Source organism: Vitis riparia, chromosome 1 (assembly GCF_004353265.1).
Source record: "Vitis riparia cultivar Riparia Gloire de Montpellier isolate 1030 chromosome 1, EGFV_Vit.rip_1.0, whole genome shotgun sequence".
Taxonomy (NCBI): domain Eukaryota; kingdom Viridiplantae; phylum Streptophyta; class Magnoliopsida; order Vitales; family Vitaceae; genus Vitis; species Vitis riparia.
This window is the reverse complement of record NC_048431.1, coordinates 1660562-1782706: the sequence shown is the minus strand read 5'-3', so window position 1 is coordinate 1782706 and position 122145 is coordinate 1660562. Positions and strand designations below refer to the sequence as shown.

General features: G+C 35.3%; 17 protein-coding genes across 35 annotated transcripts; 7 read left to right on the top strand and 10 right to left on the bottom strand.

Annotated features, from left to right (window-relative positions):
• The first annotated feature begins 4811 nt into the window (after positions 1-4811).
• LOC117916985 (serine carboxypeptidase-like 35) lies at positions 4812-10396 on the top strand. Its single transcript, XM_034833226.1, has 8 exons — positions 4812-5100; positions 7193-7300; positions 7538-7726; positions 7810-7898; positions 8019-8297; positions 8592-8728; positions 9445-9537; positions 9989-10396. The coding sequence occupies exons 1-8, from the start codon at positions 4830-4832 to the stop codon at positions 10245-10247; spliced, it is 1425 nt and encodes a 474-aa protein (XP_034689117.1). The 5' UTR covers positions 4812-4829; the 3' UTR covers positions 10248-10396.
• Positions 10397-11777: 1381 nt separating this feature from the next.
• Positions 11778-15302, bottom strand: LOC117906991 (glycine cleavage system H protein 2, mitochondrial-like). Its single transcript, XM_034820332.1, has 3 exons — positions 15195-15302; positions 13240-13499; positions 11778-12192 (listed from the first exon to the last, which is right to left on the bottom strand). The coding sequence occupies exons 1-3, from the start codon at positions 15268-15270 to the stop codon at positions 12064-12066; spliced, it is 465 nt and encodes a 154-aa protein (XP_034676223.1). The 5' UTR covers positions 15271-15302; the 3' UTR covers positions 11778-12063.
• Positions 15303-19198: 3896 nt separating this feature from the next.
• On the bottom strand, positions 19199-20092 carry LOC117914535 (putative F-box protein At1g47790). The gene has a single exon (XM_034829887.1). The coding sequence runs from the start codon at positions 20090-20092 to the stop codon at positions 19199-19201; it is 894 nt and encodes a 297-aa protein (XP_034685778.1).
• A 932-nt stretch (positions 20093-21024) lies between these two features.
• On the top strand, positions 21025-22149 carry LOC117914524 (putative F-box protein At4g38870). Its single transcript, XM_034829878.1, has one exon. The coding sequence runs from the start codon at positions 21025-21027 to the stop codon at positions 22147-22149; it is 1125 nt and encodes a 374-aa protein (XP_034685769.1).
• Positions 22150-22406: 257 nt separating this feature from the next.
• LOC117922669 lies at positions 22407-23755 on the bottom strand. Its single transcript, XM_034840849.1, has 2 exons — positions 22656-23755; positions 22407-22566 (listed from the first exon to the last, which is right to left on the bottom strand). Exon 1 carries the CDS (start codon positions 23727-23729, stop codon positions 22668-22670), a length of 1062 nt encoding a protein of 353 aa, XP_034696740.1. The 5' UTR covers positions 23730-23755; the 3' UTR covers positions 22407-22566; positions 22656-22667.
• Positions 23756-23906: 151 nt separating this feature from the next.
• Positions 23907-33307, bottom strand: LOC117922654 (pentatricopeptide repeat-containing protein At2g35130). 2 transcript variants are annotated; one of them, XM_034840830.1, is made up of 8 exons: positions 33185-33307; positions 32216-32400; positions 31882-32114; positions 30923-31172; positions 30626-30771; positions 30266-30471; positions 24738-24862; positions 23907-24506 (listed from the first exon to the last, which is right to left on the bottom strand). In XM_034840830.1, coding segments are annotated over exons 1-8 (1725 nt in total). In that variant the 5' UTR covers positions 33187-33307; the 3' UTR covers positions 23907-23928. The 2 variants fall into 2 exon arrangements, with proteins under 2 accessions (XP_034696721.1, XP_034696728.1); XM_034840837.1 differs by lacking the exon at positions 33185-33307 and having other exon boundaries at positions 31882-32119; positions 32216-32294.
• A 1086-nt stretch (positions 33308-34393) lies between these two features.
• On the bottom strand, positions 34394-41958 carry LOC117925434 (proteasome subunit alpha type-2-B). Its single transcript, XM_034844443.1, has 11 exons — positions 41836-41958; positions 41678-41754; positions 41145-41209; positions 40101-40147; positions 39883-39958; positions 38636-38703; positions 37983-38052; positions 36651-36736; positions 36080-36142; positions 35417-35482; positions 34394-34675 (listed from the first exon to the last, which is right to left on the bottom strand). Exons 1-11 carry the CDS (start codon positions 41874-41876, stop codon positions 34627-34629), a joined length of 708 nt encoding a protein of 235 aa, XP_034700334.1. The 5' UTR covers positions 41877-41958; the 3' UTR covers positions 34394-34626.
• Positions 41959-46888: 4930 nt separating this feature from the next.
• Positions 46889-58309, top strand: LOC117914205. Of its 5 annotated transcripts, none has more exons than XM_034829460.1 (5): positions 46889-47042; positions 53467-53564; positions 54388-54670; positions 54835-54951; positions 55047-58309. In XM_034829460.1, the coding sequence occupies exons 2-5, from the start codon at positions 53494-53496 to the stop codon at positions 57990-57992; spliced, it is 3417 nt and encodes a 1138-aa protein (XP_034685351.1). In that variant the 5' UTR covers positions 46889-47042; positions 53467-53493; the 3' UTR covers positions 57993-58309. The 5 variants fall into 5 exon arrangements, with proteins under 5 accessions (XP_034685351.1, XP_034685342.1, XP_034685330.1 ...); XM_034829451.1 differs by having other exon boundaries at positions 54379-54670; XM_034829439.1 differs by having other exon boundaries at positions 54367-54670.
• A 1845-nt stretch (positions 58310-60154) lies between these two features.
• On the top strand, positions 60155-76864 carry LOC117916731 (uncharacterized protein At4g19900). Of its 3 annotated transcripts, XR_004651593.1 has the most exons (7): positions 60156-61768; positions 62272-62421; positions 71546-71680; positions 72465-72659; positions 75828-76432; positions 76524-76553; positions 76637-76864. XR_004651593.1 is itself a non-coding variant. In XM_034832889.1 (5 exons), the coding sequence occupies exons 1-5, from the start codon at positions 60270-60272 to the stop codon at positions 76012-76014; spliced, it is 2166 nt and encodes a 721-aa protein (XP_034688780.1). In that variant the 5' UTR covers positions 60156-60269; the 3' UTR covers positions 76015-76463. The 3 variants fall into 3 exon arrangements, 1 of the variants encoding a protein (XP_034688780.1); XR_004651594.1 differs by lacking the exon at positions 72465-72659 and having other exon boundaries at positions 60155-61768; XM_034832889.1 differs by lacking the exons at positions 76524-76553; positions 76637-76864 and having other exon boundaries at positions 75828-76463.
• A 66-nt stretch (positions 76865-76930) lies between these two features.
• Positions 76931-78169, bottom strand: LOC117916742 (protein EXORDIUM-like 7). Its single transcript, XM_034832906.1, is given in 2 exon segments — positions 76931-77360; positions 77363-78169. Coding segments are annotated over 2 exon segments (1002 nt in total). The 5' UTR covers positions 78165-78169; the 3' UTR covers positions 76931-77160.
• A 3098-nt stretch (positions 78170-81267) lies between these two features.
• LOC117912134 (pentatricopeptide repeat-containing protein At4g19890) lies at positions 81268-83645 on the top strand. The gene has a single exon (XM_034826620.1). It carries the CDS (start codon positions 81342-81344, stop codon positions 83466-83468), a length of 2127 nt encoding a protein of 708 aa, XP_034682511.1. The 5' UTR covers positions 81268-81341; the 3' UTR covers positions 83469-83645.
• Positions 83646-85811: 2166 nt separating this feature from the next.
• Positions 85812-89124, bottom strand: LOC117925272 (glutathionyl-hydroquinone reductase YqjG-like). 2 transcript variants are annotated; one of them, XM_034844344.1, is made up of 7 exons: positions 89019-89112; positions 88137-88279; positions 87157-87381; positions 86888-87064; positions 86561-86785; positions 86343-86471; positions 85812-86240 (listed from the first exon to the last, which is right to left on the bottom strand). In XM_034844344.1, the coding sequence occupies exons 3-7, from the start codon at positions 87367-87369 to the stop codon at positions 86007-86009; spliced, it is 978 nt and encodes a 325-aa protein (XP_034700235.1). In that variant the 5' UTR covers positions 87370-87381; positions 88137-88279; positions 89019-89112; the 3' UTR covers positions 85812-86006. The 2 variants fall into 2 exon arrangements, with proteins under 2 accessions (XP_034700235.1, XP_034700169.1); XM_034844278.1 differs by lacking the exon at positions 88137-88279 and having other exon boundaries at positions 89019-89124.
• A 1412-nt stretch (positions 89125-90536) lies between these two features.
• On the top strand, positions 90537-95613 carry LOC117911326 (glutathionyl-hydroquinone reductase YqjG-like). The gene is made up of 7 exons (XM_034825653.1): positions 90537-90688; positions 91060-91170; positions 92645-92869; positions 92955-93131; positions 93232-93456; positions 93554-93682; positions 95202-95613. Exons 2-7 carry the CDS (start codon positions 91078-91080, stop codon positions 95433-95435), a joined length of 1083 nt encoding a protein of 360 aa, XP_034681544.1. The 5' UTR covers positions 90537-90688; positions 91060-91077; the 3' UTR covers positions 95436-95613.
• Positions 95614-96329: 716 nt separating this feature from the next.
• On the bottom strand, positions 96330-96767 carry LOC117923543. The gene has a single exon (XM_034841887.1). The coding sequence runs from the start codon at positions 96740-96742 to the stop codon at positions 96446-96448; it is 297 nt and encodes a 98-aa protein (XP_034697778.1). The 5' UTR covers positions 96743-96767; the 3' UTR covers positions 96330-96445.
• Positions 96768-99017: 2250 nt separating this feature from the next.
• On the top strand, positions 99018-107589 carry LOC117909387 (protein NARROW LEAF 1-like). 5 transcript variants are annotated; one of them, XM_034823658.1, is made up of 8 exons: positions 99018-99238; positions 99366-99457; positions 99624-99752; positions 100481-100986; positions 101531-101674; positions 104191-104431; positions 105780-106280; positions 106779-107589. In XM_034823658.1, exons 4-8 carry the CDS (start codon positions 100492-100494, stop codon positions 107186-107188), a joined length of 1791 nt encoding a protein of 596 aa, XP_034679549.1. In that variant the 5' UTR covers positions 99018-99238; positions 99366-99457; positions 99624-99752; positions 100481-100491; the 3' UTR covers positions 107189-107589. The 5 variants fall into 5 exon arrangements, with proteins under 5 accessions (XP_034679549.1, XP_034679471.1, XP_034679625.1 ...); XM_034823580.1 differs by lacking the exon at positions 99624-99752 and having other exon boundaries at positions 99019-99238; XM_034823734.1 differs by lacking the exons at positions 99018-99238; positions 99366-99457 and having other exon boundaries at positions 99473-99752.
• LOC117909719 lies at positions 107214-112532 on the bottom strand. Of its 5 annotated transcripts, none has more exons than XR_004650468.1 (4): positions 111815-112522; positions 110347-110429; positions 110052-110264; positions 107214-107299 (listed from the first exon to the last, which is right to left on the bottom strand). XR_004650468.1 is itself a non-coding variant. In XM_034823809.1 (4 exons), the coding sequence occupies exons 1-4, from the start codon at positions 112062-112064 to the stop codon at positions 110182-110184; spliced, it is 318 nt and encodes a 105-aa protein (XP_034679700.1). In that variant the 5' UTR covers positions 112065-112532; the 3' UTR covers positions 110095-110181. The 5 variants fall into 5 exon arrangements, 1 of the variants encoding a protein (XP_034679700.1); XR_004650473.1 differs by lacking the exon at positions 107214-107299 and adding an exon at positions 109401-109595 and having other exon boundaries at positions 111815-112529; XR_004650477.1 differs by lacking the exon at positions 107214-107299 and adding an exon at positions 109401-109592 and having other exon boundaries at positions 111815-112529.
• A 2812-nt stretch (positions 112533-115344) lies between these two features.
• LOC117907134 (cytochrome c6, chloroplastic) lies at positions 115345-120591 on the bottom strand. Of its 3 annotated transcripts, XR_004649972.1 has the most exons (9): positions 120481-120591; positions 120277-120403; positions 119008-119105; positions 118901-118932; positions 118324-118387; positions 118086-118243; positions 115872-117165; positions 115687-115761; positions 115345-115560 (listed from the first exon to the last, which is right to left on the bottom strand). XR_004649972.1 is itself a non-coding variant. In XM_034820564.1 (6 exons), the coding sequence occupies exons 1-6, from the start codon at positions 120538-120540 to the stop codon at positions 118103-118105; spliced, it is 522 nt and encodes a 173-aa protein (XP_034676455.1). In that variant the 5' UTR covers positions 120541-120591; the 3' UTR covers positions 117820-118102. The 3 variants fall into 3 exon arrangements, 1 of the variants encoding a protein (XP_034676455.1); XR_004649971.1 differs by lacking the exon at positions 115872-117165; XM_034820564.1 differs by lacking the exons at positions 115345-115560; positions 115687-115761; positions 115872-117165 and having other exon boundaries at positions 117820-118243.
• Between the last annotated feature and the right edge of the window lie 1554 nt (positions 120592-122145).

Genomic DNA, 122145 nt, shown 5'->3' with positions numbered 1-122145 from the left:
GGGCATGACACTTAAGCGAAAATTATTTTTAAAAAAGTTTTCTGTTTCTAAAAGTAGAAAATTATTTTTAAATTACACTGCCATGCTCTAAGTAACTATTTTAAAAAATAAAGAATAAAAAAAGAAACAAGATTTTTTTAAAATAATTGTTAAAAATTAATTCTTGATAATGATTTTAAAAAATAGTTATCGCTAAATATTTTGAAAAATACTTCTCATTCATATCAAAAGTAAAATCTATTTTTTCAAATTATTCTTCGCATTGTATATATATATGAAAAATATGAAAGTCCATATTTTTATTTGTGTTTCCAAGAACTTTATAAAAAAACACATGAGAAAATATATAAATTTGTTCTAAAAAAAAACAAAATTCTAAAAAAAACATTTTTAGTAAAAAAAAAAACAATTTGATTTTTTATTTTAAGTTTAAAAGCTATTTTTTGTTTTAAGGAGCAAAAAGCTGTTTTTTAATAACAATTTAAATAGACTCCAAATTTTTTTATTAAAAGTAATTTTTTTGAAAAATTGTTCATAGCACTGGCTTATGTTTTCAAGTATTTTTATAGAATATTCTAAAAAATAATTTAAAATATATAAAATATTTTAAAATTTTGTACATGACACAAAATAAAAATAATTTTTTTAATAAATTATTCTTACCTTTTTAAGCACCATCCTCAAAAATATGTTTTTTTTTTTAAAAAAAAAAAAAACTTTTTATGAAAGGACTTGTTGGGTGAAGAGCATGACTCTTGACTAATTTGCAAGTTTAGGGATGGCAACGGGGCAGGTTTTTTCGGGTACCTGCCCCGCCCTGCCCCCCTAATGGGACAGGGTTAAAATTTATTAAACGGGTTTGGGAAGATTATGAGATTTTTTTTAAACCCGGGGCAGGTTCGGGGCGGGTTCGGTATTGCCCCATCCCGCTCCACCCTTCCCCGTTTACATATAAAATTAGTTTTAAAATTTAATTTAATTTAAATTTTAAAATTAATTTAATTTAAAATTTTATTTTACTATTTTTAATATATAGATAATAATAAAAAAATTTAATAAAATAAGTTATAAAAAATATAATAATTTTATTATTTATAAAATATATTTATTTTAATGTAATTAAAAAATTTTAAAGTAATTTAAAAAAAAATGCTAAACGAGGCGGGACGGGGCGAGTATGGAAAATTCCCATACCCGTCCTGCCCTGTTCAATTTTTAAAACAGGACGGGGATGGGAATTGGTTTTGTTAAACAGGGCGGGGTTGGGATGGGGTGACCCATCTTGAACCTGCCCCGTTACCATTCATATGCAAGTTCCACAGTCCATAGCCGGGCCTGGCGGCGAGATTCTTATTTTTTTGAAGATGTATCTAATATCACATGGTTGACTAGGAATTTGTATCACAAAACCATACATCATGGATTCAAATTAATTAAATGATAGTAGATTTTTGACGTAGTAATTATGAAAATAACACTCTAAAAAGAAAAACTTTAAAATTGAAATGACCTTAGAGTGTCTCATGTGTTTGACAGTTATTTTTAAAAATTTTTATTTTTCGGTATTAAAAAGAACAAAAATATTTCTTAAAATCATTGTTAAATACATTTTAAATATTATTTTAATTTAAAGTGTTTTTAGTAAAAATATATTTCCTAGGAGTATATTTTTGGCGAGGAGATTTCTATTTTGAAAGAGATGTACTGAATTAATTCACACGGTTCTCTCAAAAATGACAAATTGGCTAAGACTTTGCCTCACAACCATCAATCATGAATTCAAATTCATTAAATGATAAGTAGATTCTTTATATTGTGGGTCACTAATGTCATAATCATGAACAAAATACTTTAAAAGAAAAAATTTAAAATTGAAATGACTCTAAAGTGTTTTGTGCGTTTGAAAGTGATTTAAAAAAATATTTTTAGTCTTTTTTTTTAAAAAAAATATATACTGAATTAATTCACACGATTCTCTAAAAAATGACAAATTGACTAAGGTATTTTTTTTTTGCTTTTTACTAAAAGCAATTTATTTTCAGAATTTAAGTTGTTTGTTTTTCTACTTTTTCATAACTTATTATAAAATTTTTATAATTTTTGAAAAAGATGTACCGGATTAATTCACACGGTTCTCTCAAAAATGACAAATTGGCTAAGACTTTGCCTCACAACCATCAATCATGAATTCAAATTCATTAAATGATAAGTAGATTCTTTATATTGTAGGTCACTAATGTCATAATCATGAACAAAATACTTTAAAAGAAAAAATTTTAAATTGAAATGACTCTAAAGTGTTTTGTGTGTTTGAAAGTGATTTTAAAAAATATTTTTAGTCTTTTTTTTTTTTGAAAAATATATACTGAATTAATTCACACGATTCTCTAAAAAATGACAAATTGACTAAGGTATTGTTTTTTTGGCTTTTTACTAAAAGCAATTTATTTTCAGAATTTAAGTTGTTTGTTTTTCTACTTTTTCATAACTTATTATAAAATTTTTATAATTTTTGAAAAAGATGTACTGGATTAATTCACACGGTTCTCTCAAAAATGACAAATTGGCTAAGACTTTGCCTCACAACCATCAATCATAAATTCAAATTCATTAAATGATAAGTAGATTCTTTATATTGTGGGTCACTTATGTCATAATCATGAACAAAATACTTTAAAAGAAAAAATTTAAAATTGAAATTACTCTAAAGTGTTTTGTGCATTTGAAAGTGATTTAAAAAAATATTTTTAGTCTTTTTTTTTTCTTAAAAAGATGTACTGAATTAATTCACACGATTCTCTCAAAAATGGCAAATTGACTAAAGTGGTGTTTGTTTTTTTGGCTTTTTGCTAAAAGTAATTTGTTTTTAGAATTTAGGTTGTTTATTTTTCTACTTTTTCATAACTTATTACAAAATTTTTACTAAAAAAAAAAAAATATATGTAACTTTTTCTAAATAGAAAAAATAACATATTGATTTTTCTTTACTTTTTAATACTTAATAAAAATAAAATACTATAAAAACAAATAACCTAATATTTAATATTATTAAGGTTCTATTTAAAATTAAGTAAAAAAACAAACATCACCTAAGACTTTGCCTCACAATCATAGATTATGGATTCAAATTTATTAAATGATAAGTAGATTCTTTATATTGTGGGTCACTAATGTTATAATCATGAACAAAATACTTTAAAAGAAAATATTTAAAATTGAAATGACTCTAAAGTGTTTAGTGCGTTTGAAAGTGATTTTAAGAAATGTTTTTAGTATTTTTTTAATACTTGAAATTTTTTATCTTTTATTATTAGAAAATTTATAAATATTTCTTAAAATTATTGTCATGCATATTTTAAAAATTATTTTAATTTGAAGTGTTTTTAGTAAAAATGTATTTTCTAAGAGTATATTTTGGTTGTGAGATTTCTATTCTTGAAAAAGATGTATTGAATTAATTCACACGATTCTCTCAAAAATGACAAATTGACTAAGACTTTGCATCACAACCATCAATTATGAATTCAAATTCATTAAATGATAAGTACATTCTTTATATCGTGGGTCACTGATGCGTAATCATGAACAAAATATTACAAAAAAAATAAAATTGAAATGACTTTAGAGTGTCTGTGTGAAAATGATTTTAAGAAGTATTTTTACTCTTTTTAATACTTGAAATTTTTTATCTTTTAATATTAGAAAGATTAAAAATATTTCTTAAAATTAAAGTCAAACATATTTTAAACATTATTTTAATTTGAAGTATTTTTAGTAAAAATATACTTTCTAGGAGTATATTTTTGGGTTGTGAGATTTTTATTTTTGAAAAAAATGTATTGAATTAATTCACCATCAATGAGGGATTCAAATTTGATAAGTAGAATTGGCTAACACTTTGCCTCACAACCATCAATCGTGAATTTAAATTCATTAAATGATAATTGGAATTGATTAAGACTCTGTCTCACAAGTATCAATCATGGATTCAAATTCATCAAATAATAAGTAGATTCTTTATTTGTGAGCCACTAACGTCATAATCATGAACAAAATGCTTTAAAAGAAATTTAAAATTGAAATCACTTTTAGAGTATTTACGAAGGTGATTTTAAAAAGTGTTTTTAGGTTTTTTTACATTTGAAAATTTTTATTTTTTTACATAAAAAATGTTAAAAATATTATTAAAATCATTGTCAAATGTATTTTAAATGATAAAAAACTCAAAGCATTAGAAAAATTAAAAATATTTTATAAAATCACTACTAAAGGGGACTTTAATTAATAAAAAAAAATATTATGGGTTTATCCAATATCCATTTACACAAAGTCGTTTCAAATTTTACATTCACTTCACTTTTTTTTTCAACAAATAAAAGAAAAAGACCAAAAAAATTAATATTAATTTTGTACTTGGAAGAGCTTTTAAAAAACTACAAGCATTGTTTTAAAGTTCAAGTGCAATTTAGGAGTGTTTAAATGCAACTTTCAATCAGAATACAAAAATATTTTTGAAATAGAAAATAATTTCTTCTAGTGCTAAAAGATACCCAAACAAGACTTAAAAAAAATCATAATTTTTCATTCTAATTTAAATTTATAAAATATTAATTATAATTCTTGTGAGTTGTGTCTCCGTTCATTCTTCAATGCCATAAACATAAGTTGGGATAGAAAAATTTTGTAAGTGAAGTAGTGGAGCAATAAAATTCAGTTTTTACAGTTACTTTTATGAATTTAAAAAAAATAAAATGAAACTTTATTAATGCTTCATTGTCTCTGCTGTTCGTCTATAAAGTAGACTGAGAGAAGGGCTGCGAGTACGGAAAATGGTTTCAATGGCGTCTTCTCTCTGCAACTGGCTGATCTTCTGTCTGGTTCTACAGGCGATGACGGCGGCGGCCTCGGTGGCCGGAGCGGAGGAATTACAGCAAGAGAAAGACAGAGTTAAGGATTTGCCGGGACAGCCGGCGGTGGAGTTCCGGCACTACGCAGGGTACGTGAAACTCCGGCCACAAGACGAGAAAGCACTCTTCTACTGGTTCTTTGAAGCCCAAGGCGGTGTTCTTGAAAAGCCTCTTGTGCTTTGGCTCAATGGAGGTCTCTCTTCTCGCTTCTCTCTTCTTCCTCTCTCGATTTATCCATTTTCTCAGATTTACTGCTTCATTTTCACAACTTTTCTGTTGGTCTTTTTCATCACTGATACACACGCCTCTGTTATAATTTTGAAGAAAAATGCCAGATTTTAAAGATTCTGTTTGGATGAAAGGAAACTAGAGGGAAAGGTAGAAAAACACAGAACGAAAAAGTGAATTGAAGTTGGATGCTGAAAAAAAAAAAGGAAGAAGGAATTTTGCTATTTATTTATGTCATATAATTTTGCATACGAAGAAAGAAGAAAACATAATTAACTGATTTTATTGGTTTTTTTTTTTCTGATTTGTTTTCTTTAGTTGAACTATCAAATCAAGTTTCTATTTATGATCAATTTTTTACAAATTTATGTGTTTATAGAGAGTGAGGATAAAAATATCAATTATTACATATATATATATATATATATTAATTAGGTATGACGACCCATATTTGATATAAATTATCAGTAAAATTAAATTTAATTAAAATTTATAAAAATATAAAGAAAACCTCTTAAAAATGAAATTATAAATATAATAAATATTATAAATTTTTTTGTGATATATATAATATAATATAATTTATTATATTTGATAATAATACTATATACATTAATTAAAAAATATAAATTTTATAAATGTATATTAATTATTAAATTAATATTATGATATTTGATTATAATATGTTTAATTTTATAATATGTTTAATTTTAAAATATATTTAATATTAAATTATGATATATTTAATGATGATAAATATATAATTTTATATTTTTATTAATAAATTAAATGGATTTTTTTTATTTAATTATAAAATAATTATAATTAATTTGTTTTTTAAGTAATTTTTTATATGATAACTTTTAATATATATATATATTTGGTGCAAAATATTTATTAATTCAGGGGTTCGAGTCCTCTCAGCGTTGACCGTATACGAGAGAATATTCCCTCTGTTGTATCTCTAACGGCTTCTATAACTCTGTGATTCTCACCTTTCATAACTTTTCATTCATAATTTCTCTCTCTCTTATCCAAATCCACAATTTTTTCTGGCATACCCTAAACATGATTTTTTGAATTTTACGGATATATATATATATATATCAAAGACTTGAAAATAAAGAAGTAATATCGAATCTGATTTTTTAAAATCTTAAATTATCTTTATAATTATTATTTTTTGTGAATATTTTATTAAAAAAAGTATTCACATATAAAAAATACCTGTGTAATGGATATATCTGGATTTGAAACGTATTTAATTTTTGGGTTTGACTGGATTGGAGATATGGAATAATAGCCGTTGGATCAGAAGCCTAAGATATGGATCGTTGCAGAGGGGTGTCAGCCACTTGATCCGTTGCACTTCATCTTGCCTTTTTTTTTTTTTTGCCCTTTTCTTTTCTGTCAACCCCTTTTTCATGTGTTTGCGTTGGACTTCCTTCTCTTTTGTCCTTCTGAGAAGGTCCACCTCACTGTGTAGTCTGTGTTCAGGCCCTAGGCATGCACCCAAAACTGGGTGGAACCCACCAAGCCTTACCATTATTTTCCTGGGAAAATGTGAGAAAATTTTTGTTTTGCACACTGGATTGTTGATTATGGAATGTGGGTCCTTTCTACTCGTGCTTAAAAAGGAGAAATGGGGGTTATTTGTTTGCAGGGATAAGATAAGAAATTTCATTGGCAAGTGGGGTTTTCTCCATTTTTGAGGTAAAAATGGGGTTGATGATGTTGTTGTCTTCCTTTTTCTTTTTTGTCATGTGGGTCTCTTTTCTCTTCTTCAATGGCTTTAAAATATGCCCTCCTGTTGGATTTCAACTGAGAGGAAATACAAATTTGCAAATCATCTTTTTCTTTCAGAATCCGAGAAAATTTGGCTGGTTTGGAACAGAAGCGTCTTGGAAACTCTGAAAGATAATAAAAATCTCTCACTTAAAAGGAAAACAAATTCAAGCAAAACTCATGATATATCTAAGCTTGCTGCAACAACTCAATCAAAACTCACTATCCATTACCTTATTTCTACCTATCAGAGAATGTTCTTCTTATTGCAGGACCTGGATGCTCATCCATAGCTTATGGAGCTGCACAAGAACTCGGTCCGTTTCTTGTTAGGAGCAACGGAACTAAGCTTATTCTTAATGATTTTTCCTGGAACAAAGGTAATCATTTCAATAAATCTTCCTTCTGGGTTAGCCATGAGCCCTGGAGAAAGAGGGTTTGGTGTAGAGTTAGGGGTAGGTTAGGTAGCCTACCAATTCAAGGCGGTCCATTCTATTGCTCTAATCAATAATTTGAATTAGCTTTTAGATCAAATGAAAAAGAAGTCAATGACCTAAAACAATTTATGTGTGTAATTGTACTGATCACCTTCATTTTCTAACTACAATATCATCCAGTTGCAAACATTCTGTTCCTGGAGGCACCTGTGGGAGTAGGGTTTTCATACACGAACAAATCGTCGGATTTGCTTAAGCTTGGTGATCGAATCACAGCTGAAGATTCTCATGCATTCTTAGTCCAATGGTTCAAGAGGTTCCCCAGCCTCAAAACCCATGATTTCTACATCACTGGAGAGAGCTATGCTGGTATCTATAACTCTTTTTTCTTCCTATTTTTCTCTTCTTAATTCTTTGTAGCCAAACTGACCTCTTTCTCTCTTTCTTTTAAGGTCACTATGTTCCTCAGCTTGCTGAGCTCATTTACGAAAGGAACAAAAGAAGCAGCAAAGACTCTTACATTAATCTCAAGGGTTTCATGGTATATATGCCTCATCTACCAACTAAACTGATACTCGCTCCCTTATCAAGATCATGATCATGAGACTGTCATATTTTTATTAAGTACTGCTATTTACTTAAGGTTGTGATTGATAATCAGATTGGGAATGCAGTAATCAATGATGAAACAGACGATATGGGCCTCATTGAGTTCGCATGGAGTCATGCAATCATATCAGACCAAATCTACCATGGCATAATGAAGAATTGCGACTTCAAAAGTGACAACCTTACAAACCTCTGCATTAACTATGTCGAGGGCTTCTTGGAGGCTTATTCCGATATCGACATATATAGCATTTACACACCTGTGTGCCTCAGTTCTTCCAAAGAAACCTACCGAAAACTTGTCACTGCACCAAGACTCTTCGCACAACATGTAAGTTGATTTGTCTCCAATCCCCTGTCCTGTGTTATGAAAAAATTTTCAGGATTTTAGAGCCTTCTGCCTAAAGGGTTTCACAAACAAAAGATTATTCTTCATTTTCAAGAGGATAACTAATGAAATTAATGGGAAAAGAGCAAGATGCTATGACCTATAAGAAGCTTAGCTTTCTGTTTTGAATGAAAGAAAACAAGACGGGTAAGATGGTGCATGCAGCATTAATACAAGAATTGAAGTCCGACTGAATATGTTATTTAAGTGTATGTATTGTTGATTTCTTGATTTCAGGACCTCTGGCATCAGCTACCATCGGGATACGATCCATGTACAAAAGATTATGCTGAGAAATATTTCAACAGGGAGGATGTTCAGAAGGCCCTTCATGCCAATGTCACCAAACTCCCCTATCCATACACCACATGCAGGTAAGTAACAAATGAAACACAAATATTCAATTATGAACAACATTCAGCCACATTGAACAAGAACTTATTCTAAGTTCTACCCCTATATTTACATACATTTTTATTCAGAAGCATGCAATAAATGTATGCATTATGTAGAAAAGGAAAAAAGACATGATGGCGGTATCTTTTAATTTGGAGGACATTGAAGCATTTACTAGACAGTTGTGGAACCTTCGAAGGAGAGCTGTCAAACATTTACTCAACTGTGGAACCTTTGACGGAGAGCTTTCACTCTGCTGTCCCTTCAGTAAATTAATGCACCATAGCAGTGGGATCCTCGACCTCTCTTTTTCATTTCTTTTGGCACTTAAAAACCCACCACCTAATGCTTGCAACTGCTACTTCTTTCAGTAAATAATAACTTTCTATACTCTTCAAGTCACAGCCAATTATTGGTAGAAACCACACAAGGGAATGAATTTAATGGTAATTAAAGTGGGTCTTCACAGAGCTTAAACACCATTAGTTGTTACACAGCTTAATATACCGTGTAAGCTTAGGGGCTAATGATAATCTAACATGATGACAAATCTTTTGATACTGTAGATTTGTTGTTTATCCCTTGTTTGTAGTACCCTTAAATGCGAAAAGACAGTAGTGAAAGTATGCATTTTGTTTGGAAGGACTATTGGCAGAGTAGAGTTGTGAGTTGTCTTTTGTGGGGGTGTATGCAGTAATGTTATTAGGAAGTGGAATGACTCGCCAGACACCATGCTGCCCACAATTCAGAAGCTCTTAAAGGCTGGTCTGCGCATTTGGGTCTACAGGTACTCTCTATGGACACCAAATTTCCCCCCCCTTTTTTCTTATCTTAGCTGTTGGTAAAAATGAGATATCAAAGCTCCTTTTTGTCATATTTGCTTTGATTGTAAATGAAAAAAAGTCATTTATCTCAACTACAGGAAATCCGGAGGCAAACTACCCCCACCCCATTCCCCAAAAGAAACATCAAAGCCAGTTTAGAGTTCAATTAGTGTGGTATTTTTTTTCATATTATATTGTTACATGATCAAGTAATGCTATTTACATCATTCACTGCAGTTTTTATACTCGGACACCAAGGGAGAAAAAAAGACCTCCAAATTAATAGCATAACCCAATCAAAATTTGTCTTAAGACTTTCATTACTAAACAAAAGCTTCTTCCATTCAGGACACATAGATAAACTATTTTGTATCATTAACACTGATAAAAATACTGATGGTGATGATGAAACAGTGGGGACACAGATGGGAGGGTGCCAGTGACATCAACAAGGTACAGCATAAACAAGATGGAGTTAAGGATTCAGCAAAAGTGGAGGGCATGGTTCGACAGGAAACAAGTGGCCGGTTGGGTGGTGACTTATGAGGGTGGCCTTACACTAGCAACCGTAAGAGGTGCAGGTCACCAGGTCCCCATCCTTGCACCTTCTCAGTCCCTTGCTCTCTTCTCTCATTTCCTCTCGGATGCCACCTTGCCGTCTTCCAGAGCCTAGTTGCTGCTCAGATTCAGACTGCTACTACTTTTTCTATCAACTTACAATTATATCACATTATTATCATATTATGATTCATGTCCCTATCCCAAGAACGTTCAATTATTTACATAATGCAGAATTATGAGCATTGTAAGGCTTTATCCCTAGAAATTCTAAAAGAAAAAAATAAAAAATAAAAAATAAAATAGCCTGTTCTTGCCATCATTTGTACTCCTTTTCCTACTAGTTCACTGGATTCCAAAATTGAGGTTAAATACATAAGTAAGTATTCCAAAAACAATTTCCAAATGGAAGAAAACACATAAGACCGGAGCCTCATACACATGCATAAACACACAGAACAGAGTCAACAGACAGTATCACTGCATTAACAGTCGCATATCTAACAAATTGCTGGTCGCTCCAGGCATGTCCCAGTAATTTACACATTTGTATGATAGAAGACATGGCTTCATATAAGGGTGAAGTTTCACTATTCTGCATGCCTATGAATAGAATGTGGCTTGGTTTCTATTCTATGGCCAGACCTGATTAGTGTTACTTATTTGTACTCTTAAAACTAGAAAAAGTAGAGGAGAGAATGTCAATACAATGGTTGGAGGTCACCTGACCCTATACGGAAAGATTTGAGCCTCAGAATGGTCCTAGATATCAGAGATGTGGATTGATTATGGTATTTCTACTCGGAAAACCATTAGGATATAGGGCAATGCTAAAGGGAAAAGGCTGACAAATATTTATTTGCAGATATCGGCAAGTTAAGCAATTGGAGAGGGCAAAATTAACATGAAGAATATAATTCCCAAACAAACTGCACCAGAGACTGTAGGCTGGTTCCTTGACTTCCAGGATAAGATATTTAATGTTAGGTTTGTGTATAAATTGTTGGGGATCATAAGGGTACCCAACAAAGTGGCATCTAAAAAACACATACAGGATATAGAGACAGGACAAAGAATAATTACAGTACTAAAGAAGCCTTACAAAGTACCATAGAATGCATTTGATAGCCTGAAGATGTTTGCTTGTGATGCTTGATTCACAAGGGACATAATGAGGGAGTATGAGAGTAAGATAACAAACTGACCAGATGAGGGTGTATGAGCATTAGAAGTCATCATTTAGAAACCAAATACAACTAGTTGGTTTTGGGTTTACAGCCAATCATATAAGCATATTATAAAATATAAAGACTACATCTATTCTTAGTGAGAGTCAACCATCGGGAGACCAAGTAGCTTTAATGCCCAAGAAAACATAAAGTCCCAAATAGGTGATATAAAATTGAATACTTACCAGAGAGGTAAAGGGCTTCATCAAGAAATGAAAAGCCAGTAGAATAAGACATTTAGAAGCCTAATGAAACAAGATTGTTGTTGGGTTTACAGCCATTCGTACCAACAATTAAAAATTATTCTTAGTGAGAGTAGGACTATCCACAGACCAAACAGGTTTAATGCCCAACAGAACTTAAAGTCACCCACATAAATAATAGGAAATTGAATGCTTCTCTGAGAGGTGAAGGGCTTCAGCAAAAAGAAAAAATTCTCAAATGTGAAATTTGTTCGCATGCCAATGGGAGATTAAATGCCAACATGAACAATTATTCTTAATCCAGACAGAAATGTTCTGTTCAAAATCACCGGAATTTATAGCTTGTAAGGAAAGACATAAAAGGAGTGCACAGTTGAAAGCACAATGGACAAAAATGCCAAGAAGAAAAAAAGCCCACCCTCTGGCTTCCTTTTAGAAATGATCACTTGTCCATGAAAAAGCTCTTTCCAGTTTCCATAAGGTGCCTAGAGTACCTCACTCAATGCTTGGCATCTTCTTCTTCACAAAACTTGGTGTACTGTTCTGAGTCCATCAAAGAATTTAATTCACCGGTGTCACTCATCTCCACCTTTATAATCCACCCATTTTCGTATGGGCTCGCATTAACCTGAATCAAGAAAGGGGTATCAAATATGGATAATGAGGAAAAGAATTAGGAGGAGAACACTTTGCTTTTTGCGTTTATATCAAGAAACCAAATATAAAAACTAAAGAGAGTGGAAGTAAGATGCATTTAGCACAAGGAGGTTGAAACCTGTTTAATGAGATAAGCATATCTTGGATAATTGCTGATACAGAATTCGAGCTCAGTGCTCTCAGTATTATGAGGAATTTCTGTTAAATTATTTAGTTTTGAGTCTAACTCGATTTTCTACTTTTGGTTATTTCTAAACAATGTTTTCACGACCCACAAAAGAAACTAGTTCAAGTCTAAAGGTTCAATCACCTCCAGGAGTGCTCAGTGAGCACCAATAAATTGAATGAACAACTCAAGATGAAGCACTGAAAGAGCTTATCAGTTGGGCCAATCTCATTATCCTTTCATTATCGACCAACCATTTTGAAAGGGGTTTTAGAACAACAAATAAGGAACTAGAAAAGGGTGATCCTTAGGAACCTAGAAGTGGAATGCACAAAATCAATGCAAGCAAAAACGAAATGATGAAATACCCAAGAGGTGTGATTTTTTTTTAATTGGATATAGGCTCAATTGTCCAATCATCATAGTTTGGGAAATTGAATTTAGAAAAAACACAAGCACAAAATAAAAGAAAAGGAAAGGCCGTCTTTTGGATTCAAACAGAGCAGAAAAGAGAAAAGGAAGACAGGAGGGAGGAGTTTGAAAACTTGTAGTGGTGGCAGGCTAACAGTCTGAACAGTTCAACATTTATCTAAGTTTCAAAACACTCCTTTGAATGGGAAAAATTAACCATTAGTGGGAAGTTTGCTAAAATCTTTAATTTACTTGTGCAAATTGGTTCTCATCCTAACAAAAATAACACCAAGAACCAATTCAATGATGCACAAATGTCATGAATCCAACAACCCCACATGTGCACACTAAAAAAAACAAAAGAAAAGAACAAAAGAAATTGATGCCAAAACATCAATAATATCACAAACACTAATCGAGCATTTGAGGACTCACATTAACCAAACCAGGTGAGCTGTTGAGCTCTTCATTAACTTCAACCACTTTTCCAGAAACGGGAGAGTTTATATCACTTGTGGCCTTCACGCTTTCAACTGCACCAAAACCGCTGCCCTGGTTTACAGCAGCCCCTGCTTCTGGTAACTCAACATACACAACATCACCTAAATGATCTTGAGCATGGTCGGTTATGCCAACAATAGCAGAATTCCCATCAATTTTCACCCACTCATGAGAGTCAGCATACTTCAGATCCTTCACAACTGCAGATATAAGGGAAGGTATGACCACAAGTAACAGGAAGCTATATTTGTAACCAAATTCACTAGGGTTATGTTTGGTTCCCAGAAAGTATTAAGGAAAAAAAAAAGTTGAATAAATGATTTTCTCATGTTTGGTTTCACCATAGAAAATACCAAAGAAAATTAAATATAATTAAAATTAATTGAAAATTCATACATGTTTAAATTATTTAATCTTTACATCGAAGAGGAAAATTAAGTGAAATGAGTTTGAAATAGCATATAAAAATAATTTATTAATTTTAAATCTTTCTTTCCTTCTATTTTTCCTCTCTATATTCTTTCCCTCACATTTTCCCTCATATTTTCCGGGAACTAGACATAACCTAAAGAACCAATCTCAAAATCCCCCAAAATAGAAGCTAGATCAAATAGGATCGATCTCTTCACTAACAAATAATAGTGCCAATTAGCTTTTTTTTTTTTTTTTGATAAACCATAGTGCCAATTAACTATGAGATTGACAAAGCTGATCATTATCAAGCCAATAAGCAAAATTAACGAAGGATTTGGACAGAGGCCATTTTGATTAAACACCATCTCCTCATTATGGAATAAAACTTTACCAATTCTACATAGCAGCAAATGTACAGAAAAATGTGACCAAGATCCGTGGTCTAAAAAAAATTGACAAAAGGTACATAAAATGTGGACAGGAAGGTATGGTACTGAATAGGTTGCATTTTATTTTAGAACCAAAGACCCCCAATGAACGAGTGTGAAGTATGTGGTAATACTGCCAATATCCAAAGATGATGATGGTGATTGATGACACTCACCATTGAGGAGTGATGACAAAACTTTGTTAACCCAAAAAAGAAAACACATACACGCAGGTAAGCATCAGCTCTGCATTTTAATTCTGAAACCTAAACAAGAATAACCCGGGCTGTGTTTGGAACACTGGAATAGAGAATGGGGATAGGAAATCAATTTCATTCCCATTAATCATTAATGTATTTGGATTGTTTTTAAATCGGGAATAAGAATAAAAAATTCATTGTTATGGAAATCAAATCCTGCTCTTCCAAGGATCTTGATTCCTCCATTCTACATGATATTGTTATGATTCGTCTTCATTCCCATTCCATTCCCATTCCCATTCCCATTAATCATTGATGTGATTGGATTGTTTTTTAAAACGAATAAAAAATTCGTTGTTATGAAAATCAAATCCCATCCTTCCTAGCATCTTGACTTCTCCATTCTACATGGTATTATTATGATTCACCCCCATTCCCATCCCATTTCCATTCCTATTCCCATATACCAAACACACCCAAGATGATTTAAATCAAGAGCCAAGAGCATGTTAACATCTTACTGATCCTGCTTAAAACCACCGATAATGCAATGATATACAAATTCAAAATATTAAATACCACAATCTCAAACCCACGAAAAAAAGAATCCTCATAGTGTCAATGAAACCAATGACTGAAATCTACACCAACCCAATGAGAAAAATAAACACCACCCATTTGAAAAAACCAGATCATTTCGATCAAGGTTAATCAGATCAAGCATTCCAACAAACACAGAAATGAGATCTACAAGGGCAATCACTTTACTCTGATCAGTGCCCAGATATGAAACAGCAGATCAAGATACCATGAACTGATTCAAATGAAACAAGAAGTTGGGCATTTGATTTACCAGAAGAGAACCCTCTGTGGAAGACAGAGAGTCTGAGATATGAAGCAGCCCTTGAAGCCCACAACCTTGAAGCCATAGCCTCTGCTTCTCTTCAATACACACTCTCTGAGTTTTATTTATATATATATATATATATATTGGAAGATGTTTTTATTATTTTTGGTGGGTGTCTCATGGGAATAAAAATAAAAATTTAGTGAGGTGGTGGGTCAATGTGTCAACAAACCCATGAAGTTGGTGAGAGATGGCTTTAGAGTTACGGCGGTGATGTAGTGACTCTTAGTTGCATCAACTTTCTATGCAACTATCTTTTGCTTCTAAAATGTGTACCAGATGGAACAAACATTCCCCTGCCCTGCTCACCCACCCCTTTGGATTTAAATTTTAACCAGCCCAAATTCAATTCAATCCGAATGATACTGAGTTGAGCACCTTGAATTGCGGTTGGACTCGATAGAATGTTTGTTAATTCTGATTCAATGTTTCTTAATTTGGATTGTGTTACAAATTATATACAACCTTAATTAATAAGAATATTAAAGAAAGAGTTATAGCATGACTTAAATATTTATATACTCATATTTTTTAATAATTATGAAAAAATTTATTTTTCACCCATGATGATGATTATTTATTTGAAGTATATGAGTAAGGCCTTGTTCCGATTTTTTTAAACTCAATAAAAGCTTTTATGCTTTTCGGGTTTGACTAAATGTTAGTCCAAAAAATATTTATTTTATCAAATTATATAATAATAATAATAATAATATAAATATTTGATAATTTGTGAAGAACAATCCTATTATCATATATGTATTATTACCGTATTAACCACTTAACTTATAAAATAAGGGTTTACAAGTTAATAGAAAAAAAATTGAATAATTAAGTTATTCTTCATTTTTAATTTCTTCTCTTTTAATCTTTATATTTATTTTATAACATATTATCACCATGGTTTAGGAAAAGAAAAAAAAAGAATTAGTCTACAAGAGTTCTTTTAGTAGTGTTGTTTTATTTTCTTTAAATACTCTTATTTCAATGTATGATGCAACGTATAGAAATTTGTATAAATGTGTATAAAAGATATATTTGATTTGTAATTTAATTTTTTAAATATATTTTTTGAAATTTTGGATTACAACTTGGTCCTATAGTAACATATTTGATTTTGTCTATCAATTTTCTCTGAGACATGGTTTTTTATGCGTAGAAAATCTGGAGTCACATAAAAATAATATAGGTTAACCACAAATGGTCTCTTATTAATGCAATGATTTTTTTATTTGAGAATGCATTAGGTTCAAATATTGTTTTAAACATATATATATTTGTATAAATTATTTTTTAATATATTCATGGTTTTTTCAATTAATAGCTTCAAGGTATGGGACTAATCGCAAGATGTTTCAAATCATATGATAAGTTTTCTTGAAATTTTGATTTATAAATAAATTTTTGCACATTTAAATTATAATATATTTAACTAGAAATTATTGATAGTTCAATTATAAAATAGTTTTTAATTATTTAATGTATAAATTACTCTACATGTACAAAATTAAAAATGTGATGGGTTTAAGAGATATATTTTTAAATTCTCTCTTACATTTTTTTTTTTTTGTGTTATATATGTTTTCATTACTTATGTACAACTTACTAAGCCTAGTCCTTATTAGTGACTAATGTTTTTTCATTGATTTTAACCATATCCCTCTAAAATAAGTTTTCTTCAATCCTATAAGAATAAGGTTTTTATGACATGTTTTATGAGTTGTCATTTTGATAAAACTATTATCTCATTCGTTGTATAATATTGATAGCAAACAATGTTAATATCATATCGGTTGATAAAAACTTGATTAAATGCTCTAAAAAAACTTACATTATGTAACTAATAGCATCTAATTCAATGTAAATAACTTTTTGTATTATGTTAAATTTAGAAGAATCTTGTAAGACTAACTTCGTCTTCCCAAATAAACAATCATACATCAACTCATTGCAAAGTCATATGAACATACGTCATAAAATCAGAAGTTTTTACTAGGTAACTATTCTACTTATATACCTGAAGATAATATGTGGTATAAATTACTATGAGATAATTACCCCACTGTTAAAGAGAGGAAAACTAGTTTTAGAATAACGATACAAAATTATTTGAAATGCATTGATTTTGTCTCATTTTGATCCTCATACTAATCAATGTAAATTAAAAATTCAAATATTATTCTTTTGCAAGGACTTGCAAATCAATTATTAGATGCATTGCAAAAAAAGTGACAAAGGTTGTGAATACTTCATTTTGAATTGATGCCTTTAAAGAACAATTAACTAATAAGTTTAAGACACGTCTAAAACATGGTAGACCTGTCAGCTCAAATGATTCAATTCCCCAAGAAAGGGAAACATAAGAAAAGACATTGGAAAATATGACATCCATAAAGAAGTTGCATCCAAAAATAAGTTATTAAAAATGATTGATTTGTCCTAAGTAGGCACCAAATAGTCATTAAAAGGGCATATATTGAACAAATAGCCCCTAAAGAAGTACAAATTAAATGAATTGTCCCAAAAAGACAAACACTTGAAGAAATCTCTAGTAGTTATGTACATGACACGGGGAAGATAATATCAAAATAATGTTGTCATTAACAATACATGTATCTTATGTTTATATGATCTTTGATATCATGAGGAATGATAATGATTTCAAATAATGAATTATGCAAAAATGTTAATATATAAATAATTGGTCAAAGTGGACAGATGCAATATAGATAAGTTAAACTCATTAATGAAATGAAGAGTGTTTTGGACTTGTAGCCCATATGCTGGAAGACATTGAGCTTGTTGAATATAAATGGACTTGAAATCTAATATATAAAAACGTAAAATTGTTGAATACCATTGAGTTGCATAATGTATGTGGATCCAAAGAAATTAAAATTTTGAAGGATTCAAAATAGATGAAACAACCAAGTCCTTGAAGCAAATAAATCCCTGAAAGATGTAAGATACCTTAAGCACATAATTTGAAATCTCATAACTTATATTCATTAAACTATAAAGATCTTTGTATGAATTAAACAATCTAAATGCACGTGATACAATCATCTCGATGAATATTTGTTTATATAGACAAATCACATTTATTAAGTTCTCTATGACTATTTGCATATATAAGTAACCATGATCCATTTCAATTTAAAAAGATAACAAAGAGTTGTTTGATCCAAAAGTACCATATCTAAGTGTGCTTGGTGCATTGATGGATTTGGGAATTTTTTTGAAATTAAATGTATTATTATTTATGAATTTACTATAAAGATATCTTACAATGATATCAAGGACTAACAATATTGGATCAAATAATTGTTAGCAATTAGTATAGATTCCTTTTTGGAAAATGTTTTAAATTTTTAATTGGTATAAATTATTTTTTTTGTAAAGAATATTGAATGAAATTTTTTCTAAGTTGATAGTTATTATAATATTATAATAACGTATATAAAGAAAGTTATTAGGAATATCCTGAAAAATATTATAGGCATGGGTTTTGGGGGTTTTTTTTGTATGTAAACTGCTTCCTCATTCACAACACCATCTATGTTTGAGCTCAAGTAAATGATATATTAATGAATGATTAGAACAAACGGTTATCCAAAAATTAAAAATGTCATCACTATTTTCTTTTAATAATAATAGTTTTTTTTAAAACTATATGCAAATACTTATAATAGTAAAAAACGTCTGTACAAAAAAAGTTGAGTTGTTTTTCAAATAAAAACACGAAAATAATTAATTTCATAATTTTAATGATTATTTCATTTATTTTAATCAATTATAATTCAATTAATATTTATCCCTTTACAAAACACAAAACAATGTGACCAAATGATATATAACCAACAAGGATGAAGGATCTAACTTCACGCATCCACAGTATTAAAGAAAACATAATAATAATAATAATAATAATGACAATAAGCTCATTTGAGTTAATGATATTTTTGCAAAAATTTAAGAGCCAATTTTAGGATCTGTAAGAGTTCATAATTTCTCTCAATGGTACAAGACTCTCCACATAATTGATGACAATTGGAGTCCATAACGGCAGACCACGCTCCTTTGGTTTCCAGAATGATTGGACCCTGAAACTCTTCAGTTCTAAATTGTAATGCAGCATATATCCTTCCGCATTCCAAGGCACCAGCATGGGTTGTTTCCACAGTATGAAAGTACTTTGGAGGAATGCCCTGCAGTCCAAGTCTAGCATCATTCAAAATAGAGGAAAACACAATTCTTTGCTTCATACTCCAAACCCCATTTTGATCATCATCCAGTACCCACATCGGTATAGTGTCCCCACTGATCAGACCCCTGTAATTCACCATCGCCAGACGCCCATCCAACTGTGCCAAAGAACTGTACTGGGGTACACCGGCCGGTGGTGGAACCAGTCGAAACCTCTCCTCCACCAGACCAAACGCCACTATTTCGTCTAAGAGCGCATGATCCCAATACAGACTTCCACGGACGCATATACTCCGCAGGTACTTAAGGACAGGGAAATAATAAGAATCAACGGTGACTTCCCTCCATGTTTTGGAGCCGAGAGTGAGAATCTCGCATACGCAACTCCCTGGCTGATAGGCTATCGAAGCCTTCAAGATTTTGTAGGTGTTGCTGCAAGAGTCGAAGCCCAATGAGAAGCATGATTCTGGGAGGCTTAATCTTGAGGGCGGCAGCGTCACATACTGTCTGGTGCTTAGGTTGCAGAATCGGGGTTTGGGGCCGTTCAAGCAGATTAATCCGTTTATGCTTTCTGAAAGGTCGTAGAAAGATAAGTCGAAGGGAAAAGCGTTGCAGTCTTCTCCTTCCCCGTGGTCCATGGAGAATAGAAGCTTCACCGGCTGTTAGTCGAGCCATCGGGGAAGGAGAAGAGGAGGAAGTTGCCATCGGAGCGAGTCAAGGAATGGGTGCGGTGCAATTCGATGAAGGATGAATCGGAGATTATACGACGCCAAAGCTTGCAGACGCACCTGGATCGGAGCAACGATTGCACCGGAAGTCTGACGAGTATTTTAAACACCACGTCGGCCGGAATGAAAACGGCGCTTGCCATCCTCTCGCCGCTGTTACGGCCACTGCAATGGCAATGAGAATAGAATTTACTTCATTTCCTTTTAAAAACACTTGCTTTATTATCTACCTCTAGAACGGGCGGAATCATCATGTTTATTATTTGATTTTATCATGAAAAGATACAGGTTATGTTTGGTCGGTAATAAAAATAAAATAATGGTGAAAAGGAATGAATTTTTTATATTTGATCTTATTATAAAAAATATTAAAAAAATTAAAAATAATTAAAATTAGTTAAAAATTTATATATTTTAAAATTATATAATTTTATATCATGAAAAAAATAAAAAAATTAATTTAAAAAAATATATAAAAATAATTTATTAATTTTGAATCTATTTTTTATTTTTTATTTTTTAAATAAAAAATATTTGACTATTTTGTTACCTATAAAATTTTTAACTAAAAAGTTTCAAAAATTTTAATAGGAAATACATGGGATACTTTGTCTTTATTTTGATGAAAAAATAATTTTAAATATTTTTACCTTCTCCTGTTTTAGCTAGTTTGAAAATCCCACGAATTGTATTAAAAAAAATATTTTCTTCTAACATGTATTTTCCAAAAAAACAGTTTTATATATATATAAATAAATAGAAACTAAAATTAATATATGTACCATGGACTCATGGACTCGAGTATAAATTTTCTTATCCATCGCCATAACTGCAGTGAGAAGATGACGGCCGTCGTTGAAATTCCCGACGACGTGGTAGTTGAAATACTCGCCAGACTTCCGGTGAAATCGTTACTTCGGTTCCGGTGCGTTTGTAAGCTTTGGCGTAGTATAATCTCCGATTCATCCTTTATCGAACTGCACCGAACCCTTTCCGTTACTCGCGCCGGCGGCAACCTTCTCCTTCTCTGCTTTCCCAGCGTCGCCCACTGGCCGTGGAGACTCCTGTTCTACATAGACCACTGGGAGGAAGAAGGCCGCTGCAACGCTTTCCGCAACGACTTCTCTCTTTCAGGGTTCTCCGAGTGTATAAACGGACTCATCTGCCAGGACGACCCCCAACCCCAAGTCGGCAACCTGAGCACTAAAGAGAGCGTGATCCTTCCGAAGACGGCAATGGATTTCCCGAAATGGATACAAACCAGTTCGCATTGCTCCCTCGGATTCGAACCTCGTAACAACACCTACAAAATCTTGAGGACCTGGAAAGTTTATTGGTCGTCCCTCGATTGGTCGCCCAGATTCGAGATTTTCACTCTGGGATCCAACACATGGCGGATTATTATCCCTGAGTCCAACATCTCCGTCCCCGGTCACCGGCACAGTGTCTGCGTCGGCGGAACTATGTACTGGAATAATCTGCGGGAGAAGAACGTAGTGGCGTTCGATGTGGCGGAGGAGAGGTTTCGACTGGTTCCATCCCCCTGTCGTACCATCTATTCCGCCATAGTAAAGTTAGATGGGCGGGTGGCCATGGTGAATTACCATGGTCTCGTCGATGGCGGCGACAGTATGAGGGTGTGGGTACTGGAAGACGATCGAAATGGGACTTGGAGTATGGAGAAAAAAATTGTCTTTCCATCGATTTGGAGGGATGTGAAGCGGGGCATGCCTTCGTTTTGTCATCTGATATTTGAAACAACGCATGGGGCTGAACTGGTGTTTGTTCCACAGTCGGAGTCAAGTGAGAAGATATATGTGGTGTATTATGATATAGAAAGGAGGAGGATGAGGTTCAAATCTTTGGTGAAACCAGAGATGTATGGGGTGGGATGTCCTCCCAGTGTTTGTAATTATGTGGAGAGTCTTGTATCGTTGAGGGAAATAATTAACCCAAACAATTCCTAAAATAGGGTTTTAAATTTTGCAAAAACACAAATATTATTGTTATTTTATTTAATATTGTTGTTGTTATCGATGCTATATGATGTTATATGCTTATATATGTTTAATTTACATTACTGGGCAGTGTTTGGGGGATAAAGTACAATAATTTGGACTGTTTGGATGGGAAACAAAAGTCAAAAATAGTTAATACAAAGTTATCTTAAAAAAAAGGTGATAAATTAAAAAAATTACTCAAAAATATCTTTAAATCCTAAAACAAAAAAAACAAACAAGACATTATTTTTTTATTGTTATTATTTTGAAATCCCAGGCCCATCGGATGCCACGTGGTCCATAATTTCTTTTTGGGCCTGGTCCACTGGGCCTCAATGCGATTAGAGTTGGTCAGCAGAAACAAAAAATGGGTTTCCTCGTTTGCTGCACAACGCAAGTGAGTAGTACGTAAAAGATACGATACAACTAGGAACGGAAGGATCATTGGATTACTACAATCATTCCACACTTACAGTGATCAGGTTTCACAATCCATGGTCATCATCAATCTCAGCTGTCGATTTGATCTCCAGCGTGGGGGCCAGCGCACAAGATTCGTAGCCGTCCATTGACCCTTCAATCTCGCAGGAAGATGCTTGGGCCACCGGCGGATCATTGAGGTGCGGGAACGGCTTGGACAGGCCGTGAACCACGATCTTGAGATTATGGACGACATTAGGGCTCGTGATCCGCACGTGATTGATCCTCATTGGCTCCAACACTCCGCCTCCTCCGGCTGTGGTCACCACTAGGGTTTGGTTACGTTCCAAAGTCGGCAACACCGTCGCCGCAGGCATTTCTTCGAGATCGGAGGCCATCAGTAGGCGGTTCGGCACTATGTGAAACCTCACATCACGAACGTACGCCTGACCTCCGGCGAAGATCGCTGCATCGTCCACTCCAAACACCGTCACATTCTGCAGCCCTGCCAGCTCAGCGTACTTCACCCTCAGAGCAAGCGCGAGCACGCTGTACCCGCTGATCCTCAGTCTCATGGAGGCGTCCCTCAGCATCAGGCGCATGACAGAGAAGGCCGGAACAGGGTACGCCGGTCCAAGGATGCAAGAAAAGGGCGAGAGGTGGGAGACGAATCCAGAAAGGCCATGAACGACGACAAAACCATTGTTGAACAGATTCGGACGGTCGATCTCGGCTCCTCCGAGGAACACCTTGGTGCCGTTGAGCAAATCGGACGTGATCGTGATGCACCTCCCCGGCACCATAGTCTCAAGTTTGGTGCCGAATGCTAACGTGCGCAGGTAGTTGACGGAGAATATACCTGGAAGAGTGTGCTCCTGGAGGATCCTTGACACAGAACACGAGCCGCAGACGCTGATGGCAGCATCCGTTGGCGCAAAGATAGTGTACGGACCACCGCTCCAGGGTGACTCCGTGAGAGAGTAAGCGGCCACAGACAGCTCTCGGAAGCCTAGGCTCCTCAGAATCGAACCCAAGATTGGCGCTGTTGGAGAAAATGGAGATGGAGAAGCTGAAGCAACAAGGAACGAGGCCATGAAGATGGCCACTTTCAGCAGAACATTCTCCATGGGTTAGGGTTTTGATTTGAGAGAGAGAGAAGACTCGAAAGTCTTTGTCTCATAGATGAAGAGGCTGATATGCAGTAGTTTGTAATATAACGGTTTTGAGAATCAGTTAGGATTTTCACAATTCATGACGATAATACCCCTGGATTATCACCAGAATTACAATTTTACCCTCCACTCTGTGTAAACGGTACCATTTATATTATAATGAAGTTCTCATATCTTTATGCATTGTTCTAATTACAGTAGTAACCTCTTGGATTTGATCTCCATTTGAACAAGCCGAGAGAAGTACCTTGGCAGTTCCTCCATCTGGGTAACACCCGGCATCGATCATTTCTTCGAACACTTCCAGGCATCGATTGTACTGTTTCCTTCTTGAGTAGGCTCCAATTCGTGAAGTCCATGTGACAACGTCCGGTATCAAGTTTCTAGCAGGAAGTGATCTGAAAAGTTCCTCCATTCTGGCGAAGAATCCCGCCCTGCCGTATATGTTGATCAGGATGTTGTATGTGCTGATATCAGCTGGATATGGTCCTTTCTCCATTGTAGTCAAGACTTCTTCCATTTTCTCAAACTGGCCTAGCCGGCCATACAGGTTGAGCATACTGTTGAGGACGAATGTGTCAGGTTTGATCCCTGATTTGTGCATCTGGTTCACAATCTCTTCGCATTTTGCCACTTTGCCGGCTCGGGAGTAGGCAGATAGAAGCAGCATATGGGATTTCATAGTGGGAGTTATCCCCAATCGCTTCATCACCTCAAACACGGCTTGTGCATCTGAAAAACAACCAGCAAAAAGGGTAAATGCAGGTTGAGTGAAGAGAAACAGAGATGTGGAACTTGAGAAATATCGAAACTCAAACGATCTATCATTTTAGGGGAAGAGCTAATCAAAATTTTCAAGGATTTTCAGGGTATTTGGTATAGATTACTGATGAGAATGGTGCAAATTGATGTTTTGGTAGGCAATTGGGGCTAACGAATATAGCTTATGAATCGAGTATTTACCCTCATGAAGACCAGCCCTTCCATATGCATCCACCATGATATTGTATGAAGCTCCATCCGGTTCACACCCCATGTGCTGCATGAGGGAAAATATCTCTGCAGCCCCATAGGGAAAACCTGCGCGACTATTAGAAGAGGGAGATCAAAAAAGGAAAGCAGGGAAAAACCTGAGAACTTTGACAAACAATTTCTAAGTCCCTATTCCAGAGTGAAGCGAGAAACATGTTGCTTGAGCATTGTACTAAACAACACCTAGTCTATCAATTGATTCAACCCAAAACCCCATATTGTATTATAATTCTTAATGTTTGATTGTCATACATATTTCTGAATAATTTCTAATGCGCTCGGGCAATTCTGGAAAAACGCATCGAGATGACTGCATTGCCATTGGGACACCCTGATACAAAATCCCTGCTCCAACTCCTATTGCATGCAGGTCACAGTTACGTGGGAAACACTCCTCCTATTGCATGCAGATCACGTGGGCAACACTCCTATTTACTCTCAGATCATGGTTACGTGGGCAACACCTCCACACCCTCCATTGAATATGAATATCTATGCCACTTCCCTAGTCATAGGCCACTATTTGTGTTTCAGTTAATGTTTCAGTTATCTATGCATCTATAAATGCACCTGCATGAAGTGAATAAAAAAAGGGTAGAATTCAAAAACCTCATCATTTCCTATCTCTCCAGTCCTCTCTCAAATTAAACCCATCATTTGGTATCAGAGCTGTGTTTTTTTTTCATGGACACACGAGGGAAAACCAATGCTGAGTTTCGCAACGAGGTCAACGAAGCCTTGGCTCGACATGAGTCAAGTTTTGATCAAGTGAATGCTACGTTACAGGCGGTTTTGACGGAGCTCCAAGCTTTGCGAGTAACTCGAAGTGCCAACCACTCCCAACCAGAAATCAACCCCTTTGCACCAGAGGGATCAGTTCACCACTCGCACACCACTACCGCAATCACCAATACTGGCCCACATCTTCCACAACACCTTAAGTTGAATTTTCCCAGATTCAATGGGGAAGACCCAATCAACTGGATCTACAGGGCTGAACAATATTTTGAGTTTCAGAACATTGTAGCTGAAACCCAAGTTCAGTTTGCCTCTTTCCATCTTGAAGGCATTGCACTCCAGTGGCACCGCTGGTTGACGAAGTTTCGAGGACCCCTTTCTTGGAATGATTTCACCAAGGCCATTCTCCTCAGGTTCGGTCCTACCGAATATGAAGATCCTTCTGAAGCATTGTCCCGCCTAAAGCAGACAACTACAGTGGCTGCATATCAGGAGGCATTTGAGAGACTCTCCCACCAAGTCGACGGATTACCTGAGCCATTTCTCATCGGTTGCTTTATTGCAGGGTTACGTGATGACATTCGCCTAGACGTCAAGATTAAGCAACCACGCACGCTTGCAAGTGCCATTGGAGTAGCAAGACTAATTGAAGAGCGTAATCTCCTTCAAAAGAAAACAGCAACTCCTAGCCGCATCCCAATGACAGCGACACTACAAAAGGGACCTAACCCTTCCGCGGGAATTCTTGGACCTAATCCAACCCAGCGGTCCAATAATGGCTTAAATCCTTCCTCGTTGCCGGTTCGCCGAATCACCAATCAGGAGGCTCGTGAGAGGAGAGAGAAGGGATTATGCTACTATTGCGACGAAAAATACTTCCAGGGACACCGATGTGAACGACCCCAGCTTTTCATGATCACGGATACACCACCAGAAGAGGAAGAAGCTCTAGGTGACAACCAGCAAGGAACAAAGGGGATTAACACCTTACCTGAGATATCATTCCATGCCATTACCGGGGGTGAACACCCGCAAACCCTCCGTGTTCTAGGCCGATTGAAGAACAAAGACCTAACTGTCTTGATTGACGGTGGCAGCACTCATAATTTCATTGATCAAACGGTTGTCTCCAGATTCGGATTACCAGTCGTAAGAGAGAAGAAACTCCAGGTGATCGTGGCAAATCAAGAACGGATCGAGTGCATGGGGCAATGTCCAGGACTTATGCTCACCATCCAAGGAATTCCTGTCACGACAGACTACTACATCCTACCAGTGGCAGCTTGTCAAGTGGTCTTGGGGGTCCAGTGGTTGGAGACTCTAGGTCCAATTGAATCAGACTATAAGGCTCTCACTATGTCATTCAAATTGGGAGGCACCAAGCATACTCTTCATGGGGTAAGACGCACTGCTGGAATTTTTAACATTGAGGCTTTGGATGACAGGGAATGTACAAATCTATTGGGCACAGGATTTTTTTTTCAAATTATTCCTGCACACAACCAGTCCTCTTCACTTCGACAATCGCCAGAAATGGTAGAGCTGCTGAACCAATATGCTCGGGTTTTCGAGAAACCAACAAACCTGCCTCCTAAACGCCCACACGATCATCGAATTCCACTGCAGCCTAACACTGAACCAGTCAGTGTGAGACCATACCGATATCCATACTACCAGAAAGCAGAAATAGAGCGAATGGTGGCTGAACTCCTTCGTTCGGGACTAATTAGACCAAGCATGAGCCCTTTCTCCTCACCGGTGTTGTTGGTCAAAAAGGCTGATGGCTCTTGGAGGTTCTGTGTTGACTACAGGGCTTTGAACCATATCACCATCAAGGACAAGTACCCTATTCCAGTGATAGACGAGTTATTGGATGAACTCCATGGGGCCAAGTTCTTCTCTAAACTGGATTTAAGATCAGGATACCACCAAATCCGGATGCAAGAAGAAGATATTCTGAAGACTGCTTTCAGGACCCACGAAGGACACTATGAATTTGTGGTCATGCCCTTCGGGCTCACCAATGCCCCAGCAACTTTTCAAAGCCTCATGAACGATCTCTTTCGGTCCTATCTCCGAAAATTCATTCTCGTATTCTTCGACGACATACTGGTATACTCCAAGTCTTGGAATGATCATTTATCGCATCTCCAGATTGTTTTTGATATACTGTCCATTAACCAACTATTTGTCAAAGAATCAAAATGTCAATTTGGAGTTACACAGGTCACCTAACTTGGCCATATTATTTCAGAAGAAGGAGTATCTGTTGACCCAGACAAAATACAGGCAGTAGTCACTTGGCCTAAGCCCACTACAGCTAGAGAAGTACGTGGGTTCCTAGGCTTAGCAGGATACTATCGAAAATTCATAAGCCATTTTGGCGGCATAGCAGCATCCTTAACCAAACTCCTAACCAAAGACCAATTCAAGTGGAGTAGTGAAGCAGAAGAAGCCTTCCACAAATTAAAAGAGGTGTTGACCAATCCGCCAACCTTACGTCTGCCAGACTTTACTCAAAGGTTCGTGATAGAATGTGATGCAAGCGGGACTGGAATAGGGGCAGTTCTCACTCAGTATAACCACCCTGTGGCTTATTTCAGTGAAGCTTTAAAGGGATCGACTTTGGCACTATCCACCTATGAGAAAGAAATGCTGGCAATTGTCAAGGCAATCAAAAAGTGGCGTCCCTACCTGCTAGGTAAACCATTCACAGTTCGCACTGACCACCGGAGCCTTAAATATCTGCTGGAACAACGGATTACCACTCCCGTACAGACACGATGGCTGCCCAAAATCCTTGGGTATGATTATACCATCGAATACAAGAAAGGGCCAGAAAATCAAGCCGCAGACTCCTTATCTCGCAGGGTAGAAGTCTGTTTCATCTCAACTTCTATCCCAAGTGCAGAATGGTGGCAAACACTTCAGAGGGAGGTCCTATAGGACCCTTTTTACACCAACTTAGAGAACAGACGTGCTTCACATAACCTTGTGCAGCGCGACGGGGTTTGGTTCTATGATGAAAAGGTTTATCTAAGCCCTTCATCCACCTTGCTCCCGTTGATATTGGAAGACAACCACTCCTCCCCAATGGGTGGTCATTTTGGGTTTTATAAGACACTACACCGAATTCGCAAGAGCTTTGTATGGCCTAATATGCGGCGGAAGGTGAAGGAGTTTCTACAAACTTGCGAGGTATGCCAGCAATACAAGGCTGATTGTATGAAACCAGCAGGTCTCCTCCAACCTTTGCCAATTCCAACTCAAATATGGTCAGATATTTCAATGGACTTCATTGAAGGACTGCCCAACTCCAATGGTCATTCCGTCATCATGGTCGTCGTGGATCGTCTATCAAAATATGCCCACTTCATCCCTCTTAAACATCCTTACACGGTGGTCACAGTTGCAAAGGCGTTTGTCTCTAATGTGGTTCGACTCCATGGCATTCCTACATCCATCGTTAGTGACAGAGACAAGGTCTTCACAAGTGCCTTCTGGCAAACCTTATTCCAATTGCAAGGGACTAAATTGAATATGAGCTCCAGTTACCACCCACAGACTGATGGCCAAACTGAAGTTGTCAACCGCACCTTAGAGCAGTATCTGCGGTGTTTTGCGGGACTACAACCAAAGAAATGGGTAGAATGGGTTCCATGGGCAGAATTCAGTTACAACACCTCCACCCATTCCTCTACCAAATTCAGCCCATTCGAAGCAGTCTACGGGGTGCCTCCCCCAAGCTTCCTTTCTTACATACCAGGCACAGCGCGGGTCCAGGCAGTGGATGAATATCTCCAAGATCGGGATGAAATCTTGAAGGAGTTACGTCACAATCTTCGGATGGCACAAGATAGGATGAAAAGTCATGCAGACCAATGTCGAAGAGATGTTCAGTTCAATGTTGGGGACTTCGTTTACGTAAAGTTGCAGCCCTACCGCCAGACTTCAGTAGCTTTCAGGAAGTCTTTAAAACTTTCTCCCCGTTTTTTTGGCCCATACCAAATTCTAGAGAAGGTCGGACCAGTGGCTTACAGACTGTTTCTTCCCGCAGGGTCCCAAATTCATGATGTATTTCATGTTAGCCTCTTACGCAAGCATTTGGGGTCAATCACCCCCACATCTGCTCAACTTCCGCCAGTTTCAGACGAATCTATATTATTGCCACAACCGGAGTCCATCCTGGCTCAACGCGTGATTCACAAAGGGAAGTACAGACCTCGCACCGAATTTTTGGTGAAGTGGTTGGGCACACCAATTGAAGATGCCACCTGGGAGAATGCATGGCGGTTCTCCAAAGCATACCCAGAGTTTCGTCCTTGAGGACAAGGACGCTTTGAGGGGGAGGGAATGATACAAAATCCCTGCTCCAACTCCTATTGCATGCAGGTCACAGTTACGTGGGAAACACTCCTCCTATTGCATGCAGATCACGTGGGCAACACTCCTATTTACTCTCAGATCATGGTTACGTGGGCAACACCTCCACACCCTCCATTGAATATGAATATCTATGCCACTTCCCTAGTCATAGGCCACTATTTGTGTTTCAGTTAATGTTTCAGTTATCTATGCATCTATAAATGCACCTGCATGAAGTGAATAAAAAAAAGGTAGAATTCAAAAACCTCATCATTTCCTATCTCTCCAGTCCTCTCTCAAATTAAACCCATCACACCCCTGACACCAGAGATGAGAGAACAGTATTTGATATTAACCTGTAGGCTTCCATGAGGGCATTATAAGCGTACACATCCGGTTCAAGCCCAGCTTCTTGCAGCTGCTCAAATATTTCTTCTGCTTTCTCACAAAGCCCCTCTCTTGCAAATGCATTCACCAGAGCAGTGAATGTGCAGATATTAGGCTTACACTTTTGACTCCTCATTTCATGAAACACCTTTAAGGCCATATAGGACTTGCTAGCCTGCATAGTGAGTAATATGTATATAATCCTTGAATTCTAAGGAAAAAGAAAGTTACAGGGCAAAGATTTTATTGCCCGTTCTGGAGGGTTGAGAGTAGAGTAGAGGAAGGAAACCGTGATACTAAGATTTAGAATAAAACAATCGATAATTCACCTTTCCATATAAGTTGATCAACATTGTGTAAGTTGCGGTAGATGGTTGACAGCGATCTCTCTTCATCCTCTCAAAGATCTCCACGGCCTTTTGGGTGTCTCCTCCCTTCATTAGCCCATCAATGTAAGCATTGTACACAACTGCACCTGAGTAAAATTAAGAACCCCCGTACGTAAATTCACTTTTCTACTCGGTTCATTAACATATACATTAGAACTAGTAAACAAGTATAAGCATTTATTGATTGTGATGCTTAACAATATAGTATAAACCTGAGTACAAGTATAGAAACCCTACTTGGGGGGAAGCCGTATTTTCGCATCTCAGCAAAAACAGCTTCAGCTTTCTCCAGCAGCCCTGATGTGCAGTAGGCCTTTAGAAGAAGGGCATATGTATCTTCAGTAGGAACACATCGTGCTTCAAGAAGTTCTAAATATGTGGATTCTGCCTTCTTGTAAAGTGATTTCTGCCCATAAGCATCTATAAGTAAATTGTAACAGATAACATCTGGATGGAAGGAGCTCCTGTACAATATCCACCCACAGATCTGGAAAATGATCAAAGTGTTACACTCGAGAAGACAATTAGGAAAGAGAAGTTTTGATGCAGATCCATCTATGAAAGCTAAGAAAGGGTAAATAAATCCATTAAATATGACGGAGGCAAAAGTTGGTCACATTATGTACAAGGTCTTCAATTTCTTCTGTGAACCATTTTTGAACATTTCATTTCTTTTTAAAACCAAACTTGCTTTTTCCTTCTCAAATGAAGATTTCTAGTAACCATTATTACTAAAGCAACCCAACATAATCATTGGAAGTATAGCATTACCAATAATCGATATTCAATCAGATCAAACCAAAAAAGAGTTGTTCTGACATTAACCTTCATCTGAGTTGAGTGTTCTCTGGACTGTGAGCCTTTTGAAAAATTTCAAATATCAGTGGTTTACCATGGTGTTCACTCCATTCAAAGCACTAAAGAGTTATTAAAACATCCATCAAATAGCAAAAACCATAATCAACTGTTCAAACTTACTTCATCAATAGAATTCTCGATATCATGGAACTATTAGCCACATGACACCAACATTTAAGAAAATCCAAACCTTTAAGCTTTTACATTTCGACCAAATAACATAAATTCCCAGTTGGTTTTTCCGATTCTAAGAACATTAAATTCCAGTCCAAGATCATATACAAATGTTGAGGCCACTAATACCAATTCCACTAAGAAAGGGCGGATAAGTTCCTTACCAGCACAATTGCATCCCATTGTTTATTCAGACGAAGTTGGACAGCTACATTAATGATATCATCCCAGGTGGTGTGATTGGGGGAGAGAGAATCAAGTGAACCCCAAATTCTAGTTGAACACTCTTCCTTCTGTACAAAGTCAAGAATCTGCTGAGCAATGGGGCTCATTACAGGGAAAATCCCATCAACAAAACCAGATCCATATTTCCATCCTCGGCCCCTTAAAGAACCACCTACACTAAAGGCCATTGTTATGCATCTAAAGACGATATACACTTCAACATATGGATCAAAATTGCAGAGCAAATTTCAGATAAGAGAGTTTTCGCATTACCCTTTTTCCTAGATAGTTTTTTGAAATTAAAGCTTCTAAATTTGCCACGCTTGTCAATAAACAAACTGTCGCGTTTGCCCTTCTCAACCACACCACCGTTTGTATTCTCTGCTCTCCAATAGACATCACCCCTGCAACTTCTAGGTTCTACAAATATATACTTCGATGTGCATTCAACAATCAACCTACAAAATTTCAGTGAAAATCAAAATGGGGTCAGTCTCTATTCCCTCTATCTATCAAATATGAAACTCTCTTAGTTTACATTCTGCATGAAGCCAATTATGACTAAATAGATCTTCAGGCCTCTTTGGAATTAAAAAGCAAACACATGGCAGGCAAAACTCATAATCGGGAACTGTCAATTGCCTCATCCCATAATGGTATTATCTTTAGGTTCTAGAGTCTTAATAAAGCCCACTTAAACATCAGCCATAAGGTTTTTAAGCTCAAAATGGGAATGATTTTGTATTACATGAACTTGAAAACAACTTGGCAATTGACCAAATTCATATGGCATCAAAGTCATGATTCATAAAACCCTCCTAAACTCTATCACCCCTGTTGAAATTCAGTTAAGCTTGGAAAGGGGGTTTGTGTTAAAATCAATCTTCTTCACATTCTCTTGGTCTTGTCTATATGCCATCCCCTAAAACAAGCCCAAATTCAACAAAATAAATAAATAAATCATCATATCTACGCATAAAAGGTAAAAGGAAAGAAAAAAGAAAAACACACACCCAGATTACAGAGTCTAGAAGCCATCTAGAACAACAGAAAAAACGCATTATATAAGAAACCCATCTCTAAACAATGTAATTAGAAACAAACAGTGGAGAAGTAAGAATTAAACTGAGAGAATTAGTAAGAAAAAATAACATAAAAATTGAAGCTAAGAAACAGAGAAGACAAGAGTAGTGGAGAAGCAGTTAAAGTGAAACACAGAGAGAAGTGAAGTGTGAGAGTTACATATGGAGGAATTCGCGGTTCGGGTGTAGCTGGAGAAGAAGCTATGCTATTTGGCCATGGCCATCAGGACCTTGGAGATAATGTAGCAGTCTGGTGGGGAAAGCAAACAAACGAGCTTCGAAATATCTGCAGGCGCAGTCATTCTAGCCACGCGGATGGCTGACGTGGCCAGATTTATATATCTATATACAAACCAAAGAAGGGATGGAGTAGACGTAGCATCTCTCCCTCTCAAAATGGAATCTATTACATAACATATGGTTACTAACAAGTTAAAAAAATATCTTTGACATTTTTAGATACTTAGATCTTTTCGTGATATTATGTGTGATTCAAATGTATATAATATATTATTGCAAAAGTAAAAGAAAAAATTATGTTAAAAAAAAATAATTTTTCTTATATTTGATTTTAGAATGAGTAAAATAAAATCAATGTTTTCAGAACCGAACCGGTGATCGAACCGGAAAAGTTACCGGTTCACGGTTCACTGGTCGAATCGCTATCGAACCGGTGACGTCATAAATAATTAATTAATTTCTTTTTTATATTTTTCGAGAATTAAACATAATCTAAGAAATATTACTCATCTACCGAGGAAGAAAAAATTTAAGCTAGAGAAAGAATAAAAGAAAAGAAGGGGAGAAAAATAAATTATTAATTTAAAATTAATAAATTATGTTTATACATCTATTTAATTCTTATATATTTCTTTAATCTATTTTTATTTTTCTCATGTGCATAAAATTTAAATAATTTAAAAATACATTTAAAAAATTAACTAATTTTAATTAAATTTGATTTTCTTCCCTATTTGTTTTATAATAAAATGTAAATCAAATATGAAAAAGTAAATAAAATTTCATTTTTTTTCCGTTATTTTTTCTCCTTTCAGTTAATACTTTCATGATCAAAATATAATAATAGCATAACATAAATCATGTTTGGAAGTATTTTTATAAAGATTAGAATGTTTTAAAATTTTTCAATCCAACAAAAACGCCATAAATTAAAACCATTTTTCCTAGAATCATCTTCATCCGGCCTTTTCAAAGACTATCCGACTCTTTGAGGCACTGGGGCACACTCTCAGTAGGGCTCATAACCTGCCGTCAAACTCAAGTTTTCTTCCCAGAGGGAGCTAGCCTAACTCATACGTTAAGTATAAATTAGAAATAGCAAATTTAGAACAGTGGTAGTTTCCACTTGTAAGAGTTAAAATGAGGGTTAAAATCTTGAATATTTGTTTGCTTCACCGTTCTGGGTAGGTTTCAAATAAATCCTTAATTCACAGCACGTTCATTAATCTTACATCAAATTGCCTTTTCCTGCTGAACAGCAAGGTGGGCACCACAAACAAAAGTCCATGCAACATAATAAACCAGAATCATAAATTTTGTTTTCCTTTTCTTCGAAGTGTTTTATGGAAACAGGGCAAGCTACTACTCCACTTCAGCCAAATAGTCATCAATTTCAGCTGGTGTCAAGACCCTGCAACAATGCAACAGAAGAAAACTCAGTCAGAAGTATAAAAAATAATCGGAAAGATGTGTTCAGAATTCAGAAACTAATCATGAACATCTTATAAACAAGTCAGGAATAATGAATGATGAAATCTGTTGCCAGCTTGGAATTGCATGTTGTAAATTGGAATTTTCACATGTAAATTTGAGAAATGCTAGCAACATCGATGAAAAGTTCTCAAACCATTTAATGGCAAGCAATGAAATTTGGATCCAAAAACACTAAGGAAAAGTGAGGACTATTTTTCATTCAAGAATTTGCACTCTATGGTTGTGTGTGAATAACATCAGGCATATCTAATGAGGAAAAAGGTTAATGAAATTTTAAGAGTGGTTTGAGCATTTAATGGCAAGCGTTTTTTCTTTTCCGTCTCTTTTTGCATCAAGAACTATAATTTTGTTTATTTATTCTTAAAAGAAAGCACCTGAAAAAAAATAAAAACAAAGCATTATTCTTAATTTCAGCAGAATGTAACTAAAAGAGTTTTGTTGCAGAGCAAAGGCCACAGAGAGAGAGAGAGAGAGAGAGAGAGAGAAAGAGTTAATATAATCATCTGATTTAAAACTAGAAAAGAAAATTTGCAGATCTGAGGATTTGAGCCAAAAGAAAACTTTCAAATCATTTTGGACTTAACCTAGGTCAATGTTCTGGGTCTCATAGGCATAAGACAACCAGCAAGCTTAATGAGAAAATGAAAACAAAACTTGCCTGAATTTTCTGTCAGTGCCTATAATACCAATCTCAATGTTTTTGCTAGAGATTTGCCCTTCAAATCTGCACAAATTTATGAAACTCAGCATATAACTAAAGAGAACGAAATGCAACATCATAAGTAAACCTGCAAGGGCTGATGTGGCACAGGCCATAAACAAGAAATATATTATCTTATAATCCAAAAGAAAGAAACAGATCATTTCACCATGGTGTATGCATGAATCATGAGCCCAAATTGTGCTAATGAAAGGAAAAAGCTCATAGCACGGCAATGAGACTATCCAGTGATAGCCTCAGTTGTGATGAGTTTAATGATTCTATTCAGAGAACATTTTGTGCATTTTAATATCTCATACAAATTTTGAACACAATTTGAAGTTCTCAAAAACTCTGATTTAGTCAGCCATACTAGGCATCCTTTTTGGCCAGGGAAGTCCCTCTAGCAATCCAGGATGCAGAACCCTCTTACTCAAAGAATGAGTAAAATTATACGTTAGTAAATCACTCAACTGAATTTCTTTCAAGAAGAAAATTCACTAAGCAACTAAATGCAGAATGAACAACAGATAAGTTCAAAGCTTCTTGATGTGCCTTTTGATAGTTTTCAAACATTTGTTAGCTGAAATTTAAAAGAAAAGAAGTTTAAGATGCATATACCCCTCCTTGAGTGTCAAAATAGCCGTGTGGACAGCATCATCAAGTTCCATATCATCAGTGTACCTACATGGAAAAGGAACATATTCAATTCTCCTCCTAAGTTAAGATCAAAGAGAGGGAAACGAAATTGAATGTTAAAAAAGAAGGGAAAGGGAAAGGAAAAGAAAGAAGGGAATCAAAGTTACAATAGTGAACAGAAGTTATTACCAAAATGCAGAAATAAATTAAAAAAAATAAAAATCACATGGATTAAGTTCAAGCCCTGGCAAAGTTGAAAGTGCATCCTACACATAAATTACCAATCCAATTTATTATAATTTTTTATAGGAAACTAAAAAATCAGAAAACTCAAGGTGAACACGAGCCTTGCCCTTCATTTCCCATAGAAAGTTGAGTATGAAACATAAGGCTTATAATAGAACTTCAAGATGCAGCCACATAATCCTAGCAATGTGGCAATTCGAAGAGCCTTAAAAAAATTGTTGTTGCAAAAGTATCAAACACAATAAAGATAGGCTGCTGCTTGATATCATTTTAAAAAGACACAGCAACCAAATTCTGATTTAAATACCTCTTCTCGAGAAATGTCTTTGCATTTGAGACATTCTTCCCCATTGCAGAGGCTTTCCATGAGAAATATGAACCTGATGGATCCACCTAGAGGCATATAAATAAGTAAATGAATATTAGCAGAAATTTGTAGCATTATACTAATGCAGGATAGGGTAAAAAAACAGACTCAAAACTTATAATAATGACTACAAGAGCTTGCTGGGCAATTGAACCTTATCCACTATGTCTTTTCACCAAGAAATCTGAATCAGGTAGTTTTTTAAAGATAACTGTTGGGTCTTTTCTGCATTTCTATCAGTACCAAAGTGACTCATTGATTCCAAACAGATTTCAAAATTATTCTACAAATTGCAACAAAGGATCCTACAGTTGTAGATGGGCTGATGACCGTATCAAACCCAAAACAATTTGCCCAAAAAATGTAAAGAAACCCTAATGCACAGTTCGCAATACAGATATCCATATGATAAGAGATGGCAAGGTAGAAGGAAAAGAAAGAAAAGCATGCCAACATCCAAAGAAAGAGAAATTTAGATAAGTTCATCAATCTAACTGTTGAACTACCAATCTTCCTAATGTAGTATTTAGCCCCACAATGTATATCATGCACTCTAACACCCTCCCTCATGTGCAACCCCATATTTGCACATGGAGAGACACAGAAGCCCGTAGGCCAACAACCACAACCAGACTCTTTAGGGGTTAATAAGTTGGGGATATAAATATATGGTAGTGACATTTGAACACATGATCTCCTATCAAATGAGGCTCTAATACCATGTTGAACTACCAATTTTCCTAAAAGTTTAAGCTTGTAAGATTTGGGCCCACAATGTATGTCATGCAATCCAACACTAACCATAATATAGGAAACAAAGAATGTAAATGCTCATATAGAAAATGAAAAGAAAGAAAAAGGTAAAACTGTTACTTTTTTCCTAGGATTAAGAATCAAACAAGTCACATCTTTTCTCCATTGCCACTCAAATAATAGAATCTACCAAATCCCTGAAAGTAAGTATTGTTCATATGGAAATTGAAAGCACAACAATCTAGGGTTGATAACAAAGGTGGTGGATCAAACTAAAGAACTACTCATTTCAGCTAAACAAAGCCTTAAGCCCAACTATTTCGGGGGGGCATGAACCCATGTTCTGCTTCCGGGTATCAGAGGAAAAAACCTATTCTGGAGTTGCCAATAGGTTAGATTGAAGTCAAGAGGATTGGAAATTGCCCAACCCACCAATCCATTAAATGCATTTGAAAAGGTAAGAACATTAAATAGTATATTAATAAAATGCTTAATAACTCAAACTTAAAATTTGAGTACCTGGTACAATTGTGGACCATTGTCATCAAAACCAGCAACCAACAGTGATACTCCAAAGGGCCTTACACCACTATAGGAATAAGAAGAAAGAAAAGATATCAAACTTCATTTAAATAATTGAGCTTTTCTATATGCTTCTGTAATTCAGAGGTTTATGCATTGCTTAAAATCAAATTGTGTGAAGATCCAAGATCTAGAGCGACTCGTATGAAGATCAAGTTATGTTTGGATAAGGATATTTACAGTAGCGTCTTTTTGTGACTCATATTGCCTAAAGCACGCAATTTAGTCTTTTTCTGGAAATGAGAACATTACAAACACCTACTGAGATGGTAATCAATCAATTAAACAAACTACAGTTTGGTGCAAAAAGTTGCTACTTTAAAAATCACCAGTTTCACATTAAAGTCCAAAATAGTCTGAAGCCAGCCTAACATAGGTCTCCCAGCTCTAAGCAATCAATAAAGAAAAAATTACAGATAAGCACAGAATAGTGCAACTATAGAAGCCACTGGTTAGACATTGAATACTGAGGTTATTTGAATATAACCTTTGATCTTTCAAGCTCCCCTAAAATCATGTATCTCTCTTTAGACACTAATCAGGAAATGATTGCAGCTAATTAATCATCATACTAATGAGATGGTGGTTACCCAGATTGAGTGAACTCCTGCATAACAGCTGCAGTCTCCCTCACAAGTTGCGTGACAGGGATTGATTCCTACAATCATGATATTTGCAATCAAGTTAATACCTTTTGCAAGGGACAAAAGCATGTATATGATTGAAAAAGGACACTCCATAATTAGGTAGAAGTTCCTTCTCATCTCCTTGACCATGTTGATCCAATAAAGGAAATAAAATCAAAACACACAACCAACCAATTGCAAGTAACTATGAACCAGAGCATCTTGAAAAAGACAAGGAAATCAGGACAATTGGGAGTCTCTTTAAGATAGGAAGTATTAATATTTGTATGGGTACCTCAAGAGCAATTGGCTTTTCTATTTGTATTTGGGATTCTTCAGGAAATTTTAGAATTTAAAAAATCTCTTACTCTGAATTCAATTAAAAGTTTGCTATTATGTTGTAAACCATTCTATTAGCTGCTTCGAAAAATTCTAGTTACCAGAATTCAAATCCTATTTGACTTTTGCATCTATTAGTCTAGTTCTTAAAAGGTTCAATCATGAAAAGTTTCAGTCTATTAATATGGTCATCGTCTGATGTCCTAAATATTTTAATTCACCACCCAAGGCAACCACCCATACATAATCTTTTCAGAGCCTGACAACTGTGCGCTAAGTTGTACAGAATGTTTTAATCCTATAAAAACTCAATAATAGTCATGGGCAAAGTTGTAGGGAGTGCCTTGATCAGTTGATCCTGTGGAAACCCAAATACAGCCCAATATTCATAGATATTTTTTTCTTGACCCAGAGTTCAAGGACAAAAAGAAATGTTCAGTAAATCAATTTGGAATGTCTCAACCTATGCTCCTATATCAGATCATAAAATAACATTATCATCCACAACGATCACGAAGACATCATCACAATCTAAACAAAGAAAGTAATGCATGTCTGCAGAAGTAAAAGAAAATTTTACATTTTGGAAAGAGAGAAAAAATGCTCAAGAAGCTTCTAAAACAAGTAGATACATGTTTAACTGATTGGACCACAGACCTCTGGCAATTAAGATTCCTGGTTGCCTTTGCCATGTCACTCCATTCTTCCCTCTTTTCTTTTACTTAATAAATAAAAAATATTTTTTTAATCCAATCAGTTGAGCAAGGCTTAAGCCATACTGATGATAAACTTAGAAATTAACCATTAAACATACATCACATCACGAATTATAGAAACAGCCAGTGGAAAAAATAAAATAAAAAATAATATACCTTATATAGCCTGTGATACTGCTCTGCCTGCTTCCTACTCTTTCGAACCAAAACTCGAGAATCAGGACCCATGCCGCTGCAAAAAATAAAACAACATTGATAAAAATTAAAACATGCAGATTAGGATCAAGTTAATGTGTGAAACACCACAAGCAGGGAAACATAAACATTAAATACTTAATCTCCCTAATAACTAAGAGGCAGCACAAAGATCAAACCTGTAGACAACTCCAATATTTGGTGTCAAAACCTGTATCTTTTGGACCTGAAATCAAATATAACAGATGTCGTTAAGGGTCACAAATTCAGGTGATTGGTGAAATTTTGGTGGAAAAATAAGACAAACTGCTGCCACTATGACATACTAAACCAATAGTGTGTGTTAGACATAAAACTGCAAGTTTTTAAAGGAAGGAGATGCTTACAACATAAGAAGAGAAAAATAAAGATTTAAATATGGATCTTTTTCAGTTTTAAATCAACTCAAATCAATTTCCTGGTGTTCATTTGTGTAGAATACACACATCATCAGGAACAACGCAACTTATTAAACGCAATATTGCACAAACTTTGGGTTGTCATAAGTGAATAAACAATCAAATGGAAAGCATAAATTGACATAACCACATGATCCACAATGTTCAGTGGATAAAAATTCTCCCCACCACAAGGAAAATAAACCATCATAAACATAAAAAATAAAAAACAATACACCACAAAACAACAATCATGAGGAATTGCATGAAGCAGGGAACAGATAGTGTACATAAATCTCAGATGGTCAAAATTGTATGTACATGATTTTGAAAGCATCTGGAAACACAAATATGCAAATGAACTCAATAACATTGACTATAGAGCATCTGACTACTATATAGAGCCAACCATACTCAAATTATTGTTTATATTAGACAAGGTGTTTGTTCAAATGTCTAATTGTTTCAAATAATGAATACTTTGAACTATATGAGACAAATGGCAACTTGACCTGCTACATCCTGATCCTTTTTCTTCATTAAGCATCCTAGCAACATGACCATTAATAAGGCAAGTAGGATTTTCAATATAAGAGTTATAACTGATAGAAATATAAAACTTATTGGCCTGGAAGAAGTAGGACCAAATCATTTTCCTCAGAGAACTATGAGCTGCTGCAAATTTAATGAAGTGCTAGGAAGCCATTCATCCAAAAAGTTATACCCAGAAAAAGTGAGAAAAAAAAAAATACAAATCATCAAAAACTTAGTCCACAATTGACTCACCGATGCCTCATCCACCAAGATAGAAGGTAGTTTCTTCTCAGTTGCAATAACAACACCATTGGCAGCTGCAGTAACAGGCTAAAGTATTAGTCAATTGGTAATGGGACAAGATGAACTCCAAATATGACCAAATTTGAGAACAAATCAAAACCATTATGCCACATTAAAATACAGAAGCAGCATAAACAAGCTAAGTATTGCGATCTATTCGTGACTTGCTCTATGGTAAGTAGCAAAGAAAACAGAAAGAATAACAAAAGAAGTTCAAAATTAGGATTGTACTTCTTTAAGACCCTTAAAAAGAAAATTAAAACTATGAAATTCAAAACCTCATTTCCTCTCCTTTTCCTGATTTTCTCAGTAACCAAGCAGAGGGTTAACTCGGATTGCCCAAACCACAAACCAAAAACGAATCCAAAATTTCTAGAGAATTATAACAAAATGAATAAGACCATTACATAAAAAAGAATTCCAATTTTTATTTTTATTTTTAAAAGAAGTTTCCAAGAAACCAATAAAAATGGCGAATATACCTTTGATCCCTAGAGATGTTTGGCCTGAGCCAACGGCGGTCAATGCATGCTCGATCTGAACAAGCTTTCCCGAAGGACTGTCTCGTGACACACATAGAGATGTGAGAAGATCGAAAATATGAGTCTCTGCATGTGAATCTAGTGAATAAATTACTTACCTGAAAGTGGTGAGGGAGAATGAGTATTGACTGTCTCCCATGTTTGTTTACAGAGAAAATCTAGAGAAGGAAAGTAGAGAGAAAAGGGACTGAAACTTGGCGTTTTGGAACTGAGATGGAGAAGAAAATGGTTTTAGGTTTCTTGCTGGAGAAGAAGAGAATTATGGGCTTCAGTCTTTGGGCTTGAATAAAGCCCATGAAATCCGTTTGGGGGAAAGGAATTGGGCTTGGGCCTGTTTATCACTTGGGCCATCTATTGCTCACCCGTTGGCCCGTGGCCGAAGGGTGGGTGGAACGGATCCGGATGAGTGAGCCACGTGGCAACAAAGATGCATATGGGTGACCCACAACGTGATGAGGACAGGTAATAGGACAGGTAATAATAACAGTCACGTCACGTCACGTCTTGCCAACCTTGCCAACCTTTGGTGGTGCTTTTGGCTGTCGCTATTTAATGAAATTCTTGTGAGTTGTGACTACTAATTTTATTTTTATTTTTTAAATTCTTTGTGTAAAACACACCTCCCACCCAAAAACTATTTAATTAAAATTTTAAAAATATCACAACAAATTCCAAACAAATCGAAATATATTAAATTTCTAAAATTTGAATTGAAAATGACTTTATTATAAATGGGGAAAGTTATGTAGAAAGGTAGATAAAAATAACTATAAAATTATATATGATAACGGATTAGATTTTTTTTTTTTTTACTCTGGACAAATAAATAAATTATGGGTAAGTTTTAAAAAGTTTAAAAAACTTGGGACAGTTTAAGTAATACCTTGTCTCATGATTATATATAAAATTAATTATTTTTATTTTTTATTTATATATATTAATAAAAAAAAAAATAACTTTCAATTAAGTAATTTATAAAAATATATATAATATTTTGATTATTTATAAAATATATTTATTTTAATATAATTAAAAAAAATAAAAATTATTTTTTAACAAAATATAAAAAAATTAAATAATCATACCCATCACATCTCATTTAAATTTTAAAATGAAACAATAATAAAAATTATTTTAAATAAATTAGGTAAATTATACGATATTGAAATGGGTCATCTATTTGTCCCATTATCATCCCTAAATTGAACATGTGTTTTTTTACTTCTTAAAAAAAAATTATGAAATATAAAAGAAAATAAAAATAATATAATATAATAAAAATAAGGGAAATAAACGATAAAACAAAGTAGTTTTTACCATTTATTAACAATTTTGATTTTTTTTTCTTTTTTTGATATGAAGAACAAAATATTTGCAAATGTACACAAAATTAAATAGATTTAATTATATATGATCTTTTGCGTAAATCAAATAAGAGCTTTTGATTTGTATTTCTTTTTTCCTTTTTAGTTATAAAATGCATTTGAAGAAAAACTTAAAAAGGAAAAAAATCAAATTGTATTCTTATTAAAGAGCATGGACTATAAAAGTTAAAATCACTATTCATAAGTATCGATTATAGTACACCATGGAGCAAATTGGAAATTAATAATACCTTTTAGTTTTTTTTTTAAATAAAAGTCAAAGTTACCTGTGGACCTCGTATTTCGGCTCATGCGTTTTTCATTCGACGATGAACTCGATTTTTATTTTTAAAAATGATTTTATTTATTAAAAAAATGACTTGGAGTCGCCACTTATTTTTGTTTTATTTTTAAAGGGTAAACAAAATAAGAAAGAAAACCCTAAGTGTGACTCCTTATTTTAGAAAAGGTGATTTACGAAAAACCGGATCGGGTTCGGGGGTCAAGTTACTTATCAGGAAGGTACGGTAAAAACCGTAGCACCCTTTTAAGTCCCTAAAAATGGGTCTCTACTAATAAAATGGAGCAATCATGGTAATTAATTAATCAAGCATGAATGCTGAATGAATATCACTCAAAACAAAATAATTGAATGAACAGGAGAGGCAAATAATGTACCGAGTGGTGAACTAGTTTACTTCAATGAAAACAAATGTTAGCAATTGAACACAAAATAATCGTGTGTGTATCATAGAATAGTATAAATCAATCACATATAGCAATCAAATCAATCAATCCACCAATGGATCATAAAATCACGCGTGTGGGGCCCCCACCAAAGCCCAATCTATCTTGCATTAAAGATGAGTGACAGTTCAGGAGACTTGGTCGTCAGTATTATCGGAGCTTGCTTTTTTATTGCGGGCGAAAATGGATTCGGCGAATCGCGAGTGTCTGACGAGCCAAGCTGTTTGGGGAATCTGAATTGTCGGTTGCGGATGCTCTCCAGGTAAACGCTATCAGAGGATCCGGACATGTCTGACGGGGGAAGTTGAATCGCTCTCCTCTCCCATCCAGCGTCAGGCGCCAGATGTGAAATATCTGGAGAAGGTGGAACGTCGACCGGACAGAATTCCGAGTGTGAGATATCCGGAGAAGATTGAATGTCTGCCGGACAGAATTCCGGATGTGAGATATCCGGAGAAGGTGGAACATCGGCCGGACGGAATTCCTCCCCGGGTGGAATGAGCTATGTCGCGCGTCGCAAGGGGGACCATCTGCGTGTGCAAGGGAGAGAGAGCCACGTGACATTTTTTAGGGAGGATCCCACAGGTAGGTGAAGGTTTAGAGAGAGAAACGGGTTTGATGGTATGGTTAAATGGGTGTACACATGGGTATGGTAGAACATGGTTATGAGTAGCATGAAGGATGGGTATGGGTTGTATGGATATGGAGGCTTGGGTGAGTGGTTTTAATGGGTATGTGAAGGAGTGAAGGATAACATGCACCCGTGAGACTCCATGTAAGTGAGGGAGTGGGATGGAGAATGAATGAGAGGAAAATGGGTGTGGTGGAGGATGTTTGATTCCTGCAAGCTTGAGTGAAGAAATGGGTATGGCTGACGCGAACAGTGAAGAAGGCGTAGGCATGTGCTAACCATGTTATTCATCATGAGAACATGAAGCCTTTGCTTTGACAAGTTAAACTTTTCTCCATGCACATGGGCCATTTACAAGGGGAAAAAAAAAAAACGAGAGCATCAAAGAGGACCAAAATAGAGCATATATGGGCAGATAATCACATTCAACCAAAACCATCTTGTGGCTCTTGATGTCCACAGCAAACCAACAAATAAAACCCAGAAACTATCAAGAAATAGGATAGATCTCTTGAGAATGTACAAAATAGTGCGAAAATCATACCTGGATCGAACTAACAAGCTATTTTCCTGCTCTCTCCGACTTCGCCTGGGCCTCTCCTCTACCGTCCACCACCATGGCCCCGGTCAGCTGCTCTAGCCTGTGTTTCATGTAGTTAGCTTGAAGAAAATAGGTCCCCCACTTCTGGCAACTGGCCCTCTCCATAACAGAAATAATACGCTCCTGCAAAATCCTTGCCAGGTGTCACCTTTTAGTTGCTTCTTCAAAAGCATTATTGTGATTCTTTACCAATCAATTAGGAGACAGCATGCGGCACCTTGAGAGCCTTCCACCTGCAAAGATGAGCTGTAGGAAAAATGAGGTATAATGAATCCCAAATGGGGGTCTACAAATAATATCGATATTAGTTTTAGTTTTTTTTAAAATAAAAGTCAAAGTTACCATTTATAAATGTCGATTTTGGTATATTGCATGGTAAATTATAAATTAATTTAAATTCACTTTCATGAATATTAAATTCACAATGTGAAAAATCCAAATTAGTCATGTTGATTAGGAGACATATATTTTTGTTCAGTAATGATATATTTGACAGTTATTTTTAATAATAGTTTTTAATTATTTAAAATAAAAACAAAAAAACATTTTGAAAGTTAGAAAATTGTTTCTTATTTTTAAAAATAGAAATGAGATAAGATTTTTTTCTAGTTGTTTTAAAAAATAATTATACGAATGTATAAAAAATTATATAGAATAATTAAAAATAAAATATTAAATATAAAAATAAAATTTTAAAATTCAGGTTTTCAAATAGACTTTTGTTATACAAAATATTATAAAATAAAAATTTAAAACTATTTTTTATGACTATTTTAAAAAACAATTACCAAGTTAATTGTTTTTTAAAATAGTTATAAGAAACAAAATTTTGGAAACAATTTTTAAAACCCGTTTTTTATATTTTGTAAAACAAACATTTGTTTGAAAACTTGATATATTTTTAACTTATTTTTTATATTTAAAAAAAAAAATTTATCTACAATTTTAAAATTTTAACCATTTTCTATATTCTTATTTTTAAAACAACCATCCCAAAATAACTAAAAAATATTATATAAAAATATTCAATTTTATATTTTTTATTATCAATTTTTTTTTTTATAGTTTTGGAAAACCAAAAACTAGTTTTTTTTTTAAATAGTTACCAAACACAATTATAATGTCCCGATTAGTTTTAGAAAAATTATAGAATATCAATTTCGTACTCATTAAATTTGTTAAATGTATTGGTTGAAAGTGTAGGACCAAATTTAAATCATTCAATTAAAGAAAAATATTAAATTATGATAAGATTAGGTTTTGGGCTTGGCACTATGATCAAATTATATATATATATGAAATATGTTGATCGGTGATTAGCCTGTCTTTTCTTCCCTGATGAAGGTCAGGCTTGATCCTTATTTTTGCTAAAGCCAGAGTCAGCATGGGTTTTTCTCAAGAAGGTTTTCAAGAGAGTCCTTTTCTTCAAATCAAATTAGTCAAAATGGAGACGCGGCAATGAAAAAAGTCAAAAATTTTACCACCAAAACCAAAAATGAAGTCTGCAGCAGAGGCGGGCCCAAACAAGATCTCAAGAAAAGGGGCGAGCCCGTCGAGCCGTCGCATTTTAAACATAAAATATTAAAAATGTATGGGCGCCTTCTCCCACCAGTTTTTTTTTTTTCAACCAAATCAAATGGATTCGCTCACTTGAAAATCACAAATAAATATTGAATATTCATCTATGACGTGGCACAATCTTGGTGGCCATCGAGGCAAAAACCCAAAATTACCCCTATCCCACCGCCATTGCTTACATGTGGATTTCTTACATATAGATGGGGAGTGCGGTGCAAAATGGTTGCCGTTTTCAGACGTCTGTGCTGCAACACTCATCAACGTCTCCATCATTGTCACCTACCGATGATGGCCGTCTGTCTTCCCTTCGTTCAATCTCTCTCTATCCTTTCTTCCTTTCTCTAGAATATCCGATCTTCTGGGGAGCAAATAAAGAAGTGGCAGGTTCGGATTTGGTGGATTCTATCACCTGGATTTTGTTTTTTATTATATAGGGTTTCCTTTTTTTTTTTTGTTTGGATCGATTCAATCCGTCTGCATTGGTATTGCGGTTGTTTTTTTTTCTTTTTCTTTCCCTTTATATCTGTTTCTGCGATTTTGCATCGGCTTTAAGGCAGCTTCTGCAGATTTGAATAGCGACAGAGAACAGTTTGAAACCTGTACGCCCGTTTGCGAATATTGTTTTATTCTTATAAAGAGACTCTGGATTTGATTTCCCACTTTAGAAAGTGGCGATGCTTGATACTTCTATTCTGTGTTGTTGATCAAAACCTCTATCTCTGTGTGTTACTAGCGTTGCTCAAATCCTTATTAACATGGATTATTGATCTTCTTTGAATATTATATCTCTCAGTATTTGAAAGCAGGCATGTCATATTTCGTTGTTATAGTTTTATTTATTTATGTGTCATGTTTCAAATCTGAAATAAAGTTGATGCTATTGGACTCCAAAAGTAGATTTGGTGGATGAATCCTTATTAACATGGATTTCCACTTTAGAAAGTGGCGATGCTTGATACTTCTGTACTGTGTTGTTGATCAAAACCTCTATTTCTGTGTGTTACTAGCGTTATCTTTTGATTCAGAGCTCAAATCCTTATTGACACGGATTATTGATTTTCTCTGAATATTGTTTCTTTCAGTATTTGAAAGCAGGCATGTTATTTTTCGTTGTTATAGTTTTATTTATTTATGTGTCACGTTTCAAATCTAAAATAAAGTTGATGCTATTGGACCAAAGGGAAATTTGGTGGCTGAATCCTTATTAACATGGATTTGATTTTCCAATTTGGAAAGTGGCGATGCTTGATACTTCTGTACTGTGTTGTTGATCAAAACCTCTATTTCTGTGTGTTACTAGCGTTATCTTTTTGATTCAGAGCTCAAATCCTTATTGACATGGATTATTGGTTTTCTCTGAATATTATTTCTTTCAGTATTTGAAAGCAGGCATGTTATATTTCGTTGTTATAGTTTTATTTATTTATGTGTCATGTTTCAAATCTAAAATAAAGTTGATGCTATTGGACTCCAAAGGTAGATTTAGTGGCTGAATCATCAAAGGATGTATTTTTACTGGTCTGCCTATTTGAAGGTGAACTGGATGTTTAGAAATTGATTGATGATGAGTTTAGACATATGGAATTGATGTTGAGTTCTCTTAAACTGTCCAAGAATCAGAATAGAGTGGCCGTGAAGGTCAAATTTTACTTATGATGCTTTTTTTGATACGCAAAAGGAGATTATATTGAGCAGTGCTTAATTTAATGTAATCAAAGATTAAGTTGGCTGTTCCTAAAAGAAAAATCTGATGAAAGGGATGATCTGTTGCGGGTTTGAACATAAAAGAATTGACACTCTCTTTTATAATTAATTTATCCATATGTGGATTCACTCACTTAAAGATTAGACAAATAATAAACTATATACTGAATCTCTTCTCTAAATCCAACAATTAAAATTAAAATTCACAACTGCTTATTTTTATATTGACCTTTCTGATGTAGAAAAATCTTGGCAGTCATCAAGGTGAAAATCCAAAAGTGCTCCTGTTGCACTGTCTCTGTCTATATATAAATGAGAAGAGTGGGGCGGTTACCATTTTCAGAGGTTTCTGCTTCCACCGCAATCACAATCACCTACCATCTTTGCCTTTTCTCCACTTTGCTCAATCTTTCTCCATTCCCCGTCTCTCTCTAGAATCTGATCTTTTTTGGACCAAATCAATAAACTACAGGTTGAGTTCTTGGACTCTCCTCTTGATTTTGTTTTGTTGTTTGTAGGGTTTTTTGTGTTTATATTTTTGTTTGTAATTGATTGAATCATTCTGCATTGTTATTGTGATATTTTTTTCCTTTTTTCTTTTCTTATTGAGGCTTGGATCGGCTCTTAAGGTAGCTTTTGCGGATTTGAATAGTGAGAGCCAACGGTTTGGTATCTGTATCTGTGTTGAGAATATTCTTCTATTCTTTTAAGACACAGATTCTGCATTCAATTTCTACTTTAGAAAATTGGCATTGCCTAATAGTTTTATAGTTGCGCTGTTGATTAGAATTTCTGTTTTGTGCCTTAGTGCCTCATCTTTTTTTGATTTGAAGCCTGGTTGATTTCTAGGATAAAAGTTGTGCTCAAATCTGCATTAACATGTATTCTGGATTTCCTCTGAATAGTATGTCTGTGCAATACTTCTAATCAGGCATGCTGCTGTCTTTCTTTTATTTTTTTTTTCCTTTCTTTTTTTCACCTTTTCTTATGTGAGATGTTATGGTTTAAATTTTTAGATAGAGTACATTCTATATAAGTCCAAGTATGAATTTGGTTGACTTGAACTGGGCTGTCATCATGATGCATTTTCATTGTTTACTATTTGAAGGTGAACTGGGATATGTAGAAATTAATGAATGATGAGTTTAAACATATGCCATAGGGGATCAATTTTGAGTTCCCCTTACCATACAAGGGGTGTAACCTCTTTTGGGGTTTTCCTTGGAATGTCATTTACTGGAATGAACCTATGGATGTTGCTTATTCCATGTTCCATTTCATCTAAATTTTATTCTTGGTTTTGTAGGAGAATATTTTCTTCCCATTTGGAAGTGAAATGAACAGTTCAACTCAATAAACCTAAGTAATTGCACTAGGCTAAGTTGAGTGGATTATTTTTAAAAATAATAATAATTTTTTTTCTCATTAGGATTTATTAGGAAAGGAATAGAGCTTTTGTCTTGTTTGGAGCTCAAAAATATCTTTTTTTTTTGGGTGAAGCAAGAGAATATTATAAAAAGAAATGCTAACAAAGCGTCGCAAGGTACATACTTCCCATTGACGTCAAAAGAATAGAGGGACAACAAAAAAATCACCCCCTTTAATTAAAGCCTAACCGGTTAACAAAATTTACCATAGAGGGAGAATAAAAAACTATAAACAACTTAGACCAATTCCATTGATTACGACAAAAGAGTGTTTCAACCCTTGAACGAAATGCTCCTCTTTTTCAAACAATTTACTATTTCTTTCCTTCCAAATTGTCCAGAATAAGTATAAGGGAGTAGCTTGCCACCTTTTTTTTTTTTTTCCATGAAGAGCCATGTCAACGTAATAGTGTCCTTTAACCGAAGAGGGAAGCATCCAAGACATGCCAAATAGGGAAAACAACAAATGCCATAAATCCCTTGTCTCGACTCAATGGATAAGGATGAGCTTGATGAATTCTTCATCTAAATGACAAAGGAAATATGTGCTTTCCAAATACCCTTATCTCCTTTTTAAATGATTCAAGGTTAAAACTTTTTTCCGAGTAGCCTCCCAAGCAAAAAAGCCAACCTTTAGTAGCACCCAAGAATTCTAAATAACACTTGTCAAAAAAGAATCTAGACTTCTCGACTCCAAGGCCGAACCATTCTTTGATTTTGTCCTGATCACATTATCTTCCTCTTCCTTGCACACCCCTCCTCCCTTACAAGCTTGTAAGGAATTGCTCCATAATTTCCACCTCCTAATCATTTAGGAGCCTAGAGAAGTGAGGGGCCCAACAACCCCCTTCATCTGACAAGTTCCAAACATCCGCCACCTAATCCTCTTTTGAAACAATAATAGCAAGTAAAAAAGGAAAAATAGTACACAATGGCATGTCGCCAAGCCATTTGTCCTTCCAAAATCTCATTTTTTTGCCATTACCAATTGAGAAGGTAACTCTATTAGTCAAAAGATTTCAATCATTTCTATTGACTTTCCATAATGCTACCACGTACCTTCTCACACTTTACGGGAGCACCACTTTCCTTCTTCCCCATACTTTTCACTAATAACTTGCTTCTAAAGAGCCCCTCTATCCTTAGCATAATGCCAATTCCATTTACAAAGAAGGGCTTTGTTAAGCGTTGAGAGATTCCTAACCTTTGGACCGCTTTTACTTTTATCTGAACAAACAGTAGCCCACCTTACTAAATGTGGTTTCTGCTTAAAAGCCCCTCATTCCAATATGGAATCTCTTTGAATTTGCTCTGACCTCAACATGATTGTCTTTGGAATGCAAAAGAAAGACATAAAATAGATAGGTATGCTAGGTAAAGTGCTTCAAATCAGGATAAGCCTGCCACCTTTGGAGATTACTGTCTTTTACACATGGCTAATCTTTTGTGAAAACTATCGCCCACTCCATTTCATAATGCCACAGACTTAAAAGGAACACCTAAAACAAGACCTAGGTAAGAAGATGAAAGTGCACCCACCTTGCAACCAAACTCCAGAGCGAACTCTTTTTAAGTTCTCAACCCTTCCTATTGGAATTAGCTCACTCTTTTCTAAATTGATTTTTAGCCTTGAAATGGCCTCAAACCATATGAACAACTAGTTTAGATTAGTCAATAGGTTTTGAGAAGGCTCTCAAAAGACTAAAGTATCATCTCCTAACAATAGATGAGAAACTTCCACCCCTTTTCCACCTTTGCTATTCACTCGCCAACCCGATAAGAAACCTCTAACTTTAGCCCTTTTGAGCAAACAATTGAGAGCCTTCATGGCAAATCACAAATAAATAGGGTGAGGGAGGGTTCCCTTACCTCAATCCTTGAGAGCTTTGAAAAAAGCCCGATAAAGTGCCATTAACAAGAAAAGATACCTTATTGTAGAAATGCAACATGTAATCCAATGGATCCACTTCTCCGCAAAACCCCTCTTTTTTAAAATTGAGAGCTAGTCCCTATTAATATGATCATAAACTTTCACAATATCAAGCTTACAAATTAATCCATAATCAATGCTTTTCATCAATGAGTCAATAGCCTCGTTAGCAATGAGTATTGCATTTGCAATCATTTACTTTTTCTCATCCTTTATCTTTTGCCTCACAGTTCCCAATATATAAATGGAACCTTAATATATCTTTCCCCTGCTTGCTTTGTTAATTCAATGGATTAGAAGACTGGCAAAGGTAATGGTCCTATTGTATGCTAAAAACTACATATTTTTTTCCTCAAATACACATTTTCATTAATAGTTCATTTTAGGTTTAATGCACCTTCATTGAATTTCATTCACTAGAATCATTTACATTATCTCTTCAAAAGAGACTAAACAAACCAAAGATTCTTGGTGTCATTTATCATCGGATCTAGAGTTCCCCCTAAAATTATGAAAAATGGAGATCAGTTGATATCCCACATGAAACCTCCAAATTTGCCTGGAGAAATTGTATTAATCAGAACTAAGTTGTTGTCTGAAGGCATGTTGCTTCTCATACATTTCCTGCTGTTGATACTTGGGGACATAATTTAAGAGCTGTAATGCTAGATTGCTGTGTGATGTTTCAAAGTAAAGCTTAATCACTACTAGTTTCTGGTTAGTCTTATTCTTGTACATGCTTTAGTTGCAGAATTCTTATCCATAATTTTTTTACTCTTAACAAAATCCATCTGAGAGAACAAACTCATCTCTGCTTAAACTTCTTTTTTTTTTTTAGCAACTTTGAAAAATTGTTGTTATTTTTATTTATCATGCTTTTTTGGGCTTTTGATCATTCTTGTAACAATGCTATTACCTTGAAACCCTTAAGAAACCACTATTGAATTATTGCCCTTCAAAATTGCTAGTGTTCTTGATAAACTATTTAATATCTAAAATACAGTTTTCATGACAGATAGGCTTATATTTCTGAATACAGAAGATAACACTTTAACTGAGTGGATCTCAATTTCTCTCTAGTCTATCTGCCTTCAGATCTGCATTGAAATTTTACTGTGCTTCTTCATTTCAGGCCTTGAAAATACTGAAAAAATAATTACACCTGCCTTTTCTTCTGCAAAAAAACATTTCAGTCATTAGACTGTTAAGTGACTTTTTGCTCAATTTATAGGCTTCTGCATCAGAAGTTCTGTGTGCATTAATGCATCATCATATAGTACATGTGCTTCTAAGAATGCTGGTGAAAGTATTCTTTTCAAGACTTGGCTTAAGGCTTAATAATCCATGACATGCCTTTTAAAACTAAGTTTTTCTGGCTTGTGATGAGTATGGTGTATTTGGAAGCAGATGATAGTGTTGATTTTTGGAGGATGGGTCTCTTTTCATTTTAAAAATTGGGATCTTATTAACACTGGGTTTTGATTAGTATGGAACTTAGAAGGATACTGTCACACATTTTTGGAGACTGCATCACTATTAATCTTGTGAAATCGCTTCTCTTGAGGTTGCATGTATCTTTCATAGATATGAGATGCACCTTATCTTTTGTTGTAATGCATTCTTCTATTCATTAGAGAAAATCAATGCTAGATGCATGTATTTTTTTGCTCATCTTTTCTGGATTATGATTGGCTTTTTTTTTCCTTTAAGGCAGTGCTTATTCCATTTTGTCTCTCTTTTTTTATAGGAAACATAAAATAGTATTGACAAGAGAATGGAACCACAGGGAAGGATGAGATATCCTGCAAAGAAAGCAAAGATAAGAGAGTCAAGCAGCCAAAAAAGGTAGTGCTTTCTAGATATAGCAAAAAAAAAGCTATTGGGACTTGTGAACAAAGTTATGAGATAGGTTTTTCTTTTAATATTAACTCAATTGTTGCTAGGTGCCTCTTAATACATGCTGTTTTCTTCTTGCCTATGAAAATAAATAAATAAATAGAGATGTAGGTATAATATATATGTAGCTATATAGTTGTTGATTTTTTGATTTATGGGTTTCTATTTAGGCATACATTAGGAATATAGTAAATTGGGGCCGGCCACCATTTGATGGATCATGCTAGTTTAAGGAAATTCATGGCCATCATTAGGAAATATAGTCACACACACTAATTATTTTTTAAGGTTTAGAAATGTAAGTTGGGTTCAGATATTTTATATTAGTTGATTTATAAGGAAATTGAATTATTTGAAAAGTAATGGAACATATTAAGAAGAACTCAACTGTGTGAATACTTGGATACGGAAGATGGGATTAAAGTGAAATTTTTATTTTAGCAAGTGCTTTTCTTTGTAGACATTTGGAAATTTGGGTTATTAGAGTTTGTTGAAAAATTATGCTTTGAACCATGTTTAGAGCAGATGCTTCTTTCTTTTCTTTTGTGTGTGTGTCGTATCATGTATGTTTATATTATTGGAGGAATGAGTTTTTGGTTGTTTTTCCCCTTTAAATCTAGGATTTGGAACCTGGCACCATCATAAAATTGTCTTGGTACCTATGAAAATATTCAATCTGCTGAAAATAGAAGAGCCATTTACATCCTGGGTTTTTTTCCCCTTTTTTTGCTGGTATCATGATCATCATTAGTGAATTTGGTAGCATGTTCAGAAGAGCATCAATGGATTTGATGGGGGATGGCAGCACAGATCCCGAATGTGGTGCAATCTTCATGTCAAACAGGAAAACAATGGAAGAATGTCTTAGACGGAACCTATTCGGCCTTCCATTTTCTAAGGCTGGATTTGTAAAACATGTCAAAGTGGGAATGGTTTTATTTTTATTTGAATATGAGAAGCGAGAACTTCATGGCGTATTCCAGGCAAGCACAGATGGTGCAATTGATATTGTTCCCGAGGCTTTCTGTTCATCTGGCAAACGATTCTCTGCCCAGGTGTGTAGTTGTAAGATTTACTGTGCTTTTTAGTTCATTCTCTGTTGTTATTTACTAAGGATAAGTTTTTTTAGTGATTAACTTTGAGTTGGAGCATGTAATACTGCTTTTAGGAGTTCTCCCAGGGTTTTATGATTTCTGGTTTCATAGGTTTTTCTGTACAGGTTCGCATTACAACAATCTGGAATTGCACTCCTCTGACTGAGCATGAATTCAGTGATGCTATTCGAGATAACTACTTTGCGGCAAACAAGTTCAACTTTGGTTTGTCCAAAGACCAGGTCTGCTTTTACCCCCCTTCAAGTCAACCTGGATGAAACTCTGAATATGCTTCCTCAAAGGTTCTTATCCCTTCCTATTTCTATCTAATGTGTAGGTTCACAGGCTTCTATTGTTGTTTAGTTCTAAAAAGTTGAAAGATCTACAACCTCAGAGACAACTCAGAAGAAGTAATGTCTCAAAACCAGTCAGGAGCTCTTTAGGTAAAGTTCGAAGAGTAGATGCTATAACTGGTCATAGGGAAGAAAATGTACATGGAGTGAACAATGATCTTTGGCCAGCCATCTTGACTGAGTACCCTGGGAATTCTTTGGGTAAAATAAGTAGATTTCCTGATGAAGCCAGTTTTGCAGTGAGTGATCAGGGAGAACGTCAACGTGCTTTGGAAAGAGATATTGGGCTGTTCATATCGACCGTGAAAGATGAAGTAATTAAAATACCTGACAGTGACAGGTTTACAACGAGTGATAGAGTAGGAAATGATCATATCACAGCTGAATACCGAGAGAAATCTTTGGGCAAAGAAAGAAGGGCATCCCATGATGGCAGGTATCCAACAAGTGATTGGGTTGAAAAAGATTATAATGTGGACCCTGATATTGCCCAGGGGTACATCAGAAACCCTTTAAAACAACCCAATGATCTTAAGCCAGTCTTGACAACTGAACGCTGTGAGAAATCTTTGGGCAAAGAAAGGACGGCTTATGTAGGCAGGCATTCAACGAGTGATTGGTTTGGAAATGAATGTAATGCTCACAGTGATCTTGGTGCGGTCATCTCAACTGAATACACCAGAAACTCTTTAAAACTATCCAATGATGACAGATTTGAAATGAGTGGTAGATCAGGAAATCAACTTGAGAGTGGGGATGATGATCTTGGGCCTGCCATCTCGGTTGAGTGCCTTGGCAACTCTTTGGGTGAAGTTAGAAGAGGACCTGATCCTGAGAGGTTTATGACAAGTGATAGGATAGGGAATGAAGGTCAGGTCAACAATGATCTTGGGCCAGCTATCTCAACTGAGATCCCAGTTAACCCCTTGGGTGATGCAAGAAGAGTGGTTGATGATAACAGGTTTATGGTAAGTAATAGAGTAAGAAATCGACTCCAGGTGGACGATGATCCTAGGATGGCCTTCCCGACTGAGTATTATAGGAACTCTTTGGGTGAAGCAAGAAGAGTAACTAATGTGGACAGGTTTGCAACAAGTGATTGGGTGGGAAATGAACGTCAAATGGACAATAATATTGAGCCTGCCATCTCTACTGAATACTTATATAAGCCTAACCTGAATAGGTTGGATTATTCTGGCAAACAAATTAAAGGAACTGATAATAGCTCAGCTCAACCTTATTTTGAATCATCAGCATTTTGCTTGAGAGAGCAAAGAACATCTTGTGAAGATACAATTGCCACAAGTACTGATCCTTACAGATCTGGAACACCCACTATTCACTATAGTGGCTTGCCATCTTGTGGGTTGTATCACAGTTCTAATTCTGTACAAGAATGTCCTCACTGCAGTTCTCTGGGTAATGCTTTTCGTTCACCTAAAAAAAAATCACCTCCATTTCATGCAGAGTCCAGAGGTGTAACCAGATGCTTGGACATCACTTCTGGCTTTGGGAATTGTGTTTCTTCACTTACTCCCGATGATTACGAGTGTTCTTGCTATAGGACCACTATGCCATTCTCAGGGCCTGGATATTCTGAAAGCAAGGCTGTAGAATTCTCTGATCTTGAAGGTTACAGAGGCTCATCCTTTGCAGAGTCCTTACTTCCTGTGCCTCTCCTAAAGGGTGAAAATGATGGCCCTGCTCCATATTCCTTCAGGTCCATTGAGGAGACTCCATATGATTATGGGTATCCTGAAGCATCACACTACAAAAATAAACTACTACTGAAAGGTGGGGATGGTGAAGCTTATGCTGCCAATGTTCCTCTGTCAAATGAGGTTCAATGCCACTCTCAAGGTGATCTTTGTTCTCTAGAGGCAAAAAGCTTGAACTTCCATGAAAACAATATGTCAGATCATGACTTCCAGTCAAGAAAAAAAATCAGAGGAATGTATTCTGCTCATCAAAAGAGCAGAAATAGTGTCTTTTCTCGCTTGACTTTTGCTGCTGAAGCGTGTGCAGAAGACAACGATAGCCCTGTGGACTACAATGAACATAATGTGGAAACATCAGTGGATGAACTCATCGACATGTTGCATGACAGTAGTTATCACTGGGCAAAGAAATTGAGAAAGTCTAAACCATTAATTGGACATCATGATAATGGTGAAAACATTAGGAATAAGAAACTAAAAACCGTCTACAGTGAGATGGAGAGGGATCAATGTACATTATTACCGATACAGAAGAACATGGATGCTACTCTAGGCAACGGAGAGAGTGATCATGAAAGGACCAAAGGCAAGCCAGCAGTGCATTTCAAAAGGCGAAGTGAGACAGGGAAAAATAGGGATGAAATCAAGACTGGGGGGTTTGTTGAAAGTACAGGGAGCAATGGCTTGTTGGGTGCTCATCAGAAGAGGAGAAAACTAGTCCGGCCAAACTTCAGTAAAAATGAGCCTTCTCATGAGAAAGACGTCATTGGTGAAAACACTCCAAATCTACAGCTATCATCTCAAGAAAGCTCTTTCAGTAAAGATAATACTGGAAGTTGTGAGGCTTCGGATAGAAAGCATGAAAACAAAAAGGTGGGGCAGCAAGCTGGTTTGCTGCATGCACCTTGTCAAGCAGGTTGTGAAGCTATCTCCACTGAAGCAAAAAGTGGTTCAGACAGCGAAGGAGGGAGGAAAGAAGAAAGCGGTTCAGGGTTGTCTCTTAAAAATGAAGGTGAAAATGGGAAAGAAGGTTCAAAAATTGAAGAGGCAAACCTTTCAGTTACTTGTAGAGATGAATCCATCGCCGAGGAATCCATGGTGCATGGATTATCTCAGGATCATGTCACCGAGAGCTGCTCCAATGTGCAAGAGTCATCTCTCAAGATATGTGAAGAAAATGCTGGAAGTGTAACTGGATTGGAAAGCGCTTGAAAAAATGATAAAGATTATGAAATGGAGTCAGCTTCAAAATGTTGGGAACGTGAAAGAAGCTTAAAGCCAGACACTCACAGAAACTAGTTCAGGCAATCAGAATTCAGAATCAAAGATAGTATATATAAACATTCAAAGGTCAAGGTCAGGCATGTCTGTCCTTTTATCATTGGTCTTGTAGTTTGGATTAACTGATATTCTTTTGGTGTTTTGATGCTGCCTGCTTTGAATGGCCTTATGTATGTTTTTGACAAAACCTGTTTACTCATCTACAGAGTATTCTCTCTTTCTGCAATCTTCATATTCTTTCACCTTGACCTGTTATTCTCTCTCTTAAGGGTAGTTAATTTTGGTGATGTGGAGATTGTTTCTATGAATTTGCAGATGGGTTTGATTTGTGGATGTCCAGAGGAAGATGTGACAAAAGTTGGATGAAATAAGGGCATTTTGGCAGGAGAGCAGGGTGAGTGATAGTATTATGGTGAACTAGTTAAGAGCATTGCTCTATGGCTCTTGCCCTACAAATTGCTCTTTCCAAACTAAAACTAAATGAAATAAAATAAAATAATCAATATGTTGGGCTCTAAAAAGAAAAAAGAGAAGCTTAGGCACTATTAGGTAAGTGTTTTTCTGAAAAGAGTTCTTTGTTTTTTAAAATAAAAAAAAAAACAGGAAATAATCAGAAAATAAAAAATAATTTTTTGTTCCTTAAAATAGAAAAAAGAAAAGAGGAAGCTTAGGCACTATTAGGTGATTGTTTTTTGGAAATGGTTTTTGGTTTTTTAAAATAAAAAAAATAGGAAAACATGTCAAATGATAAAAAATATTTTTTTGTTCCTTAATATATGAAAAAGAGAAGCTTATACGCTATTATGTAATTGTTTTTTGAAAATAGTTTTTTTCTTATAAAATAAAAAATAGGAAAATACGTTGGATAATCGGGAAAATGAAAAATAATATTTTGCTCCTTAGTCCTTACAATAGAAATTTGGGAGGTTTAATATCTTTTGATTGTTTTCAAAATTTTAATGATTATTTTAAAAAATAATTATATAAATATAGAAAATGATTAAAATTAAAGTATTATATATAAAAATTATTTTTGAAATATATTTAAAAATATAAAAAAAATAGGTAAAAAACTTTTCCAAATGGATTTTTTTAATAAAATATTTAAAAATTGTTTTTAAAATTGTTTTTTAGAACTGTTATGTGAAAAAATCATGAACAAGAATATTGAATATGAAGAAAAATGAATTTAACTAGTTTGAAAGGAAAAATTAGTTTATTAATTTTAAATTTATGTTTTATTATTATTATTATTATTTATGTTTTTTTCCTTTCCTCCATTGCCTTTTTCTTGTATTTTCCCCAACAAAACATACTAGACACCACAACCGCATTCAAAATTTGAAAGTGAACAAACCTAATATGAGAGCGTGAAGAACTTGCTCCTTGACTAAGCTTCCTTGATGAATGGGTTGTATTTATGATTTTTGTAAATATTTTTCTAGCATTTTCTTTTTTAGTTGCTTGTTAAAAATTAGTTGTTTGTTTTGATTAGAAAGAATTGGATAAGGTTGAAATGAGGTGATTATGTACAAAATATCTATTGGTTCAATTGTTGTATTTTTTTTATTAATATTTTTGGAATGAAAATCATCTATGATAAGATATTGTATTTATAAGTTGTATATTTTTAATATTTAGATTGAGTTCTGGTTTGGTGTTTGTAACATAAACTCAATTTACATCGAGTTTAGACGAAAGTTCGGGTTTAATGAAATCTTGTTAATATTTTTATGTTATTATAATTTATATCAATTATATAAATTTTGACATATTAAAAAATCTAACCTTTTTTATACAATAGTGCACTTATATTATATGCCTAATTTAAAAAATTATTGATAGTTAAAATAATAATAAAATATTTAAAAGAGAAAAATATCGGAGTAAGGAATTATAATATTTATTATATTTTGATGTATTTAACAATGTTAGTAGGATATTTTATTATTAAATTAATAAAAATAATAGTTAGATAAAATTAATATATATTTTTAGATTTATAAATATTAATCTAATTTTACTTTTCTCAGTTTATGTATTAGTAATTTAAAAAATAGAAATAAAAATAAAATAACATAGCCTCTTCCCGCGGTAAAGGCAACGGTTCTGCTTTCAGCAACCTCTTTTCGAAGGGAAAAAGGAGCTCGCCCGGAATCGTTAAATTTAACAGAATGTCCGAAATATTGCTCATTTTGTAACCGGAAAATGCTGAGGACTCTTCGTTCCCGGCGCCGTCCTCGTTACGGTGCACAGGTGTGCGCCGTCATCGCTGCTCTTCTTCTCCTCTTGTCGGTCACAGTTCTGCACAGTCGCCTTAGCTTCTCTCGCGACTCCCGCCTCTCCCCCAAAGTAGGGTTAGGGTTACGGTTTCCAAATTCTAAAGTTCCCCCAGTAGACCCTCAAAACGACGCCGTTGTACTAGATCCGCTCACCCAGGACTCCGATCCCGGTGGAAACTCCGGCGCCGACGACCGGATCGATGAACTCGATGTGATGGAAGAGGAGGCGGATCAGGCTGGGCTTTCCAACGAGGAGGAGATTCTGAGAGGGGTGGAGTCGGAGGATGAGGAGGTCGGTGAGTCTAGGGTTTCTGGGTATTTCTTTGATCATGTGAGCGGGGTCATACGACGAGCTTTTGATAAGCGTTCGATCGATCAGTGGGAGGATTATGTGGGTTTTGATGTTGGATCGGGTATGGACGATCGGAGCAAGGGCGTGTTTGCGTCGGATGATGTGGTGGTTGATGAGGAGGTGAGGAGGAAGGTGGGAGAGGTGGATGGGATCGAAGACATGCTTTTGTTGAAGACGGGGCGGCGAGCAAATCCATTGAGAGAGGGCTGGGGCCCTTGGTTTGATGCAAAAAGCGATTTTCTGAGAAGGGATAGAATGTTCAAGTCGAATTTGGAGGTGTTGAATCCGATGAATAATCCACTTCTGCAGGATCCCGACGGGATCGGAATTACCAGCCTGACTAGGGGTGATAGACTTGTTCAGAAGTTTTTGTTGAACAAATTTAAGAAAGTTCCTTTCCTGGTTAAGAAATCATTGGGTGTTTCAGCTACTACAAATCTTGGATCGAGATTGGTAGAAGATGGTGGTCAAGTGGCAATGAAGATACGTGATAGTTTAAATATACAGAAAATCACATTGGGGAGTGATGTGGAAGGTAGAAGAACTGAAATTAGGAGAGCTGAGCGCAGAACTTTACATGACAGCTATGGTTTTGGTTTGAATACTAAAAAAATTGTCGATGTTAATGAGGTTTTAAATGTCACTACTACTGGGAATTCATCATACAAGCATGATAGGAATGAGACTGTTGAATACAAAAGCGTGCAAAATATTAGTGAATTGGGTCACAAGAATGGGGATTCTAAAGCTAGGAGATTGGGTCACAAGAATGAGGATTCCAAAGCTAGGAGGAAATCTGAGTTGTCTGGTCACATATACGCTGATGGGAAGAGATGGGGATATTTTCCTGGTTTACATCCCCGCTTATCTTTTTCAAACTTCATGAATGCGTTCATCAGGAAAGGGAAGTGTCGGATGAGGTTTTTCATGGTGTGGAATTCCCCACCATGGATGTTTAGCATTAGACACCAACGTGGTCTTGAGAGTCTACTCTCCCACCATCGAGATGCTTGTGTTGTGGTATTTTCTGAGACAATTGAGCTTGATTTCTTCAAAGACTTTGTAGAGAAGGGGTATTTCCTCAAATCATATCCTCAATTTTATTTTATTTTATTTTTTTAGTCTTTTAACTCGCATGGTTAATCATCAATAGTGTTCACTAAATTGAAGGTTTTCTTTATTATTTTCCGAACATAAATGAGCATCTAAATGTACATTGTTTCCCCATTTTCCTGATATTCACATTTTATTTTTGTCCTCTTTTCCTCCTATAGTCAAGTTTCCTTGATAAACGAAGGGGCGATGATGAGAATGATCTGTCCTATCAAAAAAAAAAAATGATGAGAATGATCTGTTTTCACTTACGGTTTTTGGGTCATTTTATTTTATTTTACTTCGTAGGAATGGTGTTCTGTTTGGTGATCAAAGCATGCTTACCTTCAGTATCCTTTAATTTTTCTTTTGAACCTCTTTGTGAGAACACACACGTGTTAAAACCAAAACTTCTCCAAATTTATTATTTAATTCAGTTAAAATATTTGTGAAATAATTACTCATAAATTTCTTTGCTTTCCAGTTTCAAAGTTGCTGTTGCCATGCCAAATCTTGATGAACTTCTGAAGAATACAGCAGCTCATATATTTGCATCTGTCTGGTTTGAATGGAGAAAAACAAACTTCTATTCTACTCACTACAGTGAACTTGTTCGTCTTGCTGCTCTCTACAAGTAAGTTTGCTTAGTTATTGCACCTTTCAGACCATCCATTATGAAACCTTGGATTGGTTTCAATATCAATAGACATGCACAACTAATAATTAAATATGATCCTATGGGTAATGCATTAGGACCATTCAGTAGTTTTATGATCACATTTTAGACCATTAATTGTGAAATCTTGGATTAGTTTCAATATTAAAAGACACATTAGGACTTAATCTTACGGACCTAAATGGCTAAACTGATAGTTAATCTATTTATTCATATCATCCTTGAGATCACGGGAGTGAGTACCCTGGAGTGAAAATGTGCTTGCTTTGCATGAACAATCTATTTCAATTTTTGTCATAAGCCATGCAAATGTAATCATTGAGAAGTGAACGAATGGTGAGGCTTGAGGCTTAATTTGTAATCTCCCTCAGACTAAAAATAACAAAATTAGAAACATTGGAGAAGTGTTTACAGAAGTTGTGAATGACGTACCTCATCTATGAAACTATATTTTTAATCATCCAAACATGCATAGAAAAATTATGAACTTTAGATTGGCAAGCTACAGAGTACTGACATTTATAAAGAGGATTCACAGCTTTGTCAGAGATGATAGTCCTCAACGCTGATGTTGGACACTTCCTGCAAATTTTCTACATTTTTAAAGCAATTATTTAACATTCTGCACTCATGGCCTTAACAGTTCACCATGGACACATCAAGACACAACTATGTTTTTTTTTTTTTTTTTTTTTGGTAGGTAAACAGAGCAAATATATTAAAAGCATTTGTAATAGGCGCACAAAGTACACACGCAGTATACAAGGAGTAGCCAAAAACACAGAAGGAAAGAGAAACAACAAACTAACACCCAATACAAAAGACTTCACTCTAAAGCCTAGAAAGACAAAGAAACCCTAGACTTATCAAACACTTGGAATGAAACCAAACTGAATCACCCTACTACTTCCACAACCATTCTTCCTTGCCTTTCTTGAAACCACCACCTTCGCCCCCCCAAGAATTACAAAATGCCCTCAACCCTAAAACCCTTACCTTAAGACAAAGTGAGAGATCTCCAGCCCCTCTCCTCTACCATGAACCTCCTAGATTTGAGGAGAAAAGATCACCTAGCCTCTAAGCCAACCAACAACAACCCAAAAAACACAACCTACAAGGTCTCTTACAAGCCATCTCCCTCCCACCACTTTGGCTCCTCTCTTTTTTGTTTGAATTGCAGTAATTGATTGAACGTTCCAAATTTCGAAGCTCCCTAAGAAAGCAGGGTGTGGAGGAAGGCCTCCTCTTCGTAGCGGAAACTCTACAACCCTTTTTGGTTTTTAACTTTCTTAGTAGGGAAGCAATTTCCTTCTCATGTCCACCCATAGGCAATCCCATAAACTTTGTTATTTATTTTTTATTTTTTATAAATAAAAGAATATGTTAAATAATGCAAAACACACAGAAAAGTACACGAGTTGTATACAATGAACACCAAAAGATAAAACAGAAAAGAGATGACATAAATATACTCCCTCCCTCAACAAAGGCCTAATTAATCTATGAAGTCAACCAAAGGCATATAGCCTCCGCCTATGTACACATTAACCCACATGAAGAAATTAAGGAAAAAGGTTTTTAGTTTTTTTTTTTTTTGATAAGCAAGCACATATATTAACAGAAGGTTAAAAAGCCGCAAAGCATACAGGGAGTATACGAGGAGACTATGGCCTCCCAACCAAAAAACAAGACAACCCAACCCCTAATTGGAGGCTAACCACTCCAAGAATCCTATTAGGGAATTCGACTCCATACCAATGTACACTTTAGCCCAACCCCAAATATTGCACACAAACGAAGTTTTTAACTTCTGAATTGCTAACACCTCCCTCCTAAAAGCTAGCCTATTCCTCTTCTTCCAAATTGTCCAAAAAATGTACAACGGAATGGACTTCCACAATTTTTTCCTTTTTTTCCCTACAAAAGAGCCCTTCCAGCTACATAGAACCTCCTTTACAGATTCTGGAAAGACCCACTAAACACCACACAACACAAGAATGATATCCCACAACCCTTTTACCACTGTACAATGAATTAAAATATGATTGATCGTTTCCTCTTCACACCCACACAAGAAGCAACGGTTAGGGAATTGCCACCCTCTTCTCTGTAGCCTATCTAGAGTGAGGACCTTCCCCCATGCAGCTTCCCAAGCAAATAAAGCAATTTTGGTTGGAACTCTGTCCACCCAAACATTGCTATGAGGGAACTCAGCGACAACAGGACTTGCCAACATACTATACGCTTTCTTGACTTTAAACAGCCCGTCATCTCCTTCCTTCCAAATCACCGAGTCTTCCTCCAAAGTTACTCTATACTCCCTCAACTCAACTAACAAATTGCCCACCAAATCCAACTCCCAGTCATTAAAGGCCCTTAAAAACCTTAAATTCCACCCTCCTTGACCTAAATTCTGATCCCATGTATCCTCCACTGTGACATTCCTTTGGGCAGCCATGGAAAAGAGGTCCGGGAAGCTTTGGGACAGCACATTATTCCCGCACCAAGGATCTGTCCAAAATCTGATTTTATTGCCTTTTCCCACCTTGAACACCATATTTTCCCAACACCAAGCAGACTCCTTCAAAATCTCCTTCCAAACTCCTACTCCAAACACCCCATTTGCCTTCCTTGTCCTCCACCCAAAGTCCTCTTGCCCATACTTTGCCTCAAGCACTTTCTTCCAAAGATCCTCCTTAGCACGCGCAAACCTCCAAATCCATTTGCCTAGAAGAGCTTTGTTCAAACAAACAAGCTTCCTTAATCCCAACCCTCCCTTTTCTTTATCCGCACACACCACCTCCCACTTGACTAAGTGTGCTTTTTTCCCCCCATTGGTCCCTCCCCACAAGAAATCTCTTTGAAGCTTTTCAAGTCTCCTTGCCACTGATTTTGGCATACGGAACAACGACATTTGATACAAGGGAATGCTGGCCAACGTACTCTTTATAAGAGTGATTCTCCCTCCTTTGGACATATATTGGCGTTTCCAAAGGGCAAACCTCCTCCTCACCTTCTCCTCCACCCCATCCCACGCGGAAATGGCCCTATTAGACGCCCCTAGAGGCAGCCCCAAGTAAACAGCAGGCAGCTGTCCCACCCTACACCCTATTTCAGCAGCCATCTCATTCACTCCTTCCACCTCCCCTACCGGAATGACCTCACTTTTGTCCAGATTAATCTTTAACCCTGAGGCTGCTTCAAACCAAAAGAGGATCCAACTCAAATACGTTAAAAACTCTTTCTTTGCCTCACAAAAAACTATTGTATCATCCACAAAAAGTAAGTGAGATATATTGACAACCTGCCTTCTTCCTCTCTAGATACTACAACCAGAAATAAAGCCCCCTTCAACGGCCCTCGTGATAAGCACACTTAGCACTTCCATTCCCATGACAAACAAGTGGGGGGAAAGAGGGTCCCCTTTCCGTAACCCTTTCGAACTTGGAAAAAACCCAGTTGGCACACCGTTCACCAGCACTGAGAACTTGGCAGTGGAAATGCAACTCCACATCCATCCCAACCATTTTGGCCCAAATCCCATCTTTTGCATAACCTTTAACAAAAATTGCTAATTGATGCTATCATACGCCTTCTCAATGTCCAATTTACAGATTAGACCTTTTTTTCTCCTTTTTTGCCAAGAATTTATTACCTCGTTTGCAATTAGGGAGGCGTCAAAAATCTGTCTCCCCTTAATAAAAGCATTCTGATAAGAAGATACCACCTTTCTTATCACTTTTTTAAGCCTGTTGGCCAACACCTTAGCCAACAATTTATACAATCCCCCTAGCAAGCTGATAGACCTATAGTCTCCCAAGTCCTCCACCCCTCCTTTCTTCAGTAACAAGACCAGAAAAGTATGATTTAGGCTCTTAATGAAGGAATTCTGTTCATGGAACTCCTTGAACATATCCAAGACATCTTCCTTAACAATCTCCCAACAGCTTTGCCAAAAGGCCACCATGAATCCGTCCGGACCCGGGGCTTTGTCCCCATTCATCCCCATTAAGGCTGCATAAATCTCTACCTCAGAAAATGGAAGCTCAAGGGCTTCCGCTTCTGATTGACTGATCTGCTTCAGCAATAGACCCCCTATATCCGCCTTCCAACCCGAGCTTTCAGAGAGAAGCTGCTGGTAGGCATTTGCAATCCCTTCCCTCACTTCTTGTTCCTCTGTAAGCCTCACCCCGTTTATCTTTATTTTATCCAGGGCATTGACTCTCCTATGGGCATTGGCCATACGGTGGAAAAACCCCGTGTTCCTATCCCCTTCCCTTAGTCATAATTCCCTTGATAGCTGTCTCCAGTGCACTTCTTCCGGCGACACCCACTTTGCATAATCCTCCTTGGCTTCCTTTTTACGGCTTAATTCCTCCTCTATTAAGCTTCTCTCTTCTTCCACTAATTCCCAACGCTCTACCTGTTGAAGAGCTTCAGCTTTATTTCTCTCCAATCTTCCGAATACCTCCTTGTTCCAAATTTTTAGATTTTGTTTCAATCCATTTAGTTTAACAGCTAACCTGTAGCTCGGGTTGCCTCTAACCACTATCCCTTGCCACCACCCCCCTATCAGGTCTTTGAACCCCTCAGCTTTGAGCCACATATTTTCAAAGTTGAAAGGGGAAGAACCTCCCCCCTCAAGCAAAACCGGGAAATGATCGGAGGTTGGGCGGGACAGTCTTCTTTGATAAACCCTATTGTATTGGTCGAGCCAACTGGGAGTCGCTAGAAACCTATCCAACCTGGCCCATGATTGATTGTTGAGCCCCCCACTCTAAGTAAAAGATCCTCCTTGCAATGGGAAATCAACTAGCCCTAAATCATCTATGATCTGGGCAAATCTCCTCATAGCTGAGGTAATCCTCCCATTTCTACTCCTTTCAGAATGGTACAGGATTGTATTGAAGTCGCCTCCTAAACACCAAGGCTCCTCCCACAATCCTCTAATTGCCCCAAACTCCTCCCACAAGCTCTCCCTTTCTTCTCTGGAGAAAGGGCCATAGACCCCCGTAAACACCCAGATCCCTCCATCTCCCACATTTCTGAATCTACAGGAGATGGAAAACTGACCCTCTTCCCAATCCAAAATCTCCAGCGATCTTTTGTCCCAGCAAATCAAGACACCCCTTGCCGTCCCCATAGCATTCAACACCCTCCAGTCTAGGAATCTCCCCAGGCCTAAGCTCCTCACCACCTCTTCAGTCATAATTTGCATATTTGTCTCTTGAATACATAACAAATCCACCTTTTGTTTTCTGATAACGGACTTAATTACTTTCCTTTTGGACCTATCATTCACTCCCCTCACATTCCAACTCAAAATTCTTAAATTCATTGGACAACTGCACTCTGGTTCCCTCTACCCTGGGTAGGGCCTTTCTTTTTGGTGTCCCCCTCATAATTAATAGAGCACTCCAGCCTCTTTAGTTCCCTCTCAAATCTTGAATTCTCCAGCAGACCTTTACCATATATCTTCTCCCTCATTTTCCTGATTTTGCCCAAGAAACTCAAAATTTCCTTTTCCAATCCTTCAGTTGAGAAACCCAGAAAATGACTAAACTTAACCAGACTATTCTTCTCCCAATTAAGCTGTTCTTCCTTCCTACCCTCTTGGAATTCAGTCTGGCCTAAAGTCCACCCTGAATTTCTTTCCAAGGGATCGACACTGTTGACCTCTACCAAGTCCCAACAGCCATCCCCTCTCCCGACGTGCTCTTCTGCATTTGGTCTTCGTGACCCACTTCCATTCTGAATGTCCTCCCTTCGCGGCCCAGAATAGTCGTAAAACTCCCTCTCTGGAGTCCGACCAAAACAAAAGAAGTTAGAAGAGGATGACCCTTGTGCCCTCAAACCCCCCAAATTCATAACTAGACCATACCTCGTGGCTTCTTCCTCTAGCATCCTATCTGCCATTGGGTGGTTTAAGTCCGGTTGCTGCCTTCTCCCAATTTCTTCTTCTCTGAATCTGACGAACTCTATCTCCAGGTTGCCAACCTTACTATGGCCGGTGGAAGCAGGAGGGCAGGCTTTTAAAAGAAGCCCACTGTCAATGAGATGGGCCTGAGACGGAATGGACTTCTCCTTATGAAAAGAGGCCAGTCCAAAGCCTGCAGCCCGCCCAAGCTCCTGGGTTGCGACGGCCCAAAAAAGACACCCTTTGAGGCTTCACTCTCTAAGGGTAGAGAAAGCTCATCAGCCCAATTCAACGCTAGGCTTGGAGCCGCAGGCCCAGTCTTCGAGCCAGACCCCTACAATAGGCCCACTTGCGCCTGGGAGCCCATCGCATTGGAGCCCACGTCCTGCTTCAGCCGTCCAGTCCCATCCACTGACTGACGCTGCGCCTCGAACCCCGCACACGCCATCTCTTCCACTCGCGACCCGGCGCGTGCATCTGCATCACCCCTGATCTCCCCACTTGGACGACTCCACAGACCGCGCTTCCTCCCCTCTTCCTGCCTTAGCGATGGCACCGCCTCCCACCATAGGGTTAGGATATAGGTCACCTCTTCAACCCCTATCTCCAGCGAACCAGGGAGATTCTCGTCGTCCGATCTTACCAATATCCTAGCCCACTGTAATTCCTCCATGCTCTCCGTCTGTGGGTCAACGTCTAGGAACCCACCGCACGCATCCCCCACCCTTCCCAACACAGATGAGACCCATAGCGAGATTGGGAAACCCAATATCCTCACCCAAACTTCCTTTCTTACCTCGCCTTCTTCCAAACAACCCGACCTTGGATTCCACCGCGACAAGTCCAACTGAACTCCTCCCACTGCCTTATTACTAGAGATGAGAACCCGCCTTGCTTCTTCCACAAACTCTAACTCCAATAATGCTCGTCCTTTTCCCAAACTTGCCACCCCCATCTTGCCTTTCAATCCCCAGGACTTTGCCATTTCCCAACCCAAACTTTCCAAATCCTCCCCTTTTGCATTGCTAGGGATCTAGCTTCCAATCAGGCAATGCTCTAATCTGCTAAGGTTTCTATTTAATTCCTCCCGTTCCACCTCCACTCGAAGGGTATTACAACCCTTATTCCACAATCCCTTCACCGTATCCGCAAACGTTCTTCCCAATACCCTCACTTCTTGTTGTTGTTTCTTTTTGTCAAAACTGTTATCCATTTTACAAAGAGCCTCCACCATCGCCATCCATCCCCCCTTATCCCCTCTGCCATTTGGGATACATATGTTGTATTTCTTCATCTCCGAATCAACAACCCCTAATCATAGGAAACAACCCGCCCTGTTAGCATCACGCACCAAGGAGAAGCTTCTTCCCATCTCCTTCCAACCCTTTTCCCATCTTTCTTCCTTCACATCCTCAATGCATTGATGCAGACCTTCCAGGAAGAACCCTACACTAGTCAACCCGATTCGAACCCATGACGACACCCCTTTCTTACTTTCCGTTATGATTATTTGGGTTTTTCCTCCCCTCTCCACCATTTCCAGCTCAAAGGCCTTCGACTCCACCCCAAAGCTGCTCGTCTTTCTTTTCCTCCGGTTCTCCGCACGACTGACACTCTCACTGCTGGCAGTCTCCCTCGCTCTCTCGCTCTCTCTCATCAGTGGTTTGTCAAAAGATAATATTTTACCACTACTTAAGGTTTTTAGTCTTTGATCTCACAATTCCTCTCTCTCAAAACATCTCTGATTTCTTTCCTGCTGGATAGTTTAGAAAATACATAAAGGAGCAGCTTTCCAAACCTTCTACCTACAATAGAGTTGTGTCACCCTGATAGATTCTCCCTAATCAACTTAGAGATAACCCATTGAATACCAAAAATGGAGAACACCAATTGCCATAATATCCTTACCTTATCACAATGTAGGAGAATATAATCAATGGACTCAACTCCTTTTTGCACAAGGCACACTTACTGACCAAAGTCTACCTTCTTCTTTGAAGCTAATCCAAATTCAATACCTTACCCCAACAAACCTCCTAAGTGAAGAAACTCACCTTAGAAGGAATCAATGAATTCTAAATAATCTTTAAAGGGAATGGGATGACACAATCTGTTTCCAAAAGAGAATAAGTCCTCTTATAGAGAATACTCCTTTGCTCTCATTTTTTGTGCGTTCTCGCCCTTATTGGTTTTTTGTATATGTATAAGTTAAGGAGACATTTAGAACCTATATTTACAGCAAGCATCAATCCTCAAGATTAAAGATTTTAAAGCGTCTCATGGAGTGATTTAATAGTTGAAGGCTTGAAGTGTTAGAGATTAGCCCCTCCTGGCCTGTGTTTATGCTTGTGCAAAGACTGAGAAGCATTCTTGGTAGTCAAAACAATCTTTCTTTAAATATTTGTTTTCTTAGTCTGGGATGCTTTATGGTGGATCATACTTCTTTTTCTGTAATTTATTGATAGCTCCTATAGGGTCTTTTATTTTTATTCTTCTTTGGGTGATGCCTTTTGGCACACTTTTGCAGACTTCTTATGCACATGGGTTAAACTCCTTTTCTATTAGGCCTATGCTATAAATATGCATAATATCTGTATCAGAAGAAGAAATCTGCACCAGAAAGCTCATGAGTGGTTGTAGAACTAGTCACATACTGAGTTTTTTTTTTTGATAACTGAGAAACCTCCCATGGCCAAGCCCTTAGGACTCTCCATGGGGACCCAAACCTCGGGTGCTAACCGCCTCACAACAATCAGCACCGTGTAAATTCAGGGTATCATTGGTGACAAGATTTGAATCTAAGACTATGTGTCATTTACTAGGACCACACTTCCCAGTGTTTGCCTTGACCAACTGGGTTACCCTGACGGGTTAGTCACATACCGAGTTTTGAGGTCAATAATATATAAATATATTCTTGATAAAACATTAATATTTTTGTCCTGAGCTGTGATGTTGTTTGATATGAGATTTTACATCCTTCCTAATCTAGAATAGGTGTTATCTTTTTAATTATAGGTGGTGATGCTTAATAATAATAGAGTCTTCTAAATTGGACATGTATTGTGCTATAGATTGAATGACAGCTTTTCTAACTGCAATTTTTGATTCTGTTGGTGCATATCTAACTTCAAATTTATGTGTATCTTTTGTTGTATTCTCCAGATATGGTGGAATCTATCTTGATTCTGACATTATTGTCGTGAAACCTCTTTCTTCACTTAATAATTCTGTTGGCTTAGAGGATCAACTTGCTGGAAGTTCTTTAAATGGTGCTGTGATGGTATTTAGAAAGCACAGGTACTCCAGGCACTCCTCATTCTAACTTTTGATTTCAAGGTTTTTTCTTTCTTTCTTTTTTTCTCATTTCCCCCCTATTTTCCCCCTCATGAGTAATTCTAGAAACATAAATGGATTTTCAGTTGAATTCTCCAAGTTCTGATTTTTTGTCTTCACTTTCCTATGTGATTATCTATTGTTGTTTGTTTTTGTTAGTCTGGTATACATTGTGAGCTATATTCTAACTGCTTAAGTTTGTAAGAAAGTTGGTAGCTTAACAGGTTATGAAAGCTATGGTTAACTAAAGATCTCAAGTTCAAGTCTTTGTTTATTCCCCCATCCATTTATTTGTAATCTATAACTTCTAATTTGACTCTTAACATGCTTAACCTTTTAGGAGAGTCTGTAGCTTTAAAAGTTTTTTTCTTTTTCTTTTTCTCTTTTATCCCTGTTGGATTTTGGATTCCAATTCTTATCCTAACTGATAGTTACACTAATTTAATGGTATGAGAGGGATGTCTATAATATGTAAACATGGATTTTATTCTCTTCTATATGTTATCGATTGCCAAGAACGGCTGAAGCACTTAGCTTTCAATGGTCATGTTGGGGAGTTCAGAAAACATAACCCTGTTAGGTTATATCTTAGGAGGTGCAATTTAAGTTTTTTAAGTTTTTCAAGTTGTAGTTTGTTAGTAGCTCTCAACTGAATAGTCATTCATAATAGCAAGTATATAATAAAATCATTTTCTTTGTGTTCTCCACTACTTACAAGATTTGAGCTTTCTTTCTCATTTGCATGCAGCCCTTTCATAATGGAGTGCTTGAATGAGTTCTATTCAACATATGATGATACATGTTTGAAGTGTAATGGGGCTGATCTTTTGACAAGAGTAGCTAAAAATTTTTTGAGTAAAGAAAATGCCTCTGATAAACAGCTGGAGCTTCTAGTGCAGCCCTCCTTTATTTTCTTCCCTATTAGTCCTCACAATATCACAAGGTACTTCTCCAAGTTCTTCACTTCCTCTGTTTGTTTTTCCTGTTTTCTTTTTTCATAAGATTTTGAAAGTTCTTTTCTTTCCCTATCTCTACTTGCGCTTGCTCGTCAGAAGATTTGGAATTCACAAAGAGAATAGCTTTTTTTTTTTTTTTTCTTCTTTTTTTCTCCTTAAATTCATACAGATGCACTGAGTGGAACCTAAAAGGATAATATATACTATGAAAATTTAGACATATATCTGATGCTAAGAATGGTGGAAGTGGTATTGAAGCTCAATACAAATTAGCTAAAGGTATTGAGGTGGGGTTGGGGTGCAGGGTTTTTTTTGGTGTTTTTGTTTTATTTGATAGGCAAATAGAAAAATATATTAATAGAATAACACCCAATAAAGAGAGGCGCATCCCATGTAAGTAGGTGGTATACAAAAGGCTCAAAAAGACAGGAGAGTTACTGAGCAAGGTAGCCCATTGAACAACGTAACTATTCACAATTTAGGCTATCTAAAAAATCCAACATTGTGGCGATCTCCATCCCCATTGCATCATGATATCACTCCATCAAGGATTTCAATAAAGTCTCCTTCAGTCTTTGTTTTGATATCTCTTCCTCACAGAATATCCTTTGAGTACCCTCTTTCCAAATGCATCAAAATAAACACAATGGAACCATGCGCCAAACCTTCCTTTGTCTTTTCTCCATCCCCTTGGCCTTCCATCCTAGGAGAAGGCGAGATAGTAAACGTGCAGAATGAAAAAGGTTCCTTGCTGTTTTGTGACTGTTGGCAGAATGTGTCATATAAGTGACTTGTAATGTCCCATAACAATGGCTTGTCGCCAAAGTCAGAAATTGGTTTATGCCAGAAGTTAATATAGGAAAATTTGGTACCTCATATTGGCACATTTTTTTTTTTTTTTTTTTGATAAATAAAGAGATTGTATTAAAAAACCACCGAAGCAGTGGCTAAAAATACAAGAAAGAGAAAAGAAAAAGAAAAACGTCCCTCGCTCCCTAGCAGAATGCCAAGGCCCGAAGAGCATCCCAACCCACACCCTTAATGGGAAGCCACCCAACCAACAAAATCAACTAAGGTCGAGGGACCATCTTTTATAGACCTCTTCGTCTCCGACCAAAGAAAATAAATAAAAGAAGACTTAAGTCTTTAAATTGACAGCTCCTCTTCCTCAAAAGCAACTTTGTTCCTTGTCTTCCAAACCGTCCAAAAGAGGCACAAAGGACTTGCTTTCCAAACACCCTTCCTCTTCTTACCCACGAAAGTCCCATTCCACCCCGAAAGCATCTCCTTAACCGTGGCTGGCAGCACCCACTGCACCCCGAACATAGAGAAAAGCAGCACCCAAAGAGTTCTTGCCTTATCACAATGGAGAAGAATGTGATCAATTGATTCTTCATGCCTTTGACAAAGGTAACATCTGCTCGCTAGAGCCCAACCTCTCCTTTGAAGCTGATCCAAGGTGAGGGCCTTCCCCTACGTTGCTTCCCACCCAAAAAAACTCACTCTAGGCTGCACTGAAACTTTCCAAATAGCCGACGAAGGGAAGGAGATTGGATGGCCTGATACTAATGATTTGTAGAGAGACTTAACTGAAAACTTCCCACATTCAAAAGCTGTGTTTATAACATTCTGAATGTCTCATGTTTGGACCCTTGTTTTTTATGCATAGCTTACTCATCCATATGATTTCTGTAAGTCTTTGTTAGATTAAACTATTCAACGTCCATCTTGGGATATATCTAGAGATGATGATTGAGCAAATAAACTTGCAAGCAAAGTGCAAGTCTCAACTTTAGAGGTTAAAACAGGAAGGTTCTTGTTTCAGAGTGTATGGCAGCACCTGCATGCCTAGAAGCTTGCTTATGTTTTTGAGGAAACTGTATAATGAGTACACCAGAATTAGTATTGTTATCACTCATGTTTTTAGAACTTAATGTTTGCATTATGCTGGGGATTGCTATGGTAAGGAGTTTAGGGCATGCTTTGAATCTTATTCACAATTTCTTTTTGTATTAAGTAATGTTTTCACTTTGGAAATACAATTGGATGGTGCTTCGTTGTTAGTAGGTTGTGACACCATTCTTTTAATACGGAATTTTGTTTAAATCTATATTGAATTTGAACTCTCTAAGCTCTCTCAAGAAAGAATTTGAACTCTGGAGAAGATGTTTTTTTTTTCCCTATTGCTTAGTGTATAGTTTTTGGAAGAAAAATGGAAGCCATTCTAATTGAGATGCTGTTTCAAAGTTCCCAAAAACTTAAAGAAGTAACTATTTTCAGGTTTGATCTTCTGAATATGGGAAGGGCACCGTCATCTAGTTTTTTATTCATAATAAAAATAGGTATATCTCTCTCTTGTAATCAACTAAAGAAAGTTTTCTCTGAAGTACTAGGACCCAGCGAAAGGCCTTTTTAAAAAATAATATAATAATAATAATAATAAATGAAGTCTATTTCACATTTTCTCTTCATGGGTGGGTGGAGAGACCTTTTCTACCTGATCTAAACCTTCAATTGCCCTCTTTACTTTGGAGGACAAATTTCTCTATGCCTGAGTATTAAATTTTAGAACTATAGTCATGTAACAATGACTATTCGGTTTATCATCCACATATATGCACCTTCTCAATGTTGTTACCTTGGGCCCAAAATCTGGAAGGCCTGAGGTTGTCATAGTCATCAAATAATTGCATAAGATCAACAATCAGAATAAGATGAAGTAGAAAATGACAGTGAAAACCAACCAATCCTTTATCATGCATTGGGTTGTTTCTGGCCCAAGGTTCTGCAAATTGTTTACCATGGAAAGTTGGGTAAATAAGATTTTCCTTGGGATAAATTGAGTGGATTCATGGCTTTCAGATGCATTGTTATCATAGTGAAATTCAAGTTTCATTCTGATACATTTTCTCGAAATATACCCAGCATCCATGTATATTTGATTGGTTTGCATTGCTCACATATTCTCCCTTCTTTTTCCTTAACCCTTTCTGAGTTACAAACAGATATTCCACTGCACCCGTCTTAAACATGTTACATTTCATTCTAATGCATTGTCTGACTCTTACAGAAATTTAGTTTGCATATATGCTTGGTTGGTTTTCATTGTTCTCATATTCTTCCTCCTTTTTCTTAACCCTTCAAATTGTAAACAGGTACTTTACTACACCTGCAACAGAAACTGAAAAGGCTGAGCAAGATATTTTGTTTTCAAAGATTCTGAATGAGTCTTTCACATTTCATTTTTGGAATAGCTTGACGTCAGCTCTCATTCCAGAGCCTGAGAGTCTTGTAGCAAGGCTTATTGACCACTCATGTATCCGATGCTCTGATGTGTTATGAATTTTTTCTAAATTTAGTTAAAAGTAGAAGATCCAGATACATCCAGGTTTGTCAAAGAATTCAATTTTTGCCCAGTGCTCGAAGAAAATTCAGGGCCATGTTTTGAAAACATGAAGGACAGGGGAAACATGTGTCAAGTACGGTGAAGTACAGTTCTATTATGCATGGACATCTTTTGTGCTGAAGAACTGGAAATCTTCTGTCAAGTAGTGGTACAAAATCAATTTTGTATGAGAGATGAGTAAACTTGTATTCTTTGTTTGTTTGCTGGTAAGGCAGCATTTGTATCATACATAATTACATCATCATTGTCCTTAATTTTTACTGGTAAAAGAATGGAGAATTGAGTAAATTTTTCAGTTGGAAGCAGAATATCTTTTATTGGTGGTCTTCATCTGTAGTACTGAACAGAGCAATGGTTGGTTTAAATATGGAAAGTTGCATTTTTACCCTTGTTTTCGCCTATGAAAAAATAATTATTTCCTTTTCTTCTTCTCTTGTTGATGCAGAAACTTTTGCAGGAATATGGAATCTTCGAGGTAAGTTCAGTATTTTGTTTTTGGTTGGTAATTTTTGTAGGTTAACATGCTTAAACCTGATTATCTTGGTTTTGCCTTTCCAGTAATGGGTAGGTGGTTTGCTTTTTCTAGGCTGATAAGTTGGTCGCCCATGTGTGGAAAACCAGAGCCAAGTCCATGAGGTAAAACATTGGTTAGTTTACTGGATTGCAAAAGACTCGGAGGCTGTTCTGAATTGCCATGTAACTAGTCATTTTGATCTCTTTTTACCTAAGAATATTGCAACTCTGAAGCATATCCCAGACCAATTAAGTTTACTAACCTTGAGTTTATTCAGACTTGCGCTGAATCCCCATGGCCAATTTTTTAGTTTGCCACACAATGCCTTACATGATCTATTGTATTTCTATAACTTTGTTAAAGACAGAAGATTAGCTACAAATTCAAAAAGGAAAGCATGATTCCTTTATAAAAGTCATACTTCGTGCCATCACTACGGGCCATCCCTTGTACATTGTCCCCCTAGCCTCATTTCACTTGATTCCCACATCTTTCCTTGGGTCCCCCATCTTGCTTTCTCGATCAATTAGCGGAAGAAATCATAGGAAATCATGTAAATAATACACTTCTAGTCCATGGCATTGGGGCCAAAACATCTCCTTTTCACTGGGTTCCATACCCATTGAACTAGGAACTTCCTTCCCTTCACCCCATTAACATTATACCCATTTCCCCATGAGTCCTTGTACACATTTCCTATGTACCCACCTCCCCCACCAGACCCATACACACCCATGCACAAATCTGCAATCTCAGTGGGTGCAGTTGGTCATCCCCTGCATACCATGCATTCACAAGTGGGTTACTAGACATTTCAGCTAGCTCATGAGCTATCACGCTGATCATTCCATCAACCCCTGCATCTCCATTTGGTGCTCCCATTATATTGTTTCCACCATTTGTGCTTGGTGGTGGTCTTCCTGAATACTTGGGCCATGCAAACGGGTAGGCACACATACCTGGGCACTGGGTGCCACTGTAACCCACCCATGCGTAGGGCACTGTGACACCAACAATGGTTGGGAAGGTGAAGTAGTGAAACCCGCAAACTGCCCTACAGAAGTCTTGAACTTGAACATCGGAGGAGCTCAGCACTAGGTAAACACCATTGTAAGGATTGAGAGGTAGAGCCCGTGGGTGAGAAGTGACAGCCTTTTTTATGACAGATTGGATTCCTAAGCGACTTAGATACCTGCCCTGTGAGTATCTGGAGTCATAGAACTCCCCTGAGAGAACAATACTACCAGTGATGTTAGATCCTGTTTGGTCAGTATAGAGCCTGACAGTGCGCCACCAATCAGCAACAGAAGGGAAAGAGGAGGAAGACGAGAGAGAATAGATGAAATCTCTAATAGTAGTTTGGTGCCTCCAGTTCCAATGGCCATACCAGATTATATAGAGGTTGATGGGAGAAGCCAGGACAGGACCCATGTGGTAATCTAGATCCACTAGGTTAGAAGAGCCTTCATAGTTCTTGGCATGGCTGAACTGCTGGCTTTGGCTCCATGAAAGAGCCAGAACAAAGCAACAAGACAAAGATAACAAGAGCAAATGGAAATGCAGCTTCTGCATTTTGTTTCTTCTGCTCTCTAAGTCTTGTGAGTAGTGACAGTTAGAAAAAAGTTCTTATATAAGAGAAGCTGCCGAAGTTAGTGGGAAGGGGAGGTCAGATTCTCCCATATTATTTCATTGTGGTGGACAATGGCTTGCATGTTTACATTATTTCCAACTCCATCATTGTGTACTTTTAAATGATAACTATCTTCCTCCCTTTTTTTCCTCTCTTTCTTTATTCCTTTACACATTGAAAAAGGGTGTTAGTCTAACAAACCCTTCTATGTATTTTGTGCCAGATCTACATTAAGTTTTGGTAAAGCATTGGGATCACAACAACAAACATTTATTAATACTTAGTTGGAAAATTCAATTCTACTAGTTCCGTATTTTACTTTGAGTCTGAGCTCTTAATGTATCTTGTCAAATCTAAACCATTGAATAATAATACAAAGTTATAGAACTTACATACAAAAAAATATGATCGAATATTGAGAAATTGGATCTACTAGGCACAAAGAAATAAAACAATTGCCAATATAAGCAAATATAAACCTACTTTGAAAACTGTGGCTATTTTTTATTGGGTGTCTTGTTTTAGTGAAAAAAAGACTTATTGTACATTCTTATCTTCATTGAATTTTGCCTTAAAATGGGTTGCCTGTACATGTATTTTATAAAAAATCCTAGAGCTAAATGTGATTAGTAAAAGATGAACAATAGAAAAGAAGTGGATCATAGTCAAAACTCAACAAAAAAATAAAAAAGAATGATTGTTGTTCCCTTTTAATCAAAGCAAGCATGTGATGCTTTTCAAGTTTTCCTCCCTTTTTCACTACACCTCTCCCTTTCAAACCCTTTGACTGTGTGAGGGTTTCTTTAGAGTGAAAAGTGAAACAAGCATATTAGCAAAAGTGGTATGGTAGGTGGCAGTTCCATGGAATTTTCATGGGAGCAATGTCTGGCAGCTGTAAAATTTATTTTTGTTTACTTTGTTTTGTCTAACTTTGACAAAAATAACAGGAAAATAGACTAGTTTTAGTTTGTCTTGTAGCTCTTGGTGACCTCAGGCTCATGGAAAATCCCTGGGACCACAAGTCATAGTAGTTTTTTCCTTTTGATCTGCAATCATGGAAAAATGGAGGTGCATGTGATGGTTGAAGCATCTTCAACCTCTCACTCCTTTAATAAAGGGGATTGATTGATTCCTAGAAAAGCTTAGAAAAATTATTATACAAACTTGGATACAATACTTTTGTTTGAATGTATATATGGATACTAATCTTATATATAGGATTGGGTTACATTATCGATTCAGTATATATCAAAAAACACAATTAATCATATTATTTACATTTAGATTTCATTATTTCATAGAGTTCAAACATATATTTCGTAGTTTGATGTTATCGTTTATACGGAGTCTTGTTTCTTTGTTTATACCATCTTTCGATGAGTCTAGACTTCCTTTTGTTTTATTTTTTATATTTTTTCTATATATCGCAGATAAACTTTTCCAAAATCATAGTGTACTTGGAAAGCTATTAATTTGTCATTATTCATCAAAGATACCATCCATTTCCTCTCCATCATTAGGGCAACTTAAAGAAAAAAGGAATATGGGTGGTTAGAAATATCTTGGAAGATCTTTACTTAATTGAAAGGTAGTGGTAAAGCTTAATATAAATGCAACATGCAAAGATGCCTTAATAAGGAAATATATATATAGTTTCAAAATGGGTGCAATGTACCTTGGAGACTTTCAAAGTTCACAAGCATAACCAATGTGTGAAGATAGATTCTCTCCACCTTATTTTCTAGATCATCGTGGGTGAGAGTTTTTGGTAATGGATTGTTTATTATTATTATTATTATTATTATTTTATAAAAGAAGTTCTTACTCTTGATTTGATTGTGAATAAGATGAGTTTAAGATATAAGTTTATACAATATTTTCAAAATCGAATCTATTGTTTAACCAAATAATTTGTTGTTTCACAAGTTAGGTCAATGGTTTAATCATTAATATACAATTTATTAAATGGTTTAAATTATAATAAAAATAAAATATAGATTTATTAAACATTTATGATTTCTAATTGTTTAGATGGAATAAGATTTAATAGTTTAAAGCTATATTTGGTTCCCAATAATTATAGGGAAAGGAAAAAACGAAGGTTAAGGAAAATGATTTTTTATATATTTGATTTTGTTATAGAAAATAATAAAAAAAATTAAATATAATTAAAATTTATATATTTTTAAATTATTTAATCTTAATATAATAAAGAGAAAGGTGAACTATTGGTTTTAAGTCTAATAAGTTACTATTGATATTAAATTTTCTTGATTAATATCCCTATAAATATATTTCATATGTAAAATTTATTTTTTTTAGAGAATTATTAAGAATATATTTTTAAAATATTTTTATCTAAAATATCTTTAAAAAATTTAAATTTTATAAAATATATTTATTGAGATATTAACGGGATGTAATGAAAATTTTAATGAAATTTTATATTTATAATTGAATATAAAAGGTACCATGTAATGAAAATTTTTCTTATTAAAAAAAAATTAAACTTCATTTATTATTTATATTAAATAAAATATTATTAACAATTATTATTATTTATTTTTATTAAAAATTTAATTAGATTTTACAATATCCATAAAAAGATATACTAAAATAGTATATTTTTTATGAAAAAAAAATATAATTTATCCTAAAAACTATTTATTCTTATTTTAATTGTAATTATAAAATTATTTTTATTTTTGATAAGATTTACTATTATATCAATTAAATTTATAGTATTTTTACCAAATGAAAATACAAAAATTATTTTTAAAAATCACCCATCTAAATAAATTTTTTGTTTTTTATTTTTAAATACTGTTTTTAAAAACAAATTCTCGAATTCCCTTATTTTTATTAGACATTAACATTTTTTTGTTCTTTTAAATTTGATCTTTCAAAACATGCATGAGAAAAAATCACCGCCCATATATTTTTTTGGCAAACAAGTATTTAAATTTGTTCAACCCATAGTTATTAATTATTATTGTTGATTATAAGTTAATAATCCCGACCGTTTTCTTACCAGCCAAACAGAATTTTGAATCATCCATTTCCCTCTTTTATTCCAGTTCTTTTTTCGTGGATTCCTCTTCTACCACTGATCTGTTTTCATGGTGTCACGTCTTCTTCTTCATCGGTTTCATGTACTGCCTCAGAAATTGCCAGCATCGTCAATCCTGAGTAGCGTCTTCCTCTCCCAGCTACACCCTACATTCAGTCTCAGACCACACTGTTACATTCACGATGAACCCTCTACTTCTTCATCATCTCAATCCCAATCACACTCACAATCCGTTGTGAGAACAATCTGTTCCTTGGTCTGTCAATCTTATTACCAGCAAACCCATGTCAGATTCACCCCTCCAAAGCTGCACCTCCCATTAGACTCCGAGTCTCTGACCCATGACCAGGCGATTACGGTCGTTGCTTCGCTCGCTGATGAAGCTGGTTCCATGGTGGCCTTGAGTTTCTTGTACTGGGCAATTGGGTTTCCTAAATTCCGGCATTTCATGCGCCTTTACATAGTTTCAGCCACCGCTTTGATTGGTAACAAGAATTTGGAGAGAGCCAATGAGGTGATGCAGTGTATGGTGATGAATTTTGCTGAAAATGGAAAATTGAAGGAGGCTGTTAACATGGTGGTGGAGATGCAAAATCAGGGCTTGGTTCTAAGTACCCAAACACTTAATTGTGTTCTGGATGTTGCAGTGGGAATGGGGTTGGTTGAAATTGCAGAGAATATGTTCGTTGAAATGTGTCAAAGAGGGGTGTCTCCTGATTGTGGAAGTTTTAAGTTAATGGTTGTTGCTTGCTGTAACATGGGTAGGGTTTTAGAGGCAGAGAGGTGGTTGAATGCGATGGTTGAAAGAGGGTTTATAGTCGATAACGCGACTTGTACCTTGATCATTGATGCATTTTGCCAAAAGGGTTATGTGAATAGAGTTGTTGGGTACTTTTGGAAGATGGTTGAGATGGGTTTGGCACCGAATGTGATAAATTTCACTGCTCTGATTAATGGGTTGTGCAAGCAAGGAAGCATCAAGCAGGCGTTTGAGTTGTTGGAGGAGATGGTTCGGAGAGGTTGGAAGCCTAATGTGTATACCCACACAACATTGATTGATGGGTTGTGCAAGAAGGGGTGGACCGAAAAGGCGTTTAGGCTGTTTCTTAAGCTCGTTAGGAGCGACGGTTACAAGCCAAATGTGCATACCTACACTGCTATGATCAATGGATATTGCAAGGAGGACAAGTTGAACCGGGCAGAGATGCTGCTGAGAAGAATGCAGGAACAGGGATTGGTTCCCAACACGAACACATACACTACTCTCATTGATGGGCATTGTAAAGTAGGCAATTTCGTTCGAGCATATGAATTGATGGATCTAATGGGCAAGGAAGGTTTCTCTCCCAATATCTATACATATAATGCAATCATCGATGGCCTCTGTAAGAAGGGAAGTTTTGATGAGGCTTATAGGCTCCTTAATAAGGTCTCTGTTCATGGCCTCCAAGCTGATGGAGTCACATATACCATTCTCATGTCTGTACATTGCAGGCAGGCTGATACCAACCGATCTCTGGTGTTTTTCAATAAGATGCTCAAAGTTGGCTTCACGCCTGACATACATTCCTATACAACATTGATTTCCGCCTTCTGTAGGCAAAAACAGATGAAAGAAAGCGAGAGACTCTTTGAGGAAGCTGTCAGTCTTGGCTTGATACCCACCAAGAAAACATACACATCCATGATATGTGGATACTGCAGATATGGGAATACAAGCTTGGCAGTGAAGCTGTTCCAGAGAATGAGTAACCATGGCTGTGCTCCTGATAGTATAACTTATGGTGCTCTGATCAGTGGGCTCTGCAAAGAGTCCAAGCTTGATGATGCTCGAAACCTCTACAATGCCATGATGGACAAGGGCCTGTTGCCATGTGAAGTTACACGACTGACGCTAGCTTATGAGTACTGCAAGAAGGATGATTCCTCTACTGCCATCAATGTCTTGGACCGGTTAGAGAAGAGGCAGTGGATAAGAACGGTGAACACCTTGGTCAGGAAGCTTTGCAGTGAGGGGAAATTAGACATGGCAGCATTGTTCTTTCACAAGTTACTGGACAAAGAGCCAAATGTGAATCGAGTAACCCTGTTAGGGTTCATGAACAAATGCTATGAAAGCAACAAATATGGTCTTGTCTCCGAGTTGTCTGAGAGGATTTGTGAGGGAATTGGTTAGCATATGCAGTGTACTGAAATGGGCAAAACTTCATTTGCTCTGGAATGTATTATTGAGTTGCAGAAGCAGCCTACATGAATTTCCCTCAGAAGGGGTTCCCAGTTTTGGTTCTTTTTTATCCTTTGATTTATCAAAATGTGAATTCTTGGTGTCTTCCCCACCATTTATAGAGATCTACATTGATTATTTATGATATGACATTTATTTTATGGTGTAACATAACTATATTTAGGAAAATATTAGGGCACCAATTCAATACATTTTGAACTTGCGATCTATGGATGAAATATATGTTGTTGAGTGAAAGGACAAGATGAAACCGAACAAATGAGATCAAAGTACAAAAAGAATTGGATTGAAGAACAAATGAATAAAGTAAAGTATGATAGGTACTAATTCATTAATTATCGAATTTGTAATCTTGATCGTTGAAAGTATACAATAAAATTTAAGTCATTGAATGATGATACAAATATATGAATTCAAAGTATAAATAAATGATATCAAAATATAAAATAATGAAACCAAATTACAAGCAAATGAAATGAAGTGAGTTGTAATGGGAGCTTTTCTTTAATAAATGAATTTAGTTGCTTTATATAATATATATATATTGGATAAATATTGGTATAGTACTTAGTGGGACCTTATTTAAAGAATTTTAATAATACTTAAATTTTTTTTTTTAAAATTACAATAAATTCTAAAATGCCAAGGTATTTCCATGCTTTTTTATTCATTTATTTTATATAAAATTTATTATTTTATATTTTAAAATATTACTAATTTTTATAATTTTCAAAATATATACAATTTAGTTATAAATTTTATTAAATAAATCATAAATTAATTAGGTCAAGTTCTTTTATTGATATCAATACAACGTGTCCAACACAACCTAAATTACTAAGGCTATTTGGTTCTAGGAAAATATAAGAGAAAGAAAAAAGAAATGTTAAAAAAAATTATTTTTTTATATTTGGTTTTATTATGAAAAATATAAAAGAAAGTAAAAAATAATTAAAATTATTAAGAAAATTTACATATTTTTAAATTATTTAATCTTCACACAAAAATAACTAAATATGTAAAAAAAATTTGAAACAATATATAAAAATAATTTATTAACTTCAAATTTATTTCTTATTTTTCTTTGTTTTTCTTTTTCTTCTACTTTTCCTATCTATTTTCTTTCTTTTCCTCATGTTTTTCTTCAAACTTTCCGGAGCCAAAGAGAACCTAAATGAATAATGCCATAGTCCAAACTATGTTATATACTGTTTGGTTTCATAAAGTATTTATCAAAAGAAAAAAAATATATATTAAAAGAATTATTTTCTTATATTTATCATAGTAAAAAGGTATAAAAATTTAGAAAAAATAATATGGAGAAAAGGTTCGATTTTACATAGACAGAGTAGAAAAGTTTGTGGAAACTACATCCCTTCACCAAGTGTGAAAACAATTTACTTTTTTTTTTTTTCTTATAAACCTTTTTAAAAAAAAAAAAATACAAACTTTCTTGAATTAATTTGTTAAAAGGGATGAAATATTTGTGTATTTAACCCCTTCTATATTTTTGTTTAAAGAGTAACCAATTTTTGATATAAATACCCTTAATTATTTCAAGTATGTACATTATATTTAAAAAAAATAGTTATTTTTATGATAAAAAAATTAAGTGTTTTAAAATGAGGATAAATGCAACGCAACTCAAAGAAGAGATAAAATATATATTACTTTAAAAATATATATATAATGAGAGGAAGGAATCAAAGAAGAGGGTTGAGAGAATGAAAGAAAGAGATAATGAGAGAAAAAAAGAAATTTTATTACAAAGAATGAGAAACTCTTTTACTATGCTTTTCAAATAGCTTCCATTAATATTCTCATTAATGAATATTATGATGTCATTCATTACTTCAGTTATAACATGAGCATAATTTTTTTAAATAATTTTACATAAAAAAATGTTTAAGAATTTAAATATGAAAAATAATTTTTTGCTTATGCATAATTTAGAAATTTTAAAATAATTTCTATAATTCAAACTAAATCTCCACACTTCATCGATATGAAAATACTTCCAATTTCCATGTAATAATAGTTTTCAAATAAACCCTATAATGAAAAGCACATTTACAGTGTTTTTACTCGAAATGTTTTTAATAGAAGTATTTTTAAGAGAATCGCTCATCAAATGTTTCTCTATCAAACACTACAAGTGATTTTTCAGATTTTTAAAAATGCTTCCCAAAATTTTGTTCGCAAGTCTAATTTGTTTGTTTTGTTTTTTTTTTATTTCCAAAAACACTTTCTAGAATCATTTTTTGTATACCAAAATGAAAGGTAAACTATTCATTATTTTTTTTAAAATAGAAAATTTTCTCACATATTTAGTGGCATTCTACACGTGCCAATATCGTCTATACCATCCTTTACAAAGGTGTCATTTTCTCTAGAAACAAACAGAGCCTATAAGGCATTCAACTCAGCAGTGCAAAGAAACACTCAACTTCAAGCCCCAAACGACTGAATCTATGAAGAAAACCTCTCTCTGTCATGGGGAGCAGAGTAGTCTACATCTGGGCCTTGAGGGATGATCCCAAAAGGATTGATAGAAGGGTGGCTTCCATAGTAATGCTTCTTGATATGTTCCACGTGTACAGTGCTGCTCATACCTGGGATCTGGAAAATTTCTTTCGTGTAATTGAACAGATTCGGGTACTCGCGGAGAAGTTTCTTGTTGCATTTGAAATGAACTGCATAAACCTGAGATTATAGCAGATTCGGATTTCTAAGATCCTGAACTGTTTGATTGAAAGAGAGAAATAAACTAAATGAAACTTTTGTATGGATTTTTTGGAGCTTTACCTCATCAAATCTGATAAGGGTGACAAACAATCGAATATCAGATTCAGTGAGCGTGTTCCCACAAAGGAATCGTTGCTTGCTGAGTATCTCTTCACATTTGTCCAATGCTTCATACAAGTTTTTCACAGCCTGTGACAATGGCAAGATCAAGAAGGATGAGTGACCATTCTTTGAGCTGCATGGCTGTTGAAAGGACAGTACATGTTCTTAGTTCTTACCTCATCATAAGGCTCCTGTTTTTTGGCGAACCCACATTTGTAGACACCATTGTTTATCCCACTGTATATCCAGTCATTGATCTTGTCGATCTGGGCTTGCAAATGGGGAGGATAAAGGTCCAAAGATGGATTCTCTGCTATATCATTGAATTCAGTATTGAACATGCGGATTATCTCTGAACTCTCATTGTTCACAATTGTTTTGAGCTTCTTATCCCATAGAACCTGTCACAAAGCACACGCTCATCATATGATTCAAGAGATTTCAGCACATAAAAGAGCTATGAGAAACGGAAAAAATGGCTGGTTGACATGAAAAATACATACAGGAACTGTGTATTTTCCTGAGTAGTTTGTGCTTGCTAGCTCATAAAGTTCTCTTATACTTCTGGTTCCATTCAAAGGGTCAGGTCCAGCTCCAGGTTCCTCTGTATCAGAAGCAGGAAACACCCACCCCATATGCTCATCTGTGTCCCTTGTTCTTTCCCATTTGGGTTTCACTGACTGAGTAGAAAATGAAAACCAACGATTCAATTTGGTGGTATTTTTTTTATAACAATTTGAATCCACCTACAAGAATGTATTAACTAATTTACCGTAAAACTGATGGCTTTGTCAAGTCCTTTGATCTTCAAGTAGGCAAGGCACCTGGATGCCCAAGGACAGGCATATGATACATACAGATGGTATCTTCCAGATTCTGCTGGGAATGGGGAGTTCGGGTCTTGGGTGACAAAATTACGGAATGTTGATGCAGTTCTCATAAAAGCACCAGATTCTGACATCTCGTCCAGTGCAGATCGAGCCATTAGAAGAGTGTGCTGAAGAATGCATTACTTCAAAAAATTAGTACTATTCCCCACCATCAAACACGAAAGAATTATGAAGAGAAAATAGTTTGGTTTCAAGAACAGGACATGTCACAGATGAACTAGCAAGATAATTAAGGAATCTTAATGATTATAAACCAATACTATATCACAGGAATACCAAATGGCAGATTAGTCTAAGGTGGGGATGGATATTATCAAAATATGTATGTAAATATTGCATCAGTGCTTATCACATAGAATGCTGATGGATGGAGCCATTCACTTTATTAAAATTACAGTAAAATACCAATTATGTTTCATGAAATGGTTATTACTCCCAAATTGCACCCGAAAAAACAGATGCTAGAGTAGATGAGGAAAGAACTTCGAGAATGATTCACAACTGATCTTTCCATGTGTGTGGAGCTGTTATTGACTACCATTTTTTCAGGGTTCATCAGAATCTTTGGCCCCAAGAGGGAAAGACTCTTTAGGAGCAGTTTAATGGGATTGAACCTAGAGGTAAATTGCTGAAGGAGATGTACATGCTCTCATCCATTTGTGTGCACCTCATGAAAATGGAATCCATTTGTTTTGATTTCTTTGAAAAATGAAATTTTCTTTTTACCTTCAATGAAGGTTTCTTTACTCTACAAAATCCCCGATAATTCATGAAAAAAATTCGAACTCAACCAAAAGAAACCGAAATAACAAGTTAGACAAGGTATGAATAGCAAGCAGTTCAGAGACAGGGAAGTCCAAACCAGAATATGCTTGTCCCTAAAGCTACCAGTTTGGTTGCTGGAACATAAAAACCGAGCAATGAATTGAAAGCATCCCGGAAGACGAGGTAAAAAAAAATGTAGAGAAATTGCAGCAAGCTTTAATACATGTTTCAGCAGATCACAAAAAAAAGGATAGACCAACATCAAAATCAATGAAGATGGGACCCCATTAATCAGGACAAGAATACAAGATCAACCCTGATCCCCATTTTTTTTTTCCAAACTACTCTACACCAACTCCATTCATTATTATTATTAATTTCAATACCCAACAACACCTTAACCTATTTCTCTTCCAAGCCATCAACGTCCTTTTCTTCCTCATTGTTTACCAATATACTATTTACTTCCTTTCCTAGGTCAACGTGCAGGCCATTTCTGTGTGGTGTTGTTTTTTTTTTTTTTCAACATGCCAAATCCTTCCTTTCATCATCTTTTTTTCTGAGGATGCTTCCATAACTTGCATACCTGCCCTTTACAGTTGCACAAACAAAATTCCCAATTCAACCCATTAATTTCAAGGTTCTAGGGCTTTAGCAAATAGAAGAAAGGCTACCCAGAATGATCCTCTGGGGATTTGCAATAAATCCCAGTTCAACATCCCAAATTCCTGGAAAATACACCAAGAATTTTCTCTTTTCTTCAATCAAAACAGTGACAGAGCCACTCCACAAGAACTAAACAATTCATCCAGGCAAACCCACTTCAATTTAGATTCTAACAAACACCAAACTGATCATCAAAATCCACAAAAAAAAAAATAAACCCATTAAATATCTAGCCAGAAAGAATCAATAAAACATGAAACTAAACCAGAAAATGAACTGCAGGGAAGAATCAACACTGGGTTTTAGTTTTTACCTTGAAAGAGGCTTGTACAAAAGTCACGGAGTTTTCCTTTCCACCAAGCAGAGTGTTGGGTTTGGTGAAGAAATAGATCATGGCCTTGCAAATCGTTGTATGGGTATGACTCGGTGAATAGGGGTCCTTTTTTATGGCCACTTGGCAGTTCTTTATTGCCCAAGACTATCAAAATATGAATTTGTAACTCCAACGCGCCAGTGGTAGAAACAAACTTGCGCTGGCTTTCAGTTTTCAAATATTTTTAGTATTTCAAAGATTGTTTTCCATTTTTAAGCTTTAAAAAAAATATATATACCTATTTAAAAATTTTTTCTCAAAATTTATTTAATGTAGTTTTCTTTCCTAGATTGTTTTCCATTTTTAAGGTTTTAAAAAAAAAAACCTTATTTAAGAATTTTTTTTCAAAATTTATTTAATGTAGTTTTCTTTTCTAGATTGTTATTCATTTTTAAGGTTTAAAAAAAAAATGCTTATATAATTTTTTTTTTCAAATTTTATTTAATGTAGTTTTCAAACGGGAGAATTGTGTTTTGGGCCTAGCTGGGCCCAAAAATTAACAAAAGGTCCATATAACTCTTCAAATTGAGTTAAAGGATATAAAATAGTAACGGACAAATATACCCTTTAAGAACACATATAAAATATTTTATAAAATTAAGTTAAATAATTTTTTTTAATAATTTTTTTTACAAAAATACTAAATTAAATAAAAGTGGTTTTCAAAAATATTAAATTAAATAATTTTTTTCAAAAATATTAAATTAAATAAAACTATTTTTAAAAAATATTAAATTAAATAATTTTTTAAATATTAAATTAAATAAATTTATTTTAAAAAATATTAAATTAAATAAAAGTATTTTTAAAAAATATTAAATTACATAAAAGTATTTTTTAAAAATATTAAATTAAATCAAAAATATTTTTAAAAAATATTTAATTAAATAAAAGTATTTTTCAAATATATTAATTTTTTTCTCAAAATCAACAAAGGACATTTTTGGAAATACTGAAGGATAATATCCTTCAACTTAATTTTCATACTTTCATTGAATCTTGAGCTCAATTTGAAGAGTCACACGGACTTTTTGTTAATTTGGGGGTCCATCTATCCCTAAAACATAATTCTCCCTTTTCAAACCCATGTTATAACTGAAATAATAAATGACACCATATTAATTATAATAAATATTAATTAAATATTATTTATGAGTTCTATAAAAAAGGACTTCTTATCCCATAACATGTACCTCAAAACAAAAAAAATTCTCCATTTTTCTCATTATTTCGTTCTATTTAACTATCTTCTTTAATTTTATTATATAAATTATCAAAGTAATATATATTTTATCTTTTGAATTGGATTGCATTTATTCTCGTATTCAAAATTTATTTTTTTTAAACTTCTGGCCGTGAAAACACATCTCTTTGTCTTAAAACGACGTCGATTTATTTCTATATTTTATTGGAAAATTTTACAAAAAAGTTTGACCATTCCCTGCTCTTACTGTAGATTTCACGCGATTGATCAAAATGGCGGGCCTCCGTTTGGTCGCTGAGAAGATGTGGGAAAAGTGAAGTGAATCTTTAACTCCACGGGTTTCATTATTTAGGTGGTCCACTCAGCTAAGAGTTTGAGCGCAATACAACTATTGGGATTTTTTGGGGTGAGTTTGTTGCATTTTCTGAATCCATTGTAACATCAGACCCAAGATTTTATTTTCCTTCAGTTTTCCCAGCAACCAAACAGTGCTTAAAAGTTTGAGAAAAAAATCAGTTTTTATGAAAGAATCAAAGGTGAGGAATGGGAAAAAAATAGCCAGTCTTGCTTGTGAAAATGAAATTTTGATTTGCATTTTAGCTCTTCACATCAAGAAAAATACATCCAAAATAGTAGTCAGTAGTATGAAATTATAGATAAATAAAGGAGAAACACAATTTGATTGAAAAACTTTGGGCTTTTCAATTATCAATCATATAATAAATAAAGGAGAAATGCTTAAGCTCTGGTTTTGTCTCTTCCTTATGTTTTCATCAGTTGTTTTTAAGTGGTGAAATGGACGTTCAGAGGATGACTCTTTTTCTTCCCAAACCCCAAATAGCACTTTGTCCAAAGGAGAAGTGTCCTACTTTCAGATCCCCTTTCAAGGTAAAAATTGTCTGAACTTCTCCAAGTATGGTTTCAGTTAATCTACTATAGAATTCTTGCTATTCATACAGAAAGGGAACTGTGTTATGCTGTTGTTCTTTTGTTTTTCTAGATGTTGATGATCTCCTCTATTTATTGAATTCTTTCTTTTATTCGTTGTTTGTGACTGAATGTTAATCCGTGATTGGTCTTAGTTTGATGAATTGTTTGTGAAAATCTACCACTGTGGAAAAGAGAAAGAAATTGCAAGAAATACTGAATTGTGGAGGAATTTGAGTGATTGAACTGGTGTCATAGAGTAATTGATTATGATGAAATAAACACTTCTTTGAGAAGTCTTGGATACTGGGTTGTTGTTTCCATAAACTTTTAAAGTGGGCTTATTTCATTTGTATCCTAAATTGTATATATTCCGTCTTTCCTGGCTCGAACTTAAGTCCTAGGATCCTATGGTTGTTTGGGGCTTGTGGGGATGTTTTGTATAAGGTTAGATATATCTCTGTTCTCTTTTTTGTTTCATATATTGTATTTTTTTACTTCAATATCAGTAATCATTCCTCAATGTAGAGAGGATGTAGAAAAAGAAAATGAAAAAGATATGGCACTGTCCTTTGTGCAATCATGAAGATGATTTGGAAAGTAAGCCAAAATTTTGGTGCTTTGCTATAGTCAGGTTGAGATGTATTTCAGTGGGTTCAGCTGAATTATGGGAGTGAACCTGTGGTTCCAATTGTTCTATCTGTTTGCATTTTGACTACAGATTGAAATTAACCCCATTAGTTGTAAACCGTGGCCCTACTTTTTTCATAATTTTTCCACAATTATTTGACTCCTTCTTGGGTTATTAGACTCTCAGGGGATAAAACTTGTCATGACCAACTGGACCACTATATGGTCTTTGTTGTTGTAATTTTTATATAGGCTATAGCTTATTTTTCGGTGAATTGTTAGCTCTTTAAGAAGGAAGGATGTTTGCTTATTATTACTTGAGCTTCCATGTGATTTTTAGTTTTTCCTTGATTTTGTGACTTGTTTGAGATCCAAGAGAAGCAATCCATGAAAGTGAATCAAAAGGTAAAAAAAAATTAAAATTCGAGAGAAAAGAATAGAACAAATGTTATGAATTGATCGATTCAAAAGTTATATGAAAGTGGCTTTGCATATTTGGCATTTTCCGCAACTTCATTGGCATGACTGTGGCTTTGACCTCCTTTAAGTTGCTGCTAGGCAACCTGTGACCTTTTACTCACACTAAAAGGATCCAGTCGGGAGTTGACTACTAGTAACAGCTGACTGAAAGCCTCAGGAAAAGTTGATGTTGAGGACATAACACAGTGGTTACTTAAAAAGGATAAAAAAACGCGTATACTGATTTTAAGGATGGGATTATGGTGCTTGAGGTTGAGTTATTATTTATCCTTCTGAAATACAAGATGAAGGGAAGTTGAACTGATTTTGGACATATAATTATCAGCACATTATTCGAATGGCTCTATCTTCAATAGATGAGACTTCAGAATCTGGTGCCTTTACCAGAACTCCTTCAGCTTTCCGTAGTGTCATATCACGGGATCCAAATGCCCCTTTCCCAGCAGAGTCTGGAAGGTATCATCTTTATATATCATATGCATGTCCCTGGGCATGCAGGTGCCTTTCATACTTGAAGATCAAAGGACTTGACAACGTCATTGCTTTCACGGTAAATTACATCCTAAAGTTCTTATAGTTAGATTCATATTGTCATAACTGAATTACATGAAACTGTGTATTCATCTCTTACTCAGGCAGTCAAATCCAAATGGGAAAGAACAAAGGACGGTGATGAGCATATGGGATGGGCTTTTCCTGCTTCAGAAACTGAAGAACCAGGAGCTGAGCCCGACCCCTTGTATGGAGCAAGAAGTATACGGCAACTTTATGAACTGGCCAGCGCAAACTACACTGGAAAATATTCTGTTCCAGTACGTATCGCTCACATTTATAGTTCTTTTTCCTTTTCATTAGTTCTTGATTATGTTTGAATCTTGCAAATTATTCATTGGATTTCTGTGTTTTTAACAGGTTCTATGGGATAAGAAACTCAAAACAATCGTAAATAACGAAAGTTCAGAGATAATCCGCATGCTTAATTCTGAATTCAATGATATGGCAGAGAATGCAGCTCTGGACCTTTATCCTCCTCACTTGCAGCCCAAGATTGATGAGATTAATGAATGGATATATGACAGGATAAACAATGGGGTTTATAAATGTGGTTTTGCTAAGAAGCAAGGGCCTTACAATGAGGTGAGCATTTCCATTCAAATGAAAAACCTCCATACTTTTAATAATTCTTGAAAAGGATTTCTATTCCTCAGTGATTTTTACTGTTTCTGCTTTGCAGGCTGTAGGAAAACTATATGAAGCTTTAGATAGATGTGAGGAGATACTGAGCAAGCAACGATACATATGTGGGAACTTGCTGTCCGAGGCTGATATAAGGTTGTTTGTCACTCTCATAAGATTTGATGAGGTAAGGCTAAAACCGATGCACTAGTTGTTGACCCCTTTGCTACATACAAGTATGAAAAAAGTTGCATCCTTTAGGAAGGTCTGTCAAAAATGGCTTCATTCATGATTCAACAGAACCATATACCGAATGAAATATTCCCGTTCTCCCTTTTTTTTAGATCATATTAAGAATCTGAGGTCCTATTTAGCAATGTTTTTGAAAATAGTTCTTGAAAATTGGTTTTTGAGGACCATTTTTTTATAAACTTGTTCTTTATTGTTTTCAGGAGTAAAGTTTTGTTTGGGAGCTCAATTTTGAAAAATGGTGTTATTCTCCTCATTTCAAAGTAGGGGCTTGTTTGGAATGGCCTCCTATTTTTAGTTTGAAGTCGAAACCAAAACTGAAGTCAATATTTTTCAAAGAATAATATTAGTATTGTAAAAGTTTTATACATAAGTCAAAATAGAGCAACTAGGAGAAGCAATATTTGCATGGGTAGATCTAAGGTTTGAAATATTGGGAAAGACGGATATATGGTATTTGGATTTTACAGATATACCAGAAATATTAATAGATATTTTAACACAAATATCTGTAAATATTTTGAGACAAATATCTTTGGATATTTTGACACAAATATCGGTGGATATTTTAACACAAATATATAAGTATAATTAATAAAAGTATAATGGAGAAAAATATCGATAAACAATAATATATCCGTTTTAATAATTTATTATTTATGTTATCAAATTAATTTTAATTTATAAAATATTAGAATTTCATTATTTTTTTTATATTTTAGTAATTTTTTGAATATTTTAAAATAAAAACATTTAAAATTAAATAAAATTAAAAGGATATATATACGAAATTTAAAAGTAAATTCATAATAATTTTTAAAAATAGGATTAATAAAATTAATAATGATACATTTAATATTAAAACTATAATTTAGTTAATTTAAATGCATTCAATAAAGATGATGTATATATAATTTTTTTTAATATTTAATTATCATATAAATAATATAAAAATGACTTATTGAGAAAATTATAATAATAGTTTTTTTATACTTTTATTAATAAAATAAATAAAATTTAAAATAAAACAATTAGAATTAATTAATTTATTCTTTTAATAATAAAGTTTAAGAAATTGATTATGAATATATATTAACAAACATAAACGTGGTCTAGTGGTAATTGAGCTCAACGCTTGCAGACGCGTCGTAGCTTGCAAGGGCAGGCGGGTTGACGGCGTTGACTTCCCGAAATATTGGGAAATTTTATCGGTGAACCGAAATTTTGTGGCGATGCAAAATATACCGAGGTGACAGCGTTGACTTCCCGAAAAAATTGGGAAATTTTGAGAAATATCGGTGAACCGAAATTTGGACGATGCAAAATATCCCGATATTTCAAACACTGGCGGATCCCGTGCATGCCCATATGCCCCCCTGAAATTTCTTTAAATATGCTTTTTAAATTTAAAAAGTGTTTTCAAAATCAGTTGCTAACCGTTGCTATACATCATGCAGGTTTATGCGGTTCACTTCAAATGCAACAAGAAACTGATACGGGAATATCAGAATCTGTTGAATTACAGCAAAGACATTTTCCAAATCCCAGGCATGAGCAGCACAGTGAACATGGATCACATCAAGCGCAACTACTATGGAAGCCATCCTTCCATCGATCCACTTGGCATCATCCCCATCGGCTCTCATCTAGACTACTCCTCTCCCCATGATAGAGCTAAGTTTTCTATTTAGAATCCACTCTTCTTCCTGCATAACTGAAGTTTTCTGCTTCTCTGGTTTCTGGTTTTAACATGCTTTGGTACGCATTATCTCGTCTTTTTACCCGACGCTGGTTGTTGTGGTGCAGTCAATATCCCGAGGTTTGGATCCCCATGGTTTATAAAAATAAAAATAAAAATAAAATTATGCATTATCTGGTTAATACCTAGGTTTGAGATCCCATTTGACAATATACCTACAAAGTGTATCTTATTTTTTGCTTTTAAAAATAAAAAATAATAATTTTAACATAAAATTTAAAAAGTTTTGTTAGTGGTTTTTAAAAATTATTTTAAAACAAATTTATACATTTTTGTAACAGTTTTAATTCTGAAAATTAATTTTTAAGACCAATTTTTGAAAATCCTTTTCTAATTTTTATAAAAAAAATTATTTAGGAATTTAAAATATTTTTAACTTATTTTCAATATTTTAAAAATATTTTTTATATATACTGATTTATTTTTAATCATTCTATGTTTTTTTTAAAAGAAAGCGGGTTTTGGTTGTCCTCTTTTATATGTTTTTTATTTCGAAGGATAAAAATCTGTTTTTAAAAACAGTTGTCAGTCAGCCACTCATTTTTAAGGAATTTTTTTGTTTTTTTGTTTTGTTTTGTTTTTTTTGGAAAAACAAAAAGTGGAAAGTATATGCAAACTTATTTTTAATTTTATTTATTTTTTCATTCCTTTCTTTTCAATCATCGATGATTTCAACCGCTATGACATGTACAATTGAGGTCTGCAAATTTTCCTAGAGATTTTGAAACCTTAATTCACAAATTTAGGCATCGATCGTAGATTCAGCGTTCTGCTAGACTCCTACTCACCAACCGCGATCCCTCACAAACAGCACTGATTCCATCAGTTTTGAAAAATAAAAATAAAATCGAATTGTATTGAAAGTTCAAACAAGAATATTACAAGCGAAGCAAGATCGATAATTCACATCGGAACAAAACTAGGGTTAGGGTTTTCGGAGTATCATTGATGAGAAGAGAGGCACACCGCGAGAGAGAGCTGCGCTTGCTGGCACTGCGACCGTTTCAAAGCGGTGCCGCCGCTGGAGCACAGGCTCCGGACTGCCTCCGACTCCGCGGGGCACGCCAGCGCCACCATGCACTCCGCCAGCGACCGGTTCAGGTGGCGACAGGCGGCGTCCCTGGCCGGCCCCGCTGCGATCCGGCGGTGGCACTCGCACAACGCCTGATGGAGCCGCTCGCAGCCGGTAAGTTGGACTCGGTGGGTCGGTGGCGTCATTGGTGGGTCCTGCGGAGGCATGGAGATGATCAAAACGCTTGATAATATAAAAAAATAATGTGATGGGACAAATCATATATCATGTAGATTCGTGGATTGAATGTCCGTGATACGGAGTAAAAAGTCTTTTTCCATTCTCTTTTTACTTCTTAAAAAATTATTATTTTTTCTTAATTTGTTATTTGAAAATTGAGTTTTAAAAGTATTTTTATAAAGCAAAATTACAATTTTGATATTTTTAATTTTTCATTGAAAACAAAAATGTGTTAATTTAAGGCTTTTTCTTGGGAGTTTCATGTTTTCACAATCGTATAAAATAAATTGAAAAAATTTATAATTTAATAGTCTAATTAATGGTGGGATTGTGATATGATGTCATAAATATATAATTAATATATTAATTACAAAATTTTAATAAATAAAAAAAATTAAATTTTTATAATACATTTTTTATTTTAAAATATAATTTTTATATAAAATACATAAAAATACGTATGCATGTATAAATATTATATATTTAAAAATATTTTTAAAATTAAGAAAATAATTTTTTTAAAAATTCCCTTTTAAATTTGTGAACTTTTTAAAAAAGTTTTAATCATTTATGATAAATTTTTTATTATATATATTATTTATAAAAAGGAAAAATGGAAAATATATGCATTTGGTAGGAATGGAAATGTGCGGGATTCATTCACCAAGTGGGAGGGTTGAAAAAATGAATAAAAAAATAATGTTAAAGGGATGATGCACATTGATCCAATAATTGCAATGCAGAAAATTGATTTCTGCACACCCTTGACTTTTGGGCCAAAATTCAAAACATTTGTGCATGCGTGAGCTTGAGAAAACTCCAAGTGTATCACATTAGCAACTACCTTTTATCACCTTCACAAATGGACTCACCCTATCCTCTAAGCCCACAAAAATTCTTCACAATAATCCATACTTAATAATTTTTCTATAACTAGTTGAATGGTTCATGATGAGTACCCCAAAAGACAAAGAGAGATTTTTATTTTATTTTATTTTTTATCCTACTAGTTGGAATAAAATGGTCCAAAATTTGTTTTTAGGTAATCAAATGAGATCTTAATTAGATTATGATTATGGGGATGTGTCTTGCTATTTAGTTTCGATTTTTAAAAATAGTTTTTGATAATAGTTATTAGAAATAAATTTTAATTATTTTTATAAACAAAATTTTAAAAATAAAAAATTGTGCTTCTATGTGAAAAAATTATAAATATTCTTTATATTTTGAATTATTTTTCAAAAAATATATAAAAATATTTCAAATTTATTTTTAAAAATATTTTCAAACAAAATATAGAATACCCAAAATAGAAATAACAATTGGTCAGTTGATATGGGTGTCATTGTTTAGTAGTCCAAGCTTACACACATAGAAACATATCCTCATTTAAATGATAATATAAAATAAAGGAGAGGAGGCAGTAGGATCATTATTTGATAATTGAAATATGAATGAAGGTGATGTGAGTGACAAGATGTGAGGATAATGTCAGGGATAGTATGTGACAATGAGAGAGAGAGAGAGCTCAGAGAGGGAGAATAATAGGCTTAAAAAATTAAAATTTTCTTCTATTGAGATAAACCCATTCAGGGAAAATAGTGAAAGTGGTAATGACACTATAAGGAGATTGTCTCAGCTCTTTTTTTTTTTTTTTTTTTTTTCTTTTTTTCCTCCTGCCCCACTTTGAATTCTTCTTTTCCATAGTGTCACCTACAAAACCCATCTTTAGATTAAACCCCTCCCTTTATGCCCCACTTCTAATTCTCCCACAACCCACCTTTAGATTAAAACCCCAGATGGAGAATCATAGAAATATGTGGAAGGGGTTTGAAAAATAATTAAAAAAATATATAAAAGGGGTTACTTTCTCCTATTGAGATAAACCCATTAAAGGAAAATAGTGAAAGTGGTAATGACACTTGAGGGAGTTTGTCCCCCACAGAGAAGTGTGATTAATCAATATGAGAGAAGAACCGTTTAAAAGATTAAAGGCTTTCAATCAAGGGTGAGAGAAAATTAGGAAAAACAACATCTAGAAGGAGTTAAAATATATATGAGGAAAAAGTGCAAAACAAGGAGAAAATAAATGAACCCCTTACACTTGACCCTTGTAGATAGGTGGGAATTGAATTATTTGGAGAAGAGTGTGCTACTTTTGGGGAGCAAATATGGATGGGGCCCTAATGGGCCTTATCCCCACCAGGCTAAATATCAATGGGATCCAAGAAAAAAATCAATTTTCCCATTGCTCCTCCATTTTAATTTTCTGTGCCCCACAGAAAAGTGTGATTAATCAAAATGAGAGAGAATTTCAGGAAGGGGGAAATGGGAAGGGAGAAAAGAAAAAGATAAAAACTGCAAAAAGGGAGAAAGGAAAAAAAGAGGGGGGGTGACCAAAAATTCATTATTGAACAGTTTCTTAGTTCTTCTTGTACAAATACAACAATAACTGAAGGATATTTTATGCGTTTCTCTCTCTGGTACATTTTTCCACACACCCTTCTAATTTCTATGCAGACAGGCAATATAAGTATTTGTTTATTTGTTTATTCATTTTTAGTTTTGATGAAGAGATTCTGTAATCTATAATACCATATGATCTGGCAGATGGGTTTGGTAGAAAATCTGTACTAGGGCATGAGAATCTTCAAGGGGCTTGGTTCTGAATCCTCCATCTACAGCTCCACCATTGCTGGTTGGTAAGTTTTCATATGAATTGGCTTTCAAGATCCTGTTTTCTTCTCCTGTTTTATCTGGGTTTTGCCCAATCTGTGAACTGGATACTTTCTGCTTCCTGGGTTTGATTTCTTTCTTCTCTCACTACTTTGGGTGGTTTGCTCATTTTTTTCAATTACCCATTTCAAGGTTGTTTCTTCAATCTGATTTTAGAGGCACTTTTCAACTTTTTATTTCAAGTGGGTTTGCTCCCTTCTCTCTCTAGCTGTTCAGCTGCATAGTTTGTCCTCTTTGCCTGAGTGCATGCAACCTGCAAAGGTGATAATTTTCCTTTCTGGGTTTGCATTAAATTTCCATTTTCACTGGTAAACTTTATTTCTTTAGCTACCCCATCACTTATTTTTGTACCCCTCTGAGCTTGGATCAGATGTTGAGCTGCTAATTTTGTGCTCCTTTAAAGAGTTCCAGTGCTTGTTTCAACCGCCCATGATTTACATTCTGTTTAACCTTTTATTATTTTCTCTCTGAAGAGGGGGCCACATGGGTTTCTTGTTGACCTTTGTTTCTTTCTTATTCTCAAGCACTGTACTTGTGTCTTTCCACTTGTTGGCTGTTGATTTCTGCCCTTATTTTCTCAATCTTCATGAATTATCAGGATATGTAGCTGGTATGGTTCTCATATAGTAGTTTATTTCTTTCCTTTTTCTGTTGCTAGAAGTGTTTTCTTAGTCTTATAGGTAGAACTGTGCCTCTGTGGATATGTTGCTTTTTTTTTTCAATCGATTGTTGAGGTTTATTTTATCTTGATCATGTTGGAACAAATTGTTAGGATCATAAAATTATTCATACTTATGGCGAAATTTCTCAGTGATGAACGCACATATTTCCCTCTAATCTTTTCGGAATTGTGTAGTTGCTATTAGAGATTATCATTTCTTATATCTTATGATTGATTATAGAAAAAGGGTGGAGGTATTGAATTTATATTTGGGGCTGTTAGGCTGTATTTCAATTTAAGAAACATTTCATCTCCCCACTGCAATCAGGAGTGCTGAAAATGGACAGGACCAGATTGGATTTGAGATTTCATCACTCTGGATCTATACAATCAGAGGAATCAGCTCTGGATTTGGAAAGAAATTACTGCAATCATCCTAATCTGCCGTCGCCGAGCCCACCACCACTTCAAGCTTTTGCATCCGGTGGCCAGCTCTCTGAAAGCAATGCTGCATACTTCTCATGGCCTACTTCAAGTAGATTAAATGATGCGGCTGAAGATAGAGCAAACTATTTTGGGAACCTTCAGAAGGGGGTATTGCCAGAAACTCTTGGGCGGTTGCCAACTGGACAGCAAGCTACGACCTTGCTTGAGCTGATGACAATTAGGGCATTTCATAGCAAAATATTGCGTCGTTTTAGTCTTGGCACGGCAATTGGGTTTAGGATTCGACAAGGTGTGTTGACAGAAATACCAGCCATTCTGGTTTTTGTTGCACGAAAAGTTCATCGGCAATGGCTCAATCACATCCAATGTCTACCAGCAGCCCTGGAGGTGAGGAAAGGACACTGGTGCTTGTCTTTACTTTGGGTTTAATATGGTCCTCATCTGCAGACTTCTATACTTTCCCCTTTGTGTGCCTGTCAAGAAAACATAGGAAACGAAAAGAAGATCTTTTTATTAAATCAAATGTTATACATGTTGGATTCTTGGGGTAGAAATAGAAAGAAGAGAAAAAAAGAAAGAAAGAAAGAAAGAAATCTGCTAACCCAAATTTTACATAGCATAATTTATTTTCCTTCCTTCAATCTCCAACATTGGTTTATTTATTGCTTCTCTATTTAGTTGGAGGAAGAGTGGTTATGGGCATGAAGTGACTTTAATACAACAGTGATTTTAATGTAAATTTATATAGATTGCTAGCATCTTTTAAATTGTCTACTTGAGTCCTAGGCCTAAGTCTGAAATTTTGGGATACTGTTCAAGATTTTGCCAAACTACTGCAACTTGGTATGGTTCATATCTTGACAGGGAAACTAAACTTGGATATTGTTCAAGTTTTCTTGGAAGTTGAAATGCCTTTAAATCTATTGAGCAGGGACCAGGAGGCGTATGGTGTGATGTGGATGTTGTGGAATTCTCTTACTATGGTGCACCTGCACCAACACCCAAAGAACAATTGTATACTGAACTTGTCGATGGCTTGCGAGGAAGTGATCTGTGCATTGGTTCTGGTTCCCAGGTATCTTGTTTCTCTATTGCCAACTTGACTTGTTAAATGATGGGGAAAGTGCTGATTTATATGTAACAAATACATCATGTATCTTGGATGCAAGTAATGGATAGAGTATCGATGAGGACTATTAATGCATGGGTAAGACTTCGGGATGTAACTTATTTGTTCAAATGTTACTGGAACTAATTGATAAAACAAATCCTGGGGTTGTACATGTAAGTAGGCCCCCTTTCTTGATAATGGATTTCTTAGTTTTTAGTTGTTGGAAGATTAAATAAATGGAGACTAGTTGGTTTATTGGAACTTGGCTGTGTTTTTTCTCAGATTATGATGTATGAAGAATTCTTTATTGATGAAGCTTGAGTACTTTTGTTACCCATTCTGATAGGCAAAGCTCCTCTGCAGCATACTACTTCTATGGAAAATAACCCTAAATTAGCATGGCACGCTTGAACCCGAGTCTTCTGACAGGAGTCACTTGGGTGACAAAAAGTTGTCTTTCTTCTTATGATTAAAGTAAGAGTACTACTATGTAAACCTCTACTTGGATAGTTTTCATCAAAAGGCAAAGAACGTTACTGTATTCTTCCTCTGAAAGGTTAAAGGAAAACATGCATTATATGGAGTAGAAGAAAGAACAAGTGATGGGAAGTTGTTAATTGGTTATATAATCATAAACCTATTAACAATGGAAATCTTAATTTGCCCTTCCAATTGAATCTCATGGGTTTGTTGGGTTTTATAACTGCAATTGTCATTGTGGCTTCAGGGTTTCATATTAATGTCTCCATTCTTGAAGATGCCTTTGTGACTTCAAATGGGATGGAACTGAATGAAAATTTTCATTGTGTGTGATATCCGAATGCGACTCCTCTTCCCTTACTTGAAATATGCATATGATTAGGTGGCTTTTAAATTTTCATCTGCACGACAAATGTAGCTCCTTCAACTAGTCAATATCTTATTTATTAGTCTGGCAGTCATTTACAACTATGTAGTCTTTAAACATCACAAAAACTTATCCCCTGTGAGTCTGCATCAATAGCTTGATTCCAAATCCAAAAATCAATAGACATAGTACTCCTCTTTTATTCACTGTTGTAAAATTGAGTCCATTCTTAAAAGATTAAGATTTGTTTGACATTCAAACTTGCATGGGATGCAAGGTAAAATCCATTTCAAATACATGAATGCAAAAGCAAGTAAAATGCAAAATAGAATACCAGGGAACCTGAATTATGTAATTTAATTTGATTTGATTTTTTTATTTTTCATTTTAATAGCAGGATTTTTTTTTTTTCCTTTTAAAAAAGGATTGTTTTTATGGCTTAAGATAAAATTTTTGACCTCTATATTAGTTTTCCTCCCTTTTCCCCTCTTATGCTGTTATCACTTATGAAAAGACTAGAAACAAAAATGAGAAGGATTTAGTGCAGCATCGCAAATCCATGCTGAGAAGAATCATCACTGCATGGATGATGGAACTGACAATTTAGAGTTGGGTGAAAAATTCCTACTTAAATCAATGAGAAGAATCTTCTCATCTAGCAACTACTTGTTTCCTTTTCGACTTTATACCTGTTATTGTAATGGATTTGGGATAAAGCTTTAGTCTATAGTTGAAAGGCAGATGAGGAATACATATTTTTGGGTTAGCCTACAAGATTGTTGCTGAGGTCGCAATTGAATAGCCAACTATCTACCATGATTGACCCAGTTTCCTCCAATGAATTACAGCAGTGATTCATACCCATATTTGTATGCTTTTAGAGCCGTTTGGAGGAACCTCAACTAGCTGATTTTTTACTTTGGGTTTCTTCCCTGCACCTGATACCCATGCTGGAGTCCAATTTAACCTGGGTTTACATTTCTATCCATAGTAAGTTTGCATACTTGGTATGAAGCTAGAATGCATTCTTGAACTTAGTCGTCTATGGAATGTTCTGTACTTGGTTTTGTGACTCTTTCTTTAGTTCCATTCTGTTGCATAATACGGGTAATGCATGGATTTCTTGTATCAGTTTTGATTCTGAATCAATTGTATGGTTCAATTTTGCCTTTATATCCTGTCTTCTGATATATATTGCTTTTGGCTGTGAAATGATCATCTTGCACTTGGTTTAATATGTGCAAGGTTTTCAACCATGTCAAGATTCATTACTTTTCTAATCTCCCGACTTGCATGAAATTGTGTCAGCTGAGTAATGCATAGAGGTGACTTTAGAATTTGGAAAAGAAAAATATAATTTATCCCTATCAACTTTTCTCCAGTAAATAAATGAAAAATCATTTCCTTGTCAGGATAGTACGTTCTGCTACATTTGGATATCTTTCCAATAATTTTTGTTTTTAATTCCAATTGATTTTTGTCTCTTTGGAGGGAATAAGTTTGATACTTTTTCCTGATTTTGTAATGCCTTTTACACCTGAACCTTGTCAACAGGAATCTGTTTACACATTCCATTGCTTGTATCTTCATCATTGCTTTTTTCAAATTGCCCAATTGCTTCTTGTCCATGCAGGTTGCAAGCCAAGAAACATACGGAACCTTGGGTGCTATTGTAAAAAGCCGAACAGGAAACCAACAGGTTGGTTTCCTCACAAATCGGCATGTGGCAGTTGATTTGGACTATCCAAGCCAGAAAATGTTTCATCCTCTGCCACCCAGCCTTGGACCTGGGGTGTATCTGGGTGCAGTGGAGAGGGCAACATCGTTCATCACAGATGATCTTTGGTACGGCATCTTTGCCGGAACAAACCCAGGTAATGTAGTTCCAAATTATAAGTATTGTTTTGTATCTACTCTGTCAACACTTCTCATTGTGAGCAAGCGAGTTCTGAGTGCATGAATCATTCATCTAGCACCCTTATTTTGTTAAGTCAATAAAGGTACACTAACCATTTGTGGAACTGATCATTGATTGGAGAAATTTTTTGAAGATACAAAATTAAAGCCCAGCAACCAAAAAAAGGACAAAAAAGAATACACTTCTGATTGTGAGCAAGCATGTTGTCAATGTATGAGTCACTCTTCTAGTGCCCTAATTCTACTAAGTCAATAAAGGTTTCACTAACACTTTTTGGTGGAAATGATTGTTAATTGAAGAAATTACTTGAAGGAGACGGATTTGAAGCCCCCCACCCCCCACCCCCCAAAAAAAAAGGGATCAGGGGTGGGACAAACATCTAGTGGGCTCCATTTAGGGATCTCTTTGGTCAACATATGAATGACGTGTTTTAAGCTAGGGAGTAACCCAGTTAGGGTAGGTTGATTCAGCATTTAAACTGACCTGATCTGCACCTTAAGAGCATTTGCCCCAATTGGCAGCCTTGTCAGGATCAAAATCAAGACAATCAATCCAAACCCTGCACAACTTAACCAGTTAACTCCATATTTGTTTTCTCATAACATAGATTTGGTTTCTATTTGGTATATCAGGACTTTAGCTTTGTGACTTTCAAATCAACAGTGTCTACTTTTTCAATAATTTTAGCAAAGTTTCAATGCTAACCTAACCAAACATCAAGTTGGTTTACACTGTATCTCAACCTAGAACCAACCGTGGAAAAAGGACAAGAAAAGAAAAAAACACCTGAAACCAAACTGGGTGGGGTTTTTCTGGCCTTGGTTCGGACCAATTTATTTGCATTCAAACCACTTTCCACTCTATCAGTCCCACTTTGTCATTTTCTAGGGAAGACATGGTTAATCCACAAGAACCATTGGGGCAAAATATATTGGCTTATCTCATCTTAGGAGACTAGGCTAGACTCGTTAATTTTTGTGGCTCCAATTCAGCTCCCAGGTAGAGCATTTATTGCAGTGGAAAGGAATGAAGCATTTCCTCTATTCTGGCATCCTAACTTTGAAAGATCCTCTTCAATCTGATAGTTTGGACCATCGAGCTTTCTTGCTTGGCTTAACTTATTAAGCTTGCTTGACAGATATCTTGGTTTATTTTTGTTGCCTAATAGTAAGGTTGGATTTGTCTCTTGCGCATTCAAATAATAGATTGAAGTATGGTGATCTTTAATTTCATATATGTGCTAGTTAGTTTCTTGTTGTATCCTAACCCGCACCCATGCCCATCACGATTTGGTGCCTCTGCAGAGACATTTGTGCGTGCGGATGGAGCCTTTATTCCGTTTGCTGACGATTTTAATGTCTCCAACGTAACAACAACAGTTAAAGGTGTAGGTGAGATCGGTGACGTCAACATCATAGACTTGCAATCTCCAATCAACAGTCTAATTGGGAGGCAAGTGGTGAAAGTTGGAAGAAGCTCTGGATTGACTACTGGGACCATAATGGCCTATGCCCTAGAGTACAATGATGAGAAAGGGATTTGTTTCTTTACCGATTTTCTAGTTGTTGGTGAGAACCAACAGACATTTGACCTTGAAGGGGATAGCGGAAGCTTGATTCTCTTGACGGGTCAGAATGGGGAGAAGCCACGGCCTGTTGGGATTATTTGGGGAGGAACAGCTAACAGGGGCAGATTGAAACTAAAAGTTGGTCAACCCCCGGAGAATTGGACTAGTGGAGTAGATCTTGGACGTCTTCTTGACCTCCTCGAACTTGATCTTATCACAACCAGCGAAGGGCTTCAAGGTTTGTAGTTTTGAATCGCCAAATCATCTTTAGCATTTATTTTTGGTAGCCTGTTTATGTTTGATTACCTTTAAATGGAGAGGCAAGTTTATTACCCAGTCAAAAGCAACTGTCTCATAGAATATGCATCAACTCCTCTCACTGAAATAGCATGATTGTATGAACTGTGATATTGAACCTCACAAAACTGTAAAATTTAGAGATGGAAGTGACTCCTTCTGTTTGTGTATTTGGTAAATCCCTTGCAAAATCTTTCTTTCTTTGTCTATAATTCTACCTTCTGGGTGGTTTTTTGAACTTGATTTCTTTCAAGTTTGCTTGGTATTTACAATTAAAAACAGTATATGATAGTCAAGTGCCAAAAGTTAGCAATTTTTTTTTCCTTCCATAAATACAGTGGTTATAGACTGGTCATAACAGTTGAGGCAAAGATTGATCTGCAGAAGGGTTTTCTGACTATACAGATGATGTTTTTCTCATGGTTCATTGTCAATATAGCTGCAGTGCATGAGCAAATAAATGCTTCAGCGGCAGGGATTGATTCTACGGTAGGAGAGTCATCTCCACCAGAACCATTACTGCTGAAAAACAAAACCGAGGAGAACTTTGAGCCACTTGGTATAAACCTCCAGCAGGTCCCCATTGAAGGTGAGTCCCAGCAGGCAGTGCTCCCATCCTTCATACACACTGAGTTCCACATAGAAGTAGGGGTTGAAGCTGCTCCCAATGTAGAAGAACACCAGTTCATCCCCAGCTGCCCTGGGAAATCCCCAGTACACCAGAACAACAAACAGGAAAACCCAGAACTGAAAAACCTCTGGGCACTAAGGAATACCTCTGAAGAAGAGATGTCGGTTTCCCTGCAGCTGGGCAAACCCGAACCAAAGAGAAGAAAGCAGGCTGACTGAACCCCAAATGAAGCAGAAAGGGAGCTACTCATTCTGCCCAGGGAATCCGGTCTCACGACGAAGTTCTTCTGATTCTGCATCCTAGTTACAAATCATGGTGGCCTTCAAAGCCTGAAATGTGAGTATGCCATGGGAAATATGAGGTTGGTGCTCCAACTAGATCAGTTGAGTATTATTCATTTTTGAATGTTTTGGTTAAGATCACAACTATAGATTTACATATGTGGGGTCATACAATATCTAATAGAAAATATTTAGACTGTAATTGTATTTTTTTTTTTTTCTTCTTTGATTTGTATCATTTTGGTTAAGTTATAATGTTACCATAAGCACTCCTAAAGAGTGAGTGCCAACAGCTATTTGAAGAAGTTAGAAAATCTAAAAATTTAATTTTCTCCTGCTCTTCGTTCTGAATCCTTTTTGTGAGCTTCTTTTTCTTCATAATAATCATCAAGAACTGTTTCAACTGAATCAAATCAGCCTTTGTCCAGGGATGACATTAAAGTCCATTATCATTGGAAAGTTGGTGGTAGAAAGAAATTCTTTTGATATTCTCCTAAATTTGTAAAAAAAATAATTATTTTTATTATAATAATTTATTTTAATTATTTCAAATTAATTAATTATGATAATTATATTTATTTATTATAAAAATTAATTAATATATTATTATCATTTTTAATTTAAAAGAAAAATGTTTTTCCTTCTAGATCATGTGACATATGTCGTTATTTTAAAGCATTAAGTTAAAAAAAATGTTAAAGTCATAATGGGTTTTACTATGAAAAATACTAAAAAATCAAATATAATTAAAATTTATCATAAATTAATACATTTTCAAATTATTTCATCTTTATATAGAAGAGTTTAAATAAGTTATTATATATTTTAAAATTATTTAATCTTTTTTATAAAAAAGCTAAAATAAATTAAATGAAGTTAATGTAATATATAAAAATAATTTATTGATTTTAAATTTATTTATTTTATTTATTTTTATTTTTTTCTTTTTTCTTTTTCCCAAATTTTTTTCTCAAATTTTTTAAAAAGCAAACATAACCTTAAAAATTAAAAATATTAGACATCTTGTCAACGTTATGAAAGAGTGATTTTTTTGGCACTTTGGTTTAAATATTAGTATTAAATTGGGTAAAACCAACTCTAAATTATTAGCCATGAAGTGAAAATTTTCAAATGTCTATAAAACATTATAGCTATCAATTTTGACCTTTTTTTTAGAGGACTTAAAAATGCTAAAATTTTAAATAAATTTACTTATTTTTTTCTAAAGGCATTGCAAAATTCAATTAAAACTTTAAACTTGAAATCAATTATTTTCTTAATTAAACTAATTCAACACTGTTTATAGTTAGAAAAAAAAAAAAAAAACACTTTTGAGAAACTTTCAAAGCAGGGAGTACAAGTGAGAATAGGAGAAGTGGGGCAGAAAGTTATGTACAAAGGAGGATGAGGATTCAAAGAATGATTTTTTATTTTTATTCTTATTTCTAATCCTAAAATATATCAATTTTGGACAAAAATACCCTTATTTTTTATTGTAAAAATAATTTTTCATTTTAAAATACACATGTAAATAACTAATATGTAGAGGGATATTTATGTAAAAAAATGAGTTACTTTTTAAGACGAAAAAAATGAGGAATAGATATGGTTTTTTTTATTCTTTTAATTAATTATTTCCTATTCCCATTTCCCATGCCCATTTCCGCATGCCAAACGCACCCTAATCATTATAAACCATTTCATTTTTATCTTGTAATTCTTTCAATCCCTCATGGTGTTAAAAGTAAATAGCATGACAGCATGAGAGAGCATCATTTTGCCGACTGGGTCTACTGTATAGTTGGGCCCGGGCCCGGTCCCGGGCAGATGAAGCCCAACATGACCCAAACTTGGCCCATCTAATTTGATTAAGTTTGTCCTCATTGGGTTTAGACCTATGGAACCCATCAAGGTTGTCTTGGCTTTTAGATCATTTCTATGTAATAAAATTGATTTCGCACACTATTGATTTTAAGCCCATCAAATCCAAAGTCACAATTTGTATTTACACATAAATTAACACTAAGGCCCTGTTTGGACTCATCCCAAAAAGATACATATATAAGAGATCAATGAACACCACAAATGAGAAAGAAAAAAGTGAGGATATGATCATATGGTTATGCATGTGGTCATAGACAACTAATAATAATAATAATAATGATAAGACTAATAATTCATACATGATCAGATTGAGCCAAATGGTTGAGCTGTTCCTTGGACAAACTCATAAGAAATATATATATATATATATATGATGATGATGATGATGATGATGATGATGTGATGATGATGATGATGATGGCACACAATACAGTTGAACCGTTCCATCCTGCATAGCCTGCTACTAATGAATGACAGGTTCAATAAATCTCATAGAATTCAGAGTTTCTTTGTGATATCCTAAGATTTCTAAGCAGTTGAAGGAATAATTGAGACCTTTAACTACTACAGGTGTATATTATCATGTGAGTTAGGTGTAGAGTCGTTTCGTTAATCGACATCTGAGATGATATATATAGTCAGTGATTAGCAATAATAGAGGAGGGTTGATGCTATAAGTTGAATTTTTGGACGGATAGATGGATTGGTGGATAGCTTTGCTAGACAAAGTGGTCAACAAAACAATTAAGTTAACATTCAACAAGCCAAATGATTGTGTCCAAGTCTGTTGATTATTGTCCCCCCCTAAGATTAGTGTATCATTTCTTGTTAATTGTCCCCCCACCACATGCTTTAGTTTCCACCATGTCCCAGAAAATATCTACGTATTTCAACCAGGAATAATTAAGAATCATACCTGTGAATTTTTGCCTCAATCCTCTCCTCCCAATGGTCTTCAGTTTTTCATTTTTTCCATACATATATATAGCTGAATCCCACCATTGAAATAACTCATGTTCTCTATTCAATCCACTTGTTCATATGGCTTATAACCTATAGACATGGATGTTTTCTGACTCAGTTAAATTGCAGTTGCCTTCTGCTTTTTGACTCCAATGGGGGATGCTACCTGCATGTCATGTAGAAATCAATGGCAGCTACTTGTTACTTAAACATGTTGGGGAAATTAATTAAACCGAAAAGCAACAGACCTTTGTTGGATGATGCTGAAGTAAAGTATAGATGACTGGCCTTGATCAGTTCTTGATGATCATAGCTCACTTGGCTCGAGAACCTGGTTAATGATACGATTAATTTCCAGCTAGCGATAATGATATTGATGTCCAGTAAATTACGAGCGCCCGAAGAGAGATTGAACTGTTGGTAGATTAATTTGTATGCACTCTATACTTATTCATCCATAATCCTTGTAGACTTTATATGTTCCTTTTGGTTCTTGGAAAGAATGAAAGGAAGGAAAGTAGTTGGGAAGAGAAGTGAAGAAAGCAAATTTCTTATCATTTTTCCTTTCCTTTTCTCCCATTTTCCTGAGATTCAAATCAATAGAGCCTAAGTTTCCCAGTTCCCACAAGATCCCAACTCACAGCATTTGACTAATTCCTTTATAAACTCCTATATATATTGTTAAAAGCCTTTTAAGACTCCTATATCATGACTTTACCTTTTTATTGAAATTTTGGAATGCCCTTATTATGAACACGGGCTAATTAATGAAAAAATTGAAGTAAACAGTCTCCTTCATTGCTATATAGACACTACAATGGAGTAATTAATTTGATATCAAACTTAGAATACATATAGAAGATTAACCAAAAGTCTAAACAAATGACTTCCTAAAATGATGTGTTTTGGTACAAGATTTAGCGATAATGATCCAATTATATCTGGGTTTACATGTTTAAACTTGACTCAAATTTAACCAGGATTTGTATGATATACAATGATGGAGCAGTTGAAAGTAGTCACAGTACACTTTAAATCGGTAGGTCATGAGCATCAAATGGAGCCCTAGAGCAGTATATGACAAGGACAAAGATACACCAAGATCATATTCTTTTGTCTCCTATCCTGTTTGTCTCTCAAAAAGCTGTGTCCTAATAGACGCAACGGACAACGAGGTTACCAGCTAGAAATTTAGGGACCATAAATTAAGTGATGAATCATATATAGAAAACAAAGTACTTAATCTTATAATTTATGTGCCATTGTAAAAACTAATTGAATATTATACTGCTAATCCGCTGTCTAACAACGCGTCTTTCTTGTGTTTTGAAAATTTGTTTTACATGTTGATTCTAGATGTTACTTTCAAGGTGAAGACAAACTCACACATGAGATCAGAGATGAAGAAAATGAATTGGAAAAGTGGGGAAGGTGTAAGATAAATACATTGCCTTGACATTTTGTATGATTAATAGGTAGGGTTTGGTGTTGGGTAAGTAGGAAATTCATCAAGCTTTGACTTGGAAAGGGAGATGCGTGCTTGGGAGGGATACTTTCTGAGTATATGTATGTATGTATATGAGTATTTATGTATGTATGAGGCATGGAAACAGTGACTTGAATGAGAAAATTAAGTGCATATGATCAGAGATCAGTTTGAGACTTAAAACCAAAGAATCTAATGCGTCAAGCGTAAGTAGATGAAGAATTAATTACCTGGATATGAGGTAGTCGTGGGAGGGAAATCCCCTCAAGAGCTGGATTGAAGGAGTTGGATCGATCTTCGTTTGTCGGTGAGTGAGTGATTGAAGCTGCAAGATGACCTGATCATGGAACCCTATCTCTATGGAGTTAGGTTTTGGAATTAGGCTATGAATTATACCCCCTCAGCTAAATCAAAACCCCATTAGAATTAAAATAGAAAACAGACCTCACCATGATATATACCACCCATACAAACATCCATCCTAAGGATTAGATCCCAGTAAAAAGTGAAAACCCTCGGCCTAATTATCGATCACTACATGGGAAACAGGCGGCCTGGTCTATAAGAATGGATCGGTGGACAAATCCAGACATGGGGTTAGAGAAGAAAGAGATGGTGTTTGTTTCACCAGATCATGCTGGCAGCTTCAACCTCTCAAACCAACATAGGACGCATATGGGATGAACCAAAATGGCGAATAGGGTTTGTGCGGCAGTGAAGGGAAGTAGTAGTACTTCAGCCTTGGCTCTCAAAGAAGATTGATGGACAAAGGGAGAGAGATGGTGGCTGCAAACAACGCGAGCCATGCATGTTTTTGGAGGGAAGATGTAGCTAGATAGCCCTCGTGACTACCTCCCCACCTATATAAATGCACCAGCTCGCTCCTCTTCTTTGGTACAGTGTCATACATGGAGTTTTTAATGGAGGGTTTTGGTGCTTTCTTACAGCTATTGACATTGACCCATTGCCCCCTTTCTCTGCCTCTCTCTCTCTCCCAAGTTTTCTACAAGGGACCACTGGTCCTCTTTGACATGGTAAAAAGAAACCAATCCCTAATCCAACTTGTAGTGATAATCCATGATTTTGTCTACAATTAATTTTCGTAAAATTAAATGATGATACATATATATATATATATAACTGAATTTGGAACTGAGATTCGGTCCAGTTCAGATCAAGGACTTTGTTCTTTCCCTTTTGTTTCTCTGGAAAAGCATAAAATCATGATTCACCTAAGTCATGTTCAATTCAATTCATTGGTTAATTAAAGTCGTTAGGGTTAGGATAATGTATTTTAGGGCGGTTTGGTGGGGCATTGTATTAATAGGGTTAATTAGGAGTTGCTTGATAACATGGGCAATGTCCTCAACCTAGAGGACTAGAAGGTCCTCCAAGCACTTGAGGACAAGTTACATACAGTAATGGCTTTCATTTCATGTTGTTTGGCAGTGATCTAGTGTTAATTTTTTATGGAGATTTAGGTTAGGGTAGTACTCTCACAGAAAAAGCAATTACTAGAAGAGGCCATGGTAGTCTCTCCATAGAAAATGGAGACACCCCCACATTGAGTACTAGCCTCCATTGCAGGACTACTAGTCCAACATGCAACAAATATTACTGTTTCATTATTTTTATGAATGGTATGTATTGGCCAGGTTGGTGGAATCAGTTGAGGGCATATCCTTTTGTCTTTAGCTTTGGGTGGTTCTTCTGTCTTTGGTGTCTTATGGTTGACAAACAATGACATGTAGACAAGCCCTAATGGAAGAGAAGGACCACCACACCTTTCTTTACACTCTGATTAATGGGTAGTGTCACATGGTTATGCTTTGTAAGTTAGCTAAGAGAGTTGAAACTTCATTTGATTAAGGTTGGTATACTAGTGGTGGTTGTGAATAAAGCTGTCCAGATTAGGGTTTCTTTTTCCTCATTAATTATTTCAGGGTTTTTTCTTTTTCATTCTTTTTTTTTTTCCCTCCCTTACATGTTTGGTCCCACTTGTTTTATTATTTGATTATTATACTCAATAGATAGGGTTTGCAGATGCCTTTTGTTTGTCCCACTGTTTTAAGTATTTGTTCAAGGGCTACTGTCAATGGTTCAGGTTCATTAGCTATGGACACAACCCATTATCTCAAATGGGTTTTTGTGATCATAATCAATTTCCCAAAGATTTCATCTAAAGAAAAATACAAAATCAAGAAACTTCCAATTTTCTTTTGAGAACACCATGCTAGCAGCTGGCCCATGATCAGATCTACCTTTATACAATTAATTGAGATCTCATTTTCACATAGAAAATTTGAAATCATTTCATGGGTCATTCCCCTTTTTTTAAAAAAAATCAAAATAAATAATAAAACCAGTATCATTAAAAAAATAAAAAAATCAAATATTTGATTCTTTGGACAGATCTGCACACTTCCATTAATGGCTTGACCATAGGAAATTTTTTTTCTGTTTGCAAGATGATGAGAAGAAATTAATAAACTTAGCTTACATCATATTAATCTATTCCATGAATGTGAATCTTTCCAATTCAGTATTCAAAGTTTCATTTTCCTAGTAGATCCATTTCTTTAAGATTAAGGGTCATTTTTTTATAGGTCTCATTTGACTTTCCTAGCTGTTTTACTCATTGGAAAATGGATTTTCTAGGCAGATATCAGTTTCTTTTTCCATTTCCCCCACTGCATCATGGGACCTCAGGCCATGAAAGTCTTCTCCATTTATTTGATTAAAAAGGGTAAGTCCAGATAAAGTGAGCTATGAGTTGATATCTAAATTACACTACCCTAAACCTTTTTAGGGACTTTACATCTCATATAATTACTAATAATCAAAACCCACATGTCTATGTTCTCCTCTAGGGTTTCATGAAAAGGAGATCTTAAAAAACCCTACTTTTTCCCTAATCAGCTCGGCTTAAGCTCGCCCTAATCAAAATGATTAGCTAAGAGATTTTATTATAAACACTAGGGTTTGGCGCTCCGAGCCCCGCTTAATCAAACCCTAATCACTTTTCTTCTTTTTAAGCTAGTCTTAACCCATAGCTTAATAGTTTAATCACACCAAGCATGACCTTGAGCTCAAGGCATGGTAACATGGAGCAAGCCATCGCAACCCATGCAAGCTTGGCTTAATAAATAATTATGAAGGATAAAAAAGTCATTAAGGAGACTAAACAGGGTTGAGGGATGCATGATTAAATTAAGTTTGCTCCATTTACCAACTTGGGGGGTCCATATGATGTGATTATGTCTGTGTGCTTCCTATGCTGATCATGTTATTATCAAAATTAATGATGGGATTTAATGCGTGACCATGGCAAACATGTTTAGTTCAAATCCTTGTATAAGATTATGATTAAGATGCATTAACTAGAGTGACAAGTTGATATGATTAGGGATAATTCTTCCATGACGTGCCGACTAAACCCCCCAATGTACCCTTAAGTCAGTCTAAATTTATTAGAGTGACTGTCTATTTTCATCCAATCTACATAATTACATTTTTTTTTAAATTACTATGATTTTTATGATTTTTCTACTGTTAAAATTAAAATTAATCACACCCATTAAGCTTGATCCATATGATTTGCCAATTTACTCTTCATTCTAGCACAATATCAGGTTTGGGCCCCAAACACTCTAAACCTGCTATAGAATAGAAGTGGGTTGGGCCATTGACGCCAGAACTTAATGTTTTGGAGAAGGTAAAAAAATTATGCATTATAATTTTTAAATCTGTCGAAGAAATATTTTCATGGTGAATGGAGCTGTTGAAGCACTCTAAAATTTATGAGTAATGAACAGATATTTTCATGGTGGGTCTCACACCAAGTCAAATTTATACAATGGTGGAGTGAGTTACACTATAGATTTTGTCAGGAGATCATACCAAGGAAAATGGCCACTGGCTAGCCATCTTGATTAAGCTTAAACCGTTGCATGTTCTTGCAGAGGATCCCAGAAATCTGCATTCAGAGTAGAGGAGGACATGTTTTATTTGCATATATGCATTATGTATACACTCTAAGAATCATCTAATCATATTGGATTGGTCATAGGACTATCTAGTCATTTCTAGGATGGACGATAACCTGAAAACTGTCCTTGTTTGCATAGTTGCACCACAAGTTCTTCTACAGTCATAAGACTTAGAGTCCCTACATTTCCTGCAAAAACCATGCAAATTACACCACATCAGAGTCTAAACCATTTCATAATCATAGAAGTGCTTCAAGTAATCAAATGATAAGTATTGATATGTACTATTCTTTGTCACCTTGCATATACTGGACTCTAAGAGTAGGTTTTTCAACTTGTTCCAGCTTGTGTCAGTCACCGTGTTGCATGTCTTCTATTGGGTTTTTTGACTGAAGAGCAAGGATGGCAGAAATCATTCTTACTGCTTTTCTCGGAGTCCTCTCTTGGAGGTTAGGTTCCTTTGTTGGAAGCCGGCTTGGACTGGCATGGAGTCTAAGAAGGAGCAGAAAAGGCTGGAAAAGATGCTAACTATAGTGTGGTGGTAGGCAATTGAGGTTCATGACCATGCTATATGATTGTGTTTCATTCATAAACCTTCTCCTGAACCTTAACTTTAAGGGTGTATTTGGAACACTGGAATAGGGGAGGGGAATAGGAAATCTATTCTGGTTCCTATTCATTATTGAGTGTCGATTATAATTAAAAATGGGTACAGGAATAAAAAAATATTCATTCTCATAAAAACCAAAATCTAATTTTGTAAGGATTTTCTGATAACCAAGGAACCTTTCATGGCCAAGCCCTTAGGTCTCCATGGGGACCCAAACCTCGGGGTGCTGACCGCCTACTTTTGTAAGGATTCTAATCCTCCCTTGTGTATGGTATTGTGATTCACCTCTATTTCCATCCCTAATATGAATTCTCTTAAGCATTTGCCCCTTGATAGATGCTACATGCTAATTGACTTCATTTTCCAGCTTCATTACTTCACATCATCTCAGTCTTGTGTAGTGTTGTCCCTTGTTTATTGCATTATTAGAGGAACTGCAGAATCTTACTTCTCTAAATATCTAAGAACCGAGTTTTATCATAATCTCAAATCTATATTGGGATTTCAACACCTTGTTTCACTCCAAGAACTAGAAATTGATGAGTACTCAGGTCTGATTACACTGATTGAAAATGTTGAAGACCTTAAATCTCTTAAGAATGTCAAGATTTCATCACTAGCCCATGCAGGTTAATGCCTTCAAATTGTCACAAGGTTTCCATGTCTGAAACATGAGATGTGCATATTTCCTCTATGCTAGACAAAATAATGGTTTTTGGGAAAACAAACATGGAGCAGATATGATCACATGTACACGAGCTAGTTTCAAACTCAAAATGCTTCTAAATAGGAGAAGTTAGTATCTGTTATGGTTAGCATAGTGATGGGTCCTGGCACATGAAAATAGAAATAATTCTACTCTACTTTTCATTTATGTGCTTCATAAGGAGAGACAATACTACCTTGAGTGAATACATAAAGATACAAATAGAAGGAGCAAGCAAAAGGTGGGGCGGAAATAGACTGGCCCTGCCTCACCCCTCTGTAATAAAGAATGAGCAAGTTCATCAACAGACTAACAATGAGCTAAAAAACGAAGAAATAGTGGAACCAGTGGCATATACAATGTTTTTATTCACATTTTGATTCTTATTGCAACTGGTATCATGTATAACAAGAATCAAGGGGGTAACACAACCCTTTGTGGCACATGCCTTTAGGTTTAAGAAATAGATAAAGGTACGAAACCCAAGCCCCAATGGTTTCCCTGTTTACCAGATGTGTGCCTCCCCAAGATTGACAACAGATTTTGGTCAGAATCTTGAAGGTCGAAATCAGTTATTTCTTGGCTTAACTAATTTATCATTGCTTGTAAGTGGAAACGCATTTGAGAATTTCACATTAAGCGTCCTCTAATTGAAATCAAGTATTACCCTAGGCAGTTTTACCTTCTTTTTCTAATCCCCAATTATCTCTTAGAGCCATCAAGACTAATAATGCCCAAGAACATTACAAGCCATTTTTCTTCTCTCTTTTTTCAAATCCCTCCAGGTGTTCAATAAAGTAGGCTATTGACAGGGAGTACAAGGCCAAGTATTGGCATTGCCTTGGGGCAACATTGGAGGCCCTTGAAGAGTGAATTGCTCCATGGTACATGAATGGAAAAATTACAATTAAATGGAGCGATCATTTGGAATGATAATAAATGATTGAAATGACTTTATTTCATTCAATGTAAGATGCAACAGAGCCTTCCTAATTGCTTGGAGCGATTTCTTGCACTTTGTGACCTAAAACTTCTGGGAAAACATGCATCAAAACTCAAGACCTATCAGATATTCAATTTGCAGATATTTTCACCATCGCCAACTTATACAATTTTCACTATGAGGTGCAAGACATTAAAAACATTCTCCTCCGCAAATAAGTTAGCATAGCAACCAGTTGAAACATCATTTGTACCTTCCTATTAGCAGGAATCAATCTCCAGAAATTTCTAAGTTTGGCCACCCTTGATCAGCCTGTAGCTTTACGAATTCAGCTAAAAGCTTAATTTCTTCTTCCTGTAAACGAGCCCCAAATGTGCATTGGCCCCTTGGTGTGCAGTTCTCACCAAAGCCCTGCAGAAATCCATAAGCCATATGATCGTCGGGCCAAGTAGAAGCTTAATAGTGACATAAATTTTCAGCACCAAACTTACCGGCATTCGTCCCTTGCCATAGTATGTCACACGATATATCTCCTCCTCAGTGTCAACTCCATTTCTGTGAAGAAGGCAGGTGAATTATTTCGAGGAAGATTTGATGAAAGAAGATATAATTACCATCACTTTGTAACATTTCACCATGCTTAGGGAACACATACTGATTTGAAGCAGGTTATTGGAAAAGTGAACCGGACTAACCAGTAGAAGATGAAACCAAGTTAACCGTCTGAACATCATTTTTGGGGCTAAATTGTTTTATGCATAAAATGCTTTATAAAAAAAAATGTTTTCTTCCATTTAGATGTTCTTTAAGTCCACCGTTTTTTATATTTAACCATAAAAGTACCAATTGATGCTTTCCATAGACCCTATTGCTCATTTGGATATGGAAAGAATGAGGGAAAAGAAAAGAAAATGCAAAAAGAGATTCTCCTGATTGAGAAATCCATTCTTAAGTAATTTTCAGAAATTTTCTTTCGTTTTGCTTATGCTTTTCAAGATCCAAAATGAAGTCTATAGGACTTTGGCCTTCCGAGTTCCAACAGAAGATTGACTGACTCTGCGTTATTACCTTTGTAGATCCTTTAAGAAGAGTGTTGCACCCTGGGAAGAGAAGGAACCTACAAATTAGACAATAAGTGATTATATTTGATATTTCATAAGTTCAATGAAACTCACAGGTTGTATGATGTTTCCACCAGCATCATGGCATCCAATACAAGCTCGACCAAACAATGCGGCTCCTCTTTGTATATCTGTGGTTTGTGCAAGTGATACTGCACCACGAAAGAAGACAAGGGAAATAAGGTAAAATTTGATCCCCTTTCATTTTTTGTTTAATGCCAATACATTATGATTTTCTTTGTCATTTTATTTTATTTTTTGTTTAGTAAATGTCTTTACATAAACACAGTCACGTATGACAAAAATAAAATTTTCATTCTTAATTTCTCAAGATCCAAAACCAATAGCAATACAACTATTATGATCTGTGCGACGAACAATCATTTTGAATGGAAACTTGACCTTCTTTCAGTCGAATCATAAGTGGAAAAAACAGGTTTTACAACAACATATTATTTGATGATAGGTCAGTTACGGCCCATTAGCAGAGCGAAAGCCGAACACAGCAAAGACATTAATTAAATTATGTGGCTTTCCAACATTAGCCGCTTATTCAATAATTTGTTCCCTACTGGTGATCACCATTTAAGGATCCAACAGCAGGCATGGTATGCAATTTGCATTGGTGGTCAAGCCAGATTCAAGTGGACTGAAACCAACACAAACTTGGGCCTACCTGAGTCAGTTTGCTAAAGTTTACCCACTAGTTTGATGAAGTTCCTAAGGATCCTACTGGAGATGAGATGAAATGAAATCCACCTTCCTTAGGGTTGTATTTAATATTTATGGTTATAGGAATGACTACTCTGTTGTATACAGCCCATTGCTGGCTTCAGAATGAAAAACCCTGGTGAATCCATTAGTTTGAAAAAGCTCCTAATGATTACACTGGAGACAAGGTGAAACCCACTTTCAACAGGCTTTTATTCATGGTTGTAGCGAACAGCTAACCCTTTCTGTAGCCCCTCCCTACCTTTGTACCAAAAAGATTATCCAAATTATATAGCATCCTAAGTTTCCATCACATAAATTTTTGCGGACAGACCATCAATTATTCATCAGGGTTCATTGCAATACACTGATTCTTCAATCTCCCAAATGGGGTTTCAAAATCCTGGTAAAAAAAAACCCACCAGAATCTGTACCGAAAAGACCCAGTTACTCAACCCCCAAGCCTTGGTTTCTGAACATAATATAAATCCCGCATAACAGCCCAGCAACAAGATGTGGCAAATGAATATGACAGTGACTCTAATGGCATTGTGCATTATTGGAAAGGAAAAAACAAGGGCATTTGAGCAGTGGAAACAAATGGAGGGTTACCTGGGGTGTTGCAGATAGGAGATAAGGCAACAACTGCAGCCATGAGAGGTGGAGCCAAACCCTTGAGGAACTTCACCTGTTTTTGCTTTTCATGAACTGGGGTTTTTCCTCTTTCCCCCACCATTCCCTATTGAAAAATCTCTTCATAAAATGAATCAAATTTCCACTTAGAAAATATGAACAGAAATTGAGAGAGACGTATACCTTTACTGGGAGGGCATAGTTCATGCTCCTGCAGGTAGGCATTAAACACAAAAGCTGCATTTCTGAGTGTGGATGGAGATATGGAGTTTTGGCATGAATTGAAATCCATATTCATATTCAATTTCATAGATGAATAGCTGTTTATGGGACCCATACTTGAGATAGGCACGGTTGACAGTACAGGAGAAATTGGTCAAAAAAAAAAAAATGGAGGAAGCAATGATTATTTACCAACAAAAAGGGAGAGAAAAAATGCTGATAATGATTCATAGATTGGTACCAAATGGAGCATAATTTTAAGTACAATTTGAATATATTTTTATATTTCCATGAAATATTTCTAATTGATAAATACTAAGAGGGATATAAATATTTATTTAATATTTGACTATTTCTTATTCATCTTAGGCTAAACAAAAAAATCAAAATACTTATGATAAAAATAAAATAAAATATATTATTTTTTAATGTTATATCTTTAAAAATAAAAATTAAATTGCATTCTAATATTTAAAAAAACATTATTTTCTTAATATTTAGAAATTGTTCAATAACTTAAAATTTAGTAAATAATTTTTTTTATTTATTTACAAGAATATCCATGATTAAAATATTTAAAATTTATATAATTTTTTCATTAATTTATATATATATATGTGTGTGTGTGTGAAATTATGATTAACATAACATATATAAAAGGAATATAAAAAATATAAAAGATAATAATCTCACGATTTATCATACCTTATATTTCGTTAAATATAAAATAAAATAAGTGATATGATGATTTTTTGGTAATTTTTTTAAATACTGTTTTTTCACCATAATTAAAAGACAAAACTTTGACAAAAAAAAAATAGAAAACAAATTTTTTAAATAATATTTTTTAGTTATTTTTACTTTTTTATGACTATTTTAAAAATATAATTGTACAAGTATTGAGAATATTAAAAATAATTATTTTAAAAATATAACTAAAAAAAAGTTAAAAATATTTTATGTTTCTAAATATACTTTTACTCTATAAAATATTATAGAACAGTTTTAGAAAATTGTTATAATTTTTTTTTAAACTGTTTTTGAAACCGCTTGTCAAACAATGCCTAAGTATTCTTTTTCTCATTTTTTTTATTTAAATAATTATGATTTATGGCTAGTTAAAGCAAATAATGGATTTAAAGTTCGTATAAAAAAACAAAAATATTCTGGAAGAAAATTAGGAATGTAAATGTGTTCGTGGGTAGGATAAAAAAAAAATGGTTTTAGTGAAATGAACTTGAAATATATATTGAAGTCAATAACATTAAGATATATGTTCCATGGGTAAGGGTTTTGGTTTGTGTGATGTGTTGTTTAATGTTGGTAATGAGGTGATTAAGGCAATTAACTATTTCAAAACTCTATGCATTAATGCGTAGTGAAGGGAAAGTCGAAAATTTTACATATCAAATGGATTTTCTTTTGTGAAGATATCAAATAAGATTAAGAAAAAAATCCAATTTAAGTTGATCGCACTTTTATGGATATAAAAGAAAATTAAATAATAGAAGAAAATAAAGGCTTGTATGATAAAGTTTTCGAAAATAGTTTTTGAAAATAACTTTTTTTAAATAGTTATTTATAAGTTTAATATGAAAAAACTATTTTCTTGATTCATTCTTCGTG

Excerpts from the sequence above, each read along its gene's own strand:
- LOC117907134 (XM_034820564.1), bottom strand. The coding sequence starts at position 120,540 with ATGCAGCTTTTGTGTTTAATGCCTACCTGCAGGAGCATGAACTATGCC. Across the intron at positions 118,933-119,007 it reads GTGGAAACATCATACAACCT|GGTGCAACACTCTTCTTAAA; the intron begins GTGAGTTTCATT and ends TTCTCTTCCCAG. Across the intron at positions 118,244-118,323 it reads ATGGCAAGGGACGAATGCCG|GGCTTTGGTGAGAACTGCAC; the intron begins GTAAGTTTGGTG and ends GGATTTCTGCAG.
- LOC117916985 (XM_034833226.1), top strand. The coding sequence starts at position 4,830 with ATGGTTTCAATGGCGTCTTCTCTCTGCAACTGGCTGATCTTCTGTCTG. Across the intron at positions 5,101-7,192 it reads TGTGCTTTGGCTCAATGGAG|GACCTGGATGCTCATCCATA; the intron begins GTCTCTCTTCTC and ends TTCTTATTGCAG. Across the intron at positions 7,727-7,809 it reads CACTGGAGAGAGCTATGCTG|GTCACTATGTTCCTCAGCTT; the intron begins GTATCTATAACT and ends CTTTCTTTTAAG.
- LOC117914535 (XM_034829887.1), bottom strand. The coding sequence starts at position 20,092 with ATGGACCACGGGGAAGGAGAAGACTGCAACGCTTTTCCCTTCGACTTA.
- LOC117914524 (XM_034829878.1), top strand. The coding sequence starts at position 21,025 with ATGACGGCCGTCGTTGAAATTCCCGACGACGTGGTAGTTGAAATACTC.
- LOC117914205 (XM_034829439.1), top strand. The coding sequence starts at position 53,494 with ATGGAACCACAGGGAAGGATGAGATATCCTGCAAAGAAAGCAAAGATA. Across the intron at positions 53,565-54,366 it reads GAGTCAAGCAGCCAAAAAAG|TGAATTTGGTAGCATGTTCA; the intron begins GTAGTGCTTTCT and ends GATCATCATTAG. Across the intron at positions 54,952-55,046 it reads TTGGTTTGTCCAAAGACCAG|GTTCACAGGCTTCTATTGTT; the intron begins GTCTGCTTTTAC and ends TCTAATGTGTAG.
- LOC117922654 (XM_034840830.1), bottom strand. Across the intron at positions 31,173-31,881 it reads AATGGGATGCAATTGTGCTG|ATCTGTGGGTGGATATTGTA; the intron begins GTAAGGAACTTA and ends ATCATTTTCCAG. Across the intron at positions 30,472-30,625 it reads TGATCAACTTATATGGAAAG|GCTAGCAAGTCCTATATGGC; the intron begins GTGAATTATCGA and ends CTCACTATGCAG.
- LOC117909387 (XM_034823455.1), top strand. The coding sequence starts at position 99,975 with ATGGGTTTCTTGTTGACCTTTGTTTCTTTCTTATTCTCAAGCACTGTA. Across the intron at positions 100,987-101,530 it reads GTCTACCAGCAGCCCTGGAG|GGACCAGGAGGCGTATGGTG; the intron begins GTGAGGAAAGGA and ends TCTATTGAGCAG. Across the intron at positions 106,281-106,778 it reads AACCAGCGAAGGGCTTCAAG|CTGCAGTGCATGAGCAAATA; the intron begins GTTTGTAGTTTT and ends TTGTCAATATAG.
- LOC117906991 (XM_034820332.1), bottom strand. The coding sequence starts at position 15,270 with ATGGCTTCAAGGTTGTGGGCTTCAAGGGCTGCTTCATATCTCAGACTC. Across the intron at positions 13,500-15,194 it reads CCACAGAGGGTTCTCTTCTG|TTGTGAAGGATCTGAAGTAT; the intron begins GTAAATCAAATG and ends TTATATCTGCAG. Across the intron at positions 12,193-13,239 it reads TCAACAGCTCACCTGGTTTG|GTTAATGCGAGCCCATACGA; the intron begins GTTAATGTGAGT and ends TTCTTGATTCAG.
- LOC117923543 (XM_034841887.1), bottom strand. The coding sequence starts at position 96,742 with ATGCCTCCGCAGGACCCACCAATGACGCCACCGACCCACCGAGTCCAA.
- LOC117909719 (XM_034823809.1), bottom strand. The coding sequence starts at position 112,064 with ATGGATGTTTGTATGGGTGGTATATATCATG. Across the intron at positions 111,936-112,033 it reads TATGGGTGGTATATATCATG|GGTTCCATGATCAGGTCATC; the intron begins GTGAGGTCTGTT and ends CCATAGAGATAG. Across the intron at positions 110,265-110,346 it reads TTCAGCATCATCCAACAAAG|GTAGCATCCCCCATTGGAGT; the intron begins GTCTGTTGCTTT and ends CATGACATGCAG.
- LOC117925434 (XM_034844443.1), bottom strand. The coding sequence starts at position 41,876 with ATGGGAGACAGTCAATACTCATTCTCCCTCACCACTTTCAG. Across the intron at positions 36,737-37,982 it reads ATGGTCCACAATTGTACCAG|GTGGATCCATCAGGTTCATA; the intron begins GTACTCAAATTT and ends ATATGCCTCTAG. Across the intron at positions 34,676-35,416 it reads GGCACTGACAGAAAATTCAG|GGTCTTGACACCAGCTGAAA; the intron begins GCAAGTTTTGTT and ends GCATTGTTGCAG.
- LOC117925272 (XM_034844278.1), bottom strand. The coding sequence starts at position 89,099 with ATGATCTATTTCTTCACCAAACCCAACACTCTGCTTGGTGGAAAGGAA. Across the intron at positions 87,065-87,156 it reads ACAAAGCCATCAGTTTTACG|TCAGTGAAACCCAAATGGGA; the intron begins GTAAATTAGTTA and ends TTTTCTACTCAG. Across the intron at positions 86,786-86,887 it reads CAGGAAAATACACAGTTCCT|GTTCTATGGGATAAGAAGCT; the intron begins GTATGTATTTTT and ends GCTTTGTGACAG.
- LOC117911326 (XM_034825653.1), top strand. The coding sequence starts at position 91,078 with ATGGACGTTCAGAGGATGACTCTTTTTCTTCCCAAACCCCAAATAGCA. Across the intron at positions 91,171-92,644 it reads CTTTCAGATCCCCTTTCAAG|CACATTATTCGAATGGCTCT; the intron begins GTAAAAATTGTC and ends TATAATTATCAG. Across the intron at positions 92,870-92,954 it reads ACAACGTCATTGCTTTCACG|GCAGTCAAATCCAAATGGGA; the intron begins GTAAATTACATC and ends TCTCTTACTCAG.
- LOC117922669 (XM_034840849.1), bottom strand. The coding sequence starts at position 23,729 with ATGGAGAATGTTCTGCTGAAAGTGGCCATCTTCATGGCCTCGTTCCTT.
- LOC117916731 (XM_034832889.1), top strand. The coding sequence starts at position 60,270 with ATGCTGAGGACTCTTCGTTCCCGGCGCCGTCCTCGTTACGGTGCACAG. Across the intron at positions 62,422-71,545 it reads CGTCTTGCTGCTCTCTACAA|ATATGGTGGAATCTATCTTG; the intron begins GTAAGTTTGCTT and ends TGTATTCTCCAG. Across the intron at positions 72,660-75,827 it reads AGTCCTCACAATATCACAAG|GTACTTTACTACACCTGCAA; the intron begins GTACTTCTCCAA and ends AATTGTAAACAG.
- LOC117912134 (XM_034826620.1), top strand. The coding sequence starts at position 81,342 with ATGGTGTCACGTCTTCTTCTTCATCGGTTTCATGTACTGCCTCAGAAA.